At 44.0% G+C, this 144,179-nt stretch overlaps 7 protein-coding genes, 3 long non-coding RNA genes and 2 other non-coding genes across 21 annotated transcripts in view; 5 read left to right on the top strand and 7 right to left on the bottom strand.

The window, feature by feature from the left end:
- Positions 1-4,418: 4,418 nt before the first annotated feature.
- On the bottom strand, positions 4,419-12,424 carry LOC4324542 (AMSH-like ubiquitin thioesterase 3). Its single transcript, XM_015766494.3, has 14 exons — positions 11,880-12,424; positions 11,611-11,675; positions 11,422-11,515; positions 11,035-11,199; positions 10,845-10,951; positions 9,988-10,093; positions 9,853-9,899; positions 9,435-9,753; positions 9,168-9,257; positions 9,022-9,084; positions 8,010-8,084; positions 7,360-7,422; positions 6,524-6,576; positions 4,419-4,876 (listed from the first exon to the last, which is right to left on the bottom strand). Exons 1-14 carry the CDS (start codon positions 12,006-12,008, stop codon positions 4,696-4,698), a joined length of 1,557 nt encoding a protein of 518 aa, XP_015621980.1. The 5' UTR covers positions 12,009-12,424; the 3' UTR covers positions 4,419-4,695.
- Positions 12,425-17,914: 5,490 nt separating this feature from the next.
- On the top strand, positions 17,915-19,439 carry LOC136354906 (uncharacterized). The gene is made up of 2 exons (XR_010738767.1): positions 17,915-18,605; positions 18,742-19,439. It is a non-coding gene; the product is annotated as an uncharacterized lncRNA (long non-coding RNA).
- A 244-nt stretch (positions 19,440-19,683) lies between these two features.
- On the bottom strand, positions 19,684-25,476 carry LOC9271963 (uncharacterized). 7 transcript variants are annotated; one of them, XM_066306895.1, is made up of 5 exons: positions 23,174-25,476; positions 22,343-22,909; positions 21,828-21,904; positions 21,068-21,126; positions 19,684-19,965 (listed from the first exon to the last, which is right to left on the bottom strand). In XM_066306895.1, exons 1-5 carry the CDS (start codon positions 23,209-23,211, stop codon positions 19,939-19,941), a joined length of 768 nt encoding a protein of 255 aa, XP_066162992.1. In that variant the 5' UTR covers positions 23,212-25,476; the 3' UTR covers positions 19,684-19,938. The 7 variants fall into 7 exon arrangements, 2 of the variants coding, with proteins under 2 accessions (XP_066162992.1, XP_066162991.1); XM_066306894.1 differs by having other exon boundaries at positions 19,684-20,626; XR_010738926.1 differs by lacking the exon at positions 22,343-22,909 and having other exon boundaries at positions 19,684-21,126; positions 24,918-25,476.
- A 30,641-nt stretch (positions 25,477-56,117) lies between these two features.
- Positions 56,118-57,271, top strand: LOC4324543 (uncharacterized). The gene is made up of 2 exons (XR_003242621.2): positions 56,118-56,331; positions 56,399-57,271. It is a non-coding gene; the product is annotated as an uncharacterized protein (transcript).
- A 3,445-nt stretch (positions 57,272-60,716) lies between these two features.
- LOC9270392 (protein ALTERED PHOSPHATE STARVATION RESPONSE 1) lies at positions 60,717-69,424 on the bottom strand. Its single transcript, XM_015764681.3, has 4 exons — positions 67,937-69,424; positions 65,989-66,167; positions 64,154-64,377; positions 60,717-61,732 (listed from the first exon to the last, which is right to left on the bottom strand). The coding sequence occupies exons 1-4, from the start codon at positions 69,120-69,122 to the stop codon at positions 60,928-60,930; spliced, it is 2,394 nt and encodes a 797-aa protein (XP_015620167.1). The 5' UTR covers positions 69,123-69,424; the 3' UTR covers positions 60,717-60,927.
- A 640-nt stretch (positions 69,425-70,064) lies between these two features.
- On the bottom strand, positions 70,065-72,846 carry LOC4324545 (uncharacterized). Its single transcript, XR_001544946.3, has 2 exons — positions 71,350-72,846; positions 70,065-70,397 (listed from the first exon to the last, which is right to left on the bottom strand). It is a non-coding gene; the product is annotated as an uncharacterized lncRNA (long non-coding RNA).
- A 15,785-nt stretch (positions 72,847-88,631) lies between these two features.
- LOC107275663 (uncharacterized) lies at positions 88,632-94,304 on the bottom strand. Its single transcript, XR_001547081.3, has 4 exons — positions 93,876-94,304; positions 93,660-93,728; positions 93,413-93,481; positions 88,632-89,011 (listed from the first exon to the last, which is right to left on the bottom strand). It is a non-coding gene; the product is annotated as an uncharacterized lncRNA (long non-coding RNA).
- Positions 94,305-96,709: 2,405 nt separating this feature from the next.
- Positions 96,710-98,373, top strand: LOC136351124 (tyrosine--tRNA ligase, chloroplastic/mitochondrial-like). The gene has a single exon (XM_066311807.1). It carries the CDS (start codon positions 96,746-96,748, stop codon positions 98,237-98,239), a length of 1,494 nt encoding a protein of 497 aa, XP_066167904.1. The 5' UTR covers positions 96,710-96,745; the 3' UTR covers positions 98,240-98,373.
- Positions 98,374-98,546: 173 nt separating this feature from the next.
- Positions 98,547-102,129, top strand: LOC4324476 (uncharacterized). The gene is made up of 7 exons (XR_010742117.1): positions 98,547-98,840; positions 99,753-100,064; positions 100,202-100,223; positions 100,548-100,634; positions 100,797-100,895; positions 100,970-101,051; positions 101,893-102,129. It is a non-coding gene; the product is annotated as an uncharacterized protein (transcript).
- A 1,853-nt stretch (positions 102,130-103,982) lies between these two features.
- Positions 103,983-120,423, bottom strand: LOC4324477 (mediator of RNA polymerase II transcription subunit 9). 4 transcript variants are annotated; one of them, XM_066311813.1, is made up of 7 exons: positions 120,280-120,423; positions 120,063-120,188; positions 118,258-118,463; positions 115,379-115,441; positions 114,500-114,580; positions 104,450-104,508; positions 103,983-104,376 (listed from the first exon to the last, which is right to left on the bottom strand). In XM_066311813.1, exons 3-7 carry the CDS (start codon positions 118,447-118,449, stop codon positions 104,313-104,315), a joined length of 459 nt encoding a protein of 152 aa, XP_066167910.1. In that variant the 5' UTR covers positions 118,450-118,463; positions 120,063-120,188; positions 120,280-120,423; the 3' UTR covers positions 103,983-104,312. The 4 variants fall into 4 exon arrangements, with proteins under 4 accessions (XP_066167910.1, XP_015621399.1, XP_015621400.1 ...); XM_015765913.3 differs by having other exon boundaries at positions 114,476-114,580; XM_015765914.3 differs by having other exon boundaries at positions 120,063-120,193.
- Positions 120,424-135,880: 15,457 nt separating this feature from the next.
- Positions 135,881-141,084, bottom strand: LOC4324478 (sec-independent protein translocase protein TATC, chloroplastic-like). The gene is made up of 4 exons (NM_001428112.1): positions 140,592-141,084; positions 138,496-138,788; positions 136,977-137,267; positions 135,881-136,234 (listed from the first exon to the last, which is right to left on the bottom strand). The coding sequence occupies exons 1-4, from the start codon at positions 140,875-140,877 to the stop codon at positions 136,025-136,027; spliced, it is 1,080 nt and encodes a 359-aa protein (NP_001415041.1). The 5' UTR covers positions 140,878-141,084; the 3' UTR covers positions 135,881-136,024.
- Positions 141,085-143,858: 2,774 nt separating this feature from the next.
- The window catches only part of LOC4324479 (oxygen-evolving enhancer protein 1, chloroplastic), a 1,608-nt gene continuing 1,287 nt past the window's right edge, over positions 143,859-144,179 (top strand). The window contains exon 1 of the mRNA XM_015763107.3: positions 143,859-144,179. This exon is cut by the window's right edge and continues 156 nt beyond it. Coding sequence (XP_015618593.1) covers positions 144,090-144,179 — 90 coding nt within the window. The 5' untranslated portion in view covers positions 143,859-144,089.

The raw sequence follows: 144,179 nt of genomic DNA on the forward strand, positions 1-144,179 counted from the left end.
GAATTACTGCGCGTTCCACAAGCCAGTGTGGGCAATGGCTAGGCTTGTAGTGTGGATTTTTCATAGCTAACGTACCTAGGCAAGGGTGCACATGATGGTTGGGTCAGCGGGGGTTTACCCGTTTATCAGCTTCTGGATTCACCGTGGCGCATGGGGGGACTGCCCAGCTCAGTTTAGGGGTGGGGGTGAAACCCCAGCGAGGTGTGATTGGTTAGGGATGGTTATACGAAGGGTCCTATCATAGTCTCTTTCCGGTATGTCATGGTGGCACGTCGGCGCACGAAAACGTGTTGTGGGACTGTCGCTTGTGGGTACAGTTGTACACCTCTGATCAGAGTAAAACTATTCGAATAGCAGTGCCCGCGGTTATGGGCGATCAACCAGATTAACCATGATTAGTTTCATCCCTAACAATTTGACTTAATGGAACTGGTTTAGTTCAAGTGGTTGGTTGGGCTTGTTGCAACTTGGTGAAGCGTTGGACAGTGATGATTAATATTGCTTAATTTACTACAACTGTTTTACTACTTTCAACTTTTGCTTTTAAATACCGGCTTTATACTTTTGGTTTTAAATACCGGCTTTATGCAAATAATCTATAGCCTACCTTGGAATACCTTGCATCATACCTCCTCTTGGTATTACTTGCTAAGTACAGTGGGAAGTACTCAGTCTTGCTCTATCTTCCCCATCCTAGAGATGGAGTACTTTTTGGATGGAGGTTACTACTAGTATGATTTTAGGTTGATGCTTCGCTGGTTAATTAGGCAACATTAGGTGGTTTTACAACTCTAGACCTTGGGGATATTCTCATCACCTGGACACTATGGAATTGTTGGATCATTGTGGAATTGGATTCACACCTCCCCTCTATTCAAAACCCTCAAAATGGTTTTAGGCTGGGCTCGGGGTGCATGGTTTTGATAGTAGCACCTCGGCCATATAAGGACCGGTCTTCGGGCCTCTGTTGCAAAGCACTACCGTACTTCCACATGTCTAGTGGGTAAGGCTTAGTTTGTGGCTCAGTCTGGTTATAAACAAAAGTACACGGATGGAGATGGACGAAGTCGGGGGTCGATGGACATCTCCAGGACAAATGAAGGCTACACGAGCTGCGGCCCGGTAGTCGAGATGTCATGGCACAGGGCCGGTGTCCTGTTGCTAGGGGCTCAGTCCTGCCTACCTGTCCCGGGGGTTCCGGCCGTAGGTGGGGTTGGGTCGGTACTCTTGTCTACGGCTAGGATGGGTTGGAAACTATGTCACGTCTTCCGTCCGTATACCGTGGTGGTATGTGGCACGTGGTTACACGTGAGGAAGATGTATCTTGTGGGTAAAGATGTACACCTCTGATCAGAGTATAATCTATTCGAATAGCCGCGTCCTCGGTTATGGGCAAGCCGAGCAATGTACCCAAGTTAGTGTTTATAATTCTTAAAACCTGCTTAACAACTAAAATGTGGAATGGTTGGCCTGGGTTGGCTTGGGACGAGCTGGGACCCAGGGTCGGGTTGCCAGTTCGGTCTGAATCATCGTAGGCCTTGGGTTAAGGCAGGTTCGTGTGGGTTCACGGCCTTGATTAATAATATTGTATAGCTCTAGGACCGTGTTTACAAAATAGCTTTGAGCAACTAAGTGTCTTTTAATGCTGTTTGCTGCAAACCCTAACTCCCTATATTATGGTTCCCTTGTACTCCATTGCATTTATTCTGCACTTGTGGGTGTGTCTTGTTGAGTACGGTGGTTGTACTCAGTCTTGCTCAATTTTTCCCAAACCCAGAAGAGGAGCCCCTGGATGATGAAAGCTTTGGTGTCTAACTCGTGCCTGCCGTCAAGCGCCTGTGGTCGTCGCCCTAGTCTTCCGCTGTTTTTCGTTTGTCTGCTTGTGTGTTGGGTCTTCGCCGCCCATGTAATAAATTAATTAATTACGCTTCCGCTTGTTAAACTCTGAATTGTATCAACTTTTGGTGTACCTTGCCTCCTGGGACAAGGAATAATGCACGCACGTAAGGAACGCCCGTTGGGTTATTTCCGGTCGTGACAATCATCAACATCGTCATCATCATCAAAAAATCATTTTCCTATTTTCACTCCATAGAAGAATGGAGTGAAAACAACAACCTCATGAGTGTCAGGAGTTAGGAAGGCCTTGTCGCACGCTGGACGTCATCCGATGATCTCCTTGGCCGGAAGTACACCGTGCGCCACCATTTCCTTCAGATTATCCTCCGTAACGTCGGAAGGCGCCCATTGGCTTTCAAAGCTTTCTCTCTCCTCCGTCATGGATGAGAAAGGGATGAAGAGATCTGGAGAGAGAGTTGTGATGATTGGTGGGGAGATTGATGTGGTGGTCGCGCGGAAGACTCTGGCGGAAGAAAAATGGTTCGTAGAAGGCGGATTGAGGCGTGGTTGCAAACCCTAACTTTCGCCGGCGCGGTTTTGTTACCATAGCGAGAAATAGGGAAAGAAGTGGTAGTTGCGGCGAGGAAGATGAAGGGGTTTCCTTCGTTGCGATTTTTATCGCAGGGTATCGGAAAGCGCTAATGGGCCTGGGCCTAAACAGTGTTCAGCCCAATTATATTTTCGGTGTGGCTGATTGTGGTCCTTTGGGACTTAGGCGTATTATTTGCTTAGGCAAAATTGCCCACAATAATATAGCCCAATACCGTTGAAAATCTTTTTAATGCAGTTAGATAATTCTTTGGAATTACTACTATGCAAACAAAAAGGTGCCCTACAGTAAAATATCATATTTGTTGACCTCTTTATAAGGTCACAAAGCTGTTAGGGTTAAATCAAGACAACTAGTTTTTTAAAGTTGTCGTTCCTTTGGCTTGTTATATGCTTAATTTCTTTAATGACAGGCACAAGTTACGGCTTAGGCTGTTTAAGCTTGGAAGTTGTTATTTATTCAGCGGTTGATAAATCATTTAAGAGTTTTTACTTGGATTCTTTATAACGAAAGCTGTTTTAAGCACCAAAATAGATAACAGATCTTTAGAGTGCTTTTACCACTCGGATCTTTATATAACTTTATGGTGATCTTATTAAATTAAAACAGTCGGCTGAATTTTTGGATAAAAGTCGCATAAGCTTTGCTATTTGATTACTTGGGTAATTTTATTTATAAAACCACTCGGTTGGTTATTAAATTATACCTTGACTATATGTTTAGTTTTGTTTAACTAATCACATAGTCGGGGGCTATACCTATTTTTTTTATTTTTTAGCCCTTCACAGTCTTTGCTTCAAGCACTCGGGAGACCAAGGCAGGAATAATTAAAGCACTCGGGATTTTCATCTAAAAGGCTCAAGAGAAGATTATTTCATCGACTGTAAAGGTCTCAAGGACTACTGTGGAAATTATGGATACCCCATACCCATACGGCATGCATATCCGACTGGGTATGGGGATACCATATATAGATAAAATATCTTTAGTAAAGGACTCGGTTGTTATGTTAGCTTGTATACTAAGGAAACATCCGAAGGTCCTAGTCAGATGTGATTGTAATTTCCGTTATGAACATGGGCTGTATCTTGTAATACAGACTCCTCCCCCTATATAAGGAGGGGTTCGGGTGCCTTTAGGGCCATAACTTTTCTCTCAGATCATACGATCAATAATATACTCGGCGGATTATTCCCCCGACAGGAGTAGGGTATTACTTCTCGTTAAGAAGGCCTGAATCTATATAAACCTCTTGTCTCGTGACCGATCCACTTTTTCTGCTTGATAGCCACCCTTTTTAGTATTGCCGAGATATTGTTTTGACACATTCATCTTAAATTTTGAGCTCAAATTTGAAAATTTGAACTTAATTTTATGAAACTTCCAACTAAAAATTTCAAACCTTTCAACCCGAAATTCAAAATTTTTAACTGAAAATTCAAAAATTTCATCTCAAATTTTTAAACTTTCAAATCCAATTTCAAAACTTTTAGCTCAAAAATTCAAAAATTTCAATTCCAAATTTTAAAACTTTTAACTCAACTTTTAAAACTTTCAACTCCAAAATTTAAAAATTTCAACATGAACACAAAATTTAAAATTTTAAGTATAAAAATGTAACGGTTGCTGCCGATTGTGATTAAATCATATAATCAGCAGTAATCACGTGATTAGCGTCCGCATGTGGGGGCAGCAGGACGCGGTAATGGGAGGATTCCGGGTCTATCTATCCTACCGGCGCCATAAAATTAGGCAATTCATAGTCGGTCGATGACTGCATGCGTGCAATGCATTGCTTGCGTTGCTGGCGGAGAAAGAGCATGTGCAGAGAAAAATCAATGCTATGCAGACTGCAGCACATGGTGACAGCACTCCAGGGGGCGCCCAATTTTTGGAATCCATGGGGTGCCCGACGCGTAGTTGCGTTTGCACATATAGGCTGTCCCAAAAATTGTCATTAGGAATTCAGTTAGAACTTGAATTGCTGTAGGATACTTATTCTGCTGTAGGGTATAAAAAGGGCCAGTTAAATGTATGATATTACATTCGTGATGCCACTCTCCATAACCAGAACTAGCATTGGTCCAAAACAAGATCCCTATGCACGGAAATTGAATGGCCTAGCTATTTACAAACGCTTACATCAAATTAACAGGCCTTCCAACGTAGCAAATAAATAAGCTCAGCGGCATGTATTTGTCAGAAAAAGGTCAAAAGTGAACAACTTCCCCAAACGGAATCAAGCTTCACAGTTCACGGAGATCCACCATATCAAATTTCACGTTTGGGTTCATGTACACATGGGAGCAATGCTCATAGATAGAGGTACCGTCGAGAGGCTCCTCATGAGGATGAAATCCACTCTCTTGACAATCATGTATCACACCCATACCACCTGGATCCGTCAGATGAAATATACCATGCTTTCTGTTGAATGAAAAAAGAAAGACAGCCACGTGATCAAATGGGAATAAACATGAATAGGACGCCAATTTCAAGACATCGGGCCACTGTACCAGTCCTTGTTACGTTGAGTTAAGCAAATTGAAGTATCTCAAAAAAGGAAACCAACGGCTACAGAGCAGCTTTACAGCATGTGAGCAGGTTAACAAAATTCTCTGTGCAGGAATATGTAACGTATTTGACATTAGCGTAGCATCATGGTCTCCAGCATGCACCTTTGATTTTTTTTATATGAAAATGATAGTGAGACAGTTAAAATATTATATGCATCTAGTATCTACTGCCCCAGGTGCCACTCGCCATTCATAGTTTTGGGATGCATTTAATACTTCGCAAAATGCATTTACTAGTGGATACGTTGTTGCAGTCAACAAGACTTTTTTCCCAAGGAATAAGTCTACTTCACCACCTATAAGTATTGGGGTTGGTCTACTTAACCCCCTAAAGTACGAAACCAGATATTCTACCCCTTGAAGTATGAAAACCAGTTCAAATAACCCCCTATAGAGTAGTTTTGTAGGTGGTTTTGCCATGTAAATGATTACGTGGCAGCGGTATTGGCTTGCATGACACAAAGATTAGTCTAGTAAACCCAAGTTGATCTAACTATTGCTTTTCACTCACTGATCGGCAAGCCTAAAAAATATTACTCCCACGATCCTATAATATAAGGAATGGTCAAACTTGATACGATTGGCTTATAATTTCTCATGTCCTATAATAAGGTTTATTATAGCAACAAAATTATAATCATATGAAAGTAAATTCAAATGTCAATCCAATGATAATATTCTCAACAAATAAAATTCAATTCATATTATACTAATTATTGGTCAAATATTTTAGAAGTTGAATCTTGAAATGCTTGTGAGCCTCATATTATGGGTTGGAGGGAGTATATATTAACACTAATTTACATCATTCTCAGCCCGTTTCACTTGTCAATAAAATGCTTAGCATGTTACAATAGTCTCTATAGTCCAAGAGGCCAAAACCATTGACATGTCATCGTGTGCACAGCAAAACCATGTATAAAACCACTCTAGGGGGTTATTTAAACTGGTTTTGATACTTTAGGGGGCAGAATACCCGGTTTCGTACTTTTGGGGGTTATGTAGACCAGCCTCAATACTTCAGGGGGTGAAGTAGACTTAGACTGTGTTCATTGCCCCTGCTTCCCAACTCCCTCCTCTCGTTTTCCGCGCACACGCTTTTCAAACTGCTAAACGGTGCATTTTTTACAAAAAGTTCCTATACGAAAGTTGCTTAAAAAAATCATATTGAACCATTTTTGAAAAAAAAAAGATAATACTTAATTAATTGCATGCTAATGGACCGCTCCGTTTTCCGTGCGCGGGGCATGGGTTCCCAATCCAGGCTGCCGAACACAACCTTATTCCTTTTCCCAAATCCCAATAGGTTAATTTTAAAGAGTTGAATTAGATTCCCTTGGAAAAAGAACTACTGATATGAAATCAACAGTTTTAAGATAATCTACAAGAAGAAACAAAAATTCTTAACAGTTGTCAGCACTCATCCATAGCATAATGATCCATAGCTGCCAACTAGATTGCCCACAGATTTTGGAAGCATGTTCAGTGGAACAGATACCTTGTTGTATCAGTAGGTGCCATAACTATTGCAATTGCTTCAGGAAGCATGACCTATTGACAGCAAGATGCCAAGAACACAATGTTAAAAAATAAACAATTCCATCCAACAGTTTTTAAAATATAAAAACATCAGTCACACAAAAGTTCATTTGACAAACAAGTCAATAAAGAACAGTACTTGACATGACCAAGTTGCACCGCTAACATGCATTTTGAATGGTAAGCATCTAAGGTTCAATTGAACAATGAGAAAAGTCCATTTATGGTCCCTCAACTATGCCCTTGGTTCAACTTTGGTCCCTCAACTATGGAACCGCACACTTTTGGTCCCTCAACTCTCAAAACCGTCCACATTTGGCCCCTGGGTGGTTTTTGATGACATGGTGCCACATGGCATCCTAGTTAGCAATTTAAAATAAATAATGTATAGAATATTAGTATTAATCGATTAAGGAGAAAAAGAGGAAAAGGAAGCATGGTTGACATGTACTAGGTTGTAGCATTTTCTTCATTTTGCTGTTATTTATTATTGATTGGCATGTTAATGTCATCACTCCACCTACATGGACTCCACATAGGCGCCAAGTCACAAAAATCACCCTGGTTTGACCCAAGGGATGAAATGTGGACAAGTTTGAGAGTTGAGGGACCAAAAGTAAATGGTTTTATAGTTTGGGATCGAAGTTGGACCAGGGCAATAGTTGATGGACCAAAACAGGACTTTTCTCTGTTGAACAATAAACTGTACATGGATTAATCAAAATGGCATACTGAGCAGCTGAGAGCTGATCACAATACCAGACAAGTATGGCACCAGTAAGTTTAGGAGATTACCTGGTATGAATAGTGATTATGAAGATCAATGGAAGATAGGAAGCAGGTCTGTGTTGGATGTGTCTGGAAAGAACAGAAAATCGATGAGAAAAAAAATCAAACAATTATATTGCTGCATCATTCGAACAATCATTTTATATTAAGGAAAAAAAAAGATAAAATGCTACATATAGAAAAAATGAGTATTATGGCACCCCAGAATGAATTTAAACTATTAGACTCAAATATATCTGATGGATTGCAAACTCTTTGAACACAAAGATGGTAACATTGAATTTCATAGACATAAATCATATGTTAAACTTCCTAGTTCCAAGATAACCATCGAATATGTCTCAACAATGCAACAGGAATTGCAAATGGAGATGCAAACACCCAAAAAATATTCCATTTACAAAATATGCTTCCCAAACAAAGTGTACAATATGTCAATATCTAGACATAGCAGAGTAGCCGCAGTTAGTCATGCTAGATCAGTGGTGCCTTCAATAGTTATTGCAAGTTAGAAAACAGATATAGGTCTAACGTTTACATTTCCCTCATGTCTGAATCTCAAGACATTTAAAAATTGCACAAACAGAGTAATGCAACACTCAGAGCAAAAATTAGCTTGATCAATCAACAATATACATTTTTTCAATTGGACTTACATGAATCCAACCAAGAGTGAAAAGTGAGCCTTTGTCCTGAACTTCAAATATTTCTTCTTCATTTGTAGCTTGACACTGGAAAACAAGGAAGATCATATATTTATTTCTTAAAATGCTACCTTTTGAGTACTGTGCTGCAACATGCAAAATTGCAGTATAAAGTAACATGCAAAAACAAAAAATCCATAGGCAATTAACTGACACTTACTGAGGCTACTAAACAAATCAACTTATTTCAACTCAAGACTGATAAAAAGTTTCTAGTGCTCACCGCTTTCAGGAATACAATTACTATATATAAGAGTGAATCATCAAGACAAAGCTCCTAAAAACACAGGCATCAACTTGCCCGTGCGTTCCAACGGGATCTGGAGTAATACGGCATAATGGTTTTATAGGGTTTAGTTTTCTCTATTCCGGTTTTCTTGGTGGGTTAGCCTTTACATGGGAACAATTCTCTGGGAGGAGTGGGCCGATTCAGTTTATTTTTTTGCACTGCGCGCGGTAAGGGAGGGAGGACAACGACTGCATCTTTATAGTAGTAGACAAATTAAAAATAATTATGTGGCTGGTACTTCCTCCGTTTCACAATGTAAGTCATTCTAGCATTTCGCATATTCATACATAGTGATGTTAATGAATCTAGATAGATATATATGTCTAGATTCATTAACATCACTATGAATGTGGGAAATGCTAGAATGACTTACATTGTGAAACGGAGGGAGTAGTATTTTCTTCTGTCGTACTTTGTACTAGGTATGGTGTCATATCATCATTGCAAAGCCATATGAAAGCATAACTATCACTGATCTTTTCTAATGTTTGTTAATCAATTATTTCAGTAAATTAGTTGTTAGTGATACAAAAATATACTGTAGAGAATGGAGCACCAGGGACTCTACAAGAACTCTACATGATCAAGCACGTAATAGTAGGCAAGGGCTCATCTCAGAGTCAACATCTAATTGAAGAAAGTGCTGAACAAGATAACAGAATATAGACAACTTACTGAATCAGATGTTGATCTCTGCTTAGGAATTATCAGTGTTGTCACATAAAAAGTTCTCTTTTTCTACAATATAAATACTGTGTTAGTAATGTAGACATACATAATGGTGATCTATTTTACTCCATGTTGACAGCAATAACTCATACCAGAGTACCAGCAAGAATACCACATGTTTCCAGATTATTTGCAGTGTTTGCCTCAGCAACCCTCAGAAAACACTCCATTAATGTCACCGGCTGAGAAGTAGGTAAAATATAAAAAAGCATCATTCATAAGTCAATCAAAGTAAAAAAAGAAGTACATATACAGATGAAATGGGGATAGAAGAATGAGACACTTTCATGCCTTCAATATAATGCGGTGGATCTGTAATAGTACCAAAATAATGTAAATAAACTACAGTAGGAATTTACCACATGCAAATTCTGATAGCGTCCAGTGCTAGAACTAGCAATTCCTGGCCCCAGATCAGCAACTGTTGATGTAGAAATTGCCCTATGCTGTGGATGTACTTGTGCCATGACAGGTGGGGGAGAAGGTTGCCTGATATTCAACTGGGAAAATTCTTCTTCAAAACCAGGAGACACAGAGGTTGCCTCCTCTACTGGTAAAGACAATTGGCCATCGTCTAGGGACAAAACAGATTGCATATCCTCATTTTTATTTGTTGGAAAATCTTGTGATCTACTAGGACCATATAAGAGGTCTTGGTTCAAGATTGATGGTACTAAACTGCAGGACAACGGGGAAGACAGCATCAGTGATATTGATGTGACCATGTGAATGGAAACACTTCTTAAAGAGAATAGCTGCAACTAACGGAGTACTCACCTAGAGACATCACTTTTGGTTAGTTCAGCATTACTTGGATATTGGATCTGCAACAAGCAGTAATGGAATTCATTCATAGTATGTCACTAGTTGCCAATTGAAAACATATAAAAAATGAGAACAAAATAATCATACCCTGATACCAGTAACAGGTGCCGTCCATTTGCCATGAAGCCCATTAGGCCCCAGTACCGAATGTCTGGATAGAGTTTCTTCTTTAGGATAAGGCAGATTGCCATATCTGCGTAATTTACACATCAAGTAAATAACATTGTCCTGCATATTAAGAGAAAAAATATTGAAATGTACACTGTGTATGCTAACATCAACAGTTGTACAGAATACTCAATATGTTTCAGGCAAGCAAAAAATGAGATTCATATATGACCTCAAGTTGGATAGAACAAAGATATCAAAAGAGAATCAGAGGCAGAGTTATAGGCATGCCAATCTGACCAATTTGCAAACCAAATCCAATAATTAAAATTTTCATATAAAATGATTTCAGAATAAGACCATACGCGTTAATCAGAATGCAGTAAAAATTTATTGATTTCTATTCAAGTATCAAGTACATGACCCATTCCCACATATCAAAGTATACATTCACAACTGATTGATGAACCGACTGATACTGACCGGTTATGCGTGTTTATTATTTTACAAATAACTAGGTTAGTTAGATCTATTAAGAAAAATCCATGTCACTCGACAAGTCGACATACCCAACGTTCCAACCAGCACTTGAGACCTTGAACCTATGGGCTTCGATATGCAGTCTATATGCATAAAGTGCTGAAACATTGCTCAAATTTACTGAAATGTTCAAGGTAATAAAAATTCAACTGATCTGCACCTTACGTGATTTTCATCAAGTTTTTAATCTGGAATTCCATACTTCATACGTCTGAGCCACTATTTAGATCAAACAAAGATACTTAGGATACACCGCATCATGCAGATGCGTATGAATGGCCAAATAATACACTCACGATTTGACAAGCTGACTATCAGGTCTGCCACTTTGTGTTGGTTCCACTTGATGCTTCCCTCCAGAGAATGGCATCTTCAATAATCCTGTAGGGCTTCCAACCAATGGCTGCACAAGTAAAGAACTAATGAATTAACCAGAATAACCACACAAGAATATTCAACAATTCAATGCAACATCAGTGGTAGTACCTGTGTGAAACATGAACTTTGGGTAAGATGATCCATCTGACTAATTGCAGCAGAGGTTCCACTTTGACTATTAGGTTCTTGTGTGACCCCTCTATTAAGGTCAGCAATTTGCCGTAGCACAACTGGCTTCAGAGTCTCAAGCTCATTAACAACATTCAAGAGTTTCTACAACAAAACATCAACATATTTTTGAGTGATTCATCAAAAGAAAAGTTTTGCTATATGTATTATAAGTCCAAAATGGCATATTAAGATCCTCAGATGCCACATGGCGTTTTACCCTGACAAACTTGTACATTCTAGCAATAATTTGTTCATGTATACATTCAATCAAAGAATGATGAAAATAGTAAGCAGGGCACTTGAAAGGTTTAGGAGAAGCAATACATCAGAATTGTGTGGGCCTTTCTTCAAGAATTCCTTTTCTCGTAGCTTGAATGCATGATAATCACGATGTTTTGGGATAGTCTCACACAGCAAACTGAAAATTACCAGTGATCACCAGATATAAATAATTAGTCTCCAAGCAATAATCACACGCTAAAAAGCAAAGATAAACCAACATTGTGCACCCACCTCGAGTATCTCAGAAGGATGATGTAAAGGTCTACGAGATTCTTCTCCTCCCTATATATGTTGGCCTAAAAACATACAAAACACAACCAACTGTAAACCAAATCTAATGTAAATCGCGTGGCAAATATAGTGCTCGATTCGCTAAACCATGCCCTATATCTCCAAAACGTGCCCCCTCCTATACACAAAACTAACATCTAAGCACTAGATGGTGAGATCTAAGAGGCAGCGGGACTGATTGTAGATGGAATTCCGGCTTAGGGTTTGACCTGGCGGAGGAGGTTGTCGGCGATGCGGAAATAGTAGGCGATGCTGATGCGGTGGTCGACGGAGACTGGGCGTGCCATCGCCTCGATGTTGATTTCTCCCATAGCTTGGCGAGATGATGGCATGGACATCTTCGTGGTGCCTAATATCCGCCCAGCTTTTACAGCGATGTCCAGGCCAATCCAGTAGAGGCACAGAGGCGAAGATCTGGTGGAGGGCGCGGGACCACTCCGGCAGAGCGGGGGTTGAGACGGGAAGCCGCACAGAGGCGAAGGGGCAAGGCCACGCAGGCTACGAAGAGAGAACGGCAGCCAGGCAGGCAGGTGGGGCGTGGGCAGAACGACGCGGCGCGGAGGCGATAAACCGAGGGAAAGGGTGTGGAGCGGCAGCGAGGCCCGCGGGAGAAAGTGCAGCAGTCGCCGGTCTTCGATTAGCACGGCGAATAGGAGGAGAGAGGCGCCGGGCGCGACCAGGAGAGAGAGGAGATCGAGGTGCCGCCGTCCCGACGCGACCTGCGACTGCGAGAGGAGGAACGAGCAAGATGAACACAACAGAAGATGGGCTTTACGCCTTTACTGTAGTTCTTTTTTCCTCATAATGCTAGTTAATTATTTTCTAATAAACTTTTATGATACCACTAGAAAAAATGCCTTTGCTTGCAACGGCGAGAAAAGACGAGAAAATTGAGAAAAAGTTGAGAAATATTTATATTATGTAATTAATTAAAATATAAATTTCACCGTCTTCTTCATATAAAGAAAATCTCTATATATATATATAATGTTGAAGTAAAAAAAGACCCATAAAAATCAAGGTTAATTCTGGACTGACCTAGCTATATGGTAGGTCTAACATCACCGTACTATCTGGTTTTGGATTTGGAGTGGTTGGATGAAGTAGTGACAGTTGGGATGTTGGGCCTAGCTCCTTTAGGTCAGGAGATCGTCACGGATATTAAGATGCGGTCGACAGACGGATGGCGAATTGGAAATGACCAGAAGAACCGTTGGAGTTGTATGTAATGTTGTGTCATAGTTGTAGATCTGGAATTGACGTTCCAACTAATATAGATATCTTGTTCACGGATGACATTATTGAGTTCACAACTCTTAGGATCGTGTTTTCGTCAAGTCGTCCTTATTGAATTGATCTCATCGATCCTATTTTGATGAGCAGCGACAACAGAATTTTGAATGATGCACGGTTCCTGTGGAGTTTTGAGTTGTGCAGCTGCATATATGAAAGAACTTCGGGACATGGACGTACATATATAGCGTCCTAATCCAAATCGAGAACGGGATGACCGTTACACCCTAATTCTTGTGTCAGGGATTTATAAATTATTTAATAAACTATTTTTAGAACTTATACAAAAGTTCAATTAATTTACCAATGAAGTAAAATGGGGGAAATAACGTTTCCCAAATAAAACATGGTTGGATTTAATTTTTATTAATTTTTCATGATTAATTACATTTCTATGAAATTATATTGAAATTTTCAGAGCTAAATTGCTAATTTTAATAATACAAACATCATTTCAGTATTTATTTAAATAAAAATCTAAATAAAAAACCCCTTCCTCTCTGGACCATTTTCAGCATATTTCCTTCTTTAGCCCGCAACCGAGCCGGTCCTCTTTCCTCCCTTCTCCTCCACTCCGCCTCGGCCCACGAGCACACATCCGGCCAGCAAGCCACTGCAAGTCTAATCGGCCTCCCCCGCTCCAGTGCTACAGTGTTGTTCCCTACCTCCGTCCGTATTCCCGCATCTATCTAACGACGCCTAAATCGGTCTCGATCCTCCGTGAAATCCGATCACAAGTTTGGAGATAATCCGAAATTGATTGAGAGGTTTCGATCATTATCTCTTCCTTTTTCCTTTTTCCTTTTTCCAAGAATCAAAGCAAAACCATGTCGTATAGATCTCGGAAGCGAAACCCTAGAGTTTTTAGTCTGACTCGTGCAGTATAGAAAATCGGGTGCGTACATACGAAACGAAATGACGGATGAAAAAAAAAGTGTGACGGGAGAAAAGAATGATGTGACAAACGGAAAGATACTGATTTAAGTAGTTAAAGATAAGAAGTGGGAAATAAACTTGTGAAAACAGGTTTTTATATGGGTATGGCGATTATGTGGGATCGCTCATGTATATCCCTATGCAGAGGAACTATACTCTTGGGTCCAAAAGACTACTCTTTTCACATACGTTATGCATATGTTTAGAAGAACTTATATTTTGGATAATGCAAGTGCTATCATGCGCTATTGTCGGTCCGTATACCAAAATTTCAAACAAATGATGTAAAGAGATCTCAAAGAAAATAATAAGATATCCATGTAACCCATCTTTATATCTATAAGTATGTCAGTATAAAACTTAAAGTCAGTTATAGTTATACAAAACCATATTAGTTACCACTCTCTCTAATCTGGAATATAGGTTGTTTTAGCCCTTACTAAATCTTTACTAAACATAATAAGTCGTTTTAGGACTTCAACTTTCATCTCTCACAAATAAAGTGATTCATCTTTTCCAATACAAAATAAATGAATAAGGCAAGAAAATCATTTGATTGTCCTTAATTCTTCTGCCCGAGTCTAAAACAATATATGTTAGGGATCAAAGGGAATATTAAATTAACATGAATTAAATCACTAATTTTTTATGCATGTTAAGTTGATTTTTTTCCTCACTAATTTAATATAGTCTTGAGGAAAATTTTCAAATCTTGAGGGAAACCTTGAGGTTAAGTTGATTTTTTTTCCTCACTATTTTTATAAACGGAAAGATTAGCACGAGTTTTTGCACCATTTAATAGTTTAAAAAATGTGCTAATGAAAATCGAGGTAAAATCTATAACTTAATCAGAAAAGAAAATGACCGAATTCTCTATTTTTTTTGTGACGATGGCAACAGTAGGTGGAGCCATGGCGGAGTGAGTGAAGGTAGAGAAAAGGGGCGTACAAGATCTAGAGGTGGGGATAGATTCTGGAATTGTGGATGTGGTAGTCACAAGTAGACCTGCTCTGCCTACGTCACCTCTATGCGTGCCGACCCCATATGCACCATCCATCATCCCTTTCACAATGAAATTATGAATATTGGCGTGCAACTCACTGCTCCGTGCCTCCGTCCCGTCGGCCGCAAAGCTCACACTCGGTTGCTATCCGCACACTTTAGGATGCACAGATACGTGACCAAATGGTCCTAAGGTTTTGTTGATTATTATGATAGGCAATATGATTTTAGGTGCGCTGGGTCAAGAAGAGATAGTGACACAGATGTTTAAAGTGGTTTAGACCCTTAATGTGAGGCAATACCCTAGTCCAATTGGCGTAGATTAGATCTGTATCGATGTGCGCAGCACGGTGTCAGAGTAGCATATGGCGCTTATGGAAGAATGATCAACCCCTATTAGGTTTTCCCATGCTCCTTATATAGGTGCAAGGGCAACTGGCTAGATATGGTAGGGTAGACCTTATAATCCGTGTACCTATCATCTATTTACATGGGATAGGATTGGCCACCTTATGCCTTATCTCTTTCTTAGTAAATTAGGCGCATGGACCTAGGGCACTTGGCCCACCTTATGCCGCACTGCCCATAAGCCTTGCCATGGGTATCCAGGTACCATGTACCCCACAGTAGCCCCCGAGTACTAAGCTCGATGAAGACTCAGAGGTTGGTAAAGCCATTAGTTAGAGACAAGACAAGCTGAATACTCATCCCCAATACTACTGAGTAGATCACCGAGTAAATTGCCTCATCTGAATAGATCGACAAGTAAAGCCGCCGTTTGAGCAATGATACCATCCGAGAGGCAGAACGGACTTTGTGTGAGAAATCTTTTGGACCGGGCCACACATCGCATCTTTGGTTATAAAATAGACCCAAGCGGGATCGCCGTTACACCTAAATCCTCAAATAAAATAGTATCATGCCTCTTCATCTTCTCTGTTGAGCCAAAACCACTCCCGCTAGGGTTTCGCGAGCCGAAGCCGAAAGGATCTCGCTCCCGCAGCTCCCAAATCTCGAATCCAGCCACTCCCAAAGCATCCCCTCCTCCACCATGTCTTAGACATCAACCAATTCGATCCCCATCCTGGACCAAGCTTCGCAGTGGACGAGATCGACCGTGATGTGACGGAGCCCGATCTGGAAGAAGCTATGGAAGACGACATTCTCCCCTCTCGAGAGGTCATCGGGTGGCAGCCCGTCGTCGGTGAGGAGTTCCCCATTCCCAATACTGGTGAGACTGTAGTCTTCCTCCCCTCTTTCTACTTCAGATTGGGGCTTCCAGCCCGCGACTTCCTTTGAGGACTCTTTTACTTTTATGGCATCAACATCTATCACCTCATCCCCAATTTGATCCTCCAAAAATCACTCTCTTCATCCACCTGTGCGAGGTACATTGCGGGATATATCCACACTTTGGCTTGGTTAGATACCTGTACTAGTTAAAGCCCTAGCCAGGCAAGAAAAATCCTTGGGTCATCGGCGGGAGCGGAATCTAGATCCGCCTAGAGAGAAAGGAGTTCTTCGACCTCCCATTGTGCTCCACTAACAAAGGATGGCGCGCCAAGTGGTTCTATAGTTCCAATATCATCCCCAATTTTTCCCCTTTCACACCCGAAATCCGAGATTGTTAGTACTCTCTCCCGGATCCCAGCGAGATGGGCCAGGTGAAGGGAACGCTGAGGAGGATCCAACAACTGTGCAATGCTGGCTTAATAGGGGTTGCCATAGCTTGTAACTTCGTAATGCAGAAGGTGCAACCCCTAAAGAGTCCAATCCACCCGACATGGGAGTACCGAGGATTGAATGATCCTACCCAGAATCTTCCAGGCCATTTGACAAGGATAAGGCCACCGGCCGGATTACGAGCTTCTTCGAGCCCGGGACGGCTATCAGCACGAAAGGGTGCCCAAAGCTGCTGTACTGCAAGTCGACCCTCCCAGGTAATCTTAATTGTGATTAGCGCCTTTCTTGAGTGCTCAAAACCTTGACTCTCGTTTTCTCTTGCAAGGAACCGAAAACTTCGTGTCAAATCCGCCACTACTGGAGATGCCGGCAAAGAGGAGCACAACCGATGCCCCATCAGTTGAGCGCCCTTTCAAGTGCCTAGCTGCAAAGTGGCCAGCCACGGGCAGGAGTACAATGCTCGACTCTAGAACCAAAGACCACCACAGCTGTGCCGGGGAAGGGGAAGCAAATTGTTGAATCTGCCAGCCCCGACTCTAGAGCCCAGAAGAAGGACATGACCTGTCCGAACACCTGGCAGCGGTATAGATGGCCAAAAGGCCCGAGGCCCGACGGCCCGGCCCACGGCACGGTGTTTTGGCCCGGCCCAAGCACGGCACGACCCGTCAGGGGTCGGGCCCGTGCCGGCCCAGCCCGACCACCGGGCCGTGCCTGGGCCTCTCCACCGGCACGTTGGGCCGGGCCGGCACGGCACGATGGGCCACAGGCCAAGTCCGACACATAAACAATAGGGAGTAAAAATAGACATATTATATGCCACGGTCGAAAGAATAGGGACGTAAAATAGACTTATTTTAGCTATATATATATATATGTCAGCTCAAAGAGGAGGGACGGAAAATAGACTTATTTTCACTATATATGTCACAGCCCAAAGAGGAGGGACGGAAAATAGATTTATTTTTGCTATATATGTCAGCGCAAAGAGAAGGGATGGAAAATAGACTTATTTAAAAAAAAGCACAATGGGCCACCCGCGCCTTCGGACCGTGCCTGGGCGGGAGGCGCAGCTCATGGGCCGGCACGGCCCTGCACGAAGTGCCGATCGGGCCGTGCTGGCCCGATGGCTAATGGGCCGTGCCTAGGCCGCGCCATGCCGGATGGGCCTTCTGGCCATCTATAGGCAGCGGTGGCGGCTGAGATGACTGCGGCAATGTCGCGATCGGCGATAGACGGGACAAAGTTGGTGGGATTGCCAGGTGCAGCTGCTCAAGGTCCGTTCGGTCCGCCGCTGACTAGCATCCCCAAGATCGGACCTCATCGATTTGCTCGGTGAGATTGGAGAACAAACGTCTTTCTTTGTCTTCTTAGGTAGACTCATCCATCAGCCTTTGACTGCGGCGGACAATGTGCGTTTCAGGGTCTCAACCCAAGTCGACCCGAATAAAACCGCTACTTCAGGAGAAGGATCCGGTGCGTCTGCCCAAATGACATCCGAAGCCACTGTTGGAGCTACGGCCGCTGCCATCGACCAGCTGGGTGAGGGCGGTGACGCTGCAGATGGCGCTCCAGGATCTTCCTCATTGGATGCTGGTGCAAAGTCATCCTCCTCGTTGGGTGCCGCTACCGATCAGTCGGGTGAGGACGGTGATACAACCGATGCTGCTCTGGGGTCTTCTTCACCGGGTACTGGCGCCAAGTCTTCTGCCATGTCGGGTGCTGCTGCCGACAAGCTAGGATAGGGCGGTGGCTTAGCCGCTAGTGCCGGCATGAAGTCCTCTGCCATGCCGGGTGCCACCATCGAGTCTTCATCTCGTCCGTGGGCCGCAAGCTCTTAGCCGCCTCCTACTCAGGGGAAGGGCAAAGAGGCTGCGGATAAGGACGACGTCACTGAGGAGATTGCTCAAGTCCGGTGAGCCCTTGCCTAGCTTGTCCACCTTCACAAATTATGAGCCACTGCCGACCGCACGGACGCCGAGGCGATGTACGAGACTAGTTTGACGCTGGTGCTGAAAATGCAGGTAAGTAACTATACCGTGTAGCTCCCCCCCCAACTCCATGGTGTGATGCGTGGATGTAGACATCGCGGTATGGAGTAGAAAAGCTGCTTCTCTTGTATGCCTGCGTGAGGCTAAGTAGCCCCCGACTTGATGTCAGGATTTGCTGGTAATCGTGGCGTGAAGTAGCCCTTGATGCGGGTTGTGTGTCGCAGAAAAACGTCAAACGGTCAAGGCGAAGAGCCAGGCCCTAAAGCTCATTTTCCACAATGTGGAGGGGGTGGAGAGTATCCGCCGGGCGGTCCAGCGGGCGGAGGACCAGCGCCAGAGGGAGGCGAAGGATACCCACTAGCGAGAGAGGCTACTCCGGGATCGCATTGAAGAACTACACGCTGAGCGTAAGTCCAAGTTGTTGTGATGTTGTATTTGCGCAATAATTCCCTTGTGACATCAGTGGAACATGAGCGCAAGAAGAGCCTGGCCAAGTCCGACAAGTGGGCAGAGAAGGTGAATGAGGCGGAAGAAACTGGCGGGAAGTCCCGGGTGGATGAGTTGGAGCAGCGTCCATAAGAGTCGGAGGCTGCTGCACGTGGTCTACTATAAATCATACTAGTAGCTAGCGCTGTCTATATATGGCTGGTGGTGTACGGCCTTGCAGTTGACGTGGGCAATGAAGGCAAGCGTATGCAATTGGCTGCTTGTATGAGGTAAAGTATGTCTTAGGTCCTGTTTTGTAGAACTTTGGATCCAAGATTTTAGAGCTGATATTTGTAGCTAATCAGGATTTACAATTACATTGATAACATATAAATGAATTATTTTGTTCCCATTTTAAATAAAATATAAACCTTTAAACCACTGTAATTTCACATCTATTATGCAATATTGTTTCCGAAATCTTTTGGATATGTATGTATAGAGGGTGCATTAGCATATAAGCTTAATTTATGAAAGATGTGATTGGAGAAAACGGTCTGAAGAAGAGAGATCGATGCTGATGTTGGGGCGCGCCAATGGCGCGCCGCCTGCGTGCAACTCGTTTTGAAGTTGAGTGAAAAATGTGACCAGCCAGTCAGAAGAAAATAAAACTAATCTGTTATGCTGGCAGCAAAATATAGATTGTTCCTTTATTAGATGTTGCTTATAAGCGATAGATATCACTGTACAAAAGTATCTTTACAGGACAATGAATAGATCAGGATGAGCAATACATGTCTTCATAACTGAAATGAAAATTGAGTAGTAACAAAATAAAATGTTCCTAACAACATAGTCACAATCAGAGTAAGGAATTCAGGATTGGTAAATGTTAGGGGTGGCTGCATTTATACTTTTACAATCAAATTCCATATGATCTTCATCTTTTGTCAAAATCCCCAACTTCCTGTAACATAATAAAGAACGACACTTCAGCAACAGGATAAATGGCATATTAGCAACTAACGGAAGCTACGCAAATTACACTTCATTATCCAATTAACCCATTTATTTATGGTATTCCAGTGCAGTGGTGTGCAAGGACATTTCAGGGAAAATGAACGACACCAAAATACACTGAATTTTGTTTCAAAATTTGGTGATAAAAGAGAAAAATGCATCCTATTTTGTTTCGAGATTTGGTGATAAAAGACTAAAAGAGAATGCAATATATGTTATAGGGACTTCAGTATCCATGAATCAGAGAAAAGCACAAAAAGAGATGAATGAAAAAGGTGAGTGAACCTTCAAAATTTAGCTAATTGCAATGATGATGCAAGCCACTGGTCAGTCTCCATGTACTTTCCTTTATAGCAAGTTAGGTTAACTTTGAAATATTTCTCCAGTTTTCACAAATAGCAGCAACACTTGTACTTTGACTGGAATCGAACCAAACAACTTCAGCCCATTCTCGAGCCATACAACTTGACAATTCAGTATTCTGCCATGGCAATTCTATAAGAGCATAATCTTTTCATGTTAAAACTCATTTTAGATCCTGAGATATAACTTGTTGATTGTCAGTGATGCATCTGGAGATGGTATAATTTAATGTTTGGAATATTTATCTGCACAAAGAGAGAGGGAGAGAGAGAGAGATCAAAGGCAAATAAGCAAAATACAGTTGTAGCATGAACTGAGATTCTGAGAACTACATGATCAGGATTTCCTTAAAAAAACTATATGATCAAAACATCAGAAAATCATTGTTAAGTATCAAGCATGGAAAGAAGAAAATATGTTCAAATAACTAAATGAAAAATGATGTAAATTTATCAAAACATCCGGTAGAAAATCCAGTGAGCATTATGCTGGGTAGTCCGTTCTCTAATTTGCACCCATTAATCATAGGATTGTCCCAACCCCAGAACTGCATTTGCTTCTAGTACCAGATATGATCAGATCATATATCGTATGCCAAGAATAAAAGTTTCTTACCTACAGAAGCAACCAGCTCGCCAATTGTCAAGTTTAGTGCAGAAAACAAATATGTGATAACAAGTACAAACCTTGAATACTGGAACCAAGAGGCCCTCCATCGGAGTATTCTTGAAACCACCTCCTGGACCTGCAAATTGATATCCTATAGGCACTGAAGACACAAAAGACCTATGATTGACTTCTATTTATGACTCACTAATCACATAAGAACAATAATCACTTGCCGTTGAATCTAGAGGTAAAACCAAGTATGGTTTTCAAAGCTTTTCTCGTTCTCTCTTTCTCCTATATTTTTAGATAACGGGTATTTTATTTGGCAATGATATTACATCCGGCCTCTGCACCTACGGGATGCACAAAGGAAAAAAGAGCTAAGACAACACGAGTTGTCTTGCGGCAGCTTACTATCCTAGATAATCCAGACCATGACTTGATGGCTATCAGACTATCAGACATTGTTCTCTATGTTGGTAATGCTAAAACCTTCATGTTTATATATAATCCTCCTTATTCAACATGCTGCCTTCAAAATATTAGCGGAAACAGGCAGCCCGATTTCATTCATAACTTTCATAACTTCTTTTTTGTCCAGATATTTTTTAAAGACTTTATTTTCGTCCGAATTTAGATCGTGATTGACTGATAACTTAATTTGACCTGACAACCATCTGCCGCGAGAAGAACACAGTCAACACAAACAGCCATTCATCCTTTAATCAATTCACCACTATAGCAGTGCTCTGGCCACCGATCTAAATATGTAATCAGAAGCCATAAAAGACAGACATGGCCAAACTGCAGAACTGCAGAAAGGACCCTCTTACTTACATGACGATGACGATGTCGTTGGCGAAGCACGCCCCACGGTGGTACGCCACGCTGTTCCCCGCGCCGTATGCACTCGCCTGTACCAACCAAAGCAACCAACAAGCATCAGCACACTGCGCAGATCGTCACAGATCTGGACCCCCAGGCCACGCCAGGATGCTCAGAGTCAATGGCATACCTCCTGCATATACTCTTGTTAGATTCTGCATATACATTTGTACTTTATCTTTCTATGCATTTAGTAATTAGAAATGCATCTTCAGGTAGTACAGCTATTATTTCATACACTTTTGTAGCATCGCAACGGGTTGTCTGAGTTCCTTAGCCAAATGCTCAGTTTTTTTAATGAGCGTTGTTACGGTACAGCGGTCGGTACCGGTACCGCCCGGTACCAAAATCCTGGCCGTTGGATCTGGCCTGATCCAACGGCTGGTAGAGTTTGGTACCGGGCGGTACCAATTCTGTCCCTGTGCAGTACCACGCGGAGAACTGAGGTGGAAGGGCAAAAACGTAACTTCGCGTGTAATAACTGGATCGGGAGGGATGGACGGGCAGCTTGAACCCTAGAAGCGCTAGGATTCTCGATCGATCGACACCACCGCCGCCTCCTGGATCGACGCCGCCGACTCTTGGAGGTGAACTCAGCCATCGCCGCCGCCGTCGCCGGGAATGACGACATCGACGCCGCCGCCTCCGGGAAGGACGACATCGACGCCGCCACCGCCGCCGGGAACGACGAGTTCGCTGCTGCCGTCGCCTGCTTCAACGTCGCCGCCGCTACCGCCGCGGGGAAGGACGACATCGACGCCGCTGCCGCCGGGAAGGATGACATCGACGCCGCCGCCACCGGGAACGACAAGTTTGCTACCGCCGCCGCTTGTTTCAACGCCGCTGCCGCTGGGAAGGACGAGTTCGATGCCGCCACCGCGGCCTGCTTCAACGCATGCCGGAATCCGCCGCTCGCCGCCACTTGATTGTTCAACGCATCGCCGGCGCCACTCTCTTCCGATCCTACCCATGCCGGAACGAACGGCAGATGCGTACTGGTACCGAGCGGTACCAGTACCGAGCGGTACAATTTGCTGGACCATAAAAAATCTCTTTTTTAATACATATTCTAGCTCATAAATTAGAAATGGCATATTGCACGTAACCTTGTACATGGACTTCTTGGTAATTAATTGGCATGTTTATTAATAACAGATAACATCACAAGAAATGAAATTGGCATAATGCTAGGTAAATAATATATAGGAAAAAAAGACCTAGACAGTGCCTATCCATCTAAAATATGTCAATAAGCATTTGAATATTGAGCTATTCATTGCTACCTTCATAAAACATACCTGAAAAATTTGTTTATTACAAACCATGAAATACACATTTAGCTCCAATCATTTGCATCAGCCCCAGTAAGGAGACGAGAAGGAGGCAGAGCCTCAGCCCCAGTAAGAACTTCCCTTCATCTGAGTATTCTGAATGCCCATAGGAAATCATCAAATGTTACAGTACCAGGAAAAAGCTCCTTATTTGTGCTTATGATCTCAGCTTGCACATTATCAAAATCGTTGTGCACAACCTCTTTTACACCCCTTGTTGTGCTCAATAACTGTGTCCATTCAAGAAACAAAAGCATACAAATTTCAATAAAGGTACTAAGTACTAACAACCAGCGTTCACAGAATAAAAGCGTTTTGTGAAGAAATTCATTGATTTTTTCGCACATTGTATCTCCAAGACCTGCACACGATCTTGTAAAAAAGAAGACCTGCACTTGAGGGGGCATGAAGCAACCACTGAAAAGCTTCAGTAAAGCCATGTGACAGCCCGTTTGGTTGGAGGGAGTTTTTAGGAGGGATTGGGAGTTTAGAAGGATGAGGCTATTAAGAGTTTTGTTTGGTTGGGAGACATGGGAATTTTGGTGGGATGAGGATAGGGAATTGAGAAAGGAACTCCCTCCTTTTCAATACCTAGGTAGGGGCAGGTAATTGGGAGGGAATTCCTCCTTTACTTTGTTTAAGCAAATCTCAGCCATCCGTTTTTATTAATGACCTAATCTCCAACTAAATTCCCTATCAATTTCCATTACCTCTACCAAACAAGATATTAGGATTAAAAATTAAAGAGTAAAATACACCAGCGGTCCTTAAACTTGTCAGCAGGTTTCACTTAGGTCCACGAACTTGTAAAGCGCACATCATGGTCCCTAAACTTGGTTTATTGTATCATCCCGGTCCAAAGCCGTGTTTGACCGTGGTCTTGCCTACGTGGCACGTCACGTGGACGATGACATGTATTTTTTTTTATATTTTTTCTCCCTTATTCTTTCTCTTTTCTCTTTTATGAAAAGACGATGACATGGACGATGACGTGCATGAGGCATTTTCATCTTTTCGACAAGGAAGAAAGAGAAAAAAAGAAAGAAGAAGGGAGAAAAAATAAAAAAAAATCCATGTCATCGTCCACTTGGCGTGCCACGTAGGCAAGACCACGGTTAAACGCGGCTTTGGACCGGGATGATACAATAAACCAAGTTTAGGGACCTTAATGTGCACTTTGCAAGTTCGTGGACCTAAGTGAAACCTGCTGACAAGTTTAAGGACCGCTGGTGTATTTTACTCAAAATTAAATTCCTATCTTAATCTCATCATCAATTCCATCGTTGAGAATTTCATCGAACACATGCAGACCAATGAGCTATCAGCATCAACCCACTCAGCAGAACATGGTGGAGTCGGTCAGGAACAGGAGGATGCCGGGGTAGGTGCCCACGGCAAGTCAGCGTCTCTGGCAGCCTAACAGAGAAGGAGCAGCGCGACGACGGCCCAATGCCGGAGCACCTCGTCGTCGATGGCTTGGCCATGACCACGTTGGCGTCCATCCAGAGCTTCTTAATAGATACCAAGCAGTTTGCAGTACACACCGAACTAAGTTAACAAAAATACTATCACAATCTCACCAATACGACATCAAAGCACCAAATCAACTTATCTCAAGTCCAAGAAAATGGGATGTAGATCACCTGAGTCAAGAGCTATTAGGGCATTTTTACCAAATGATATGCGTGCAATGCAAATTTGTCAGATCAACCTGGCAGTTCGGCCGGAACATCCTTGATTCCTCGACGGCGGCAGCAGCAGCAGAAATTTTTCACCATCGCGAGGAGGCGACGGCGCTCGGTGGGGAGGGACGAAGTCAGCGTCGGCTGCAGCCACCGCAGGTGCTCGAACAGCAGCGCATCCACGGCGACCGCCACCGCGCCGACGCGGGTCCGCCGCCCAGCCGCCGCGAGCAGGTGCCGCACCGGCCCAGCCTCGAGAACGGCTGGGTCGACAGGGAACAATCACCTCTCCCCCTTCGTCGTCCCCACTTCCACCCTGATCACATCCGCCGCCTCGGAGGCGGAGGCGGAGGCGGAGGAGTCGAGGCGCTAGTGCCCGCCGCGGCGGGATGCGGAGCGGAGGAAGTGTAGCAGGCTAGCAGCCTGTGGAGGATGGACGCGGCGACGGGGCCTCCTCCTCCTCGCCGTCGCCGGGTGAGGCGTCGTGGCTCCCGATGCCAGGATCTGGGCCATCAGCTCTTTGCGCCGCCTGTGGCGTGGTCGTCGGAGCTCCGACTGTTTGGATACGCGTAACCTAGCATAAATCAAAATTTTCTATCGTGTAAACCAGAAACCATGCAAGTATTAAATCATAGATAGGAACCATGCAAGTATTAAATCATAGATCGGTACCACTCGACGCGCTGTGTAGCGGAAGAAGACGCTGAGAAGTCGAAGGAACTCTCGCGAAGTAGCGCGCGTCGATGTAGAGGAAGTAGCCGATCGCACCGGCTCGACCTTCTCCTACTCGTGCGTTCTCCTCGCCGTACTTCCACGCTGATCAGCACCGCAAACCAGCGGCGCCTCTACCGGCATCCACACGTACAGGGACGGAACGCCACGCGCAGATGTGCTAACACCCGCGCACGGCTAGGGTTTTGCTCGAGGAGGGAAGTGATGGCTGGGGTTTCTCACGTGATGCAATGCCTCCGCCGGTCACACCCCTCACGAATATATAGGATCCATCACTTGGGCCTCCAAGGCCCGTAGGACTCCTATTCAGATCCCTATCCGAATTAAGTTCATATTGGATCTTCATCTAATCTCCTTATTCAGGTCCATTAAGCGTGTGACCCTGTAGGTTCATGTATACTCGGCTGTAACCCGAAAATTCCTTTTCGGTCCACGCGTCAACAGCGGCCCCTAGCAGAACGTATCGACCCACCGGGCATACATAAAGATCATATCAGCTGAACCTCTAGTGTATACTTGTATGAACCCCTTTGCCTCACGATATCGATTAAGCTCAAGGCTAGATATGTGCCATCCTCTAATAGCTCAATCATTCACTCGAACCTGTTGATAGATTATATAACTTGTGATTGACTCCTCAATCACCTTTGGCATGGCCATGCACTTCCATAATCTACAACATCGAGGGGCCCAGAGATATCTCTCCATAGGAGGGGCAAATCCCATCTTGATTATTCATATCCCACTACATGTTTCATAGCATACCCGAAAATTACTTTTATAACTACCCAATTACGGAGTAGCGTTTAGCAGTCCCTAAGTAAGCTACTACACATGTTGGGAACCATGATAATCTCAGGTCTGAGGATTCAACACCAACATTAAATGAGATCACTGATGACACAACACACATGGCTCTTGCAGTGTCTCATGTTGGGTCTATCCAACAACATGTTCACTAACATATGACCACATTATTAATTTGGTATCTCTATACCATGATCCATGAGACATGATCATCAATTAATACATGTGCTGATCATCTAAACATATTTGTTGCACATATGATATTTGATTAGGGATCCTTTAGAAATAGCAACACATAACATAAAGAGTCTCATGAAAGAATCACATATTCGTTAACCAATAATGAGTTATCTATTTTAATGAACAATATCGGATAAATATGTAAACATAGTATGTGATACAATCATCTCTATGATTGCCTCTAGGGCATATCACTAACAGTCTCCCACTTGCACAAGAGTCAATCATGAATGTATCTTATTCCCATTGCCCTAGTGTGTGCCTCATGCTTTGGCTGAGGTAGTGGCTTTGTCAACTGATCTGCGACATTCAAATCCGTATGTATTTTGCATATCTTCACATCTCCTCTACCTACTATCTCACGAATGAGGTGATACCGTTGTAAAATGTGTTTGGACTTTTGATGCGATCTAGGCTCCTTGGTTTGCACAATGGCACCACTATTATCGCAATAGAGGTCCATAGGGCCAGAAGCACTAGTCATCACACCTAGTTGAGAAACAAATTTCTTTATCCAAACAGCCTCCTTTGCTGCTTCAGAAGCGACAATGTATTCGGCTTCTCTTGTAGAATCAGCCACTGTATCTTGCTTAGAACTCTTCCAACTCATAGCGCCTCCATTCAGGCAGAACACAAATCCAGACTGCGATCTAAAATCATCTTTGTCGGTTTAGAAGCTTGCGTCAGTGTAACCATTTACAACGAGCTCTTCCTCTCCTCCATAGACTAGGAACGTATCATTAGTTCTTCTCAAGTATTTCAGGATATTCTTTACAGCTATCCAGTGACTTTCACCTGGATCTGATTGGTATCGGCTTGTTGCACTAAGTGCATATGAAACATCTGGACGTGTACATAACATAGCATACATGATGGATCCGATTGCCAAGGCATATGGAATCACACTCATCTTGTTTCGCTCATCAGTCATTTGAGGACACTAATATTTGCCAAGATTAATGTCATGTGACATCGGTAAGAAACCTTTCTTAGAATCTTGCATGTTGAACCTCTTCAACACCTTGTCAATGTATGTACTCTAGCTTAATCCAATTAGCCTCTTTGATCTATCTCGATAGATCCTTATGCCCAGAATATATGCTGCTTCTCCTAAGTCCTTCATTGAGAAACTATTTTTCAACGATGTCTTAACGGATTCAAGCATAGGAATATCGTTCCCAATCAATAATATGTTATCTACATATAGGATTAGAAACACCAGTGCGCTCCCACTAATCTTCTTGTATACACAAGGCTCTTCTTCGTTTTGGACAAAGCCCAACGCCTTGACTACTTTGTCAAAACGAATATTCCAACTCCGAGATACTTGCTTCAACCCATAAATGGATTTATGCAATTTGCATATCTTTTTAAGCTGATTGTGGATCAACAAAACCTTTGGGTTGTGTCATGTACACATCCTCATCGAGATTTCCATTGAGGAAAGCTGTTTTGACATCCATTTGCTATATCTCATAGTCGAAATAGGCAGCAATCGCTAAAACAATCCGAATAGATTTTAGCATGACGACTGGCGAAAAAGTTTCATCATAATCAACACCTTGAATTTGTCTGAAACCTTTCACCACCAATCGTGTCTTGTAAATGTGAACATTTCCATCTACATCTGTCTTTTTCTTAAAGACCCATTTGCACTCAATGGCTTTTACACCATCAGGTGGATTAACCAAGTTCCAAACTTGATTGACATGCATGGATTCTATTTCGGATTTCATGGCTTCAAGCCATTTCTCAGAGTCTGGTCCCACCATTGCTTCGTCATAGGTAGTAGGTTCAACTTTGTCTAACAACAATATATCACGTTGTCCTGTAGTTAACAACACATACCTCGCAGGTGTACGCCGTATCCTTTCGGACCTTCGTGAAGCCAGTGCTTCCACAACTAGTTCAACAACAACTTGTTCAACCTATTGAACAACATCTTGCTCAGCTTGTTGTGGTTGTGTGGACGTTGAAGCATTTTCCGGTGTTTCCTGAATTTCTTCAAGTCGCACCATGCTCCCACTATCCTTTCTTGAAATAAACTCTTTTTCCAAGAAAACACCGTGTCAGGCGACAAACACTTTGCCCTCTTCCCGATTATAAAAATAATATCCTTTCGTTTCCTTAGGATACCCCACAAAGAAGCATTTATCTGATTTAGGTGTGAGTTTGTCCGATTGCAAACGTTTTACATAGACCTCACAGCCCCAAATATTTAGGAAAGACAAGCTGGGACGCTTCCCTGTCCATATCTAATATGGTGTCTTATCCACTGATTTAGATGGAACCCTGTTTAGTGTGAACGCAGCTGTCTCTAGAGCGTAACCCCAAAAGCTTAGCGGGAGATCAGTTTGGCTCATCATTGATCGCACCATGTTCAACAATGTACGATTACTCCGTTCAGACACTCCATTCCACTGAGGCGTTCCTGGCGGAGTGAGTTGTGAAATAATTCCACACTCCTTTAGATGATTGCCAAATTCAAGGCTCAAGTACTCTCCACCACGATCAGATCGTAGATACTTGATTGTCTTGCCCAAATAATTTTGTACCTCATTCTGAAATTCCTTGAACTTTTCAAAGGACTCAGACTTATGCCTCATTAAGTAGACATAACCATATCTATTAAAGTCATCGGTAAAGGTAATAAAGTACCCAAAACCACCTCTGGCAGTTGTGCTCATTGGTCCACATACATCAGTATGTACTAGTCCCAATAGTTCACTTGCCCTTTCACTTTGACCCGTGAAAGCTGCCTTTGTCATTTTGCCAAGTAAACAAGATTCGCATGTCTTAAATGATTCAAAATCAAAAGAGTGTAGAAGTCCATCTCTATGAAGCTTCTCTATGCATTTCCCATTTATATGACTCAAGCGACAATGCCAAATAAAAGTGGGATTCAAATCATTAGGACGTTGCCTTTTTGCATTAATGTTATAGACTGAACATCCATCAAGATTCACAATGTATAAGCCATTCATCATGGGTGCATGGAAATAGAAAATGTCATTATAATAGACTTAACAACCGTTGTCCACAGATCTAAAACCATAACCCTCTGCTTGCAAACAAGAAGCAGAGATAACGTTCTTACACAAAGCTGGAATGCAATAACAATTATTTAACTCCAAAACTAATCCTGACGGTAAAGATAATGGCATAGTGCCGACAGCAACAGCAGCAACTCTTGCTCCATTGCCCACGCGAATGTCCACTTCGCCTCTTGCTAAGCTCCTACTTCTTTTCAACCCCTGCAACGATTTGCATATATAAGCAACTGACCCGGTATCAAATACCCAAGAATCAGTAGAGTAAGTAGCAAGACTAATTTCTATAACATTAATACCTAAGATGGAACTCTTTCCATCCTGCTGCTTCTGCTTGAGCTGCTCTAGGTATTTCTTACAGTTTCTCTTCCAATGACCTGTCTCCTTGCAAAAGAAGCACTCTGCATCCTTAGCGGGCCCTGTCTTTTGAACCTTGGTCTTAGAGTTGCTAGTACTCGTGATCTCATCAGAGTTTAGCTTTCTTTTTTGACAACTCTTCTTGTTGTTGGGCTTGCGCTTATGCATAACCATCACATGGTTGGAGTTTTTCTTAATGCTTTCCTCGGCAGTCTTTAACATCCCATGCAATTCTGTCAAGGTCCTGTTCAGGTTATTCATGTTGACATTCATTATGAACAGCTCAAAGCTGGGAGGGAGCGACTGGAGAATTAAATCAGTAGCCAACTCTCGGCTAAAGGGAAAACCAAGCTTATCCAGACTCTCGGTGTAACCAATCATTTTGATCACATGTGGGCTCACTGGATTACCTTCTGCAAACCTGCACGCAAACAAGGACTTTGAGGTATTAAACCTCTCAGCTCTTGCTTGGTCCTCAAACATGTTACGTAGTCCCGTGATTATCGTATGGGCATCCAATGCCTCATATTGCCTTTGAAGCTCAGGGGACATAGTAGCAAGCATGAGACAGCTTATATCAAGGTATTCATTGCATCGCCTTTCATGCTCCCTACGTTGAGCAGCAGGAGCATTGTTGGGTAAGTCAGCTGGAAAAGGCTGTGTAAGTACAAACTCTTTGTGCTCTTGCCTGAGAACAATTCTCAGGTTGCGATACCAATCCATGAAGTTTGTTCCAGTCAACTTCTCTTTCTCAAAAATAGACCGCAAGTTAAAATTGGATGGTACAGGAGGTGCCATGATCTACAATAGAAATATATGTATGCAAAATCAGCGCCTTGTCTACATTTAACCTTTCATTAAACAATTTAAAAAAAGATACTCCCACTATGTATGGCGAAAAAAAATTCCCTCTAACCACATAGCGAGTCAAGATCCTCATTTTATTAGTGTCTAGTGAGCTTTGGCATCACAGGTAGACAACTATCAAAATAGGTAAGCAACACCTTGCTAATCACATCATATGTGACTCTTGTGCTGTTGGGGTGACATCTCCATGTCCAACCCAACCTATGCCCTAAGGTCCAAAACCGTTTTGATAATCTTGTTAAGTAAACTAATAATCTCCACATATAGATGTCCGACAGCTATCCTATTTTATCATGATAAAAAGTGACACTTTGCTATGGCAAACCCATCACTTATGATCACAACCGTAATAGGTGCAATTATTGGAAGAGCATAAATTACACTTAATTTTTCTGAGGGGATCTATCCTACCATGTCATATCAAATATACAAAAGCAATAAAGTAAGATAGATATAAAATCCCAAGCGAAATCTAAGGGGCAACGCACATGGCGCCCTGAAAAGGTCACGGGGTACATAGATCTCATCTACGATTCACCATGTGAAAACCATAACGGCGTAATCAAATTATGCCGAAACCGAGTCAATCTCATTGGCTCGTTTTTCTTATTGGCGTATGATTCTAGTGGACATCAGACTATCCGATGAACACAATCGCGCTCGGCCTTGATGAGTACTAGACATTCCAGTGAAGTCACCAACACATATATCGATTGATCTCATCAACTCATGCGGCTATCGGTTCATCTCATGTTCCGATCACCTAAGAACTCATATACAACATAATAGATCTCATCTACTACACCCGCATATAACCTATATGCAATGATATAGATCATAAACTATACAAGGTGGCTCGGGCAGGGGGTCGAGGGGGGAGCCGCCCCCCGCAGGTTTTAGGGCAGCGCCCTGAAAAGGTCACGGGGTACATAGATCTCATCTACGATTCGCCATGTGAAAACCTTAACGGTGTAATCAAATTATGCCGAAACCGAGTCAATCTCATTGGCTCGTTTTTCTCAATGGCGTGCAGTACTAGTGGACATTAGACTATCCGATTAACACAATCGCGCTCGGCCTTGGTGAGTACTAGACATTCCAATAAATTCACCAACACACATACCGATTGATCTCATCAACCCATGCGGCTATAGGTTCATCTCATGTTCCGATCACCTAAGAACTCATATACAACATAATAGATCTCACCTACTACACCCGCATATCAACTATATGCAATGATCTAGATCATAAACTATACAAGGTGGCTCGGGCGGGGGGTCGAGAGGGCAGCCGCCCCCGCGGGTTTCAGGGCAGCGCCCTGAAAAGGTCACAGGGTACATAGACCTCATCTATGATTCGCCATGTGAAAACCTTAACGACGTAATCAAATTATGCCGAAACCGAGTCAATCTCATTGGCTAGTTTTTCTCAATGGCGTGCAGTTCTAGTGGACATTAGACTATCCGATTAACACAATCGCGCTCGGCCTTGGTGAGTACTAGACATTCCAGTGAAGTCACCAACACACATACCGATTGATCTCATCAACCCATGCGGCTATCGGTTCATCTCATATTCCGATCACCTAAGAACTCATATACAACATAATAGATCTCATCTACTACACCCGCATATCAACTATATGCAATGATCTAGATCATAACTATACAAGGTGGCTCGGGCGGGGGGTTGAGGTGGGAGCCGCCCCCCAGGGGTTTCAGGGCAGCGCCTTGAAAAGGTCACGGGGTACATAGATCTCATCTACGATTCGCCATGTGAAAACCTTAACGGCGTAATCAAATTATGCCAAAACCGAGTCAATCTCATTGGCTCGTTTTTCTGATTGGCGTGCGGTTCTAGTGGACATCACACTATCCGATGAACACAGTCGCGCTCGGCCTTGGTGAGTACTAGACATTCCAGTGAAGTCACCAACACACATACCGATTGATCTCATCAACCCATGTGGCTATAGGTTCATCTCATGTTCCGATCACCTAAGAACTCATATACAACATAATAGATCTCATCTACTACACCTGCATATCAACTATATGCAATGATCTAGATCATAAACTATACAAGGTGGCTCTAATACCACTGTTGGGATACGCGTAGAGGCTACGATAGCATAAATCAAAATTTTCTATCGCGTAAACCAGGAACCATGCAAGTATTAAATCATAGATCGTTACCACTCGACGCGCTGCGCAGCGGAAGAAGACGCTGAGAAGTCGAAGGAACTCTCGCGAAGTAGCGCGCGTCGATGCAGAGGAAGTAGTCGATCGCACCGGCTCGACCTTCTCCTCGTGCGTTCTCCTCGCCGTACTCCCACGCCGATCAGCACCGCAAACCAGCGGTGCCTCTACCGGTATCCACACGTACAGGGACGGAACGCCATGCACAGATGTGCTAGCACCCACGCACGGCTAGGGTTTTGCTCGGGGAGGGAAGTGACGGCTAGAGTTTCTCACATGATGCAATGCCTCTGCCGGTCACACCCCTCACGAATATATAGGATCCATCACTCGGGCCTACAAGGCCCGTAAGACTCCTATCTAGATCCCTATCCGAATTAAGTTCATATTGGATCTCTATCCAATCCCCTTATTCTGGCCCATTAAGCGTGCGACCCTGTAGGTTCATATATACTCAGCTATAACCCAAAAACTCCTTTTCGGTCCACGCGTCAACAGCGGCCCCTAGCAGAACGTATTGACCCACCGAGCATACATAAAGATCATATTGGCTGAACCTCTAGTGTATACTTGTATGAACCCCTTTGCCTCACGATATCGATTAAGCTCAAGGCTAGATATGTGCCATCCTCTAATAGCTCAATCATTCACTCAAACCTGTTGATAGATTATATAACTTGTGATTGACTCCTCAATCACCTTTGGCATGGCCATGCACTTCCATAATCTACAACATCGAGGGGCCCAGAGATATCTCTCCATAGGAGGGGCAAATCCCATCTTGATTATTCATATCCCACTACATGTTTCATAGCATACCCGAAAATTACTTTTATAACTACCCAATTACAGAGTAGCGTTTAGCAGTCCCTAAGTAAGCTACTACACATGTTGGGAACATATGATAATCACAGGTGTAAGGATTCAACACCAACACTAAATGAGATCACTGATGACACAACACATATGGCTCTTGCAGTGTCTCATGTTGGGTCTATCCAACAACATGTTCACTAACATGTGTCCACATTATTAATTTGGTATCTCGATACCATGATCCATGAGACATGATCATCAATTAATACATGTGCTGATCATCTAAACATATTTGTTGCACATATGATATTTGATCAGGGATCCTTTAGAAATAGCAACACATAACATAAAGAGTCTCATGAAAGAATCACATATTCATTAACCAATAATGAGTTATCTATTTCAATGAACAATGTCGGATAAATATGTAAACATAGTATGTGATACAATCATCTCTATGATTGCCTCTAGGGCATATCATTAACATCGACCTCGTCGTTCATGGAGGCTATGCCCACCTTCACCAACGCTCGGCGACAGCGCGAGGCGGAGGCGGAGGAGCTCCGAAATGGCGACGCGACGGCGGTGGCAGAGGGGGGTGGAGGCGGCGGTGGTGGCGCGATGGTGACGGGGATGACGATGGCGATGGCGCTTGGCGGCGGTGGCGGCGTGAGAGGGTGAGACGAGAGGGAGGAGGAGAGAAGGGCGGCGACGGTGGCTAGGGTTTGGGTGGGTGGGTTAGTGAGAGTCTTTTTGCGAAAAAGCCCCTTGTCTTTCAATTTTTACAGCGCAGTCCTAATTCACGATTTTTCTCTTCTTTGTAAGGAATATCTTAATTTCAGAAGGGCCACCATACAAAGTAACAGCTCAGAGGTACTGTTCACGAGGGACCACGATCGAATTACGCGGAAATCGGAGGACTTTTTTTGCAAAAATCCAACCCCCGCGCACTGTAGCTTCTGTAGCAAAATCCGACGTGGACGCCAATAGAAGCAGGTCAGAATGCTCTCCGCAACTACAAATTCGAAGCGCTAGGTGCATGGTTATAGCACTTACCGTGCGGCACGACACGTTTGGCTGCGAGCTCCACCGTTTGGCCCACCCGAGCTCCTTCAGCTGGTCCATCGATAGTTCGTGGCGCGCGAGTTGGATTCTATCTGACGCAGCGGCTGAGGGCGCGTGAAGAGGCGGAGCCCCTCGTCCAACACAGTGACAAGGTGCGGATGGCGGCGAAAAGGGTGATGCCGGCTGGTGGAGGACAATGGTTGCTCCACCAACCGCCTAACCATCGGTAACCACGAGCTCACTGTTAGTGATATGCCCTAGAGGCAATCATAGAGATGATTGTATCACATACTATGTTTACATATTTATCCGACATTGTTCCTTCGACTTCTTAGCGCTTTCTTCCGCTGCGCAGCCCGTCGAGTGGTAACGATCTATGATCTAATACTTGCATGGTTCTTGGTTTACACGATAGAAAATTTTGATTTATGCTATCGTAGTCTACGCGTATCCCAACAGTGGTATCAGAGCCACTTTGTATAGTTTATGATCTAGATCATTTCATATTTGATATGCGGGTGTAGTAGATGAGATCTATTATGTTGTATATGAGTTCTTAGATGTTCGGAACATGAGATGAACCGATAGCCGCATGGGTTGATGAGATCAATCGGTATGTGTGTTGATGATTTCATTGGAATGTCCAGTACTCACCACGGCCGAGCGTGTTGAAGGTCCTTAATCATAATATTTGACCATCAATAACTGCATATAAGGAAATAAAACATGGTATCCAACTTAGTGGTAGGTATTATTACTAATCATTTCTACTAGTGTTGGTGAAATATGTGTATGCAGGTAATTTGAGGAGAAAACACATCCGTCATGCAACAAAATGCACCTCCGCATTCAGGATACGTTTACACGGATTGGAGGCCCAATAAGTCAATGAAAACCATTTAGGATTGGGCCAAAACGTAGCACAGGTTATTGGGGGGCCATTAAGCAACCTCCCGGCCGAAGGAGAGGCCGTGAGGAGAGTTTTTGGGTTCGGCCGAACCCGTTATGGCGCTTTGATCGCCATTTTCCACGTGGACGGCCCTGATTACTTCTTGACGGCGGTTCCGGGGTATTTTGGACATTTCGCATAGGCTGTAACCGTCATACCTGCCTATAAAAGGAGGAGCTCACTCTCATTTCCAACACACAACTTTGACCTGAATTACAAGGGGCTCTATTGTATCTTTTGTACATTAGAATAAGGTAGAGAGTGAGAAGAAGCTCTGAAGGAGTGCCCGGAAGTTTGGCGCTCATCCGATTTCTACCTCGACGAGTGTAGCTTCCTAGGAGGAATTCGGGAGTAGTACCGGAGCTGTCGGTACACTCTACTCCGGGTTCGGAGAACTTCTATAAAGTAAGCATTCGTGTTCCTTTGTTATGTTATTTAATTATTTAGTCTGAGTAAGATAGATTTCCATCTTTGTGGGTTCATTGTTTAGTATTCATACTAAGTGCTCTAGTACTAGGACTCTGGATAAAGAAGGAAGTTCCTGTACAAGTATTAGAGTAGTAATTAATAACATAGACGTGGTGTCTAGGTTAGAGATTACCTTTGTTTGTTGTGTATCCCACAGATTTGTCAGAGGTAGGCGGCAGGTGGTGACAGCCCTGAATTCTATTCCAGTAATCCTCCACGTTCGGATACATCATAGAGCTATAGCCGGAACCACGCTGGCAGACTAGCAGGGGTCGGTGCTCGAAGCAACAGATAGGGAATTACCTTGCTTAGCGTAGATAATTAATACACATAGAAAGTCCTCTCTAGCCTTCCTGCCTATAGTTGTTGTCCTTAGATCGTCTTAGCCTTAGGTAGATTTCACACGTTCCCTGAGTTCGATATCCTTTTGGGGTCACTCAAAGGTGAAGTGCTACAACGGTATTTCGTGCGCTTCCGGATTTATCTGTGGTCATAAGAAATACCAACAAGCATTTCTAGCACTGTTGCCGGGGAACGGTTGCTAATTTATCCGAGTCTAAGTCATCCTCGTATCTTTATTTTTATTTCTTCTTATTTTACTTCTTTCCTTGATGGAGCAACCCACATTTCAAAACCTTTCTGCTCCTCGGGCTAATCTTTGTGAGCCTTCATGTTCTTCAAAACCAATCCTATACGATGGCTACGAAATCGATCCTGGCTTTATAGCCATGGTTTGAGAGCAAACCTTCTCTGGTGGTATTAGTGAAAACCCATACCTCCATCTTCGGGACTTTGAGCTAGTGTGTTCATGTCTATCCATCGTAGGCATGACACATGAAACTCTTAAGTGGAAGTTGTTTCCTTTTTCTCTTAGAGATGAATCGAAGCAATGACACACTCTGTCTATCAAGAAATTCCACGGTGAATGGGAGGAGCTTAAGTGCAATTTCTGCCATACTTTCTTTCCATTAACCCGTGTAATCAATCTTCGATTAGACATCCTCTCTTTTCGACAGAATGAGAAGGAACTCTCGGTGCAGCCTGGGCCAGGTTCACATTATTAACTGTGACATCCTAGCCCAATAAGGATTAGGCCTGTGTGGCCCATGTGAGCTGTGTGCGCATGTTTAGTACCACCTTGCTAGTTTAGCACGAGTGGAACCGACTTATAAGGCCTCTTCCCTCTAACCACATCACTCCCGGGTTAACCCTTTTACACGAAGCGAGGACGAAAGTGTAAGTGGGGTGGTGTGTGTAAGTAGGCCCGCTCGTCGGTTGGGCTGGGCTACGCGGTTCTGGAGGGAGGGTTGTTACATTAACTCAGTCTGGCTTAGACTTGTCTTTACCCGATCATGTGTTACCATGTGTTGTTACAACATTTTCGATATGGGTTAGACAAGGAGTCTGCCACAAATCTCGATATTTCCGCCGGAGGATTGTTCGCACACAAGACAACCACCGAAGGAAGAGAACTCTTAGATCAGATCTTAGAGAATGATTCTTTCGGCTAAAGCGAAGCCACCCCGGAGGTCGAGATTATCCATGAGGAATCTCTGCACATCGAGTAGTAACCCGACTCAACTGCCGAATCCTCGTTCCAGTCGCTGGAGCCGGAGGAAGAAGAAATTCATCCTTCGGAAATTCCATTCCAATTCAGGCATGATCTTTAAGAAAATTATGAGAACACCCTGAATTATTCCAGCGAAAAGAAGGCTCATACCAAGCATGAGTCATTCGAGGAGGTGATGTTTGTATCTTCGTTCATTCCTTCTGAACCCTTTGCCCATCTTCATGAAACGAAACGATCCTCATCACCCTCGATCATGCCTATGCCTTGTCCGTCTGGCCCTCAAAACGTTGTTATTGTTTACCATCAAGAAACAACCTGGTTCTTGCACGATGCATCTCTTGAGAAGGAGAACCTTCAGGCCACGGACAAGCTTGAGACATCGACTCTGAAGGACGAGAGAAAACATTCCACATTTGAGCATGAAAGTTTCTCTTTCAAAATCCCCCAGGATTCATGCTCGCATAAGGAATCCCCAGAGTCCTGTTCGATTTGTACCATTTCCCTGTGCGAGGACCACAACCACCTTCTAGTCCTCATTTCTAACATGTTTAGAACGATGGTTGTGGATGCTTATATTTATCATAAATACTGCAAATCTCGTATTTGTGGCACTAATCTTGCAACACGATGTCCCCATGGTCAAGCTTGTGACCATAAACAAAGCACCGCCGGGAGATACCCCAGATTATCATGGTAAGCTTTCTTTCCAATAAAAGCAAAAATCAGTTTTTAGGATAGTATGCACCTTCGGGTATTCTTGGTCGCTAACCATTACAGGTTGAGATTGAGAACGAGGGTCATGCGATGCCTAAGAACACGGTAGCTACATCATCTATACACTTTGGTGATCCTTGGTATTGGAACGCACTCTAGAGGATAATCCAACATCACACACTTGGTTTTGATGTCTTGCGACACAAAAGTCCAAGTGTAGGGGGAAGGTCGATGAGCTTTTCATGACGTGTTCCATCAACTAAGGCCATCTTGGTTTGAAGTTGGTGTTAGTCCTAGCTTGCTAGAAAAAAAAAGAAAATAAAAAAAAGAGGAGAAAAGAGAGACAGAAGAAAAGAAGAAAAAATGGGAGGAGAAGAAAAGAGCAAGAGAGCTGACGAGCTACAATTGGATCAAAGACCGCATTATGTGCGTGTCTTTGAAATGTGGCTACACACCTCGCTAGTAGCAATCATGCTGCCTGGCTACACCTAGTCCCTCTCTCGAGCTCATGCACTACCTTGGCTTAGCCTTTATCCACTCCTAGCTGTGCACAACTTCTTGCTCCCGCAGCACCTACGCGCATACAAGCAAGCAAGAGGAGTTGCCCTCTTCATTTTTAGGCGTTTGCTGCTCCACTCCAGTTGGCACTTGCACATTTGCCCAAAAAGAGATATATCCTACGTCTCTACAGCATTGTGCCAACGGATCACGCCTTCAAGGCACAAGGTTCTTGCACCTGAGGTGTGTGCATGATCAAACTGCTTGCCTGAGTTGGTATGGTCAAAGCGCCTTCCTCTGATACAATCTGCATGGAGATGGAGGAGAAATCGACAATCATATGTGACCATGCCACTGCCCCAGAGATTTCAAAATATACATCATGCTGGCGGTAAGTACACTCAGGTATGCGAAAGATAAAACAAGGTTCACCATTCCTTTTACTCATAATTATCTTCATTTGAATGAGACTTGATCGTACATGATTATGTTTCTTGTGTCTATTTGCATATGCTCTATTTTGGGTGTTCGCGCAAGACATCTATAGGCTTTTTAAATTAAGCATGGTGCTTAGGTTAAAATAGTCTGCTTTAATCAAATTGGACATGTAGTTTAGTTTGACTTATGAATTTCAGAGTTAATATGTTCATAGACATTAGATATATATCTTATGTGGATTAACCCCTGCAGGAAAGTTTTCAAATTGAAGGGTGAGTCCTCAAGTTTAATTCACAATGGAGGTAGGTCAGGGCCGGGAACAAATCAATTGCTAACATGCAAAGGAGACACATATCACCTATCAAGGTGCACGGTGCGTATATTACTAATCGCTCCTTTAGCATGTTCATGCAAATTTATCTCAGCCCTGTATGAGTTGTGCTTAAACGAAAATTTGGTGAATAATAAAATTTTGAAAAAAAAAGTGTTTTCATAATTAAAAAAAAAGAGTGTCTCTCAGAAAAAAAATAAAATAAAATGTTGGCAAACTAGTGGGATCCACGCTTCTTAAGTTTTGAATCCAATTTCATTTTAGCGTGGATGTGAACAATTAATCTTGAGGCTACGATAAAATCATTTCAAATCTTTGTAGTGCCTCGAGTTTTTGTTGTCCACTAACCTTTTGCAGGAAATAAATCAAGGAGCGGTGTACAATAACTTCAAACACTTATATCACACTCTTTATCCATGAGAAAAGATATGCATAGGGAACCAAGTAGAACAAATACAAAACTAGTTGCATTCTTGCATTCGGTTCAAATCTTGGTAAGACCTATCTGGTAAGAATCTCATACTCCATGTGCATCCTCATCTCATGTCTCCATTCTGCCATGATAACCACCATATCCATTGTTGCCATAAAAAAGAGATGTTAAAATAAAATAAAATAAAATAAATTTGACTCCTTGGTCTTCCAACCAATTGAGTCCTTTTGCTTTACTTTTGTCTTTCTTTTTCTTTTTGAGTCCAATAAAGAGCCCATATACAAAGACAAGTATGGGGGTGATCTTGCACATCAACGCCATAACCAAAGCAAGATCACCCCAAAAGTGATGAGCCATGACAAACCACACAAGGGAATTGATGCAGTCAGACCTAATGAGGGGTCAGCCAAACCTCCAGTTTGGTTGAACCACCTCTACCATGAATCGTCCTCTGTTTTATACAGAGCGCAGGTTTGCACAATTTTTCTTTGGACATCCATTCTATCTTGAGTTCAATTTGATTATCAATTCTAAAATATCGAAGATAATTGAACCCAAGCTAGGGATGGTACAATTAGAGTTCATGGTCTCCCTAAAAATAACATGCATGCCTATTATCCTTAGCTCATTACTTGTTGCTTGTGGTGATCTAACCAATAGGGATCCCATGCTATCTAGGTAATTGATGAATGTGATATGGTCTGATGATAGAAATCCTGCTCTTCATGTTGCACACCTGGGAATTTTATAAAAAGAAAAAAAATATAACGATGCTGAACTCCTCATTGATATTTTTATTCCCACTAGAGCCATAGGTTGATCGGTCATGATTAGCTTGCTACATACGCTGCTTGTCATTACATTGAGCGTTGTCAAGTTTTGTGACCCTAGCGAAATGCTTTTCATATTTTCATGGTCAAGATCACATACACTCCACATACACGCACATATGCTTGACTTCTATACTTGAAGTTAGCATATCTCATTTACCATTCATTTCATCCATAGTCCACAAAATAAATACTCCATGCCATTTATGCCTCTACCTCCAAAATTCTTTAAGAGAGAGAGAGAGAGGCATGGCTATGCAAAAAGAAAGAAAAAAAAAGGTGATCATACAATATGGAGCATGATGATGAAAAAAAGAGAGAAAGAAAAAGAAAAAAAAAGAGATACCATGCACTCTCCCAAATTTCAAATGGAGGATCGGAGGAGGTATACAGAAGGAGTTACTTTTATTTTCCGTTTTCCACCCACAAATTCACCGTACACATACACATGCACATTCTTGACTAGAAAGTATGACTTGTATTTCCGTGGATCCTTTATTTGACTTTCCAATATATGTGATGCAAGTAATGCTCTACTCTTTCCATACCTTGAGCTCTACATAAGCCTTAATAGATGGTAGGAAAAAAAGGCACAATCATATGCCACTGTGAGGAATCATACACTTTGAGTGATCGAGAGAATCAACTGAGGAGCAAAGCAAAGTTATAATTTTGAGTTACATGAAAAAAAACCCCAAGTTGTTCTTCATGAAGAGTTAGGGTGACTTGAGTCAAGATTGTTCCATCTCTTAATTGCTCAGGATTGCATGGTAGACACTACAAAGATCCACAAGTACAGGTATGACTTTGAATAATTTGTTTCATGATTATTAGTAAGGAAGTCATAACTCTATTTTAGAGTCCATAGCCTTCACTCGGGACGAGCAAAGGTTAAGTGTGGGGGTGTTGTTGACGGTCCTTAAATCATAATATTTGACAGTCAATACCTGCATATAGGGAAATAAAACATGGTATCCAACTTAGTGGTAGGTATTATTACTAATCATTTCCACTAGTGTTGGTGAAATATGTGTATGCAGGTAATTTGAGGAGAAAACACATCCGTCATGCAACAAAATGCACCTCCGCGCATTCAGGACGCGTTTACACGGATTGGAGGCCCAATAAATCAATGAAAACTATTTAGGATTGGGCCAAAACGTAGCACAGGTTATTGGGGGCCCATTAAGCAACCTCCCGGCCGAAGGAGAGGCTGGGAGGAGTGTTTTTGGGTTCGGCCGAACCCGTTCTGGCGCTGTTGATCGCCATTTTCCACGTGGACAGCCCTGATTACTTCCTGATGGCGGTTCCGGGGCATTTTGGACATTTCGCATAGGCTGTAACCGTCATACCTGCCTATAAAAGGAGGAGCTCACTCTCATTTCCAACACACAACTTTGACCTGAATTACAAGAGGCTCTATTGTATCTTTTTTTGTATTAGAATAAGGTAGAGAGTGACGAGAAGCTCTGGCGGAGTGCCCGGAAGTTTGGCGCTCATCCGACTTCTACCTCGACGAGTGTAGCTCTTCCTAGGAGAATTCGGGAGGAGTACCGGAGCTGTCGGTACACTCTGCTCCGGGTTCGGAGAACTTCTTCTATAAAGTAAGCATTCATGTTCCTTTGTTATATTATTTAATTATTTAGTCTGAGTAAGATAGATTTCCATATTTGCGGGTTCATTGTTTAGTATTCATACTAAGTGCTCTAGTACTAGGACTCTGGATAAAGAAGGAAGTTCCTGTACAAGTATTAGAGTAGTAATTAATAACTTAGATGTGGTGTCTAGGTTAGAGATTACCTTTATTTGTTGTGTATCCCATGGATTTGTCAGAGGTAGGCGGCAGGTGGTGACAGCCCTGAATTCCGTCACAGTAATCCTCCACGTTCGGATACATCATAGAGCTATAGCCGGAACCATGCTGGCAGACCAGCAGGGGTTAGTACCCGAAGCAACAGATAGGGAATTACCTTGCTTAGCGTAGATAATAAATACACATAGAAAGTCCTCTCTAGCCTGCCTACCTATAGTTGTTGTCCTTGGATCGTCTTAGCCTTAGGTAGATTTCACATGTTCCCTGAGTTCGATATCCTTTTGGGGTCACCCGAAGGTGAAGTGCTACAGCGGTATTCTGTGCGCTTGCGGATTTATCTGATTCTATGTCTAGCATATGATGTTTATCTATCTTACTTTATTGCTGTTGTATATTTGATATGACATGGTAGGATAGATTCCCTCAGAAAATTTTAGTGTAATTTATGCTCTTCCGATAATTGCACCTATTATGGTTGTGATCATAAGTGATGGGTTTGCCATAGTAGAGTGTCACTTTTTATCATGATAAAATATGATAGATGTCGGACATCTATATGCGGAGATTATTGGTTTACTTGACAAGGTTATCAAAACGGTTTTGGACCTTGGGGCATAGGTTGGGTTGGACATGGAAATGTCACACCAACAGCACAAGAGTCACATATGATGTGATTAGCAAGGTGTTGCTTACCTATTTTGATAGTTGTCTAGCTATGATGCCAAAGCTCACTAGACACTAAAAAAATGAGGATCTTGACTCATTATGATGTTAGAGGGAATTTTGTTTCACAATACATAGTGGGAGTATCTTTTGTTAAATTGTTAAATGATGTTAGAGTGGTACTTTTTTTTTGCAATTTTTTCGATTTTTTGTGTTGGATCAAAATGTTTCAACGTTAATTTTGATGGTATTATATATATATATATATATATATATATATATATATATATATATATATATATATATATATATATATATATATATATATATATATATATATATATATATATATATATATATATATATATATATATATATATATATATATAGTGTAGATCATGGCAGCTCCTGCACTATCTAATTCCCTATCTGTTGGAGTATCTTTTTCGCAATACATAGTGGGAGTATCTTTTTTTAAATTGTTTAATGAAAGGTTAAATGTAAACAAGGTGCTGATTTTGCATACATATATTTCTATTGTAGATCATGGCAGCTCCTGTACCATCCAATTTTAACTTGCGGTCTATTCTTGAGAAAGAGAAGTTGAATGGAACAAACTTTATGGATTGGTATCGCAACCTAAGAATTGTTCTCAGGCAAGAGCACAAATAGTTTGTGCTTGCACAGCCTTTTCCAGCTGACTTGCCCAACAATGCTCCTGCTGCTCAGCGTAGGGAGCATGAAAAGCGATGCAATGATTATTTTGATATAAGCTGTCTCATGCTTGCTACTATATCCCCTGAGCTTCGAAGGCAATATGAGACATTGGATGCTCATACGATAATCACGGGACTACATAACATGTTTGAGGACCAAGCAAGAGCTGAGAGGTTTAATACCTCAAATTCCATGTTTGTGTGCAGGCTTGCAGAAGGTAATCCAGTGAGCCCACATGTGATCAAAAATGATTGGTTACACCGAGAGTCTGGAAAAACTTGGTTTTCCCCTTAGCCGAGAGTTGGCTACTGGTTTGATTCTCCAGTCGCTTCCTCCTAGCTTTGAGCCATTCATCTTGAATTTCAACATGGACAACCTGAATAGGACCTTGGCCGAATTGCATGGGATGCTAAAGACTGCAGATGAAAGCATTAAGAAAAACTCAACCATGTGATGGTTATGCATAAGCGCAAACCCAATAACAAGAAGAGTGGTCAAAAGAGAAAGCTAAACTCTGATGAGATCACGAGTACTAGCAACTCTAAGGTCAAGGTTCAAAAGATAGGGCCCGCTGAGGATGCAGAGTGTTTCTTTTGCAAGGAAACAGGTCATTGGAAGAGAAATTGTAAGAAATACCTTGAGCAGCTAGCAGATCTCGCATTCCAAGGTTTATCAACACCTATCATAGATAGATTATTTTGCCACGAGTTTGATAGCCTAGCTCAACTAACGCAGACAGTATCTACTCATGAAAGCCGATTACAAGATGCGAAGGAAGATCAGTTTTGGAGTTATCAAGACAAGAAATAAGACAATTTTGAAGCATGAGTTTTCATACTCCAAAACTAGGGGGCATGTGTTAACGCCAAAATTTGGTAAGCCCGAAGTCATCATCGGCCTAGAGTCAGTATCGGCTTCAGAGTCTTGGAATCGGCCGATGGGAGTCATTAAATCGCCAACAGTTGTGTTCTTGGTGGAGTCGGATCAATTAAAGGATATTTATCTAGAAGAGTCCGAGTTCAAGGAAGATGCGGCATGGCAAATTATCTATTAATTAGGAATAGTTTGTTAGTTTCCTTTTATCTATAGGAAAGTGTGTTTAGTGTCCAATAAGGACTTTATATTTTCCTTTTATCTTTAGGAAAGTTTCTTTCTTGACCGACAAGAACTAGTATATCCCTATGGGTATAAATATGAACACCCGAGGTCATTGTAAAAAATCTCTCGATCAATACAACTACTCTCGGCGCCTCGCTACCCTCTTTCCTGAGGTTTTTACTTATCATCCGGCGGAATTTGGCACCTGACGCGGGGCTGCATCGGTTTAGTTCGATCTCCGGCGAAGGGGTAAGTCCTACGTTCCGCCGGCCCTGGTGAATCTATTGGCTACGTTGGTGTTGTTCAAGCCTTCAAGGCTGCATCGCTTCGATCTCTTGGATCGCTCTGGTTTGGTTGGTATATTTGCCTACCTGATATCTCAATTCTATCTCTAATTGCATTGTGTTTAGAGACGCATCGGTTTAGTTGGAACTATCTCGGTTAGGTCCGATCTTCTGTCTTAGCTGATATATCTCTACAATCACAATGTTGTTCTTAATAGATTTGTTATATCCATCACATTAGACAGATCTATAGGCTCATCGAGTATTAGATTATCATATACAATCTTATGCTGCATCAGTTAGGTTCGACCTACTAGATTGTTATTGATAATATAAATCTTGTTAAGCCGATAGGTTCATGCTAATGTTTTATCAGGATGCTAGCCGATAAGTTATCTGGACGTTGCATCGGCTTATAAGGATTGCATATACATATGAGTTGGATTTAGCCGATGACAACAAAGGTTTTACTGTTTATCTAATCGTTTGGATTTTATGACATCGGACCTTCAGCCGATGTATACTTTAACCTTCGGATCAGTGCTTGTTCTATTATGTCATATTGTTAGTCGATTGGTTTATACTGGATTATATTGTTTAATTACATCATCATCAGCCAATTGCCTTTATAGTCTACATTGGACATATAGCCGATTGCTTAAACCCTATCGCTATCGGTTAGTATCGGCTATCGGCATCGGCTATCGGCTGGAATTACTCCAACGGCTTGTCAGCGGATCGGCTGTTTGATCTACTGTTTGCATATCTTGTCAGTTGCACGGTCAAACTGACTGGCACGCCCGCATCTCATCAACCTTTGGACCTGCACTGGAGCTAAGCAGATCTCCCAGACTAGTGTGTGTTTTTCGCATCAACACTTATACATTGTGAATCTTGATGGATGTTCAGTCTATAACATTAATGCGAAAAGACAACGTCCTAATGATTTGAATCCCACTTTTATTTGGCATTGTCACTTGAGTCATATAAAAGAGAAACGCATGGAGAAGCTTCATAAAGATGAAGATGGATTTCTATACTCTTTTGATTTTGAATCATTTGAGACATGTGAATCGTGTTTACTTGACAAAACGACAAAGGCACCTTTCACGGATCAAAGTGAAAGGGCAAGTGAACTATTGGCACTAGTACATACTGATGTATGTGGACCAATGAGTCAACTACCAGAGGTGGTTTTGGGTACTTTATTACCTTTACCGATTACTTTAGTAGATATGGTTATGTCTACTTAATGAGGCATAAGTCTGAGTCCTTTGAAAAGTTCAAGGAATTTCATAATGAGGTACAAAATCATTTGGTCAAGACAATCAAGTATCTACGATCTGATCGTGGTGGAGAGTACTTGAGCCTTGAATTTGGCAATCATCTAAAGGAGTGTGGAATTGTTCCACAACTCACTCCGCTAGGAACGCCTCAATGGAATGGGTTGTCTGAACGGAGGAATCGTATGTTGTTGGACATGGTGCGATCAATGATGAGCCAAACTGATCTCCCGCTAAGCTTTTGGGGTTACGCTTTAGAGACAGCTGCGTTCACACTAAACAGGATTCCATCAAAATCAGTGGATAAGACACCATATTAGATATGGACAGGGAAGCGTCCTAGTTTGTCTTTCCTAAAGATTTGGGGCTGTGAGGCCTATGTAAAACGTTTGCAATCGGACAAACTCACACCTAAATCAGATAAATGCCTCTTTGTGGGGTATCCTAAGGAAACGAAAGGATATTATTTTTATAATCGGGAAGAAGGCAAAGTGTTTGTCGCCCGACACGGTGTTTTCTTGGAAAAAGAGTTTATTTCAAGAAAGGATAGTGGGAGCATGTAACGCCCCGATTTTCGTTCGGGTTTTAAATCATTAAATAATGCATTTTCTGGAAATTAAATAAAAGTTAAAGCAATTTAATCAAGTGAAATAATGGGAGAATTAAAATTTTCCCTTAAAAGTCATTGGCCGGGAATATTTTGTAATATTCTTTGTGCCCTAATGTACTCTCCGGAATTTTCCGTGAATTTTCGGAGCTCGAGAAATAGTTTTAAAGTCACGAAGATCATTTAACCAATTAAAATAAAAAGAAAACAAATAAAATCCTCCCTCCTCTCTTTGGGCCCCTTTCGGCCCAATTCCCCTCCCCCCCCTCTCTCCCTCTCGGGCCGGCCTTCTCCCTCGGCCCGCTCGGCTCTCTCTCTCCCTCAAGTCTGCTTTGCCTCCCCAGCCGGCCTCTCCCTCCCTCTCTCTCCGACAGGTGGGACCCGAGGCCCCACCTGTCATCTTCTCCCCCAACCGTCTCCTCCTCTCTCCTTCCCCCCGAGCCGCCGACAGGTGGGCCCCACCTGTCGGGGTCACCCCCAACCTCCAGCCCGGGCCAGCAACTGCCATGGCCGCCCAAGCCGCCCTCGTCGCCGCCCCTCCCCGCGCGCCTCCCGGTTCCCGCGCACGTGCGGGCGCGGTCCACCCCACGTCCTCTCCTTCCTCCACTTTATCCCCCATTTTCCCCCAAAAATCGGCGCCGTTCGAGCCCCACTCGCCCACGTCGCCGGAGCTCCATCCGCCGGCCGTTGCCGCCCGTCCGGCCACGATTTCTCCTCCCCGAGCCTATAAAAATGATCCCCGTGCCACCCTCCCCCTTTTCCCCAATTTTCCCGAACCCGCTGCACTCCCTACCGCTCTCCCCACGTTGCTCCCGCGCTCCGCCGCTTTCCGGCAAGCTCCGGCTGCACGCCGCCGTAGCTGTAGCCGCCGCCGCGCCGCGCCGCTTGCACCGTCAGCTCCGCTGCGTCGTGCCGCACCCCGGCATCCACCCCGTTCTCTCCTTCCACCCCCGCAGCACCATTCCCACCGCGAGGCCGAGCTTCCACCGCCGTTCGCCGCCCCAGCCGCCCGCTACTGCCGCCCTAGGGGCCGCAGCGCCGCGCCGTTTGTGTCGTCGGCATCGCGGTGCCGAGCTCTACCCCGGCCTCCACTCCGTTTGCCCTCTCCAACTCCGAAACGCCGCCGCCACGTGCGTCATCCCTCTTCACCACCTCTCTCCGCCGCCGCCGCCGACTCCAGCCGCGTCGCGCCGCCGCTTCGGTTGACGTCGACTCGCGCCGTTGCCTCCCTCAGCTCCGCAAGGACGAGGAGGACCTCGGCCGCCGCCCCTCTTCGCCGGAAATCTGCCGGAGCTCCTCCTTCCTCGGTCGCCGGTGAGCTCTACCTCTTGTCATCGCCATCGGCCTTCGTTACCAGTCACCCCGCATCGGTCCTCCCCTCCCTAACTCCCTCCTCTCCTTCTGAAGGTCAAGGGCGACCCCGTCCGCCCTCCGTCCTCGCAAGCCGCCATTGGGCAATCGTCGTCGCCGTCCTCTTCCTCCGCGTCGGCCGCCGCTTCCGGTGAGGATCTCTCCTCCCTTCCTTTTTTTTTCCCGTCCCCCTTTCTTGCCGACCGCCGCCTCTTGGGGTGCGTCGCCGTCCCCGTGCGCGCCGCTGTCCTCCGGCCGCCCGCCGCCGTTCCACGTCGCCGGCTGCTGCAGCCGGTTGCCGCCTCCCCCTTGCCACCTCCCCCTTGCCGCCGCCGCGCCATGTCTCGGCCGAGCCGGCTTCATGCCGTGCCCGTGCCCCAGCCGCGCCGCCTCGTGGCCGTCCGATCGGCTTTGGGCCGATCCGGGCCGTCGGTTCCCGTGGACCGGCGGTGGACCGCCTCGGTGGTCCCGGTCCACGGTGGACCGGCGCCCTTGTGCCGCTGACCGGTGGGGCCCGCTTGCCGGCGCCGCCCCTCCCCCTTGATGACGTCAGCGAGGTCCATTTCCTTTGTAAAAATAAATAATAATTGCGAAATAAATCGAGTTTAATTATAGAAATTCATTTAAATGGCTCAAAACTTCTAAAATTCATACCTAATTCATTCGAACTCCGAATTGAGCCGTTCAACTTGCAAAATTCATCTAAAATTGAGCTCTACATGTTTGTTTAGTTTTTATGTACTGTTTCCTTGGTTTTTATTAGAGTTTTTCCTCGTTTTGCGTGCCAGCGTGTAGTTTCCGTCGTTTCGGAAGTCCGCGGTCGCGAGGAAAAGAGTTCGGAAGATTGTTTGAAGAAGCAAGGCAAGTCACACATTCCCCTTGAGCATTTTGATCCTAATTTACAAATGTTTTACTGTTTGCAAATAAATATGCATGTTTTGCTAATTACACGGGGTCAGGGTATTACCTATCTGCTCGCTTGTGCCATGTTTACTTGATATCTGTTCTTTGTCAACTTTGGGTAATGAATCGACTAGCTCATGTTACTTATGTGACTTAGCTAGAACTATATGCTTAGCCATGCTTAATTACCACTAGCTCAGTTGATGGGATAATTGCAGTATTAGACCTCCTAGTATCATGACATGACGAGCTGCGTGCTCGAGACATCTGGCCATGCTTCATGGTCGTAATTATCCAACTAAAATGCGACTGAATGGTGGGCTGTGGGTGCATGGTTTTGCTAGTCGCACCCATGGCAATTAAGGACCGGTTCGCGGGATGCCCTGGAAGAACTTATCGTACTTACCACAAGCCAGCGTGGGCAACGGCTGGGCTTGTAGCGTAGCTTTCCTCTAGCGGACGCATCCAGGCAAGGGTGGGCGTGATGGAGTTTGGATGGGCCCTGCGACGGCCTATGCGGCTTCCGGATTCACCTAGGCACGAGAGGGGACTGCCCGCTGCCTTGCGAGGAGTGGGGGTGAAACCTGAGGTGTGGTGTGCTTGGCTAGAGGGGGTTATGCGAAGGGTCATGTCACGGCCTCTTTCCGGTATGTCGTGGTGGCATGTCGGCGCACGGAAACGTGTCGTGGGGCTGTGTCTTGTGGGTACAGTTGTACACCTCTGATCAGAGTAAAACTATTCGAATAGCCGTGCCCGCGGTTATGGGCGGTCGACCAGATTCACCGTGATTAGTCCCACCTTAATAAATCGACCCAATGCAATGTAGTTCAGGTGGGTTGGTTGGGCCTGTTCAACGTGGTATAGCGTTGATCAGTGCAGATTTAATGTTACTTTAATTACTCAACAGTTTTACTGTTTTGCTCAATAAAATGTTTTACAACCGCCTTTATGCAAATAGCCACAAACCGTCCTTGTGTTCCCCTTGCACGTCTGCATCGTTGGTGTGGCTTGCTGAGTACGGTGGTTGTACTCAGCCTTGCTATTATTCCTCCTTTCAGAAGTGTAGTGCTTCTGAGCTGAAGATGGAGTTAGAGGACCAAGGCTCATACCCCAGTTGAGTTTTGCCTGTGGAGTGGAGCTGAAGCCCCGCTAGGATCGCCTTTTCCGCTGCTGCTGCTTTTGTTTCGGTGTGAGGACTAAGTGCCTCTTCTGTAAGTATTTTACGCTTTATTTACGTTTGGAACTGTATATTACTTGTCGGTTTGTGTACCCTGGCTGGTCCTGGACAGGGATTTAATACACAAAATAGTCTGGAAATTTGGGCTAAATTTCTGGGCGCGACAGAGCATGGTGCGACTTGAAGAAATTCAGGAAACACCGGAAAACGCTTCAACGTCCACACAACCACAACAAGGTGAGCAAGATGTTGGTCAACAGGTTGAACAAGTGGTTGTTCAACCAGCTGTGGAAGCACCGGCTTCACGAAGATCCGAAAGGAAACGGCGTACACCTGCAACGTATGCGTTGTTAACTACAAGACAACGTGATATATTGTTGTTAGACAACGATGAACCTACTACCTATGAGGAAGCAATGGTGGGACCAGACTCTGAGAAATGGCTTGGAGCCATGAAATCCGAAATAGAATCCATGCATGTCAATCAAGTTTGCAAATTGGTTGATCCACCTGATGGTGTAAAAGCCATTGAGTGTAAATGGGTCTTTAAGAAAAAGACAGATGTAGATAGAAATGTTCACATCTATAAGGCACGATTGGTGGTGAAAGGTTTCAGACAAATTCAAGGTGTTGATTATGATGAAACTTTCTCGCCAGTCACCATGCTAAAATCTGTTCGGATTGTTTTAGCGATTGATGCCTATTTCGATTATGAGATATGGCAAATGGATGTCAAAACAGCTTTCCTCAATGGAAATCTCTATGAGGATGTGTACATGACACAACCCAAGGGATTTGTTGATCCACAATCAGCTAAAAAGATATGCGAGTTGCAGAAATCCATTTATGGGTTGAAGCAAGTATCTCGGAGCTGGAATATTCGTTTTGACGAAGTAGTCAAGGCATTGGGCTTTGTCAAAAACGAAGAAGAGCCTTGTGTATACAAGAAGATTAGTGGGAGCGCACTGGTGTTTCTAATATTATATGTAGATGACATATTGCTGATTGGGAATGATATTCCTATGCTTGAATCCGTCAAGACATCGTTGAAAAATAGTTTTTCAATGAAGGACTTAGGGGAAGCAGCATATATTCTGGGCATAAGGATCTATAGAGATACATCAAAGAGGCTAATTGGATTAAGCCAGAGTACGTACATTGACAAGGTGTTGAAGAGGTTCAACATGCAAGATTCTAAGAAAGGTTTCTTACCGATGTCACATGGCATTAATCTTGGCAAGAATCAGTGTCCTCAAACAAGATGAGTGTGATTCCATACGCTTCGGCAATTGGATCCATCATATATGCCATGTTATGTACACGTCCAGATGTTTCATATGCACTTAGTGCAACAAGCCGATACCAATCAGCTCTAGGTGAGAGTCACTGGATAGCTATAAAGAATATCCTGAAGTACTTGAGAAGAACTAAGGATATGTTCCTAGTCTATGGAGGACAGGAAGAGCTCGTTGTAAATGGTTACACTGATGCAAGCTTCCAAACCGACCAAAGATGATTTTAGATCGTAATCTGGATTTGTGTTATGCCTGAATGGTGGCGTTGTGAGTTGGAAGAGTTCCAAGCAAGATACAGTCGCTGATTCTACAACATAAGCCGAATACATTGCCTCTTCTGAAGTAGCAAAGGAGGCTGTTTGGATAAAGAAATTTGTTTCTCAATTGGGTGTGATGACTAGTGCTTCCAGCCCTATGGACCTCTATTGCGATAATAGTGGTGCCATTGCGCAAGCCAAGGAGCCTAGATCGCATCAAAAGTCCAAACACATTTTACGGCGGTATCACCTCATACGCGAGATAGTGGGTAGAGGATTTGTGAAGATATGCAAAATACATACAGATTTGAATGTTGCAGATCCGTTGACAAAGCCACTCCCTCAGCCTAAGCATGAGGCACACAATAGGGCAATGGGTATAAGATACGTGCATGATTGACTGTAGTGCAAGTGGGAGACTGTCAGTGATATGCCCTAGAGGCAATCACAGAGATGATTGTATCACATACTATGTTTACATATTTATCCGACATTGTTCCTTGAAATAGATAGCTCATTATTGGTTAATGAATATGTGATTCTTTCATGAGACTCTTTATGTTGTGTGTTGCTATTTCTAAAGGATCCCTGATCAAATATCATATGTGGAACAAATATGTTTAGATGATTAGCACATGTATTAATTGATGATCATATCTCATGGATCATGGTATAGAGATACCAAATTAATAATGTGGACACATGCTGGTGAACATGTTGTTGGATAGACCTAACATGAGACACTGCAAGAGCTATATGTGTTGTGTCATCAGTGATCTCATTTAGTGTTGATGTTGAATCCTTAGACCTGATATTATCATGGTTCCCAACATGTGTAGTAGCTTACTTAGGGACTGCTAAACGCTACTCTGTAATGGGTAGTTATAAAAGTAGTTTTCGGGTATGCTATGAAACATGTAGTGGGATATGAATAATCAAGATAGGATTTGCCCCTCCTATGAAGAGATATCTCTAGGCCCCTCGATATTGTAGATTATGAAAGTGCATGGCCATGCCAAAGGTGATTGAGGAGTCAATCACAAGTTATATGTTCTATCACAGGTTCGAGTGAATGATTGAGCTATTACAGGATGGCACATATCTAGCCCTGAGCTTAATCGATATCATGAGACAAAGGGGTTCATACAAGTATACACTAGAGGTTCAGCCGATATGATCTTTATGTATGCCCGGTGGGTCAATACGTTCTGCTAGGGGCCGCTGTTGACGCGTGGACTGAAAAGGTATTTTCGGGTTACAGCCGAGTGTACATGAACCTACAGGGTCGCACGCTTAATGGGCCGGAATAAGGGGATTGGATGGAGATCCAATATGAGCTTAATTCAGATAGGGATCCGAACAGGAGTCTTACGGGCCTTGGAGGCCCGAGTGATGGATCCTATATATTCGTGAAGGGTGTGACCGGCGGAGATATTGCATCACGTGAGAAACCCTAGCCACCACTCCCCTCCCCGAGCAAAACCCTAGTCACACGCGGGTGCTAGCACATCTGCACGTGGCGTTCCGTCCCTGTACGTGTGGATACCGGTAGAGGTGCCACTGGTTTGCGGTGCTGATCGGCGTGGGAGTACAGCGAGGAGAACGCACGAGGAGGAGAAGGTCGAGCCGGTGCGATCGACTACTTCCTCTACATCGACACACGCTACTTCGCGAGAGTTCCTTCGACTTCTTAGCGCTTTCTCTCGCTGCGCAGCGTGTCAAGTGGTAATGATCTATGATCTAATACTTGCATGGTTCCTGGTTTACGCGATAGAAAATTTTGATTTATGCTATCGTAGCCTACGCGTATCCCAACACTCATCGCCATCGGATCAGGCGACCTTGAGTTCGTGCCATCAGACCTGGCCACTGCGATGGCGGTGAGCGGCTAGGCCGACCAGTTGACGACGACGGCGGCAGGTTTTCGACGATGACGATGGCGGTGAGGCACAGCTCCTCGCAGGCAAAGGAGAGACGAGAATGGAAGAGGAGAGGAGCGTTCGCCTCGTCACTTTCTCCCCGTCCGCATCGAAGTCCGCTCTCGGCGACGATAGCGACGCGAGGGGGGAGAAGGAGGTGGAGGCGCTCGGAGACGGCAACAGCGGCGGCATAGGTGAAGGCGGAGGTGGCGGCGACGGCGGAGGCGCGAGGCGATGCGGACGACGATGGCAACGGCGCGAAGCGGAGGCGGCGGCGCGAGGGGAAAGCGGAGGCGGCGAGAGAGGGAGAGGGCGAGACGAGGGAGGAGGGGATGCGGGTGGAGGCGGCTAGGGTTTTGCGTAGTGGGTGCCGTTTTGCGAAAAAAACCCCTCAGCTTCCACATTTTAGAGCGCAAGCCTAATTTGCGGTTTTCCTCTCCTTCACATAGAATATTCGGATTTCAGAAGGGCCTAAACGTAAAGTGCTAGCTCAAAGGGACTATTAGCGACGGACGCCGGGCGAAATACGAGCAAAATGGAGGGCTTTTTCGCAAAAATACCACCCCGCGTCATACTGTAGCGAAATCCTGACGTGGCACCCCTGCTCGCTCGCCCCTTTATATATTCCGATTGCCCACAAGCTCCTTGTGCAATAACTTAGGTAATTTCAAGTCCACCCAGATTATTATAACTCTATTACACAAATATATTGCATTTTATGAGATTCCTAGCAACGCATAATCAAATATCATCAAATTATGGTAGAACTAGAGCTCTCATGTTAACCTTATCATCGACTCTTAAGCTCATGATAAAAGAAAAATTTACTACATAAGACTTTTAAAAAAGGATGTAACAATAATAAAAAGGACACAACTACACCGAGAGTGCTAGCTGGATAATGTTAAAGAGAGACACCCTTCTTTAAAAAAAAAGCTGCTAGTACACTCAATATCTATGTATTTTTTCTTCTTAGAGAAGTTTCTTTTAAATAACTTATCCGATTATACCGTTATGTTCGTTGCAATTAAATCTTTACAACAAGATGTTACATGATTATATTCTGATTATGGGGCACTCATATGGGACACCATGATGCCCGGGCACCATGGTATCAAATGCACAAAATCACTAAAATTTTTCAAAATTTTCAAATTGTGAGTATATACCTAGTTATAATAATTCGATTCATATCTATACTATTAACAAAACAACTCAAATTTAACTTTATTTCACAATCCATAATTACATACATAACTAATTATATATATGGATGCTATATACCTAGAATCAAAATCTAACAAAAACAAGTTAAAATTCAGTTCAAACTTGCTTTGAACTAGTTAATAAAGTAGTTAATGTTAATACCTAAGTAATTGAAAAAGTTTCATACTCATTTGAATTGGGTATATACTAAATTTCAACAATGGTGCCCGGGCACCATGGAGCACCAAACAAATTTAATATATATATATATATATATATCCTATCGCCGGCGAGTTGTGAGGACGATGCGGCGTCAGGCTGAGGTGAGCGCCATTCGTCTTCTCCACGCCGACCTTGTTCCGATCGGCACCTCCTCAACGCCGCCACCTCATCCGTCCATACAGCGCCGCAGCCATCGCCTCCCCGACTCCCGTCGTTGTCCACCCCGTCCCATTCCACGACCGTCGTCCATACCCCCCACCGCTGTGAAATCTGCCGCGCAGAGGTGTGCAGCCATAATCGTTGCCCCTCCCTCCAACCTTTTTCCTTTTTTTTACTATCTGGAGATGCAGGTAGGAGATGGCAGATGCGGTGGCATCCAGGGCTCCCGGTGGTTCGACGACGGAGACAGCCTATTCCCGGCGGCGGCGAGCTCGACGACGAGCAGATCGGGAGGCTTGTCCACCACCTCGAGTGGCCCTCCATGGGTGCCTCCCCTCCCCCATGGATTTGGTGGAAGCCAAGTCCTTTCACGTCGCCTCTGCGCCGGCTGTTGATCCCCTCCACCCGGTTCAGCGGCGGAGACGGCGTGCTGATTCGATGGCTGGATCTGCTTCATGCAGCGGAGGCCCCGCCGCATCCGTCGCACCGTGTCCATCGCGGCCTGGGTATCCCCCTACCCAGCGCTAATATCCTCGGCCCGCGCGACGAATCCGAGAGAGGAAGCGCGACCATGCGTCTTCTCCGTGTGCCATAGGCGCAGGCGCATTATGCAGTGTTGTGACCGCCGACGGCAAGAATGCGCGTCAAGGCGGCCAAGCCGTGTGGCGGGCGGTGGCTGTGTGCCTGCTTGCTGCGTGAGGCTTAGCCAGCTTGCTAACGAGCAGGGATCTGGAGCAAGGGAGCTGTTATTCTTGATTCTTTGATTTACGATTGTTCAATTGAGCAAACGAGCAGGAGTCCAACAATTTTATCTCAAAAATGCATGCTTGCTAACGAGCAGGAATTTAGAGCAAGTGAACTAGTTTCCGACCTTGCTATATTTTTTAGATAAAATTGTTTGACTGTTTGTGAAAATCATAGCTAATGTGCATTTGTTTACTTCAGAGATAAAATTGATGGATCCAGTGTGAAAATCCTAGCTCATGTGCCTTTTTTTTCTCAAATGTCAGTATGGAGATGTAATAGACATACCATTCTGTAAATATATCTTGGCATTTTCCTGATTTCCAGATGTTATCTTGGTTTTGTACTGCATGATTTAATGTTCAGTAATCTATTCTTATATTCAGAAGTTCAGATGAATGGTAAGAAGACATCAGGACCATTATAACAAGCTAGAATAGTCAAGGAATGGATATGATGATGATGTTTTTACCATCTAGACTAGGTGCTACATGTAAAATTGATTTTGTGATCATATGTCCTGGCATTTTCCTGATTTCCAGGTGAGGCTACTGAATCCACAGTGGACCAAGCCGATGAGACGGACTCCGACGCGGATGCAGCTGGCATGGGGATTTGGTGTCGGCCGTGAGTCTCTGGCACCGGGGCTGGTGGTGGTGTTTGGATGTAGTCATCGGTTGTAATTTTCCTTCTTTTAAGATCACCAAGAATATATATATTCTTGTCTTCCATGTGTAATTTCTATTGATCATGTGACAAAACCAACATACAGCTGTCATGTGTAAGTTTCGATGTGTAGTCATTTCCATGTGTAAGTTTCGAAAGCACCTGATAGTAAAAATACTACTATCACCAATAATGCATGGAGCTACTGGAAATGACTAAGAAATAAAGATATTATCACCAGTAACTGATATAATAAAAATATTACTGACAGTATGTGGATCTATATAACTAGGCAATTAAATCATAACTAATAGTAAGTCATACGCATTTTGTCATGTAATAAAATATTTACTGTCTATCTATCAAACTGTATCACCATGTTAAGTAATTTATTTACTCCTAGGTATGCTTTAAAAAATACTGCCTTTATATAAGAAAATAGAAATAAAATGTTCACCAAAAGAATAATATGGGATCGTTAAATATTTACTAAAAGATGAACCTATCCAGTGAGTGTGCACACAAACAATTTGACAAGAAGTAAATATTTTACTATAATAAAAGTTTACTACGAAGCACGAATACTGAGTAATAATTTTACTCATAGGCCAATGGAGGAAGCAGAAGGAAAGAAAAAACGAAAAAAAAAAGTAACAGGTGAACAGAAAAAAGGGACGAACAAAAAAAGATAAGGGGGGCGATGCGGGGCGAAAAAAAAAAGATAAGGGGAGCGATGCGGTTTTTTTCTGGCGGAGGGTGGTGGGTGCGTGGGGGAGCGGGGTGGGGGTTGGGTGGGTGGGTGGGGGTGGGGTGGGGTGGGGTGGGTTTGTGAGGGGAGCATTTTAGGTATTACGCAACCTGGGTGCGGTTTAGCGCTGCTATATATATATATATATATATATATATATATATATATATATATATATATATATATATATATATATATATGTGTGTGTGTGTGTGTGTGTGTGTGTGTGTGTGTGTGTGTGTGTGTGTGTGTGTGTGTGTGTGTGTGTGTGTGTGTGTGTGTGTGTGTGTGTGTGTGTGTGTGTGTGTGTGTGTGTGTGTGTGTGTGTGTGTGTGTGTGTGTGTGTGTGTGTGTGTGTGTGTGTGTGTGTGTGTGTGTATAGTAAATTTGTTTGGTGCTCCATGGTGCCCGGGCACCATGATTGAAATTTACTATATACCCAATTCAAATGAGTATGAAACTTTTTCAAATATTTAGGTATTAACGTTAACTACTTTACTAACTAGTTCAAAGCAAGTTTGAACTGAATTCAAACTTGCTTTTGTTAGATTTTGATTCTAGGTATATAGCATCCAAACATATAATTAGTTAGGTATGTAATAATGGATTGTGAAATAAAGTTAAATTTGAGTTGTTTTGTTGCTAGGTATAGGTATGAATCGAATACTTATAACTAGGTATATACTCACAATTTGAAAATTTTGAAAAATTTGGGCGAATTTGTGTATTTCATACCATGGTGCCCGGGCACCATGGTGCCCCATATGAGTGCCCCATATGTATATATATATATATGTATATATATATGTATATGTATGTGTGTATATATATATGTATATATATATATGTATATATATGTATATGTATATGTATATATATGTATATATGTATATATATATATATATATATGTATATATGTATATATATATATATATATGTATGTGTGTGTATATATATATATATGAATGATACCTATATGGGACTCCATGGTGCTCGGGTTATAAGGTATAAAACACACAAATTCTCTTAAATTTTTAAAAATTTACAAATTGTAAGTAGATATTTAGGTATATGAATTTGATTCATACAAATACTAACAACAAAACAACTCAAACTCAACTTTATTTCACAATTCATTATTACATACCTAACGAATTATATGTTTCGATGTTATATACCTAGAACCAAAATCTAATAAAAAAAACAAGTTTATACTCATTCAAATTGGGTATATACTCAATTTGAATCTTGGAGCCCATACTCCATATAGCACCAGTTAATTTACCTATATATATATATATATATATATGTGTGTGTGTGTAAGTAACTTTTATCATATACATAAATTACTTTTAGATTTAAGCTCTTTAATAACTTATATATTTTAAATCATGTATTATTTTCAAGATCTATTTGTATCATTATACTCTACATAAAATATAAAATATGTGACAATGCAAGATCCATATTGGATATATTCAAATATTTTATTAATTTAAAAGCAATGTATTTAAACAATAGAAGTAACTTAGCTATCCAATAGAAGTAACTTAGCTATGCAATAGAAGTAACTTTCTGTAAGTAATTATATGCAACAGAAGTAACTTAGTTATGCAATAGAAATACTTCCTCTATTTCATAATGTAAGTTATTCTAGCATTGCCTACATTCATATAGATGTTAATGAATCTAGACATAATAGAATGGTTTACATTATAAAACGGAGGGAGTAACTCTCTATAGTAGAAATAATTATATTATGAGTGAGATGAAATAAGAAACTATGTAGAGTAAATTCACAAGTAAAGTGTAGAGAAGATTTATAAAGTCCACAAAATATAGAATTAACTAAAAACAATAATAAAAATAATCAACTTAGAGCATTATGAATGCATAGCCAAATCTAAAAGTAACTTATGACGTATATAATAAAAATAATTTATATAATATAAATATTTTTTCATTGTAATATAATCATATAAGATCTTGTTTAAAGATTTAATTGCAACGAACGTAATAGTGTAATCAGATTGTAGATTGGATAACTAGTTTAACAGAAAATTCTATAAGAAGAAAATAAGATATGCACTATTAGATATACTAATAGCAATCAAAACTCCTAAAGTAATAGCACGTGGATGTCTCTGGTTAAGACTAATTGGAGATCGATAATAAAAAGTACTTTAAATGCACTAACACGGTGAGACCCCTATGAAAAGACTCAACTATGGAACTTACCCCATGACGTAATAAGTGTAGCAAGCGTATTAAGTGCTCAGAAACAATCATCAGTTGTGCTTCTGGTCGCGCACATATGCACTGATGATATAAGGCCACCTAGAAGATATCAATGCACAGAAAATGAAAATAGATGATGGAATAGGATCGTTTCAATTTACAGGCAGATCAAATCATTAATTCTCACGAGCTCTACGATGCACTTCAAAAAAGAAAAGGAAAACAGCACATCAAAACGATACCAGTGAACAGCTACAACCAGTATTTTCCCCTACAGCTGATGAACTCGAGAATCAACATAACTAACATTTTGGGAGCACAGCATCAGCCTTGCACTTCATCTTTGGGCAGTACAGCAGATTTTCTCAAATTGCTGTACATTTCATAGCAGAAGCCAGCAAAATCAGTCATGTTTCTGAAGAGCTCTGGCAGGTGCATCCGAAGGTTGGCAAGTGATTTCTCCCTAACCTGCCTGGCAATCCTATTGTGATGCCCCATTTCTTCCCTCAGCCTAATCTCTACTTCCTCGATGGCCGTCTTCCTGTCGGCGACAGGATCTGAGTTCACAGCTTCAGCCACTTCACTGTTATTAGCATCCTCGCCTTGTGATGCCTTTCTCTCCATGTACCTTTGGTGCCATTCTTCAAACTGTGCTTTTTTTCGGTTGAGATCCCTGCGAGTTTCCTCACACCTCCTCCTTAGATTGACTTCTTCTTCCTGAAGTAGTACAATATTGCTTATGACTTCAGCAAAACTTTTGATGGCAGTTTTTGCAAGTTCAATTGGAAGCCTTTCAAGCTGGTCATGCCAGGCATATAGCAGATCTTTTATAGGTGGTTCCACCAGCCTAGGCGGGGACGAAACTTTCTCCTTCAAGTTGCTTTCGATGGGGATGAGGTTAAGCTTGAGCCATGCATTTAGTGCTCTAATGTACCCTTTCTGATGGTCCATGAGTTTCTCAAACTGCATGTGCCACTCCCTGACAATGTCACGCAGGTCACAAGTCTGCTTGTAATGCTGATCAGTTGTCTCTCTTGGAACCGGTGGAGCCTCAAAATTTCTTATTCCTGATATGATAACCAACTGCCACTTATGATGATGATGCATAGAACTCCACATGTTTGCCATTCTGCACAGAGCAAGCATTACCTTAAAACATAAATAGTAAATAGAAAAACGAGCTGTTAAGACTTAAGACTAGAGAAGTCATTCGATAGCAAATCTATCAAAAATCAATAGATATGTATTTGATGACATGATAAAACAACACAAACTCCTATTGTCTGTCATGGCCACCCAATGATACCATTAATTCAATTTCATGACATTTGGGTTAGCTGTTGGATTTGGGTTATAAACTAGGATACTATTGGGTTTCACTTTGGGTTATAAAGTAGGATACTAGGAGTATAGGATAATAGACAATAGGAGTTTTAACCCGATTGCCTTTTATCCGGTATTTATGACAACACAAACTTCCCTGATGACACGAGTTTTAATCCAATTGTCTTATCCAGTAATTTTTGGGGGATTGGGTTTGGGAAATCAAATTCATTGCCTAAAATGCCTAGTCACATTCTCCTAGAATCTTCCAGGAAAGGGGAAAATACAACGCAAACATGGTAGTATGGTACCAACTAAAGCCAAGTCCATGGGTAAAAAAACAAAAGAATAAAAAACAAGGAGAAGACATAAGGCCATCAGCAAAGAGAAAAAGATCAAAGCAGCAGCGAAAAAAAAGGGTCCAGCAGGGAATATCAGATTGAAAGAAGGAAAAAAAAACAGGGGAGTGCGGCTCAAACCCCAAATCCTGGCAAATGAAGTCATGGATTAACTGTACACAGCAACATGATCCACGAGCAGGCTGCAACGACAAATTTTAGGCTGCAGCAGCTTGACAATTGGGCACAATGGATATATCAACTGCCAGAGCTCGAGTCCAAATTGCCTCTAGAGGTTTGACAAATCACTTCGGCAAGGATTGGCACCACCAGTGGGGCTAAACTTCTGGCTCCATTGAATGGGTGATTTTTTCCATGCTTCTAACCCTCTACATATTCAAACTAAAAACCTATCCTCCACATGGGTGATGGGATATGAGAGCCTCATATCACTTTTCATGTCCCACTTATTGACCCGTGACCCATCCCTATTAACCAAATATTGAATTGAACCTAGCTCATCAAACATTTCCCAATACCGCATCACAAAGTCCTGGAACTGAACAAGTGACATATATCACCTAAATGTAACTGCCTCTTGTTGATAGTCCTTTTTTTCTTTCAATGGAGCCACTTATCCTCAATCTACACTATAAAGCATAACTTGCTATTTTGAAGTACACAAAATAGACCTATGTGCTTTTGTCACAGAAGTAGCACATTTTGTAATCCCATAGAAACCAAAAGGACAAAGTTATGGGATCTCTACTTCCCTACCTAATCATTCAACTACACTTAATCCAATTACATGCAATTATTGATATGGTTGAAGAAATTGCAAGCATTTAATAGGAAAACCATGTCCAAAATCAAACCATATGTAGGAAAAAGGAAAAAAGAAAGTCACTGATGCAATATATGATATTGAGATAAGGACATGAATGAGAGTACAATACTGAGGAGATCAATGTGAGTTTGTTGGGGAAATTATTTCTCATTTCTGGTTTTCTTTAGGGATTGCTTGGATAGGCATCTGACACAATCACTTCTAATAGGTAGAGAATGCAATTCGTTTTTAATATCGAAGAGATTGTCTTTATTCCCCATCGATTCCAACATGCCAGATTTTCTCCAAGGGCTGCAAAAGCATAATAGGCAAAAAAAAATACATAGGATTCATAGGATTGGGATGTCACGATTTGTGGAATCCGCAAGGTCAATTTGCTATGAGTGAGATATTTCCATTGGGAGCTTAAAGAACCCTCTAAGGGCTACTAGTTCCTTTGTTACTTTCCCAAAGAAAAAAAAAGTACCATACCCTGACTTGGGATGGTTCCAATCACACTACTTCTGCTGTCAGCTATTGTTGCCATAAATTAATTAGCAATAGTAACAAAATTGCAATAATTGAAATTTAGAATCAATATGCATATACCATAATCTACTGACCACTCTTGATATTTGTAAAGACAGTAGTGCCAAAGTTTAAATTGATTCACTGGAACACAAAAGAATTGACAAATCCCAAATTATGGGAGTAATTAATTGTTAGGTGCAAAAACAATATCATAATCAAGGTGAGGATACACACTACATGGAACATCATTTCCCTCTATAGTATTTGATTTAAAGATTCAACTACCATACCAGGTATAGTTCTTGTCTGCCCTGTAATATTGTTTGCAGCGCAAACACATACAATTCCATTTTAGTCAAAATAGGAGAGCAAATTGGTAAGGTTGAGACTATGAGAAAGTATGGAAAATACTCATAACATCCATATGATTAGAAAAAATGAAGCGATGTAGCAGCATCACAGTACAAAGAGATTATGTATCACATAATCAAACTTTTATATCATTACTTAACTTAGATTGAAGAATACTCACCCATCAACAAGGTCCACTAACTTCGGGTATAACTGTTTATCACGTAGTCGGTTTATTTCTGAGACGGTTGAATCCATGGATTGCATATCCACTATGTACCTTGTGTGCAAGTGGCTAACAGCAGCCTTAGTCTTCTCAAGGGTTTCGAGTTTCACACCACGTTTCTTTTGTTTATGAAGTAGGGCTACCTTCTTCTGATAATCAATTTTCATAAGTTCCCCTGCCTGGTTTGGCATATTCAAACAATAAATTAGTATACAGAAAACAGTAGCTAAGTACTCATGGAACAGAAACAATAACAAATATCACAAATGAATTAAGAACCACAGGTCTAGAATCTAGTAAATAGGATAGTTTGGTCCAAATTTGTTAATCTTATGAACTCACAACTACAATTACCAATCCTTCTACCTGCACATAATTGATTTTCTCACTGTACATGTGCTCTCTGCAATTGCAATGAAAGTTCCATCTATATATCAAGGGATATAACATCAAATACCCAAACTCCAACTTTCATGTGATCAAACGTGTACCAGATGGTTGTGGATGCAGGTGCCTTACCATACATACATATCCAAAATTTTCTACATCGGTGAAATGAAATTGAGTAGATACATTGTGAGATATAATTTAATAATATTTAACTCTTCTAGTTTGTAGAACTTATTATTACAGAAATTATAAGTCAATGTGGACGTAGCCGCGTAGGGGACCATGACATCCAATCAACCAATAGCTGGAATTGGAGGGTTTCTTTGAAATGATAGTACCTTTGGGAAAAGAGCAATATGTAACTGTTGATCACTTGATTGCAATTTGCATACTGTGGGGTACACGGTACCCGGGTACCCACGGCATGGCTTTTGCACCGAATGCTATATAGGCCCATGTGGCTTGTAACCCAAGAAGGAGAGATTCCCGGGATAAGATATAAATGCTGAGGATCATGCATATCTTTTTTAGATAGAATAGGAAGATTAAGTTGCAACCAACTAGATACTTTCCTTGTAACCCTCCCCCTCATCTTATATAAGACAGGGCAGGGGTCCCGAGATGCGGGTGACTCCTAGCAACTCTCCACGACCTAGAAACCCTGATCATACCTTACATCATACGTGCCCACGAGCTATTCCAACGCCATGCTGCACACATCTACACAGATCCAATCTACATACAACTGGACTAGGGTGTTACCTCACATTGAGGGCCCGAACCAGTATAAATCATCTGTGTCACCATCTCTCCTTGGTCTAGTGCACATTATTAAATGTATTGCCGATCATACGAATCGACACATAGCACTCCTTGATTGATAATATAACAGTGAATTTTAGTAAATCATATGTTTTATGGTCGAAGTTGCATAAAACCCCAAGTATTATGACTTGTGGCATTAACCCAGGTTTTATGCAACTCCAACAAGTAAAAAGCATGGGGTTTCCTTAAATTTACTCATAATTAACTCGATTTCTTAGCATTTTGGAAACTAGTGACATCTTTGCAACAATTGACAGAACAGTACATTACATCAATTTAAAACTCTGATGAACAGTGGGATTGCACACAGAATAGCTTGTAGTTCAAAATTAAGTTAGGATTGGGAATTCGACTTACATAGGTGTTAAATCAACATGGACTAGCAAATTCTAAATTTCTAACGGTTAAACAAGGAAATAGTAGGCCCACAAGATTAAGAGGTCGGAAGTATATTGCCTTAGGTTTTGACATGCACAAACAAAGAGAGGACACAAATTACAAAGCAACGCAGATACAGTTTCAGACATAGTTCCAGATTTCGCAAATGTAAAAAATTTTAGTCAAATATTCATTACCTTCACTTCATCATACAATTTCTTCTCCCATGCAAGCATCCTATCAAGTACTGTGGCATGAGTTTCAAACCTTTCATCAATTTCAAAATTATCACCAAAATCATCTTGGTTAGGTAGGTTCTTGAAGGAGCGGTTCCAAGTAATAACATGCATGATTTTTGTGGAGTGGTCAATGTGCCCTGGAGAAAATTGAAATCGCACAGCAGAGTTAGCAAGTTAAATGGCAGATGTCACAAACCAGAAGCTAGGGCCAGTCATATTGGGCGAGCAGAATAAGGTTTATGGAACAATAGAACTTATGATGGCATCTAGATAATGAGTTTGAAGGGAAATGGAATAAAAGATGGGTTATGATGTGTGTTTTGGATATGGATATACAATTTATCATAATTGGCATTGGATACACTGGGCTTGTGATGAACTTTGGTTGAACAAAAATACCCTTTATCAAGCTAATTAAATTAGATGAAGGCATGAACGAAGTGTGAGCTCCATAACAAAGAGAAAGGAAAAAATAATGCCTGCTTCCCTTGTCCCTATATCGTGCTTCTGCCATTCTCAGACTCGTAGCCTCAGCCAGAGATCCAAAAAGAAATAATTATTGTGGCAGGTTGTAGCAGCCATCCATGATGGATGCCTGATGGCAGGCTCAAGGAGGTACACACACACACATTGAAAATATTCAATTAAAAGGAAAAGAACACGAACCATGGTCAACACATATGGACCTTGACAAGGCTCATGGCGGCCTCAGACACTAGAATCAAGAGCGGACAAGGGTGGGCTTGAGGGTGAGCTCCTAAACAGGACTGATGGCAAACTTCCAGAAGAGGACACGAGGGCCACATGCTGTAGAGCATGGCAAGTGTGGCCAGCGGATTTGACAGTGGACTATAGCTACGACCTTTGACAAGTAGATGTGGTGTTGTGGCAACTTAAATGGAAAAAGGAGAAGATAGCTGAGAGAAGTTGGCAAGAAAGGAACAATCTTGTAATACAATGAAAACCACCCACCCCTCTCTCTCATGATTAAAACAGAGGGATATTAGGTTATTGTAACCGACAGAGTTCCAAAATCATGCACTTTCCCCATCCCTAGATTATATCTATTCAACCTAATACAAACCTAGATTATATCTATTCCAAGACTAGATTATATCTATTCAACCTAATATTTTCCATTCCCAAACACCGTTTCCCATAATACAAACACCACCTTAAGGGAATATTAAATATGGTCTAAATTAAGTAATTGTGTGTGATAAACTAGGGAAGCAACAATTTGGATGTAAATTAGGGTTCAAAACAAGTACAAAATTAACTCTTTCAGATATATAAAGTAAACTAACTATACAAAATGCAGATTCCAAGCTCAGAAAGGTAAATATGACAGCATATTGAAGGGAATTACAGATTACAATTCCACATTATAAAAATCACACTGAATAAAGCATGATTTTGTTACAACTAGTCTAGCACTTTATATTGGACAACTAAGGACTACAATAATAAAGAACAGAAATTTTTAGGCACCACCTTTTTCATTCCATTTTGATGCACAAGTGTTGATTCCAAAACAAAGTTACAGGCGCAATACTACCCTGGTCACAAAAACATGTGGTTTTGGGCATGTTTCAAGTAAAGCGTTAAAATTTTTATCATCAATATATTTTTAAATATCTCAATTGGATGTATGAAAATCATGTGCAGAAATTTGTGTCGAGAAGTACTTTCAGAATATCATAATTTTATCAAGTTCTTCAAATGTTTTCTATAAAAATCAGCAGTCAAAGTTGCATTTTAAGACCATACCGATGTCTAAAATGACATGTTTTTGTGATCGCTGACCAGAGGGGAGGGTGTAGTTGATTTCTATCTTAAGAGGTGAATAGTGATTGCTCAAGATTCATATTAAGGAAAAGGAAACAAATTGATTGGCCACACTTGCCTCGACTGTCGGCGTGGTTGGAGTGGTAATGCATTCGGGTGGCCTCAAGCTTCTTTGACACGTCATGTGCACTCTCTGAAGCCTTGAGGAAAGAATCATCAAGCTGAGCAACAATTTGCAGCAAACTGGCAGTACCTGACATCGTCTTCCCCTTCCGAGTTTCAACCGCACCCATAGATGAGGCATGCTGGTAGCGAACTTCTGCTGGAGGGCCAGGTGCCGCTTTGGGCGGCTTTCTAATAAGTGGCTTCGATGGAGGAAGGTTTGCCGCAAGCTGTTCAATGGCCTTTTCCTTCTCCAGTGCTGTCTGTGGTGGTTGCTCCTCCGCAACATGCATAGGAGCAGCTGATCCATCAACAGCTGGTTTCATAATCGGTGCCTTCATCTCCGGCACTGACTCCTTCTCCCGCTTATCCATCCAAGACTCCTCAGGAGGTTGCTCCAGGGTGGGCGGCGGTGTGGTGGTTGGACCGAAGAAGTAATCCCAGGTAGTAGCCATCTGAGGCTCAGGCATTGGGGGTGGTGGTGTTGTCCTGGTGGCTGGCGGGGATGGGTTCGGCCGTGGTGGGGGTGGCGGCGTTACTGGAGAAGACCCCACGCTGCCCATCATAACCCGCTTCTGCGGCTGTCCGTGTACCATTTCTTCCACGAGGACATCATCGTGCTCATGGTGGTCATCATCGCTATCGTCGTCTTCGTCGTCGTCATCATCATCTTCGCTTTCTGTTCTGATATGGCCGTCAGCATCATCCTCCACCTCGTCCTCTTCCCGGATGGATGCGCCAGCGGCGAGTTGGGTCTTGGTGGCGGCCTTAGGGTCGGGCATCGGGATGTTTGGAGTAGAAGAGGAGCGCTGGAGTGTGGCGTGGGAGAAGTCGAGGAAGGGCGGGGGCGGCGGGGAGGGCGCGATGAGCACGGCGGCGGTGGACGGGGGAGGAGGCGCGGAGACGGAAGCGGCCGCCTGGGTGGGGGCGGCGAGGTGGGCGTGAGAGGCCACCAGGTCGGGCGTCTCGCCTTGGGCGAAGTCAGAGAGCGCGCCGCCGGTGCTTTTGAGGAGAACGGTGTAGGCGGAGTGGGCGGCGGCGAAGGCGTTGCGCGCCTGGACGGCGTCGGCCATCAGCTTCCTCCGGTCCCGGCACCGGCACACCGCCTCCTCCTGGTCGATCTTGGACTGCCCGCACCCCATCCAAGCGGCGATTGAGAGGAATTCTTGCGATCCTTCCCTAGAGGGTTGTGGGGATTCTTTGAAGGGGTTCTTGGTGGACCAGATGCGGCGCCGGCGCGGCCGGATTGGAGAGGAATGGGTGAGAAGCGGCGGGGGAGACGGCGGCGGTGGATGTGGATGAACGACTGCCTGCCTGCCTGCCTGCCTGCCCTGGTGGGTGCTGCCGCTGTAGGCCTCCTGTAGGCTGTAGCCCTGTGCGGCTGTGCCCCTCTGGTGGAGGACTGTAGAGGGTCTGTGTTTGGGGAAAGTGATTGGGAGAGTCCATGAGACTGTCAACTTTGCTGGTCTTCCCATCCACCGTCTTTTTTACAAATTGACCCTTTTAAAAAACTTATTTGAAAACTTAAAAAAAATTGTCAACTTTGCTGGTCTTCCCATCCACCGTCTTTTTTACAAATTAACCCTTTTAAAAAACTTATTTGAAAACTTAAAAAAAATAGGCCGTCAGCTCAGTGCCAGAAGGGCTTAGCGCTGAGATCGTGCATGGACGCGCCAACGTTCCTGGCGCTGACCTCGTGCCAGCGTGGTAGCCCAGACGATCGCCTAGCCGACGTGGCAGGAATGTCAGGTCCAAACTCAGCGCCAGGTACGTTGGCGCTGAGGTAGCGGCATATATGCCACGGCCGCGCCGCCCTGTTTTGTTCTACTACTAAGTTAGGGTTCATCGCCCCCCCCTCCCCCCCCCCCCCCCCCCGCGTCGCCCTCTCTCCTCCCCTCCAAAAGTCTCCCCAAATCCCCCTTAAATCGAAGACTACTAGGACTTTAGGCGCGCTTCGCGGCGCCCTACCGTTCATTAAGACTATTTAACTTATGGACACTTATGAGGAATATTGGAGAATGGTATAGTAATCAAAGCAAAGCAAAGCAAGTAATTTTATGATCACAGAGGAAGCACAAATCACATGGCCTAACGATTGTAGATCATAAAATTAAGTACGATAGAACTAAGCATGCTCATGTAAAGATACATCAAAGATAGTTTGAGCTAGCACAATATAAGATACGAAACATAGGAGGGTAAGTTTATTGGTTCCTTGCAAGTTATACAAAACCACACAGTTTGTTATGGAGATATATGAAATTATTGACGTTGACTAAGCTTGGACGGTGATCCACCTTCAACGGCCATGGCCTTGATGTTTTTTTTTTTGAACGAATGCCATGGCCTTGATGTTGACCATGCGGCATGGCTGGTGATCCATATGTCCCACTTCCCACAGTGCCTGAGGTGTACTCCTGTTACAATAACATTGACAGGCTCATAAAAAACACTATTCAGAACTAAAAACAAAAGAAGACATACTCATCCATTTTTGCCTCTTCTAGAAAAATTGAACCTATGAAAATTAATTCATTGTATAAGTCATAAGAAATTTTCCTTACTTACATGAAACTTACAGGTACAGAAGAACATCCCAGCTAACTAATTTGTGCAGCAAAGCTCTATTGTCAAGTTGTTTGTTCTTGTCATGGCAACTAATTAGCAGTGACACCCTTAATATACTTAAGCTAAATGGCAATTCTCACATATACAAAGATTGTTATAAAATGAGATTGCAATGCAATTGCTTAGGACTGAGAAAGCACAAGCAGTGAACCACAAGGCTAATAGATAGCCAAGCATGCACCTACAGTCTTCACAAACCTGAGCACCTTCTATGGTAGCAACCAATCATTTTTATACAGATAAGACAAAAATAATTACCAGATTCAATATTCACATTTATAATTAGATTGCACTTTTTTCTCTCTAAAAACATATTCTACTTATAATTTCAAACTACCATCTAGAGTAGAAGGCAAACTGGAAAAGAACATAGATATTAGCAATATTTAACCTTCTTGTACATAGAAACACAACTGTAATGTACATTCAAATCTAGTAATATGCTTTAATTAACTAATGAGAATGGCTCGGCAAAAGTGTGAGTTGCGTCTCCTAGGCAAGAAGTTTTATGGACTTAAATCAACAGCAACCATGAAATTGTAAGTCCCTTAAAGAGAACTATGCATGAAAAACACATAAAGAACATCTTGCAAATCTAATCAAATTTCTACTCTGAAACCCAAGCCAGTGTAGAGCATCCCTTTTTATTTAATAAAGTTGTCATGGATACTTTTCAAGTCAAGGGTTTTATGTTGGCTAGGCAAAGTCAATAGGGACACAGTGACATGATCTCAAACTGACCTGAATTTTGAAGTGGCGATGACCCTTCATATTTGCATTTGATTCTGTAGAGAAATACATCAAACAGCTAGAGGGCACCTAAAAATAGAATTTACCTTTGCGGCACCCTATCTTTGTGCTGGACAGTATGAAACATGGATGCATTCAGTAAATGCGAGAGAGCTACTCTGAGCATCTAAAGCAGGGCAAATGTTTTACGGACATTGTGAATGATTCCTTCGGCGCTTTAGTGATTGTTCAGTGGAAAAACAACTCATGGATTTGCACAGCAAGCAGCTCACAGGCTCATAGCCAGGGTTCAATCTTTCGTTTTTGCTTTCGGTATTTGTATTGGGAGTGCCAATATGGCGAAATTTCTAGAAATTTCGGTCCGAAATTTCCAACATTTTGAACAAAAATTAATCAAATTTAAACAAATATTACGAAATTCCCGTTACTTGATCAAGCTTGATAGCTCACACGCATGTACAATTTGAGATGCAGTACAAATCAGAAATATTCTAGCACTTATGATAAAGAAATTTGATAGGCTATCAATGTTTATCATTGTGAATAGAAGAATGATACATGAAAAAAAAAACGAAGTTTGACAGTTTGCCTGTTCAGATTGGGATGTTAGAATCACAGTGTGAGCAGGGAACCCAGGGAAGCAGGAAAAAGAAGATGCATGCCAGCTATACATGAGGCAAGTCTACAGAGAAAGAGATTGATGCTTTGACTCACCGGAAGTGAGGACGGCATCCCAACTGCAAATGAAGTTTTTCTATGCGACGGCATGTGGTTTCAATCTGACCTACCGCCTAGATGTAGAACCGATGAATAGTGATGATGGCGCGCACAACGGCGGATCCTTAAGCTTGAGCAAGAGATGCCACCCCACCGTGGAGCTCTTGCCTCACCATCACCATCTTGAGTTCAATCCACAGTTCTGGATCAACCCCCTCATGCCCGAGCTGAGCACAACACCACCGGATTCAAGATTGAGTGCGCCTATCCACCAAATCAAGCACCGGGCTAGCGGATTGATCCCCCTCACCATTGATCTCCATCACCACATTCCCCGGAGCTAGCTCAACTGAGGGGAGAAAGAGAGAGAGAGAGAGAGAGAGAGAGAGAGAGAGAAGGGAGCATTGGTAGGGAGAGCTCCAGGATATGGGGTAGGTCAGAGGAGGGCATGCGAGGAAGGCTGGCGGCGGCGGCGTTGAGAAGAGGAGGGCAAGTCGAGGTCGAGGCTGCGCCGTCGCAAAGGTCAGGGGAGAGAGCGAGAGAAGGGTGGGGGAATAGTGGTGGCTAGGGTTTCGGGGAACAGACCGCACCGTCCACTCCCTCTACTTGACATGGAGAGCTCGAGAATTCTTGAGAATCTGAGCCGGAGACACCGCACCGCATCGTCGTCGCCGGCGAAGAGAAGCCGGGGAGGGAAGGAAAAGCGGCGGCGGCGCTAGGGCAGGGCAGGGCAAAGGAAGAGGAGGGATGGGGGAACAGTAGTGGTAGGGTAGTGGTAGGGTTTCGGGGGAATGGGGGGATAGGGTGTTCTATTTCTCAGAAAACATCCTTACTTGCACTTTTTCAGAGCGCGGTCCTATAGAGGGTCTTTACGTAAGAATACATAGGACAGTGAACTTACAATGAGGGACTTAATAATGATTATCAAGATAAGCGAGAACTTTTTTACAAAATTACCAGCTCTCTTTGGGGAAAATTCTTCTCATCGCCGTTCAATTCGGCCGGAAAGAAAAAATCGTACGTAAAAAATCTAAGGGAGCAATTAGCGCATGTGTATAGCCAGTTAGCTAAGAGAGAGTACATGCGAGTATGTTTCAAAATTTAAATGATTTTTTCTATTAAACTATTTATCCGAATTTCAAACTAATTATATTGTTGGATTCGTTACAATTAAATATTTGTAACAAGATATCACACGACAATATGTCGACGACTTTTTTTTTACTTTTTAAATGTTGGGCATTGATAATGTAATGTTCCAACAAGTATTTATTGATGTTTCACTAGTGCATGTACAATGTTGTACATTATCTTTTTACATGTTTCAACCGTTAAAATCGAATGTTTCACGCGTGAGAAATAAATGTCTTAATTTTTAATTCGACTTTGTTGCACATTTAAAGTTTTGTGTTGCTACGGATTATTGAATGTTGCAAATCCTATTATCTAGGTGTTTCAATAAGTTTTTTCAAATGTTTCACTAGTTTATTTGCAAATATTGCAATAGTGTTCTTTTGATGTTTCAGTACTTATAACTCAATTGTTTCATTTATAGTATAAAAATGTTTCATATGTTTTTCTCAACGTAATATACTCATGTGAGATCTTGTTATAAAAATTTAATTACAACGAATATAACGATATAATTAGATCATAGATCAGATAGATAGGTTAGGAGAAAAATCATTTCAAAAATTGATAAAGAGTGTACATGTATACAATAGGGAAGAGGTGGTTCATAATGCATGGTTTGCATGAATCGTCAGAATTGCAGTAGGTAGGACATCCAATCTTTTAAGTTTTATCGGATGTCCGATCCGTAGCCTTCTCCACTCTTTGGTCGCTAGATGTTTGATCGGACGACGCTGCGGGCGAGCAACCAGAGCGTACGAAAATCACCAGCCTTCCAGCGCGCGCGGGGGACGTGGATACATGCGCGGGGACGTGGATACACGTGCGTGCGTCCACGCCGTCCAAAATTCTGTGGTGCGAGCAGATAGCCCTCATCTTTAACTACCCCGACAAGAGTGCGCCGCGGCGGTGGCAGCGACGACGTGACGTGGAGAGGGGGCCGCACGGCGTAGCGGGGGAGGAAGGGGCGCTGGGAGGACACCGGGCGGCGGCCACGCCCTGCCACATCCAGGCGGCGCGTAGGAGAGAACGAGAGAGATGAGAGGGGTGCGGCGGCTGGGGTTTTTTTTCTTTTTTTTTTTGTTTTGACATGCCTGGGGGCTGGGGAGGTTCTCGGGGAGAGCCTTTTGCGCAAAGACCCATCAGTTTACACGATTCAGGGCGCGGTCCTTTTTTCCCTTTTATCTCCTTCGTATTGGATTTCATATGACACGAAGGGCCTAAACGCAATATTTGTAAACCAAAAAAATTGCAGCGAGGACATATAACAAAATATCTATAAATGCGAGGGTTTTTATGCAAAATTCTAGAGACGACGCGGATGCAGGAGCGCTCACGAAATCCCTCCGTCCTCCAGCGCCGCGCGACGTGTCGCACCCCGGCCACGTCCACGCCAGCGCAAAGCGCTGAGCGACGAGCAGCCGGGGGGAGGTTTGAAGACTTTAGATTTGGTGGGCATTGCGTTGGATATTAATTTGCAAGGTAAATCCTCTCTAAAAACCCTAATTTTCTCAATGTTTTCCTCATTTTTGTAGAGTTTTTTTTGTTGAAATCATGGGTTGTTAAATGTGGCTCGGGTTGTGGTGTGGATTAGGGAATGTGGGTAAGTATGCGATGTTATAGTTGTAAGTATAGAGGATTCATATAGTTTTTTTTGTAAGTTATGCACTATTTTGCTTAGAGTGAAGTTGAGACTTGAGAGGGATGTGTATTGTAAATATTTTGGGGATTCATATTGATTAATTTTGATGTTGATAGGCATAGATATTAGGAACGTTGTGACCGGTGGTTGTAAATTCAATATGCATTAGAATTGTTCCATTGACTTTTAAGCAAGCACAAAAAGGATGTTTTTAAGCAAATCTCATATAAGACTTCTATATGTTGATTCATCAGGCATGCATCCATGCATTGAGGACCTTATAGAGATGTTGGTGTATTATGTAGGCAATTGTCAGTACCATGTAACAGAAGTAATGGGGCACGTTAGTTGATCAGAAGCTTTTCCAATACATGCATTGCTATCCTTCCAGAACCACTTATCACACATCTGCAGAAGCCATGCACATTAGGAAGTCCCAAATGGTTACAAAACTATATACAAATAAACTAAATAGATCTATGTTAAAATCTTAATCCTTTGAGTTCCTTGTTCATATCAGCAAGAACTACACGTGCAAAGAATACCTGCAACAGGTTATAAAATTACTCTTTTCAACAGGAACAAAAAGGGAAAGTTGTGAAAGAATGATAGTAGCAAGCAACATGATATACTCCCTCTGTCCCCAAATATTCCCTAAATATTTAACGCCGTTGATTTTTTAAAACATGTTTGACCGTTCGTCTTATTAAAAAAATTATAAAATATGTAAAACTATATGTATATATAAAAGTATATTTAACAATGAATCAAATGATAGGAAAAGAATTAATAATTACTTTTTTAATAAGATGAACGGTCAAACATGTTAAAAAGAGTTAACTGTGTCAAATATTTAGTGACGGAGGGAATACAATAGTTTCTGCTCACAGGAAATGTTAAGGCAACACTTTACCAGTCCGTATCCAGTAGCTTCTGTTCGGAAACTAGAACCAGACCTTCTGATTTAGATCAAAACAATTTGATTCCATTTTTCTAATCGGAATACCTTCTGATATAGAAAAATGACATAATCTAAAAAAAAAGATATTATATCTGATAGGAATACCTGATCGGGCCCAAAATATCTATACAGCTCATCCATGAAACTTTGACAAAAACGCATTATTTGAAATAGAACGTTTTCAGATTGAACGTTTTCCCAAATATCACTTGGCGTTGAGGTAGCCAATGGTTAAGTTCCAACAGTCAGCACCAATGTGTTTGGCGCTGAGGTTGGGTATCTCAGCACCAATGCGCCATGGAAATTGGCGCTGACATCCCTGCCACGTTGGCAGCGGGAGGCGCTCGGCCGTCACGGTGACACGATGTCAGCGCCAGGCCTGTTAGCGCTTCTGGGTATAACCTCAGTGCCAGCGCTCTTGGTGCTGAGCCGACGGCCTATTTTTTGGTTGAAGTTTTTTGGTAGGGACTAGTTTCAAAATAAGTTTTTGTAAATGGCCAATTTGTCAAAAAAAAGTCCCATCTAGGAGTACTAGTCTTCGCAATTAAGCCATTGGAACGCCACATTCCAATAATAATAATAATAATAATAATAATAATAATAATAATAATAATAATAATAATAATAATAATAATACATCCGTCCTACTTTTCCCTTGCGAATAGTAAATCGCATGACGTGGGTGATTAGGTGCGCTTGTCTATCCCATCAAGCTATAGCAGTTTTCATGTAGTTACATACTACTTACACCTTAGTTTTATTGTAATTAAATATGATTGTCTTAGGTACATATGCCTTTTTTTAAAAAAAAAATTATGTCAAATGTTAGATAAGCAGACCTAAAAATAATTAGTCCTGTTGTAACCAAGACTATCTGTTAATGACCAAATTTGGTAATATCAGTATCGAAAAAGAAGATTAGATCGAAGCGGAATCGAAGATGAAGATCGTTGCGGAAACAGAGTAAGAATCGGCTGGAGTCCAAATCGGCTACAATCGGGATCGGCTAAATCCGAGTCAGACTGGGTTAGATGATACAGCCGATTCCGACAATACGACTTGGTATACGTCATCGGGTTGAATTGATATGCTTCAAGATGATTGCCACGCATGGATAGTCCTGAGAAGGCAATTGTATCTATTAATTAGGATATTTTGTGTAATTTCCTTAGAGATATGTTTGGGCAAAAGTCTGTCATAAAGACTTATGATATATTAGAGTTTGTTAGAGATAAGAGACGTGTCCGATATGGATATAGTTTGTAATTCTCGGGTATAAATAGACCCCGAACCCCATGTAATCAATGAATAGACGTTCAATGCAATCTCAGCGCATCGCCACCCTTTTTACTTTTATTTTGTTTCGACGAGTTCTTACTTTCGGGTTGAGCTGCATCGGTTTCGATCTTCAACAAGAGGTAAAACTTGTTATGGCGGCTTACGTTCTCGGGATTAGTGCTTCCATCTTTATGATACTCTAGTCTTGTTTATGTAATTTGTCGAGTTATCATATATCTAACATAATCTCTAGTAATATCGCTATCTAATCTACAATCTAATCTACAATCGGCTAACATCTGTCGGTAGAGGGCAGCCGATTAGGTTAGATATCGATGTTGACTTAGATTATATGAGGTATCCACCACTCTATGAAACTTCCAATGGCTTGATTGTTTAGATATTGTCCTTCTTTTCATACTTATAGCTGCATCAGTTGAGTTTGATCTTATAAGTCGTGATTAGAATCTTAATCTCTAGCCTGCTTCTTGGTTGCCGATTAGGGTAGTATCGGGGTTTCAACCGATCTTACCTGATTTAACTATATTTACTCTATATATGTTTCATTGATATGTTAAATCTGCCCTTTATTTTAAGATCTTATTGCATTTAAGTATATTAGGCCTTTGTTTGATATATTCTGCTTGATTTAATATCTTAGTATAGAGTGGTATCGAAGTATTAGCCGATACATGCTAGATCTATCTGATCGGCTATGCTATGAACATATATAGTCCCATTATTAATATATATTTCGATCTAAGTGATTTATACTGTTTCGGCATGGCGACCGATCTATCCCAATCACTTGATTTAAGTATATATTGATATAAAAAGTATATATTGTTAATATCTACAACCAATCGAGTAGATTTAGTTCCTTCTTATTTATTCAAGGCTGCCGATCGATACATATATGATATCGGGTCAAAGATAAATGATATGTCATCGGCCCTTAGCCGATCGGCTATCGTTTATAGGTTTAACCGCGGTTTCTTTGTCTTTGTTTCTTGTTGCTTGCATACCCGAAGGCGAGTTTTGGACATGCACTGGAGTTAAGCAGATCTCTCAGGCCTCGTGTTTTACGTCAACACTATCTTGAATTATGAATACAACCAATCACATCTTATCTTTTACCTACTTAACAAGCTTGTTTTTTTTTGTTCATGACACTTTTCATCCATCGCCTTTGCATAGATCACTTCGCATGCGTGTGTTGGTATTTCATAATGACATTACTAAAATATGAATTTCCAGCAATGGCGCCAGAAATGGTCCTGGTATATATATGGTTACAGAAGAAATTCGCAAGCGCACGGATATACCATTGTAGCATTTCACCCGGGAGTATTCCAAGGTATCGTATTTATTTAATCCCAAGGGAAGATTGTAAGAGAGAACTATGCTAATAATGTATATATGTCACTTGTAGATCAGAGTCTAAGCAGGGGTTAAAATATTCACAAGGGTAGAGTGACAGGAATCAAAAAAACTCTTATCTCTCGTTAAACAATCCTATGCTATGTGGGGGAAGAAATAGAAAAGCAATCAATTCAAATACTTATAGTATACACTCAATCTTAGTTTACATCTGCTAGTACACAGTTGTGCGACCAATACCCCCTAACAATGCCCTTCTGGTGTTTCGAGAGACCACCACGGGTTGTCGAGTTTCTTACGACAACCTGTCATGGCCGTCCAACCGGGACTAAATACGGAGGAGTACCGTCCCCAGGAGAGTTTCTTAGGAATATATAATAACGTGGAGGAATACCCGTACTGAGCTGCCACCATCAGCCATCCACCTCTACTGTCCCGCAGCATAATATGCCCAGATAATGATATTTAATAATCTAGACACCACATCTACATTATTAAATAGTACTCTATATCCCCCGAGATGACATAGGGCAACCGAATAATCGAACATTAAACCCACACACCTCTCTGGTAGCCTAGTTACACAACTATAGCGATACATATATAAAGTAAAGCCGATACTTAGATAAACTAAAGTACCGAGAGTATATAAAGAATAATATTCCATTAATTCCGAAAGTCTTACAAAAGAATAAAGAAAAGCTACTAGAGCCATACATGAATTCCTTCGAAGACTCCGAGGATTCCGAGAGCTATTCTATTCTACTCCACTTAGCACTAGAATACTACACTAAACTATAGAGAGAAATGTTGAGCTTGCTAGAGTGTGTTTTGAAGTGTAGATGAGCTCCTCCTTAAATAGGCAGGTATGACGGTTGTAGCCTATGCGAAATGTCCAATATGCCCTGCAACCGTCATTGGGGAGCGATCAAGAGCATCCACGTGTAAGGCCAGCCGGAGCCGGCGTCACAAGGGTTTGGCGGTTCGGCCGAATCTGGGCCGGCCCAGCAGGACTCCAAACTTCTCTGGGGCACTGACAAGTGGGTCCCTACGACGGTTGTGGCAGTTATGGTGGTTTCCGGGACGGTTACACCTGACATGTAACCCAAGAAACAACAACGACATGTAACCCATGCCAGATCAGTCAAACCAGTGACCTCGTCGATGGGATGAAGCGGCAATACTTCAGTTTGCTCTTCCTCGAAGGGCCGAAACAAAGAATGGCTTTTTTCCTCCAATCCTAGTCCTTCTCTTCCTTTCTTTATAGGAGAGGTGTATCAATCTCTAAGACACAACATAAATGTTTTCGACAATTAGTTATTTGACCGTATTATGAAACCTAACTATCAATTTGACCCTACTTTTTTATGTTTTTTCATTTGACCCTGCTTTTCAAAACCAAAGTTTTGGTCTGCCCTGTTTCCACTCTACCGTCAGGACTTCATTCAGGAAAATAAAAAAAAAATACTAACCCAAAGTGACCAAAATACACCTGATTACTAATCAACCATATCTCAATCCCATCCCCAATCCGTCCCAAGCGGAGGGAGTAGCGGTTGATTCAAGGGTTTCGTTGCCAACGGTGGAGGGAGCTGCGACCAACCACGGTGGAGGGATCAGCAACGGAGGGAACAACGGTGACTATTGTTGTGCACAAGGGAGCGTTGGTAGCTTTCATGACCGGAATTAACCCAACAGGCATTCCATACGTGCGTGTAATATTCCTTGTCCCAGGAGGCAAGGTACACCAAAAGTTGATACAATTCAGAGTTTAACAAGCGGAAGCGTAAATAGTTAATTTATTACATGGGCAACGAAGGCCTAGCACACATGAAGATAAACGAAAAACAGCGGAAGACTAAGGTAACGACCACATGCACATGACGGCAGGCACATGTGGTTCAGCAAGTTTTAAGAATTAAACCACTAACTTGGGTACATTGCTAGGCTTGCCCATAACCGAGGGCGCGGCTATTCGAATAGATTATACTCTGATCAGAGGTGTACATCTTTACCCACAAGACACGTCTTCCTCACGTGTAACCACGTGCCACATACCACCACGGCATACGGACGGAGGACATAACATAGTTCCCAACCCATCCCAGCCATAAACAAGAGTACCGACCCAACCCTGTCTACGGCCGGAATCCCGGGACTGGTAGGCCAAGGTTGAGCCCCTAGCTGCAGGACACCGGCCCTGTGCCATGACATCTCGACTACCGGGCCGCAGCTCGTGTAGCCTTCATTTGCCCTAGAGATGTCCATCGGACCCCAACTTTGTCCATCTCTATCCGTGTACTTTTGCCCACGACCAGACTGAGCCACAAAGTATGCCTTACCCACTAGACATGTGGAAGTACGGTAGTGCTTTGCAACAGAGGCCCGAAGACCGGTCCTTATGATGGCCGAGGTGCTACTATTAAAACCATGCACCTCGAGCCCAGCGTAAAACCATTTTGGGGGTTTTGAATAGAGGGGGAGGTGTGTGTCCAATTCCACATAAGCCAACCATTCCATAATGTCCAAATGATATGAGAATTCCCAAAGTCTAAAGTTATAAATCCACCTAAAGTTTGTCTAATTTAAATAGCGAAGCTTCTACCTAAAAATGGTACTAGTGAGACCATAGTACGGTAAACACTAGTGGGGTTTTGTTTACTCTAGGGTGAACAAGGTAATAATAACAATAACAATAATAATAAGATCATAACAAAGGTAAATATGCATGGCTAAATAAAACAGTGATAATGCGGGAATTTAAATAAAGCGATAATGCATTAATTTAAAACAAAATAATTTTAAAGCATGGGACAAAAATATGTTCAAAGGAGATATGACTTGCCTTACTCGCTTTCCCAAATGTCGGCTTCAACCTCAATGTAGAGCGGATCTTCCGAAGCTACAGCGTCTACACAACCAACGGATAAAGAAAAGGCTTTTACTCTACTAAAATCCATTTAACCAAAAGAAACAAATCACAAAAATGGGTTCTTGACCTCTTAAGGAAAAATTAGAGACTTGAATGGTGCAATTCCGAGTTCAAACGACCAAGATACAACCATTTGAAGGTTATATGTTCTTAATGTGAATATTTGCGATTTTCTTCATTTCTTTTTGAATTGAAAAACATTATTGTGTCAGCACCGAGGCGCACACACGTGAGCCGGGTCCACGGGAGTGGGACCCACGCGGCAGCCACACGGTCCACGGTGGACCGGGCGCACGGGTTCGCCATCCACCGACGCCGTGGGCCCACGCGTCAGCCGCACCCAAGGGCACGGGCAACTGGCGGGCGAGCCCCACACGGCGGCCACGCGGTGCGCCCGAAGGCAGCCACGTCGGCACAGCCGGCGGGAGGCGGCCCTCGCACCCCGATGGTTGCCGGCGGCGACCATCGGCGCGGTGGAGCGTCGGCCGAGAGGAAGGGGAGGGGGAAAAGGAGGCGGCGGTCCACGGCTCACCCCGGGGCATCAGCGGCGACGAAGGAGGCAGCCGGAGCGGAAAAAGGTGGCGGCGCGGCTTGGGTCGACGAGGGCGGCGGGGTTCCGGCGGGCGTCGAGCGGGACGGAGGGGTGGACGAGGTCGGTGACGGTGCGGCGAAGCTGGAGGAGGCGACGTCGAGGCGGGAGAAGGTCCCGGCGGGCGGCTAGGCCCGGCCGGAGGTCGACGGCGACGGCGGAGAGAGGAGATGACGGCGCGGGCTCGTTTCCGACGGGGAGAGGGGGCGGTGAGTGGCAAAAACGGGGGTGGGGAGCTCGGGGAGGGTTTAAATAGGGTTGGGGGCGACGGAAGGGGGCCGGAGCGGAAGGAAACCGGATCGGGGTCCTCGGGCTCCATCAATGGTGCCGGCGAGATTCGTGGGGGCAAATCCGGCCGTTTGAACGCGAGAGAGAGAGGGAGGTAAAAATGGGGGGAAAGGGGGAGGGAATCACGGGGGATATTTCCCCTCAGTCAATTGCACGCAGGAACGACCGGGGGTGGCGGGATTTGCGGCGGCGGCGGTTCTAGGTGCGGGGTGAGCGGAGGGAGCGGCGGGAGGAGGGGGATGACGGGTGGGCCCCACCTGTCGGCGAGAGTAGACGGGCGGGCCCGCCTGTCGGCGGCTGCGCGGGAGGGGGAAGGGGGAGGCCGAGTGGGCCGCGGGGGAAGGAGAGAGAGGGGGAGGGGAATGGGCCGAATTCAGCCCAGAGAGAGGGGAAGGGATTTTAGGGTTTTCTTTTTAGAAAAACTATTAAACTTTGTTTATTTCTTGATAATTATTATTTGTGCTCTGAAAATTCCACTAAAATTTGATTACGCATTTTAGGCTTTGAGAAAATAAACAAAAATTCTCCAAGCCTCATTTGACTTTTAGGTTTACACATTTTATTGTTGAAGACTTTAACAAGAATTTTTCTTATTTTAGGAATAATTTAAGGAATGCATTTTAGGGTCGTTTTGGGACGTGACAGCAGCGACGGAGTGCTGGCAGCACCCGTGGAGCCAGGCAGGCACTGAGGTGTGGGGCAACGCTTGACATGGTAGCTGTTGACGGTCGTTATCGACCAATTTCGACCGTCAATATTACCCCATTAATGAAGACTAGCTATGGTTGCGATGCATAATTTCCAAATAAAATATCTACTTCCACTATATACTATGCTACTAACATGTATGCAGAAGAAGCACATATAAATGGACGAGAATCGACAGCAAAATAAACGATCAATCAATCGGACGCTGTTGAGATCCAGACTTATGAGGAGTTAAGGGGGCCAGAATGGCCAAGCCCATGGTTCGGCACCCCCATCTCTGCCGTTGATTCCAGGTTTTGGCTTGGACGCTCTAGATGATGTCCTGATGGCAGTTGCGGGGCAGAATGGACATTTCGCATACTTATAACCGTCATAACTGCCGTATATAAGGACCTCACATCCTCACTCTCTCCACACACTCAAGAAGAAGAGCTCTCTCCCTCTCTCAAGTTTAGTAGTATACTAGTGCTAGTGGAGTAGGAATTAGAATAGTATTCTTAGTCCTCGGGTCTTCAGGAGAATTCGGGTATGGCTCTAGTAGCTTTCCTCTCTTCTTTTGTAAGACTTATTGAATTAATAGAATATTTTTCTTTATACATCTTCGGTATTTTATTCCATTTATATTATCTGAGTACCGACTTCATTTTATACTTGTATCAATATAGTTGTGTAGCTAGTCTATCAGAGAGGTGCAATGGTGTGGGTTTAGTGTCCGATTGCTCGGTTGCTCTATGTCATCTCGGGGGATATAGAGTAGTATTTAATAATGTAGACGTGGTATCTAGATTATTAAGTATCCCTATCTGAGCATATATGCTACGGGTCAGTCGAGGTGGGTCGCTAATGGTGACAGCTCAGTACAGGTATTCCTCCATGATAGTATATATTCCTAAGACAAATTCCTGGGGAGGGTACTTTTCCGTATTTAGCCCCGGTTGGACAGCCATTACAGATTGTCGTAAGGAACTCGGCAACCCGGGGTGGTCTCTCGAAACACCAGGAGGGCACTGTTAGGGGGTATTGGTTGCATGACTGTATACTAACAAGTGTAGACTAAAGATGTTTGCATATTAGAAGTATAGGAATGAATTATTTTCTTATTCTTCCTCCACTTAGCTTGGATTATATTTAGTGAGAGTATCATAGTTCTTTCTTCTGTGTGTCACCTAACCTTTGAATTACTTAACCCCTACATCGACCTTGATGTACGCAAGTAATATATAAATTATTAGCATAGTACTCTCTTATCATATCTTCACTTTGGATTAAAAAAATGGTATATCCGTGCGCTTGCGGATCATATCTGTAACCATAAGTATACCATGAATATTTCTACATCATTGCTAGGAATTATATTTCTAGTAATGTCGTTAAGAAATATCAACAGTAGCGGGGTTGTCCGTCCGCAAAGCTAGCAAGGTCAAGGCAGCTTCTGCCGCGTGGAGTGACGAGTTGGCCTCGATGGCTTGCTTCAGCCGACGTTGCCAGCTGTGGAGCCGTCCGCCGGTCGTAGCGGACACGGTGAGCTGATGCAGCTCTGATTGTGTGGAGCATGCAGTGACATGGAGACTGCCCTGGTAGTGCGGCCTCGTTGATCGCCTTCGCAAGTGAACTTGGAAGCAGTGATGGTTGTCATATAGCTTGTGGGGCGGAGCCGCATGGAGGCTGTTTCCGCGCGAGAGCCATTTTGGCCGCTATCATGGTTATGTATACCACATACCCAATAGTAATTGACTAAGCTCAGTGGGGCCCACTGATGTGACCATGGCTACCACGGATGCAACCATTGCTCACATCATGGACTAACAAGAAGACATCGAGATCAAGTCCTCCCAGTGCTGGAATCCGATTCGGCCACCTACTACACTGTTGACTTCAAACAGCCGCCGAATCTGCATACGACCTCCGTTTTCGGCCCGTGAGTATTTGATGGAAAGCTCTCGGAGCCCTCTTTCCAACGGATCTAGCTTCTTCTCCGAATTCCATCTCGTGTGGCCGGAATCACAGGAACAAGGTGCTGCGTCACCTATAATGGGCCTGTGGGCTTGTAACTTCATTTGGGACCCCGGACCAGGTGGGGCCCATGTGGGGTGCGCCCCAAGCTGGTGGAGCACGACCCTAGGACCCTCTTGGTCGTCCTCCCACCTCCTTAAATAGCTAGGTACCCCTTAAGGGTTTCTCGGGTTTTGTTTAGATGAAAGTTTAGCCATTGCTACTTCCTTGCAGCGCGCGCGTCGGCTAGACCATCCATCTGCTTGTATTCGAAACCCCAACTTATCATTCGTATTCAACAACTATTGGAAATTCAGATTGCTTTTATCTTGTTCTTGCTTGTTTCTTCGATTTGCTTGCAGGAATAAGGTTGATTTGTACCGGCAAGATCAACAACCCATGGAGAGGTGTATCGATTGCTAAGGCGCAACGCAATGTCTTGTACGGTTGTAGTTGGGCCGTCAACGTGTCTCCCAAATCGTAGTTATCTCAACTCACCGAAAGATCGGGCCAACAACAGCCTTGAGTCTCGAGTGGAACTTAGGGTTCATCACCCACCATATACTAAGTCTTATATGGAATCATACCTCGTATATAAAAGGAGTTCCGGATAAGGAAGGACAAGTAGAATTCTATGTGGAAATGATAAGGACTACTCAAATTGTATCTATATTGGTGTCCCTAGTTCTACTTGGACAAGTGGACATCTATGGGTATAAATACAAAACCCCTAAGAGGAGGAGGGACTAAGCCAAGACAAGCCAGAACAAACCAACACACGCCGCTAGACATTGACATCAGAGATGAGCCTAGACATACCCAATATGGTGCCTGCGGAAGCCGACAAGAGGGATTTGCGCCATCTCTGATCTCGGTGAGTTCGTACTCGAGAAGGAAGACTACCCTGTCGTTGACTACGTGTTGGTTATCTATGCCGCCAAGTCGACGACAGCTAGATAGGTTATCCCAAATATTGTACTTGTGTGATTCAGATGAATAAGAGCAACACCGGCTTCGGCCAACAGGAGTAGGGCTATTACCTATCAGATAAGGGGCCCGAACCTATATAAAAACCCTTGTCTCTATCTCTTTTACCTGAATCTTGCATATACCCTGGTACCAACGATGTCCATACCATGCAACTACCATAGTCGTAACCTAAAAAGTCGACAGTGGCGCGCTAGGGGGATTTTGATGCTTCAAGGTCTCCACGAGATGGGTTCAAGAGATGGATTCTCCGACAACCTCTGTAAGTGTTTGTATATGCAATATTTGTCCGTTGATCCTCTTTTCTTATATCGCCCTGTCTCGAAGTCGATCATATCGTTCCTTTGCTCTATTCTGAATGCGTATTAACTAAGCCGTGCAATCGGGAATTGGTTTTCCCAACTTCATGGCTAGGGGCTAGGATTTTGTCAGCTTCAGCTTGCTTGGTTATAAGATTTAAGCTGTCTTTGTGGAAAATGGCTTTTCCATAAAAACAGCTAGGGGCTAGGAAGGGTACCGAACTCCGATTGCTGAGGGCAACTCTAGTCTATTTGGATCGTATCCATATTGGTCTCCCTAGTCTACTTGGACAAGGGGACACCTATGGGTATAAATACAAGCACCCTAGGAGGAAATGGACAAACCAACAAAAACCAAGACAAGCCAAGACACAAGATGCACAAATCAGAATAGACACCAAATATCGAAGATCTCCATACCATCCAAATATCGTAGTCGTGACCTCAAAAGTCGATAGAAAGTTTAAAAAGTTTTATCTAATCTTACTACTTGTATTGCAGAAACGCTTCATATCGAGTGTCCATAGCAAGCCAAATATCGAACGCCCAACATCTCTTGGAGACATTTCTCACCACAAAAATCGTTTCCTCTTGCTCCCCTATCCGTATCTTCTCTCTCCATATCTCATCCCCAACAGATGTGCTCTCTCGTTGTTGATGCGATGGAGGTAAAGTAACGAGCTCCGCCTCTCGTTCCCAACGCTCGACACGGCATAGAATAGCTTCGCCTCTCGTCCTCAGCATGGCATGGGCAACATGGCGAGAGCTCTACCTCAACTTCCTTGAGGGTGGCACGTGGTTGGCCACGTCTTCCTCGATGGTAGTGCGACATGACAACGATGATCTCTCATCCTCGATGTTGGTGGTGCGAGCTAGGCCTCAGCTTCCTCGACGGTGGTGTGACACAATGGCAGCCACAATCCGTTGGCAGCATGGAAGAGTGCTCTAGTGGCAAGCCCGGTGATGGCTGGCCACCGGAGAGGAGGAAGGAGGATCTTGAGTGGTACATTTTTTTTTTTGCAATTTTTTCGATTTTTTGTGTTGGATCAAAATGTTTCAACGTTAATTTTGATGGTATAATATATATATATATATATATATATATATATATATATATATATATATATATATATATATATATATATATATATATATATATATATATATATATATATATATATATATATATATATATATATATATATATATATATATATATATATATATATATATATATATATATATATATATATATATATATATATATATATATATATATATATATCTTTGATAAGCGAGGTCCGTGGATGTCTCAGGGCTTGTTTGGTAGAGCTCTAACTCCTAAATTTAGCTCTAGGAGTTGAGTCTGGAGTGGAGTTGTGGAGCTGTCTAAATCCAGCTCCACCTCTCTAGTTCATTTTATGAGAGCACTCCACCCAGCTCCGCTCCCACTTTAGGTGGAACTGAAACTGTTTGGCTGGGCTCCAGCTCCAGGAGAGGTGGGGGTAGAGCTAGAGTTGTGCCAAACAGGCCCTCAATAGAGAAAACTCGATGTTTCAATCGCTATAAATTAAATGCTCCAAGTGTGCTTCGATTATGTTTTACCGGTTAAATGGTTGGTCCCCTTTTCTCTGTGTTGAAAATTCAATATATTTTCTTTGAGCAATGAAACACTTTTCTTCAATCAATGAAAGATCCGAAACATTTTTATTGAAAATTTTTTCATGGTGTTGATACATGTTAAAACACTTTGCAATAACGTGGTGCAATATTGTTCGACAATTTGTAAAAGAGTAAATTGCATCCATGGTATGATAACTTGGCAGGTGGGTGTAATTTAGTGAAATAACTTGAGAAGTGCGTGCTATAGTGTAATAACTTGACAAGTGGGTGTTATTTAGTGCAAAAATTTAATAGGTGAGTATATGGATGCAAAAAACTAAACTTAATTAAGTACTCCTTTTTTCAATATACTTGTGAAATTTGTATAAGCATACTTCAATTTATTAACTCTCAATTATATTTTAATATCAAAAGAATTATGTATTTTGGTTGAGATTTTAGAAGGTGAAGAAAAAAATCCAAGATGGCGGTATAAATTGGATGAGCAATTAGTTTTTTATAGATTAAATTCAACATTATAATATAACATGATATCATGAAAAAACTCATCTAGCATTCGTTAACCAAAATAACACATACTTAGCTAAATTGCTGCACTAAAATAGTACTCCCTTCGTCTAAAAAAACCAATCTAGGATTGGATTTGACACAATAGTATCCTAGGTGTGGTTTTTTTGTGAGACGGAGGAACATTCTTAAGTTATTGTATTAAGATGCACCCACTTGCTAATTGCTACAATAAGTCGTACCTACCTAATTCCAAATCGTTGTATCAATTTACCTTTTTGTAAGACTAGTAGTAGTGCACGTGCAATGCACGTATTGAAAAACATAAATTAAAACTATTACATAAAAAAGGAATTAAACCCCACACATTGTTTATGTGTGGCAATTGAATTTCGCTAGGTAGCCAGCAAAATATCCGCCATCAGAATCAATATACAAAATAAAAGTAAAAGTCTCAAACCAAAGGTTTGAGAAACTATGCTTTTCACGCTACTTAACTTCTCACCGCCTCCACCATCATGCCCGAATTAGGATCAAGCAATATGGATTGCTCATCTCTCTTGACCCCACAACCTCATTCGTTTGCCACACAGCAAGGTCTGCCGACTTTTTGTTTCACCTTCAACAAACAAAAAAAAACTAAAGAAATTATTTCTTAATTCTCTGTCAACAACCCATGGACTAAAATATGTCAAACCGAAAATAACAGGGAAGAATGAAGCTAGAATGGTATATAGCTTTTTATATCCACTGAATGGCTATGTTACAAAAGAAAGGAACAAATGTGGCTTCCCTTCGACAGTGAAATGACTAAATAAGCCAAAAGGTAGCTTGAACAAATGTGACTTCACATGTCAAGTGATTGATTTCTGAAATGGATAATAAGATTTGGATTTGAACCTGACAAGTTCACAACCACGTGCTCTAAGTGAAGTTTTACCATTCTTTCCATAGTTAATAGAAATTTAGTGTAAACCGGTTAATTGCAAAAAACTCAAATATTATTACACCAAAAGATGATCATCTTGTAAAATAATGAGCCATGAGAAATGTTGAATCTGGATAGCAAAAGAAAACCTACCTTTTTAATTTAAAGAAATCTAGCATTTTCTTTTCCTTCACCATATTTTCCACACCAGACTATAGCAAAAAGAAACACCACAAAAAACACAGGGACATTTGTGTCGAAGCAAGATTTCGACAATAATAAAAGGGGGTGGCTATCAAGCTAGGAAAGTGGATGGGTTTAGAGACAAGGGATTTTATACAGGTTCAGGCCTTCTTATTCAAGAAGTAATACCCTACTCCTGTCCGGGGATGATTCCGCCGAGTGTATTATTGATTGTATAAATTGGAAAAAAGAATCGCGTCCTGAGAGGCACATGGACCCTCCTTATATAGGGGAAGGAGTCCACTTTACAAAGTACCGTCCATATCCTAACGGAATATGGGATTATAGATAAAATACAATCGTAACCGACTAGGATCCCGGGTATTTTCTTGACATACAAGTTTAGAATCTAACCCGAGTCCTTATAGAGATATTCTGTCTATATTTGGTACCATATATCCGACTAAATTATAACTGTCATGTAGATATGGGGTATCCATCATCTCCACAGTAGTCCCCGAGACCTTCGCAATTGACAGTAATAGCCTTCTCAAAACAAAAAACAGTAATCCGAGTGCTTCAATTCAACTTGCTCCAGCTTGCCGAGTGCTAAAATCAAAGACTGCGAAGGGCGAAAATAAAACATGGTGCATCGAGTAGATGCACCTAATTAGGTGTAGCCCCCGACTATGTGATTAGTTAAAAAACTAAACATATAGTCAAGAACCGAGTGGTTTTATAGCGAAGCACGCATGGTACTTAGTAAGATACCCAGCCGACTGCTTCTCAACTTGAACATATCAAGGACAAAAAATACAAGAAGGGTTGAGTGATAAATACTCAAAGGTCCAAAAATAGACATGTTTGATAGGAATCCGAGTAAAAATCTCATACGTCGAGACTGTCCCAAGAGGTTGGAGTATAACGCCAACCTCCCTGGATCTAGATCGGATCGGGGCCGAAGCCGGAGCTCGCCTAGATCTTCGAGTGGGAGATGTCTTGACTGTGAAGACAGCGGCCAAATCATCAGGAAGTTTCATCAGGATTGAGGGATAGGACCCGTCGTCTTGATCTGGTGGCGGAAAAGTAGATTGGATCTCGTCCGAGTGGTTTGAAGCCGACTCGGGAGAGATGATCTTGGAGTAGGCCTCGGCCGAGTTCGGAATACCGAACGGCACAGGGACCTGGTCTCTTCCCGACTGGTTGGAATCCGAGTCAAGGAGAGAGATCTTGCCGAAGTCGTTGGTGATGAAGTTGAGGCTGCCGAACCGGAACGTCTGCTCAGGAGGGAAGGCGAAGTCGTCGATGCCAGAAACGGAACCCATCGCACTTAGTCGGCAAAAACTTGACGCTGCCCCTACCTGGCGCGCCAACTGTCGAAGCAAGATTTCGACAATAATAAAAGGGGGTGGCTATCAAGCTAGGAAAGTGGATGGGTTTGGAGACAAGGGATTTTATACATGTTCAGGTCTTCTTATTCAAGAAGTAATACCCTACTCCTGTCCGGGGATGATTCCGCCGAGTGTGTTATTGATTGTATAAATTGGAAAAAAGAATCGCGCCCCGAGAGGCACATGGACCCTCCTTATATAGGGGAAGGAGTTCGCTTTACAAAGTACCGTCCATATCCTAACGGAATATGGGATTATAGATAAAATACAATCGTAACCGACTAGGATCCCGGGTATTTTCTTGACATACAAGTTTAGAATCTAACCCGAGTCCTCATAGAGATATTCTATCTATATTTGGTACCATATATCCGACTAAATTATAACTGTCATGTAGATATGGGGTATCCATAATCTCCACAGTTTGGTATAGGACTTAATATGTAGCATGCATAATTTAATGGATTAACATCGCTTTAGAATAAATATCTACATGAAAGAAATTGAAGAATAACGAACATAGATATATATGAAAGGAGGAGTAGAGAAATAAATGGAATGTCCTGGTTTTTCTTGTTGGGTAATATCTGTGTATCTCCAACCGTTTTCCAGAGTTTGTAATCCAGAATGAATAAGTCTAAAAGGTACTGCATTCTGACCATAGGACACACCGAAGTCTGAAATTTAATAAAAAAATGTTCACCCGCAAAATAAGTATTTGCCCAATAGATTTCCGGTTTCTAATGTTCAGGTGTAAATGGTAGCCTATACTAATTCAAGTGAGATTACCTTCACACCACGGAGGGATTGTTTGAGAGGAGAGGAAAAGAGAAGATTGAGAAGATACGCAAAATAAGGTGAGCCATTAACGCATGATTAATTGAGTATTAACTATTTTAAATTTTAAGAATGGATTAATATGATTTTTTAAAACAACTTTTCTATAGAAAATTTTTTAAAAAACGCACCGTTTAGTAGTTTCGGAAGTGTGCGTACAGAAAACGAGGTGTTTTCTCTCCCAATCACCCAGGAACAAGAGTTGATAATGTTAAAAAGGTGAATTTTGGCATGTCGATAGCAAGTCCTTGGCCACTATAAAGACCACTCGTGGAGATGGATTTTTATCCCTCGAGAGGGCACCCTCTCATTTTGTGCATTTCATTTAAAAAATCATCAACAAATTTTAAAAAGAAATGTTAAGATAGATCAATATATGATATACCTTTCCACAAACATGTAAGTTAAAATTCGACTTTTACAATTTGAAACAAAAATAACAAATTTAACCACGATTTACGCATTCTGTTCATTGTCAAATTTGTTGTTTTTGTTTCTAATTGTATAAGTTGAAATTGAATATGCATGTTTCTAATTTAGGATCTATATTTTTTTGTCTAAATGCAAAGCACATCTTGATGTAATTGTAGAAGAAGTTATCTTTTTTAAAAATTTGACTTATATAATTTGAAACGAACATGTAAGTTAAAATTCGATTTATACAATTCAAAACAAAAATAACAAATTTAACCATGATTTACACATTCTATTCATTGTCAAATTTGTTGTTTTTGTTTTTAATTGTATAAGTTGAATTTGAATATGCATGTTTACGGAATGATATATCACATATTGATCTATCTTACTATTTTTTTTTCAATTTTTTTGATAACCTTTTAAGGGACATGTAAAAATAAGGAGATATCCCTTTAAGGAATGATTAGTGTTTCCCTACACTCTTCTCCTTTGCCTATGCATGCACACAACAATGAGAAACTAATGCGAAATGGCAATATGTCCCCCTGAAACTGGCCCTCAGATGTTTCTGTCACACCTACAAAAGCATAAACTTTGATAATGTCACATGCTCATAGGCATAGCACCGGTCTAAGTGGCAATTATTACAATAATTTTACCATCTATGTTTTCCTAATAATTATCCCATCCTCAAAAGAATATGTGATTGTAGAAGAAGTTATTTTTTTTTAAGGGAAAACACTGTAGGGAAAGCCCCCACAGTTAATATATTGAAAAAAAATAAAAGGAAAATAATTACAACATATTAATCCAATTAGTAAGTGTATCTCTCTCAAATAAATTAAGCCTATGGACTAAAAGGGAGAGATCATTCTTAAAGAGAACTCTCTAAGAGGAAACAAAAAGAGCAATATTATCAAAAATTAAACCATTTCTTTACTTCCATATGTTCCATATGTAGAAGAAGTTATCAAGGGACTACATCCAGTCAGAACCATATCCAACACATTCTAGGCCGATGTGCAATTAGTGGTGAGCTTTATGTCCTAAAAGAAAATGATGTTCTGATTTTTCCTATTATATGAATGTTCAGCCACATCATCGGTAGCCACTGCACTCTATCATTCAATGGGATCAGATATAAGGAAGAGGTACATCTGAAGGTTGAAAAATTTCTCAATTCAAATGGTATATCAAAACCCACAAGTTACACTTTCTCCAAAAGTAAAGAAAATTTTATTAACTTTCCGATGACAAATTTTACCTCATATGTGCATATCCGTTGGTTGGCTGTGATTAAAGGAACCATAACATTTAGTAACCAAGTTTAATCCTGGGAGTTCAGCAAATTAAAAAAATATACATAACATTAGTGAAAATCTATGTACAATACAGGAAGCAATTCAGATGAAGGAAATCATATGTATAAAATAAATCAAATGTTTTGGCAAAAAAAGAAGACATCAATACATCCATAACAACACAATGTCCCTATTCAGTGTGTATTTTACCTGTTAGTGCAGGCGATTGTGATACAGTGCTCTGTATGTTCATTGAAATAAGCAGAGGCCAGTCGCTTTCTGACCTTGGGTGATTATTCAAATCCAGTCGAGGCCAATCATGTTGTCAGGAAGTAGTAATCAAATTAGGACGTGTTTCAATAATCATTAACATAACATGTAAGCTGAAATAATGGAATTAGCACTCAATGGATTGATATTACTAACCCGCTGTCAAGAGGAACTGCGATCGAATTGGTCCGTCATTTTTTGTCATATGCGGACTCGAGAATGCTCTGGTGGCAGAATCACGGAGCAGCAAGGACTCCGACGGAAAACCACTTACTCCATGCCGTGCGGCAGCAAGGCTTGCCCCGCACGACGGCTAGTGGAGGTGACTTGATGACCCTTGGGGCGCGATGTAGCAGAGGAGGCTCAACGGATGGCAGCGTATGCACGGGATGGGCGACTGATTGAGCCCGTGGTGTGGCGGCGAAAGGGAAAACGAAGATTGGCGTGGCGCCGCAGCAACGAAGGGAAGGCAGAGACCGTTACGGTAGTAGCGAATGCATGGATGGAAGCGGCTGGCGGGCTACGGTGCTAGAGACGGCCAGCGAGATTGAGCGAGGGAGAAGGCCGAGTGGTTTTAATTGCGGATGGCGAAATCTGAGTGTAGGTGGCACGACATCGAGGGCAATATCAAGGGGAGAAGGAAGAGTGCCATCGACGCTAGCCGACAGGGAACCACGATCGCCGTGATGGGCAGGCGAAGGGTAGGGATTTCACCATTGAGGCCATGTTTAGTTTCCAAAATTTTTTTCCCAAAAACATCACATCGAATCTTTGGACACATGTATGAAGTATTAAATATAGATTAAAAGAAAAACTAATTGCACAGTTAGGGAGGAAATCATGAGACGAATCTTTTGAGCCTAATTAGTCCATGATTAGCCATAAGTGCTACAGTAATCCACATGTGCTAATGGCGGATTAATTAGGTTCAAAAGATTCGTCTCACGGTTTACAGGCGAGTTATGAAATTAGTTTTCTCATTCATGTCCAAAAACCCTTTCCGACATCCGGTCAAACGTCCGATGTGACACCCGAAAATTTTCATTTCGCGAACTAAACAGGCCCTGATTTAACCTATTGAATTGGAAGGGGTAAACTGAACTACTCCTTTTTATACTAGTATAGACTAGAAAAAATACCCGTGCGTTGCAACGTTTTAATATTATTATTGTTGTACGGTTTAGCTAAGGTGAAATTCACCGTGGGAATTCGCTTGGATATTCTTTTTACAAAATCATGAGCTGCAATTAGAGGTCCGGTCGTCTCAAGTTAACATGCAAGTTTTTAAAGAGATTTCTTATATGACTTCTTCTGTATTTCTAAAAACAAACAAAGTTAAAAACCGACTCAAACACGGATCTGTATTTCCAAAAGCGATTGAACTTAAAAACCGATTCAAACACGGATGACGTACCAAAAGTATCGGCAAAAACATCTTCAATTTTTATAATAGTAGAGATAAAAATAGACATATAGATAATAGATATCGTGTGATTTGTTGTGTTTCTCCTTTGGGTGTGTTTAGTTCGTGAAAAGAAAATTTTTGGATGTCACATCGGACGTTTGACCGGATGTCGGAAGAGGTTTACGGACACGAATGAAAAAACTAATTTCATAACTAGGCTGGAAACCGCGAGATGAATTTATTAAGCCTAATTAATCCATCATTAGCACACGTGGGGTTACTGTAACACTTTATGGCTAATCATGGACTAATTAGGCTTAAAAGATTTGTCTCGCGATTTCCATGCAAACTATGCAATTAGTTTTTTTATATTTATATTTAATGCTCTATGCATGTGTCGAAAGATTCGATGTGGAAAAAAAAATCCCTAGCAGATCCTCTATCCGGTACTCCATTCGAAATATAGCGCATGGGATAAGAAATTGTCCCTCCAACAGATACGGCATCGAGGCCTCCAAAAAATAGACGTTGCACCAAATCGGAGAGAGTTCGGCCAAATATAGCAATTCACTCTCCTCACGCCATACCTCAACGTTCTTGCTCCCGCCCTCATCGGGATTTCCGGATCAACGTACCCTCCGTCGTCGTCGTTGCTCGCCGGCCGCCGACGCCGCTTCTGCGCCCGCCTGCAGCAGCTGCTGCCGCTCCTGATCCCGCCCCCACCTGCGCCACCTGCCCACCTTAGCAACCGCCGCCGTCGCCTGCGCGGCACCGCAACCACCGGCCGCCTACGCCACTCGCTTGCGTGGCTTCGCTCCCACCGACCACCGCCGCCGCTTCCCCGCCCGCCGGCCGCCTACGCCACCCGCCCGTGTAAGCATCCACCGCCTCGCCTGCGCGGTTCCGCGCCCACCGGCCACTGCTGCTGCTTCCCCGCCCGACGGCGCCTTGCCCACGCCTCGCCCGTCCGCCCGTCGCAGTCTGCCTCCTCCCCGCCCATCTGCTCCTCTTGCCCGCCCGCCTGCCACCGCCCCACCGCCCCCGCTCGCCCGCCGTTGCCCTCACTAGCTATGAGAAAATAGTAGTAGTAGTAGTAGAGAAGAGTAGAGAATACTGAGCAGAGATAGTACTAGTATGTTCAAGCAGAGAAAAGAATCTGAGTAGAGATAGTACTAGTATGTTCATTTTATTTGTATTGGTATGATTTTTCTTGCTATGATTCACTCAGATCAAATATATCAATTAAAAAATTACCCGTTAAAATTATATCTCTTAAAAATTATTTATTTCGAAATTTTATCGCGATAAATAATACCGTTAGCATTTAGTCGTTCAAAATATATCTCTTAAAAGTATAAGATTAGTTGGAAGATATTAATAAAATATAGGAGGATGTGATATGGATGATTTGTTAGAGTAGAAAGAGATATGAATGAGGAATCTTTTTTAAATAGCTATCCATATGGACATATGAAGGATGATATTTGGATGAGCTCCCGATGCTCTAAACAATCCCTTTGTATTGACTAGGGGGTGGGGTGGTACGGAAACCCTATCACCAGGGAAGAGGGGGGCGGGGGCGCACAGCAAATTTCCTCCTAATCCGTTTCTCCCTTGGGCGATGGCTTCCATCGCTATGGCTGCCTCGTTGCGAACCTTCCTCCGCCCTCACCGTTGCCGTCTCCTCCTCCGCCAGAGCCGCAGCCTCTCCGCCAGCGCCGCCCCGGCCGGTGCCGCCGCCGCATCCACGGTTATCCGGCGCAGCGTAGTGGAGGTGCTCCGGGAGCGGGGGCTCGTGGAGGCCACCACTTCTGAGTCTCTGGGGTCGGCTTCAGCGAGCCCTAGGGAGCTCAAGGCGTACTGCGGCTTCGACCCCACGGCGGAGAGCCTCCACCTCGGGAACCTCCTCGGGCTCGTCGTGCTCTCCTGGTTCCGCCGCTGCGGTCACAACGCCGTCGCGCTCGTCGGCGGCGCCACCGGCCGTGTCGGTGACCCCTCTGGAAAGAGCGCCGAGCGGCCCGAGCTCGACCTCGCCGCCGTCGAGACCAACTCCAACGCTATCAAATCGCTCATCGGCCAGATCCTTGACCGTGCACCCGAGCCCTCCCAACATTCGCAATCCGGTAAAAACTTGAACTTGGAGCAAAATGAGCAGGCTTTGGTCAATTCGGGAGAAAAGATGGGTTCTTTTCAGATCCTTGATAACTATGACTGGTGGAAGGACATCACGCTGCTGGATTTCCTCAAGGAGGTGGGGAGATTCGCTCGTGTTGGGACGATGATAGCCAAGGAGAGTGTCAAGAAGCGGCTTATGTCCGAGGACGGAATGAGCTACACTGAGTTCACCTACCAGCTGTTGCAGGGCTATGACTTCCTGTACATGTTCCGCAATATGGGTGTTAATGTGCAGATTGGAGGAAGTGATCAGTGGGGAAACATCACAGCGGGGACTGAGTTAATTCGGAAGATTTTACAGGTTGAGGGGGCACACGGCCTGACATTCCCACTACTGCTGAAGAGTGATGGGACGAAGTTTGGCAAGACGGAGGATGGAGCAATCTGGCTTTCGCCCAAGATGTTGTCACCATACAAATTCTATCAGTACTTCTTCTCAGTGCCAGATATTGATGTCATAAGGTTTATGAAGATACTGACATTCATGAGCCTGGATGAGATTCAGGAGCTGGAAGAGTCGATGAAGAAGCCTGGCTATGTGCCGAACACAATTCAGAGGAGGCTTGCAGAAGAGGTCACACGTTTTGTGCATGGTGAGGAGGGATTGGAGGAAGCGTTGAAAGCCACGGAAGCCTTACGGCCTGGGGCACAGACTCAGTTGGATTCACAAACAATTGAGGGGATAGCAGATGACGTACCATCATGCTTTTTGCCATATGGCCAAGTTTTGAAGTCTCCCCTGGTTGATCTAGCAGTCTCCACAGGTTTGCTTGCTAGCAAATCAGCGGTTAGGCGGCTTATTAAGCAAGGGGGGCTATACTTAAATAACATAAGAATTGATAGCGAGGATAAGTTGGTTGAGGAAGGTGATGTAGTTGATGGGAAAGTGCTGTTGCTATCTGCTGGAAAGAAGAACAAGATGGTTGTGAGGATATCTTGATTGTTTTAATTTGTTCGTTGCATTTAAATTTTTTTATCATTGAGGAGCAAAGGAATGAGACGAAGTCTTGTATTAAGAATTTAAGATTAATTTTGATGAACATCGGCATTAATTTTAATGCCACTTTACTGGAATGATTAAACTGATGATACTGTTAGTCTTCTGTTGAGCAGCCAATATTTGAAAAGGAAACTCCTATACTGCCTTTGTGTGAGTTTACTTCAGAAACCTAACTGACTTAAATTTACTATATGGCAGAGATTCATGTTCTGTTTAGTTTGGACACCATGAGATAAAGCTAGAACGATGCTGCAGCTATAGTTTTTGTTAGTTTATCATATTTGTTGAATTTTCTGTAACATGGGCAACCGTACATGGTTTGTGATGGTGGAACCATTGCTTTACATTAGTTACTAGCTTCTGATTGTGAAGGTGCTGATGATTTTTGATTGCTTCAGATTGATAGGCTAGCAAGAGATGCCTGATGATTTAGTTCTATGTTGCAGAAGCAGATATTGGCTTTTGAGATGTAGTCCTTTCTGGGGATGATTCAACACCTCTTGTTGTGATGACTGGATTAACTAGTGATTTTACTGCTTCTGTAAGTCCCTATGATTGCGCTACCAAATTTGGTTTAATAAATAAGATCTAGAAATTTGCCATAAAATCCATTTTAAATGTTTGCCTACCTTCTGAACTTGTTCCAAACATGATGTAGCAGTCTCTTCCACAACTGCAAGTTTCTTCATAGGCAAATCTTTTAATGATATATGGCATTAGAAAGTTGAAGATTCATCTGCTTTAACTGACATTGCTTTTATTAAACGTAATTGTGTAAACCAATGTCTAGAGATGCAAAAGATGATAACATTTGCCAAAAAATGAACTACAGATAGAAGTTTCAAAAAGGCATTTGCCAAAAAACGAATGGTCAGACGTATGTCTAAAAGTCAATAGCATCATCTATTAAAAACTGGAGTATTAATTAAGTGATTGACTAGGCAGTTAGTTATATAATCAACCTATTCATTGCACGAGCAAGCAAATTTTGTGTAATGTTAATTTGCACGGACAACTATTTATTTCAATTTTAACTTCTATGCGGAAAACAATCTCTTCCTTTGCATTGCTTAATAGAGGCTGTAGGATTCACATGTGAGAAAATTCGACATATATGATCTATTCTTTTTACTGATTACAGTGAGAATTTCTAATTTTTTAATTAATGTAGGAATTCAGCTTTTTGTCCCCTAGAATTAATATGGTGGTTTCTAGGAGAGCAAACTGAATATGGTGGAGAGTATCTTTGTAACATCATTTAAATTTATTTGTTATTTTTTTGTGATCCCTTGCACTGTGTGGCTGAGTAATTCATGTTTGTTCTTTTGAAACTGAATCATGTCTTACATGGTAAATGTTAGGACTGATAGCGAATGGCAAGTCACTGCATATTTGTAATGGCATGGATCAAATTAACCCTATTTTTTATTATGATTTCTAACCATGGGTCCAGATCCCCTGGTTGAAACTTGGATCCCTTCACGAGAGTGGAAATGGGAGAAGTGGAGTTAAGCCTAAATCAATGATGGAGCATGTGGAAATTAGCAAACCCTCAAATACAGAATCTTGCACCAGGAAAAAAGATGTCACAGAATTGCATGTTTGGTAGCAATTGCTGAAACATGTTCAACTGGTGCTTGTTCCTCAAACTATTTATCCTTGCAGTATGATTGTTTCTACTGTGCTGGATGGACAGAAGATATCCATGTGGTTTTCCAATTACCTTCATTAGAAGTATCCACAGGCTCCCTTGTTTGCTGTTAGGGTAAGCATAGGTGCCAATATTCTTGTTTTATTTTCCATAATCTCCTCACGTGCATGCAATTTGCTATTTACTGCAGTTGGTATTGAATAATTGAACTGCAATTTTCATTTTGTATTTCTTATCTGTTATCCTTTTAGGTTATGTGTCACAGAGAATAAGGTGAGGGTACTCCTGTGGCTGGTGCTGTATCTGTTGCTCACCCTTGGAATATGGCTTCTGCTGGTCACTGTCTACAAATTTTTTTTGCATTTTGTTATTTCATGGATTAGTGATATTCTTTTATGCATACTTAATTTATTTGAGACACAACCTTTGCCCTTCATTGTGTTACTTATATGTTTGTTTGCAAACTACTTCCCTCGATGTCTTACAGAATGGATAGCAAATGATAGTCTCTTCTAGCGCTTCAGCTCATCAATTATATTTATAATAATTTTCTGACTTCATATCATAATATTTTGTTATGTCATTTCAACGTTGCAGGTAACCAGCAGATTTATTTCTCTCAAGTTTGTTCAATGATGTTATGACGGAGCTCTTGCAATTGGTCTCAAAAGGACATCTGAAACTGTATGTACTTGTTAGGCTTCTCTATGTGCTAAGCATTTAGACATCCTGCCATAACTTTTATTGATAGAATATATTGTGTGCTAATCATTGAATCCTTTTTGGATCGATTATTAATTGGAGAGAAGCTTTTCTAATTTTTTTTTGCCACTTTTGGCACCTTAGAGCGTCACATGTGCCTGCCAGCGTGGACAGGGCACAAATGACCACTCTTGTTGGACCTGAGATATCTGCTAGGTTTGTAACACAAAATACAACTATAAGGTATGCTAAAGGTGCTACTAATTTTATTTGTTTTTTATCAACTTCAGATTACTAACTTTTGTTGTCTTGATTAGTGTTTTGCTGTGGAGAAACTGAGGAAAGAGTAGGCTAAAGGTGAAATGAGCTGAAAATGCAAATTTGCCTCCCATTTTAAAGGTAAACTGTGATGACTTATTTTTCTACAAGATGCAGATTCTGGTGGGTGTGGGATTGTTGTCAGGGATACAAATGATGGTGTTTTTATGGCTGCAGCCTAATATATTAATCTAGACCCTGGTTTTGAAAGTTTTCCTTCCCACTCTCTATGTACTGTACTGCTTTGAAAGTAAATGGTGTCTTCCCTAGAAAACATTATATGGAAAATGGAGCTACTAATTCAATAAGTTGTTGGCGGTTGAAAGAGATTTGTTTATTGGCACCAGACACCAGTGCATATACATACACCGGTTCTTGGATTTCTGCCATTGGCATCTGCTGTAGTGCATAGCATCGCCGTCAAATGCTAAAGGTTGAATAGTGCCACCCTGCTAGCTATTACCTCTGTCCCTAAAATATAGCAACTTTGCTGGTTAAAATATAGCATCTTCTACTGGATATGTATAGATTATACTAGAAAAGAAGCCGCGTAATGGGCCAACCAATAGGAAATATCAATGGGCCAACCTGAGAGAGGCCCATCTGATGACAACATCTGTCATCTCTCCAGGCTTGAGGGAAAAACATGGAAAGAATTGCTTTGGCAACATTACAGCTCATCCAAAGTTCTCATCGGAGAGTTCGCTTGATTACAGTAAGTCGGTAACTGCTAAGAAAAGATCAAACCGCATGTCAAAACAATCGAAAACAGGATAGAGTTTCTTTTATTCCCCCTTAAAGTAGCAATTATAAAAATCTACCAAGTATAGTTTCTACTGTTCAGCAAACAATTAACTAACTCGATTCATAGCTTGCATTCTGATATATTCGCTTTGTTCTTGATCCAAATCTCCAATTGCAGGAAAAGGTGAAATGCGCTTATGGTAGGAAGTCTCTAGCTGTGTGGACCAAGCCTAATATTCCAACCCACCCCAACTCTGATTATCTGATATAATCTGCCTTTCTGTACTATGCATTTCTTTATGAACTTTCTGTGCAAATGAGAATAACAGTTAAGAATCAAGTAGACCACCTGACCTGACCTGATTATCTGATAACAGTTAAGAATCAAGTAGACCACCCACCTAGCATTTCTTTATAGATTTGGTCACATACTCTAATGTTTGCTTGCAAAATGGCAAAAAAATAAAAATAAAAGGTGTACACATATACATCATGTAGTGCTGCAATTTGAGACAACTGACATGAATACAGACTTGGATCAAATCTGTGACGAAATTGCAGCACTCAGGATGCTCTTAACAATAAATCTCACAAGTCACAACAATGCAAAATCTCACAAGTCATAACAATGCATCGTTGCTTTGGATAAATTGCATCTTCGGGGATCAGCTCCACCCGCACATGCGCCGTAGGAGACGGCGAGCGGCCGAAGACCATGGGTAATCAGGAGCCATCTCGATTTTGCTGGCCAGGAAGAGCGCAGCAATGAAGGGGGCCTCGCCGGGGAGGCGCAAGCTGTGGCGGTGGTGATGGAGTCTGCGACGGCGCAGAGGCCTTCCCCTCTCCCCCAGTTTCTTCCTAGCGGCGCCACCGCGCCAGTGGCTGTGGCTCAGAGGTGGCATCGATGGTTGTGGATGATTTTGTGTCATACTGGGTGATTCCCGCGCTTTGCTGTGGTGATTCCCCACGCTTTGCTGTGGAAATTCCTAACTAACTTTTAATATTTTTTAATAATCGAGCTAAAAGTAAAAATAATATTAGTTATTAACAACGGGCCTGTTCGGCTGCATGTGCTGCAGCGCAGCCGCAGCCACTGCAACCAGCTTACCTAACAGGCCCAACAAATAAAAATGGTTTGTCAAACCATGTTCAAAGAGAAGAAATATATTTAGTAGACTCTGTATGAGATTGTAGATGAAATATGATATTCCCGTACTTTGATTATATGGACGAATATATGTTAATTATTATAAAAATGATGTGTTTGTGTATGTGTGTGTTAAAAATATTGTGAAAATATTGTGAAGGAAGATGATTGGATGTTGATTTATAGAATTCAACGAATTACAGATGATGTTGCATGCATGTGGATGATAAGGTGGCATGTTTGCATGTTGAGCTTAGAATATAATTTTATAGATGTGCTGAGGCTATCCGCTGTTCTAGCTTGACTCCGTCCGATGCCGAATGAAGTTACTAGAGCTATCGGATGTCAGAGGATTCCCATGCAAACGATACTGCATCTTTTCTCAGAGCTATTCTGCATGAGCATCTGCTTTGCTCTCTCTCTCCCTTCCCTTTTCTTCGTGTAGGATTTTGACGTTGACAATATTGCATTTGGCTGACTCAACCTTTTGTACTTGCTCTCATAGTCATAGGTCATTTTCTCTTGAACTTGGTGACGCATTATCAAACCCAAATTACTCCGTGATAACAAGAAAAAAAGTCATACTCTTGCGTCATTAATTTTCAAATGTTGTATTGCTTGTGGGCTCTTTGGCTGTGATCTGGAAACTTTTCTATGTGAGGTTTAATGAAGACGAATCATTTTGTTTCAAAGAAATGAATTTCACGTAGGAAGATTCAGATAAGATCATTTTTTGACTTACTGTATCTTAGGATCAGGATCCTATCAAAAGAGATGTAATACATTATAAAAATTAAAGCCTATACACATTACTTTCAAATCCGCCTTAATTTAAATAATACCACCAATCGAAACATATATCCTACCAATCTCATGGAATCATATAGATCTCTCGCATAATATTAGAATACTATGAAACTATACCTTAATAAGATCGATATCGTTTCAGCCTAGCAAGATCATAAGATTGCAAGTTACTAAGATACCTGATAGGATCTCTCATATTCATAAGATTCTAATATCTCCGAACAGGAGAGGAGGGGATGAATGAAGAAAACGGACAATTCAGTCCAAAATTTTTAGAATGTATCTTGAAGGGGTAAGTAGCGGCATATATCGAATAAGCGTGAAATTCCAAATAGATAAATACTAATGGCAATTTTCCAATACAATGAGTTTGCAATGGCATGGATCAAATTTACCCATTAAACAAAATGACTGGTCCTCAGTAAACCTTCAATATAAGCTGGGCAGCATGCTCGTCTCAGAAACCCATGAACCCATTACCCACCAACAATATGAGATAGCACAAACTGAAAGTATGTTCCTAAGCCAGACCAACTTCAAGGCTACCTCGATTACAAAAGTAGCCGATGCTGATTAGAAAACGATCACATGTAGCAACGAGCTCCTCTTTAACATTCCAACTCTACCATACAGTCACCATGTTACTATCTTCTTGTATCCCCCTTGAGCAGGTCTTCAACGGAGCTTCTGTACTTTGTGATCAAATCCCTGTCAGGTTAAACGCTGGTCAGTACCAAATAAATAAATATCCAGAGCTTGGTTCACCGAATGGTTGTCTTACTTCCTCTGATCAAGGAGCTGCTGCGTTTCTTCCAAACTTTTCCTTTGTCCTTCAACTGTCTATTGGTAAGAAAAAGAAACAATTGCCATGAGTAGGCTTGCTCAACACTGGTTCTTTCCTCTCAGAAAGAAGTTAAGTAGCACATGTCAAGATTTTCACAAAATACATAAATGTCCTATTTTAATTTCTTACAAAGGCATCTAGGTTTATCTGCAAAAAATATTTGAAAATTTTATGGTCAAATTGTTGCTCATTTACTGTTTCTCTTGGTTATTAGTAAACAAAGTAAAAACCAGCCAAGATTTTAGTGGACTCACATTAAGACTGAGCATAAACCTCTAACAGGGAAAAATGAGCTAAAAATAACAATTTTATACTGACAGTTAATATTTCTTTTGTAAATTTGGTATTGTAACAGTGACTTTAGCTTTATAACAGTGAAGTTCATTGATACAATTAGTTACCATCCAGTGTTCACGTTTTGTCGAGTGATACCATTCCATCATGTTGTAGTAGCAATGTCAAGTGTGACCATTTTCCCTTAGAAACTGATCCCATCTCCACTGAAACAAGCTCACCTCCTAGATCTAGCCTTTACCTTCTTTACGTCCAGCCATCTGTCTGTACATTGCATTCACTACATCTATTGCCTAGCCTATCCTCCTGCACCTTACCCTTATTTCTCACTTATCCTCCCCTATCCATCCCCTCCCTTCTGCTCTGCATCACAGGCAGGTGTGGCATACAGTAGAAACCAATACCTTGTCAGCCACTTTGAGCTCTGAGCACCCTACTCTGGCATCTATCTTCTCCTCTCCCTTTTCTTCACATTCTTCCCCCCTCTTCTGCTCCAGATTGCAGCTATAATTTAGTGGGGTGTGGACGTGTCCTTTTGGCCACTTTGACCTCCTTTAGCATCCCTCCCCCTCACACTGGCATGCGCTCATGCGCGCGCGCACACGCACACACACAGAAGGAAGAGAGAGAGAGAGAGAGAGAGAGAGAGAAGGAAGACGATTATACATTGGCCCTATTACCTAACACAATATGCAGGCTAGTTTCACCCATTGCAGAAAAAGGGAAAAATCAATCCTCCAATAAAGTTAATGGGAGGAATACATAAAGTTAGGAACAAGCTATCAAATGGCATTAAACGAAAGCTTAAATTCTCAATGGCAGGCCAGAGAAATAAAAAAAAATCAGTTGAAGTGAAGGAAAGCTCTGAATTTTTGGTAATATTCAGGGATGCTGAAGAAATTCTCTTAACATTATGATATATCTTGTAATCACAGTAATCACAAGGTCTTAATATCAACCCTGATTCAAGAATAACTATAATGGGGGTAGATAACCTAATTTAGGGCTTGTTTGGTGTTGTCGAAACGACAACCGCATACGTCAAAAGACGTGGTCACTCAACAGTGGTTGGAAAAGAAGTAAAGTGTATTAATTTGAGAATTTTACTTGGGATCCCCCCATTACATGGCCCTAGGGGCTATTTATAGCCCCCATTACAGGTCTTACTACTAGGGCTTTGGTTATGCAGGGGAATTTACATGGTTGCCCTTATGAAAGGGACATTTACATGGGTACATAGCGTAATTGCGGTCCATGGGCCCTTAGCGGGCCGACGGGTTATTGTCGACCCAATTGACCTCTAGGTTTGATGGGCCAGGATAGCTTCTTTGGCCCTCCCGGGGCCAAACCTGCTACGGCGAAGTCGTCCCCCTTTGGCATATGCTCTTCGCCTTGAGTCCTTCGCCCATGAGGCCTCTAGCTTGGCTGCGATTCCCTGCCTCTCGCCGTCCTTGCTCCATAGTCTTCGCCAGGGGGGGGGGGGTTCGCCTTGACTAACCCTGACGTCTCGGGCTTGAATCCCCATCGGTCGCATGCTTTCGGCAGGTTTGGTCGAAGGGCCTCATGCCATATCGCCAACAAGCCCCTCACGGGCAAGGGTGAGATAGGAGCTTCGGCCGAGACCGTGCAAACCATGTGGTATGGTATGTGGCGCCCCCTTTCGACCGGTGCTCCTGTCGAAACCTATATTGTTCCTACAAGTAAAGTTTGTTTGTTTCTACGTTTACAAAAAATTTCTTTCAGAAAAATCTCCTCTTCACGTTCGTTGCAAAGCGTCGATGGGGGCTTATTTAGTCTCTTTTATTACTATGAATAGTAATAGGCCCTTTGGGTTTTTCCTTCTCCGTAATCGGGCTTTTTACTGTTCAGCACCGTCCCGATGGGAATTTACCGTTTCGTCTGCCCTTTGACACGTGTCAGAGCTCGATTGGTTGGCAGGCGAACGGTCTCACTACAGGGTTATATATGCCCCCAAACCGGCCTGCCATTTTTCACTCTCCCCGTGCTCTTCCCCTTTTTACCGCTTTACACGCTCCGTGCTCTCTTCGCTCTCCTGTTTTTTAGCTTTTTCGCCATCGTCGTGCTCCTAGCCTTTCGGCTTTTTACCTCTCTTTCCTATGCTACAAGCCTAATGGCTCCCCGCAAGCCTACCAAGGCCGGGTCAACTGGCGAAGATCCTGGAAGCCTTGGCGAAGGATGGTCGTGCTTCCTTGGCAAATCTCTTGTCAAAGAGGCCGACTTGGGCGAACTGGTATCATCCGGTCTTCTCATAGAGGGCCAAGGATCGTGTGGGGGCAAGGCTGTTGTTCCCTCGCCTGGGGATGGGCGACCGGTTGTCTTCGCCGCATACTTCGCTGCTGGGCTTCGCCTCCCATGCGACAACTTCTTGCCTTCGGTGCTTTCGATGTATGACGTTAGGCTTCCCCAACTTAGCCCGTCAGCGTTCCCGAAGATGGCGGTTTTCGCTTGGATGTGCCGGACCTGTGGGTTCGCCCCTACCGCCAAGCTATTCGCCGCTCTGATTACTGCATGCGCCTCGACCAAAGACGTGCAAACGCCGGCGGGTCCGAGGAAAACCGTTTTCGGCTGCGTGAACTTCATGCTGCGGCCGGAGCGTTCAGATGCTTGGCCAGTGCCTGCATCGATGGCGAAATGGGACAGGAACTGGATGCAGAAATGGTTCTATATCAGCAACCCCTACTCCACCGAAAATACTCAGGCAAACTGGCTGCTTTTTGAGCGTTCTGCCGTCTGCATCAACGCGAAGCCAAACGTGGAGATCGACGGGACTCTTGAGTCCCGACTCATTCTCCTTCGCAAGGTTGCCCGGCGGCTGAGCACCCGGGATCTTTGCGAGGAGTTTTGTCTCCTTCGGATTTCCCTCTCGCCCGTGTGTGGGACGTTTCTGTGAACGAGGGCGAAGAAGTTCTTGGGCTTCCCCGCCTTGTTCTCCCCGCCGGGGTCGAAAGTAAGGTTTTTGTTTTCGACTTAGGCCGCATACTTCCTTCGTGGAAGCGCTTTTTTGGCTAAACGGTTGTGTTCCTCTCTTTTCGCAGTGCGGACTTTGGAAGACGCTGAGATTGAGGCGTCGAAGATGATCGGAGCTCTAACCACAGCCGAGTTCGCCCGCTTGCTCCAGCGCCATGTTGACGGCCGAGTGAACCGTGTCTATACCGGCAAATTGCCAAGCCGATCGAACCCCTCTCGGGCCGGCGATGACGAGGCTGGCACTTTGAAAAAACGCAAACGTGCGGTCGCGAAAGGCGGCCAAGTCCGAACTCGCCGTAGCGCGAAGGCCGCCGTCGAAAGTGATGGGGAGGAGGAAGAGGAGGATGCGGAGGCCGGTTCTGAGGAGGATGGCTCTCATGGTTATACCCCCAGCCCTACCCCTGCGAAATCCGGGGCAGGCTCTCATGTTTCGCCTACGCGACTGCAAGATATCGTCGTAGCGAACACCCTCTTGGCGATCTCCAGCACAGCCGCGAAACCGGTGATTAGGTTTAGGTAAAAGTTCGACTGTTATGCCGGTGAAGCACTTTTCCATAGACCGAACGGCCTCCAAATACCTCTTCATCCCTTCTTCTTTTGCCTCAAAGGACTTGTCGATATGGCCCGCCACCAGCTTAGAGTCGGTTCGGATTAGCAGGCGCCGAATCCCCATTGCTTTCGCCTTTCTTAGGCCCAGAAGAATGGCTTCGTATTCTGTTGCGTTGTTGGTTATGTCGAACTGCAGCCTTGTGGCATACTGAATCGGCACACCACTTGGCGAAGTGAGTACTGCCGCAATGCCCGCCCCCTTGTGCGACCACGAACCGTCGGAATGCATCACCCAGGGCTGTTCGACGGGTTCGGGCTCGGGGGCCAGTGCCGGTGTCCATTCGGCCACAAAGTCAGCTAGCACTTGGGACTTGACAGCAGTTCGGGCAACAAAATGTAAGTCGAAAGGGGATAGCTCTGCTGCCCACTTGCTAAGCCGGCCAGTAACTTCTTTGCCCCGGAGTATTTCGCCCAAAGGGTACTGCGATGGCACTATGACTTTGTGGGCCTGAAAGTAATGCTTAAGCTTGCGCGAAGCCATTACCAGGGCGTAAGCGAGCTTTTCCATCTCAATGTATCTTGTCTTCGCTCCTTGCAATGCTTCGGAGACGAAATAGACCGGTTTCTGGCCTGAATCTGTTTCTTGGACAAGGGCAGCACTGACTGCCACTGGCGAAGCTGCTAGGTATAGTAGCAGTTCGCTTCCTGGTGCTGGGCTAATCAAAGTTGGCGGGCTTTGCAGGTATTGCTTTAGCTCGTCGAACGCTGCTTGGCATTCAGGTGTCCAGTTGAATTTTCCCGCGCCCCGGAGGGTCTTGAAGAAGGGCAAACCTCTTTCGGCTGCCTTTGAGAGGAATCGACTGAGTGCCGCAATTCGGCCTGCGAGCTTTTGTACTTCACGTACGCTCGACGGGGGCTTCATTTGCAGAATGGCATCGATTTTCTCGGGATTCGCCTCAATGCCTCTTTCAGAAACAAGGAAGCCTAACAACTTGCCTGCGCGAACGCCGAAAACGCACTTCTCAGGATTCAGTTTCATACCCGCTGCGCGCAAGTTGTCGAAGGTCTCCTGTAGGTCGGACGCGTGGTCGAAAGCCTTGCGGCTTTTTACGACGATATCATCGACATAAGACTCCACATTTCGCCCCAACTACTTGTAAAGGACCTTATACACCAGCCTGGCGAAGGTTGCTCCGACATTCCTTAGGCCGAAAGGCATCCTGAGGTGACAAAACGTGCCGAATGGTGTGATGAAGGCTGTCTTGGGGATGTCGGCCGGGTTCATGTGGATCTGGTGATAGCCGGAATATGCATCTTGAAAGCTCATGAGTTCGCAGCCAGCTGTTGAATCCACGAGCTGGTCGATCCGTGGCAGGGGGAAATCGTCCTTCGGATATGCTTTGTTTAGGTCTATGAAATCGATACACATGCGCCATTTGCCGTTTGACTTCCGAACCAGCACTGGATTCGCCAGCCACTCAGGATGGTCGATCTCTTGAATGACCCCAGCCTTGAGCAATTTTTGGACTTCGGGTTTTGCTGCTTCTTGGCGATCAACGGACATCTTGCGCAGCTTCTGTTTCCTTGGCTTGGCATCCGGCTTAACTGCTAGGTGATGCATGATGAGGTCTGTCGAAACACCTCCCACCTGATCGGGGCCCCAGGCGAAGATATCACTATTTTTCTTGAGTACTTCTTGGATGCTTGCCGCCACTTCTTCGCCCATGTCGCCCCCCAGCGATACGAGCTTTGTGGGATCGGCGTCATCAATCTGCATCTTGATTATCTTGCCGTGAGGGGCAGGCTTTGGCGCGTGCTTCGCCCAGCCATGTGGTTCGGCCTCAACATTATGTACTGTTCTGTTGATTATGGCAAGATCGCCTTTTGAAGCGGCCGAAGGCTGAAGCCCCTTGACCACGATCACTCCCACCGAGCCGGGCACCTTGAGCTTAAGATAATTGTGGTGGGAAATAGCTTCGAACTTGTTCAGGGTTGCACGGCCGAAGATGGCGTTGTAGTTGTAAGGGATGTTGACAACGTCGAACAATACTTGCTCTTCGCGTCTGTTTTCCCCTGCGCCGAAAGTTACCAACAACTGTGCTTGGCCAAGTACTTGAACTGCTTCTCCGCCAAAACCACGGAGCGAGGCTAGCGCCGGGGTAAGGGCTAGGGTGGGCAACCCCATCTTGGCATATGCTTCGGCGAAGATGACATCGGCCGAACTCCCTCCGTCAACCAGGATTCGCCGGACCTCGAAACCAGCTATCTCGGCCGAGATCACCAAAGGATCTTGATGCGGGAACATTACTCCTTCGACGTCTCCTGGCCCAAAAGAGATTTGCTGATTCAGATACTGCGGGGCCCCTTCGCCTGCCGAAGTGATATTGTGGACCGTTCGTAGCTGCATCTTCTTTTGTCGCTTCGACAGCTGGATCGGTGGGTCGGCCCTTGTAATCACTTGGATTACTCTGCGCTGCGCATCTTGGCGCTGTTCGGCCAGGGGTGCTTGTTCTTGAGCTGCTTCACGAGGTGCTTCAACAGCTGCTCCCTGCTGCAGCCTTGGATCTTGCACGTTGCCACGTTGCCGAATGTTTCGGCATTGCTCCGTGGTGTGCGAAGAGCGTCCGTGGAAGGCGCAGTAGAGGTCTTTTCGGACCTTGCGGACAGGCTGCTGATGGTTGCTTGCTTGCTGGGCGTCGAACTCCTTGCGGAGGGCTTGCACTTCTTCGACAGCCATCACAGCCTTGCCCGCACGGTCGGTTCTGAACTTCCTCCAGGTCATGGGGGCTTGACCTTGTCTTGGCGGTTGTCCTTGGATCGCCGGCTGAGGCTGGCGAACAGCGAGAGGAGGTGGTTCGGCAACTTGAACTTGTGCTTGGGCTTGGGCAGCGGCGACGAAAGCCTTATCATACTCAGCTTGTATTGCTTGCCGTCGCTTGGAATCCTCTTCGCCCCTTGCGTACCCGTCAATGATGCGAAGTAGGTGCTCAAGCGTCTGTGGTTCCTTGTTGGCGATTTTTCTTGTGAGTTCGCCCTCAAGTAGACCGGCCGAAGCGGCGTTTATGACAGACGCCTCGGTTATGTCTTGAACTTGGCACCGGGCTTGCGAGAAGCGACGCATGTACTCCCTTATCGACTCCCCCGGCCTCTGGCGAATGCTGAGTAGATGCTGCTGCGTCTTCGGCTCCTCATAGGTGCCTCGAAAGTTAAGGACAATGCTATTGGCTTTGGTATTGGCTGGCATGAGTAAATGCTATTGGCTGGCAAATTGAAATACCAAGAACGGGCGATGCCGTCTAGAGCGAGATGTATTACCTTTGCTTTGGTATTTTCGTCGCCATGAGCCGCTTCGATCGCGGACTCATAAATGGAGAGGAATTCCTTTGGGTCAGTTTCGCCTGAGTAGCGTGGGACGGGTGGGAACTTGAACTGGGGTGGGATTGGACGGGTCTTGATTCCCCCACTTAGCGGTAGCCCCTTTTCGCCCCCTGCCCTATTCACGGCACCTTGCTGCGGTTACGGCGAGGCGAAGGGCGAAATCACGGCTTGCGCGTGAGGTTGGGCCATGGCATTCGGTTGCCCGGCTCCGATTGGTGATGCTTGCTGAGCTGTCATGGATGGGTCGAAAGTTGGCTCTGACCATGTCATAGCGACCTGGTTTGGTGCTCGGTTTGCTCCGAAGCCTGGCGTTGGTGCTTGCGGCCAAACGGTTGGTGCCTAAGCAGCATTGATGAAGTCGAACTGCGGTCTTTGACTCCACGGTGAAGCCCCCAGACCTAGCTGATTCGACGGCAACCAACTAGGCGCACCTTGACTTGTATTCCCCTCCGGGTGAGCCGAAGGGGCTGTACCTGAAATGTTGTGGGGTTGGCTGAGCTGCTGAAGGAAAGCTTGGAGCTGTGCCTGCAGAGCCGAAGCCCCTTCTGCCATTGTTTGTGGCACTTGGCCAGGCAGTTGAGGGTGTACTTGGGCAGCGACCGGTTGAGCTTGCAGTTGCACGTGAGGGGCCGGATGCGCTGCTGCGGTCGATGGCTGCCCAGCGAAGTACATTGGCGCTTGCACAACTTGTGGCGGAAAGGGTTGGGTCGGTACTTGTGGATAAACTTGGGGTGGGACATAGCCTGCCGAATACTGGAGGATTGGGGCCGAAGTGACCTTGGACCGCCTTGCCGCCTCGTATGCCTGCTGCTGTTCTTGCATTTGGCGAAGTATGTCTTGGAGTCGTGTCATGTTCTGTCGCATGGCTTCCATGTCGGCTTCGGTTTGTGTTTCGGGATCAGGGTTGACTTGGGCTTGCACGGCGGCGAGCGCAGTTGGGGCCGCTGCCGGCTGCGACGGAGCGGCTTGGGGCACCAGCAGTTGGCTTGTCGAAAGGATCTCCGCCCTGGTCTGGAGTGACCTTGCCGCCGCAGCCGCCTTCGCCATGTCAGCCGCATTCGGCACCTGTGCAGAGGTGGCAGGGGCTGAAGGCGGTAGTGATGGCGCAGGTGCGGAAGCAGATGGCGCTCCTCCATCTTCGGCGACGAGCGCCGAAGGCTCTGCTCCCTCTTCGCCGGCCATATCCGCCCCGGCTTCGCTTTCCTTTCGTCTTGTAACCTTCTCCTTCACGACCTTCGGTGGCATTCGCTCTCAGTGGTTTCGCTCGGAGGTCCCCACAGTCGGCGCCAGCTGTTGTCGAAACGACAACCGCATACGTCGAAAGACGTGGTCACTCAACAGTGGTTGGAAAAGAAGTAAAGTGTATTAATTTGAGAATTTTTACTTGGGATCCCCCCATTACATGGCCCTATGGGGCTATTTATAGCCCCCATTACAGGTCTTACTACTAGGGCTTTCGTTATGCAGGGGAATTTACATGGTTGCCCTTATGAAAGGGACATTTACATGGGTACATAGCGTAATTGCAGTCCATGGGCCCTTAGCGGGCCGACGGGTTATTGGCGACCCAATTGACCCCTAGGCTTGATGGGCCAGGATAGTTTCTTCGGCCCTCCCGGGGCCGAACCTGCTACGGCGAAGTCGTCCCCCTTCGGCATATGCTCTTCGCCTTGCGTCCTTCGCCCAGGAGGCCTCTAGCTTGGCTGCGATTCCCTGCCTCTCGCCATCCTTGCTCCATAGTCTTCGCCATGGGGGGGTTCGCCTTGACTAACCCTGACGTCTCGGGCTTTAATCCCCATTGGTCGCATGCTTTCGGCAGGTTTGGTCGAAGGGTCTCATGCCATATCGCCAACATTTGGTTCTTTGCAAGTTTTGGTACTACCAACAATTTGGTATAATATCACATTGATTTAGCTATAAATTGGCTTCAATCCAAACAATATCAAAGCACTATTAAAGTTGCCAAATGAATTCGTAGGGCACATTTTGGTAGCAAACCAAAATGGCCGCTAGATTTCAAAAAATATTTTATTACCGGACCATCTATTAGAATTATTATCATCTCAGTCACCATCTTTTTTCATGAAAACAAACATTGAGCTATGTATTAGATATTAGTCAGAACAGCTAACTGTATGCCCAACTACTTACAAATTAGTTATTCTTGTTTAGTAAAATTACTCCACCTATAATCGAAGGGTCATTTCATATAATGCTTGTCAATTGATGAATCATGAGCATAGTATTAGAATATTTCCTGCCTACCATGCTTCAATGCTACAAAACTTTGAAATGCCATTACGTGATTCTTAGATTTTGTATCTCCTCACTCTTACGGTCTTCGTGCAACAGGAGTCATATAGGTAGTGTTGGAACTTAGAAACACTGGAAACTGAAATGGATTAAGCAAAATGCCGACTTTGTCTGGCTGAATCAAGGAATGGAATGGAAACCCTTTCCATCGTTTGGTTCGAATAAGTGATCATCCATGCAATGAACATATAAACAAGCAATTCACCACATAAATACGAAAGGCAAGACAACAATTCAGACAAAAAATCACAAGAACTAGATCTGATGTGTACGTTGGCACTCGGCAGATTACTGATTTCCAAGGATGGGACATACCAGATTTCTATCACGCTGTTATTTGTTACCATGTATTTGAATTACAGCCTAGCTACAACAAAGAAGATTTAACGATATCTATTACTATGTGATCAGATCGCATAGCAAATTTAACAAGCCAAATACCTCATTAGATGTAACAAAACTTACTATAGATTTCGAGCTTAGTGTTCCCGATATGGAGTTTAATAGTTGTTGACACCTAGCAAATTGACTGGTCAAATCTTCAACCTACACAAACATATAAAAAGACCATCTAATTACTCAGATATTCATGCTATAACATTATAAGCAGTACAACAATAACAGGATAGTGGAAACTGGAAAGTTATACAATTTTGCACAGGCACATATGAGATACAAAATACGCAGGTTTACTAACTGGAAAGTTTGATAGCATCAATAAAGAGTGTGGAAACAGATCGCAGAGAGCATTAATCCCAGTTCAGTGTACATATTAACTATAAAAAATATGTAGTTTATAATAATATAATTCAAGTATATTGATGTTGTCACGGTGCTCTGGCAAGGCACCGTAAGCCCACAGAGCCAGGGTGGCATCCAGGTCAGGCCATAGCAATGCTACGGAAATAAAATATAAAAAGGAAAGGAGTAGCGCAACACATAAACAGATAAACTCAGCTCCCTCCCTCTAGCTCTCATCCTAGATGAGGACCCCAGGCAAGTGCCACCCATCACCAGGACGGCATATGACACAGCAACAATGTGACAACATTGGCATATTGTCTTTCAGATTCATCGCTCTCAGTAGAAAATATTATATGGTAAGAATCAGTCACCTAGCATATTCCATACATTTCCTCCATATTATATTACAACAGGAAGTGGTTTCATAATAAGTTTATGAAGCAAAACAACTGAAAAATAGTTCCTACACAATAAACTTTCCAAGAATATGTACACTCCAAAGAGAAATTAATGTCATTCTTTACAACAAGAATCATGCATCATGGAGTAGAATCACATCAATTTATTAAAACACTATTAAGAGCTGCATGAATTTCTTACCAGTGCATCAGAATTTTGATCCCTTGTGCCCTTTCCAATAGCATCAGCTAATCTTGTCGTCAACTGATAAACAAATAAAAAACCATTGATTTGTAAAGGTAGTACTTTCTTGTAAATGAAATAAGAAAATTAGATATACGCCATTGTGTAGATGTGCTTGGCGGATATTCCATAACAAGCAATCATCATTTACACTGCCACATGTTAAATTCCAAAAGCAGCTCAAAAATAGCTTTTTAATGTTAAAAAAAACACACCGGTATTTCATTCGTTGATTGTAGCAAATCTCCTTTTCAGAATTTCACCCACCTGACTAAAATTAGCATCCATATTTAATTATTCACATCTTAGGGTGTGTTTGGATCCCAGCCATTGAATGCCATAGCTACAGTATTTTCGCCACGCTACAGTGTTTTCTGAGGCGGACGAAACGTCCGCCACACTCCTGTGGCGAGCCACGCCGTGGCGTGGCATTCCAAGCCGCCAACCAAGCAGCCCCTTAGTCCATCTACTCCACTTGTGGCAGAATGGCAGCTGTTGTCCCTCTCCCAGCCAATTACTACATTGTTGCCTCTTATCCTATTCACCTATTGCTTAATTTAACAGTGCAGGAATTTCTAGTCCTTTTTGATAACTTATTATTTAATAAATAGACCCCTAAAACAGGGGCGGAGCCCAATGGGCCTAGGGGGGTTCCCAGGCACCCGGCCCAATTTTCAGATTTAGTACTTACCCCCTTATTTTCACCACATGGGAACCCCTTGGCCCAAATTCGTGCACCACCCCTGGCCCATAAGCAAGTCGTGGAAGGCCTAAGGCCCATGAAAACAGTGCACCGTCTGGGCTACTGGAAGCGAGACGACGCCTCGAGCGTCAATCACAGCCACGCCGGCACCGCACACCTCCTCGACTCCCGTTTTTTGCTTTTTCTTTTCTTTCTTTTTCCAAACCACAATACAGCATCTGCGCGGCTGTGTGTCTGTTCGTCTCGCCACTGCTCGCCGAGTCGCCGTCTACTCCTGCTGCTCATGCTCAGCCGTTGGTCGCCGACTCGCCATTGCTCGCCGTCCTGGCCTGGTGCTGGTCGCCCTAGCCGGCCGCCGGCAGCATTACAGCGGCACTGCGGCAGCGAGCAGCCAGACTACAGGGGCAGCCTGCAGCCAGCAGCCAGCAGCCGAGCAGTCAGCAGTGCACAAGCAAGAGACTAAATTAAGAGATGTATTATCTTCCTTTTAATTAGTTCCAAACTTTCAATTTATCCTCTCTTCTAGTTCTAGTCTTATTTTTAATCATATTAGTTTCATTTGTAACTTGTTGATAGCACCCTGTCAATATCCAGATTTATATAAGGTAGGGTTTAAAGTTTGAAGAACTGAAAGTTTCAATTGATCTCTAGAAGGGACAAGTAGTCCTATTGTCCTGTAGCCATCAGTCCATCAACCATCACTTAGTAAAATTGTAAGCATACTGTGACACCATCATTGCTTAATTGTTTTGGGGGTATACATTGTTCTATTGTGCAGTGTAAGTCTAACATAATAAAACTATTTAATTGACAGGTTATGGACAAGTATCTCAAGAGGAAAGCGCCCGATAGTTCCAATAATGTAGCTGTACGAAATTCTTGTTCAGAACAAGATGACAATAGTTGGGTGATGACTACTTAAGTCATAGTCTTATTTGCTATGTGGAGAAAGAAGAAATGAGAAGAGTAACCAACAAAGCTGTAGTTGACCGTTTTATGAACATGAGAACACGAGTATACTAAAAGGTAACACATTTATTTTTATATTTTTACATGTTCATTGGATATAAATTTTTAGTTGAAATTAATATGTTTCTAACTTCTGTTCTGCTTTTATTGTAGGCTATTACCTATCGATGATATTGAGATTGACAGCTTTGAGGCCGAGGATGTATTTTGCATAAATTGATCGTCTTTTATGTATTTTTTGATGTTCCCCTTTGCGGTTTCTTTTCATCTTATATTTCGGTAAGCACTTTTACTTGCTACTCAATGATTTTTTGTGTCAATAGTTATCTACAAATGAACAAATACCATTATTTAGAGTAATTGCTGCCATCTATATAGTAAAGTAGGGCACCACCCTCAATATGGTTCCAGCTCCACCACTGCCCTAAAAGTACTCTTCCACATTGGAGTATGTACTGACACCATCCACTGGTGCTGACCAGATCACCACATTCTGTTAGTTATCTCAATAATGACTTAACATACGAATAGAAGCAAGTTCAGGGAGGCAAGAAAATAATTTGCATGATTCATAGAGTTAATTGATAAAGGTGTGCAAATATAGTGACCTCCTGTGTAAGTAGTATTTGGTACTACCTCCGTCCAAAAAAGATCCCTTATATTTCGGGATGAAGGTAGTAACAATTAAGGAAAACTGAGCATTGTAGAGCATGCATAATAGTGAAGTTCTATATTCCTAAAAGGACAGAAGCAACACGTAAGCATCCAAATACACAGAAAAGTGGCAGCCAATACACTAATGCTCTTGCAGACACATAAATAACTCGAGCAGACTTGATTTACAACAGTTGTCAACTTAAGAAAGACATGTAATTAGCAAAATGCATAGTTTGTAGCAACCTTTTTCTTCACAAGAGACGATGCAGCAGACAATTTGCACTTAAGTTATCCAATTATAATATAGCAAGCGAATAACAGCCTCTAGGATGCTTCTATGGCCAAGTTGCAACTGCAGAATGAGCTGAACCTTTGTGTGTATAGACTTTTTTTAGATAATGGAAGACCAACTACCGGCACTCCGGCAGCCAAAATTTGTCATGACATCCTTCCCCTTCAATTTATTAGACACAAAGACAAGCATTAAGAGATCAGGACTGTGACTTACATGGAGGAGATGGAAGTGGGAGGCGAGTGAGGCATGGTGATGTTGTGGTGGTGGTGGAGTTGCTTGCGGTGGTGGCTGTGGCTGCTGCTGGTGATTGTACTGGAGGGCATTGAGGTGGTCAGGCTGTGGTGACAGCACCATTGTCCGATAAGGGTCAACATACTGCTGCTGCTGCACGTGGTGCTGATCCATCTTCCTCTTCCCTTCTGCAAAACAGTGCCAACATGGTTGGAGTAGGACCAGGGACAGAGATAGGCAGAGACGAGCAATGGCTTGGCCTCCCCCATATCTTCAATGTTTACTATAAAGTTACTGTAGCTTTCGCTGAGTTTAGAAACATTAACACTCCTAGTTGCCAACCTGTGTGTTGTATTGGGTTTTTATTGTTGTTACTGTAAATATATAAACATATTGGATACTTTTCAAATTATATATGCTTAGACTTAGAGAGGAATCCAAATCAGTTACAACTTGCTATTTTTTTAATTTTGAAATCAAATTAATATAACACTAAAATGAGAGTCCACAATGGCCAATGTATAGCTTCATAGTAAACTTTGAATTATAGAATTATTATTTTTGGAAAACTAAGGTGGTGTTTGGTTGGAGGGACTAAAGTGGGGCTAAACTTTAGTCCCTCTCACAAAAACATAAGTCCCTACCATAGGGACTTAATACTTTTGTGAGAGGGACTAAATTTAGTCCCTAGTTCCCAAACACCCCCTAAAACTAAAGAGTACATGTTATTTCTATTTTCAAATGCATATACTATTTAACACAAAATCCTACTAAAATTCACGATTAATACAATCTACTTAGTCAACAATCAGTTCATTGTAACCACCTACACGTGCATTTGCACGGGCTGTTATTATTATGTTGTAAACATAAAAATTCTAGCTATGTATCAAATATATTGATTGTTGTTTGAAACAGAGCAGCAAAGAATAAAAAGAAATCTAGAAAAATAATAAGTTGAGTCGAAGATGTGAACAACTAATATTTACATGAATGACACTCTCAGCCAATGCGGAATTGCAGATGTTACATGGGGGTACGGTTTTCAAGACAATCAAACCAACTCCCACTCTCATCCAATGCGGATGTTATATCTGTCAAAACCTCTCCATGACAAGCAGACCCAACTACTATCTCGGATTCTCGGATCCCATGTGGGAGCCACATGGATCAAAACAACTATCAACAGGTGAAGAGACGAGGTTTACCTAATTTTGAAAGTTCGGACATGGGTTTTACCCAGTTTGGAGTTGAGGGACAAAAATTAAACCATGCAAAGTGTAGAGTGATTGGAGATGTTAATCATCAAATTGTTGCTTCGGCGGGAAGCTTCAACATGCCAGTAGTGGTGGCTGGTGAGGTATAGCTCTACAGAACAACAAGAGGGCTTCGGGCTAACGTGGTCCCTATGGCAGTACAAGACAATTAAGGTAGGCTTCAATGACAGTTGATGAGTGCTGCCGGCTTATTGGATTAATGTGATGGATTAGAGCTCCCGTTGATGCTTCGAGCTCAGGTGACTGATTTTGATCGCCTGACCCACCATACAAATAAGGTCCTGGAGGAGATTCAGAGATTCATGTCTGCCCAGAACATGAGCTAGGGGTGGATCTAACATGGGACATTGGGGTTCAGTTGAACCCCCAAACTTTTTGGGAGCAAACAGACTGTTCTTAGAATTAAGGTTAATGCAAATTTCTAGAAGAGAAGCTATGGTAACACAAATTCGAGAAAGCGTGGGTAAAGAGGGATGAGAAAGAGGATGTGCGTAGCGGATGGATGCTCACCAGGATGCGGTGACGGCGCCCCTGCTTGCCCGTGGGATGGATGGTGATCGGCGGCGGCACAGGCGGCGGGCGAATTCACGAGGAGTCAACACCGAGGGAACAGGGAAATATCCTCGAGGCACCGCACTGCACTGAACGACGATTTCCTTCTTCTTAGGAACAATTACACACGATGGATGGGGATCGGCGCAGGCGGCGGTGCGGAGGATGTGCTCACCAGGATGGATGCGGCGGAAGCAGCAGGACTAACGACGGCGTCCCTGCTCGCTCGCGGGATGGATGGGGATCGGCGGAGGCGGAGGCGGAGGCGGTGGACAAGGGCAAACTGACGAGGAGGGATACGCACAAAAATGGCGAGGGTAACTGGGTAAGGCCCTGATCCCACCCCAAAATTTTCGCCCTGTAACATCGACAAATCTTTTAACCATAATTACTCTATAATTTAATAATATGATACTACAGTAAACATTTGCTAATGATGGATTAATTATGCTTAATAAATTCATCACGCGGTTTAATGATGGATTCTGTAATTAGTTTTTTTTATTAGTGTTCGAACACCATATGCGACACCCTATTTAATACCCGATGTGACACAGCAAAACTAACTTTACACCCCTGGATGTAAACACCGGGCCTGGCTGATCGGCAATCAGTCGCGCGCGGCGCGCGGTCAGTTATGGCCTTCTAGTCTCTCTCATCTACAATGCATACATATGTATATACTTTATATACATATACAAAGTGTATATATATGTGTATATATTTTGTATATGTATATTTTTTTATATGTATAATAAACATATACACAAATATAAAATCTGTATACGATGTATATAAATACTAAGTTTGTATATATCGTATATAAAGTTTATATATGTATGTATACAAAATATACCAACTTTATATACGTATATATAGAAAGTTTGTTTTGCATACGTGTATACAAACTTTGCATACGTGTATACAAACTTTGGATACGTATATATACAAACTTTCTATCCGTATCTTTTTTATACATGTATACAAACATTGCATACGTGTATACAAACTTTGCATACATACATATTAAAAAACCGAAAAAACTGAAAAAAAATACGGATAGAAAAAAAACGTGCGAAAAAAAACCGTGGAAAAAACATAACAAACAAAAAAGGAACGGGCGGGAAAAAAGGAAACCGAAAAAAAAGAAACCGTGTGAAAAAAAAACCGCGGAAAAAAAAACAGAACAAACAAAAAAAGAGGAACGTGCGGGAAAAAAGAAAACCAAAAAAAAAAGGAAAACCGCGCCGCCGCCCGCGCCCATCTCCACGTGCCACGTGTCCAGTCGCGCGGGAGAGGAGGCGCGCGACTGATCGCCTATTAGTGTTCTCGTCTAAACACCCCCTAATTAGTAATTTTGCCTAGCACTCAATCCACCCGGATTGCTTGCACACCCCATTCCCACCCTACGCAAAAGGTTGAAACCTAAAAAATATAAGTACTAATCGCATTCTCCAAATGAAGCCCCATGGGACTAGAACACTCTGATGCAGAGAGTCCTTCACTCACCGATAGCACATTCCTCTTCCTCATCATCAAGCACCGCTGTGACCCTTCACTTTCTACTTCCTTCATCCCAAGCCGGTGAGTCCCAATGACCACGTGCTTAGTGGTTGTACTCATGAATAGGGTTGACCGCGCCACCATGCTATCGTGGTAGGCCTATATCGACGAGCATCCACCATCACTTTCTCTATCTCGAGCTCCTGGCTTACTCAATTCTTTCGATCTCCTTTCCTCATAGCTCCCGCTTGGATGACAGTTTCATGACTGGCGACTGTCAGTCACCAGTCATCATCGTACCGTATGGGTTAGGCCGTGTTGTGCTATTCCTAGGCCATGTTGTGCTGGCTCGCTCATGCACTTGTCGTGTTGATACACCAAGCCAGGTAGCAGCCCAAGCACGGTGTGGCTGGATCGGTCGTGCCAGCAAAACCCATAGCCAAACGGATCATGTTGTTCCTGAGTTGTCTAAATGTGTGTCCAGACAGACACAGAAAGACACAACCCATTTGACAACCTATAGGCGGATTTAGCAAACTTCTAGCTATTCTTATGTTTCTTTTGATGAGATCAATTACGACACCTCAGTCGCACCTAATTAATTTGATTGGTGTCGAATTAAAGGGAACCTTTCAAAAAAATTTAAAGATGTTCTCTTCCATAATAGCTGACGGAGCGTGGGGGCTCCTCACCGGAAGACCGCGCAGGCCCCCCTTTGCCGGTTCGGCCGGGGGCGCTATGTGAGGTTCTTCGCCCTCGATCTGAGGAATGTCAGCGAGAAGGAGCGCACAAGACACGGGCGACGTAGACAGGTTCGGGCCGCTGAGAAGCGTAATACCCTACTCCTGTGTTCTGGTGGATCTGTGTGTGAAGGAATACAGAGAGCTCCAGAGCGAGAGAGAGTTCAGCCTCTTTCTCCTTCCTCTTTTTTTTCTCCCCTCTTTCCTAGGCCTGGGCCTCCTTTTTATCTGGTCCGGGGTCACCACAAGGGCCTCCCGCTACCTAAGAAAGGAAACATGCTTTTTACAATGAGGGCTAATCTACAGCCGGAAATGACCTCTGACAAGCAGTACACACGCCTCCTGCTCCGCTCGTCAGCTCTCCCGGTGGACGCCCGTTTCAACCTTCATTCAATGGCCAGCGACTTTCTTGCCATGCTTGCGCTGAAGCCTGGAATGGATCTGACCGGGACTGACATACCAACTCCAGGAGTCAGCACGCCAGCTCCGGCTAGAGACGAGAGCCAGGAAGCTCTCATCATTCCGACGGGACGGGGCGAGGCGTGCGACAGGCCGCCTGTTGCCACCTAACCCGCGATCTGACCGGTCTGTGACCGGTCACACACCGCGATCAGTCACGGACCGGATAAGCGCGCGCTGCGCCGCATTAAATGCGGCGTGGCGCGCTCGACCAACCTGCTATAAATGCGGTTAGGTGAGCCCGCTATGCTCACCTAACCCACACACGTGGCGCCAACACCACGGGGGGTCGGGGAGCCCCAGCCCTTGGGGCCGAAACGGGAGCGGCCCGACCCCTCGGGGAGACAGAGGGAGGGGTGGCCACGTCACCGTCGGGCCCGACCCCCCCGAGGAGGTCGGGCCACGTGAGTGATCGCGGCTACCCAAGCCTCTAGTCACAATACCCCCGGCCCCATGTCACCGACAGTAGCCCCCGGCGTTACGCCAGGGCGACCGCCCCCCTCGAGGGAGGCGCTCGGGCGTGACGCCACTCCTTAGGCCCGGTGACAGGTGGGGCCGGTCCCCACAGGCGGGCAGAAACCCAACGGTCGCAAATCGCGCGCATCGGCAAGGGAAAAACCGATCGACAATAATGAGCGGCCTCTTCAAGACCGCTACATTACTCAAGCAGCGCGCGAATCGGGACGAGCCGGTTTGTTTCGCCTGGGGACATGATGATGGCGTTTTTCGCGGTTGGCGAGCGCAGTAAACGCGCGCACGATCTGCCCCATCTCAAACGCCACGACCGCACATCTGCCGCGTGCGCCGCAAACGGGCGAGTGGGGTTAGTGGAGGCGTGGGCGCGAGAAACGAGGGGGCGAGGTAGTGGGCGCGGGAAGCGAGGAGCCGGGCATAGCGTTGGCAAGGGTACAAAGACGCCAAGGAAGGGATTTGTTTCCTTCCTCTCACCACTCTTCCCCTTGCCTTCGCCACTTGTGCTCTGACTCTCCGTTTCCTGCGCCCTACCCTTGCCATACTCGCTCGCTCTCAAGCTCCTCCTCCGCCGGCGTCATGGCACGGGGCTCCGTACCGCTCGAGGGTAGCGTGCTGCCGCCTTCCCGCATCGTGAGCGAGAGGCAGGCCGGGCTGCCGCGCCGATTCATGCCGGAATCTGCCACCGGCCGGGAGGTGGTCGCGCTGGGCGAGGGACGCCTGGCGCCGCACTACCCGGGGCGGTCCGTCTTCTTCCTCTCTTTCGCAATGGCGGGGCTGGTCCCGCCATTCTCTATTTTTTTCATGGATATTCTGGAGTTTTATGATCTCCAGATGGCGCACCTCACCCCCAACGCGATAATGACGTTGGCCATTTTCGCGCACCTGTGCGAGATGTTTATCGGGGTGCGCCCATCTCTCCGGCTGTTCCGGTGGTTCTTCACCGTACAGCCGGTGTCACCGCCGACGGTAGTCGGTGGCTGCTACTTCCAGCCGCGGGGGCAGGTGCCGAACCGCTACATTCCCTGCGTCCTCCGCAAAAAGTGGGACGACTGGAAGAGCGATTGGTTCTACACACCCCCTCGCCGACGAAGTGCGCCTCCGACTTCCGAGCCAGCCCCCGGCGCAGGCCTCCAGCTGGCGGGCGACGGTAGATCTGGGAGACGGCTACGACGCCGTTCTTGACCGCCTGGCGGGTCTGCGATCCCAGGGGCTCACGGGGGCCATGGTGTTCGGCGACTACCTTCGTCGCCGGATCGCGCCGCTCCAGCGGCGCGCTCGGGGCGCCTGGGAGTACACCGGGCCCGAGGACTACATGAGGACCCACCAGGGGCGCAAATGGGACTGGGACCCTGAGGACTTCAGGATGGTGGTCCAACGGGTGCTGAATCTTAGCTCCGTGGAGGCATCCCTCATCCCCCAAGGGGTCCTCCCCCTCTGCTGCGATCCAGAGCGCGCCAAGATCCTGACCATCATGCAGGTGGTCGGGGCGTCGGGGGAGCGGGCCCCCCGAGGCCACAATGGCGCGGGCGGGAGCCGCAGGGGGGAACAATCTACCCCGGGAGGGGGTCGTGCTTCTGGGCCCCGCGACGGGGGCCCGGGGGGCAGCCGCCCTGCCGACGCCCGGGGGAAGAGGAAGCAGGAGGGTACCCCTGGGGACGCCCTGCCGACGCCCGGCCGCACGGCGAGACGGTGCTCAATCACCTCCCTGGGGACCCCGGGCATGTCCGCCGGTCTCTAGGCGAAGACGTCGGCGTTTGCCCGCAGGAAGGAGACGAGCGCGTCTTCCTATTTGTCGTCCAGAAGACCACCAATTCGTGTGGTCTTGGACGGGCCGTCGCCCAGGGCAACCTCCTTGACCGGGACCTCGTCGCACGTGACCATCCGCTGCCTTGGGGCGGCCGGGACGGAGGTGCTGAGTCTCTCGTCGCCACCCGCGGGCTTGGACGCCGCGGCAAGGTGGTCCGCGTGCTGCTCCATACAAGCAAGCGCGACTTTGAGGTCGCCATGGACGGTGATGGGGCCACCGGGGCCCGGCATCTTCATCTGGAGATAGGCGTAGTGGACCGCCGCCATGAACTTCACCAACGCGGGCCTCCCTAGGACCGCGTTGTAGGGCAGACTAAGGTCCGCCACATCGAAATCCACCCGCTCCGTGCGGAAGTTGGCGGAACCACCGAAGGTGACCGGGAGGTCGATATGACCCAGCGGCCAGGTGTGCCCCGGCGTCACACCGATGATCGGCTGGGACGGCCGGAGCACCATCCCCGGGGCCTTGATGGCGTCAAAGGCTGCGGGGGAAAGGATGTTGAGGGCTGCACCCCCGTCTTTGAGGACACGCCCCAACTTCACATTGCAAACGGTGGGGGAAACCACCATTGCGATCTGTCCTCCCCGGGCAACGCACGGCGGGTGGTCGGTCTGGTCGAAGGTGAGGGCAACCTCCGACCACCGCGCCCGCCGCGTCGCCTCATGGGTAGGGGCCGCGGCCAGAAGCTCTCGCTTCATGGCCTTGAGGCTCCGGCGAGAAGCGTGAGCGCACGCTCCCCCATCGACGGTGGCGACGGTGGCCTCAGGCTCCTGGAACCCCAGGTCATCGTCGCCATCGTCGATGTCCTCGGCGGTGGCCTTCTGCTTGGCCTCACCTCGCCAGTTACCGGTGGGAGCCGCCGGGGTCTTGCCCTCACGGCGCTCCTGCCTCTTCTCCTCCTCCCACTTCCTCGTCCGCTCAGCCAAACTTTTGACCGCGCGGCAGTCCGCGAGGTCGTGGAGGGAGGTGTTGTGCACGGTACACCACTTGCCGGTCGGGCGCTCCCTGCTGGGAGCGCCGGCCTCCTTCTTTTTGTCGCTCGCAGGCCTCCCCTTTCGGGGGGCCCGCGAAGCGCCCTCGACGGCGAGGACATGACCCTCATCGTCGGAACGGGCCAACTCCTTCTTCCTCCTCCTGTCCCGCCGCCCTGACCGAGCGGCGGACCCGGGGGCGGCCGGAGCTGCCACACCAGAACCGGAGGAGTTCCAGGTCCAGGCCTCCTCCTTGCGAGCCACACGGTCCGCGAGCTCAAAAAGCTGCGCGGTGGTCTGGGGCTCTTTGGAGGCGATCTTCTCGAGCATACGGTTGTGCCGCACGCCCCCCTGAACGCGTAGATCACCGCGTGTGCGGGGATGCACGGTATGGTGTTGCGGACTTGACAGAACCGCTGAATGTACGAGCGAAGAGACTCATCGTCCCTTCGCTGTACCGCATGCAAGTCCGCTTCTTCGCCTGGGCGCGGATATGTGCCCCGGAAGTTCGTGGTGAACTGCTGGCACAAATCCTCCCAAGAGTGGACCGACGCGGGTGGCAAGTTCATTAGCCAACCCCGCGCCTGACCCTTCAGGGCCATGGGGAAGAAATTCGCCATGACCCTGTCGTCACCCCCGGCGGCCTCAATCCCGGTCGTGTAGATCTGGAGAAACTCGGCGGGGTTGACGCTTCCGTCGTATTTTTCGGTGATGGTGGGCCGGAACCTTGGGGGCCAACGGACGTTCCGAAGGCTCGCCACAAAGGCTCGACAGCCAGCACCGCCAACCGGGGACACGGGGGGCCGGCCCCCGTGCCCGGACCGAAGTGGCGCTCCGGACGAGGAAGCGCCCTCCGTTGCGTGGGCGGCGCGACGATCGTCGCGCCGGCGCTCGATATCGAGCCGGGCATCCGGCCCCCCACGCACATCTTCTTGGGTCGGAGGCGTTGACGAGGGAATGGCGGACGAACGGCGGGTAGCGGCCGCCGCTCGCCGCGCCCTCCGCCTCGACGTCGTGGAGCCGGCGGCGGCAGCGCCAGAGGTTCCGGTGGCGGAGGACCGCCTGCCGGCGCCTAGGCGCTGCTGTGCCGTCATGACCAAATCGGCCACGTCATCCAGCCAACGTCGGGCTGGAGTCTCTGGATCGGGGACGACGGGCGGGTGACGCAGGAGCGCGCCCGCAGCCTGGAGCGTGCCCTGGGGTGTGTTGCCACCGCCGTAGACGAGGCGGCGATGCGCCCCGTCTCGCCGTCCTCCCCCGTCGCCCGCGCGTGGCGAAGTCACGGATCCTTCGACCTCCTCGAGCGCCTTCCCTCGCCGAAGACTTCGGCGAGAGGGGGACGGTGGGGTGCGAGCCCGACGGCGCGGGTTCTGCTCCCCGTCGTCACCGCTAGCGCTCGGAGAGAGGCTGTGCGCCACTGCCCGTTCGGCCATTGGGCTGAGCGGGAGAAGCTTGGCGCACACGAAAGAGGACGAGGGCTTAGAAAGACACGCGCGCCCCCTACCTGGCGCGCCAGATGACGGAGCGTGGGGGCTCCTCACCAGGAGACCGCGCAGGCCCCCCTTTGCCGGTTCGGCCGGGGGCGCTATGTGAGGTTCTTCGCCCTCGATCTGAGGAATGTCAGCGAGAAGGAGCGCACAAGACACGGGCGACGTAGACAGGTTCGGGCCGCTGAGAAGCGTAATACCCTACTCCTGTGTTCTGGTGGATCTGTGTGTGAAGGAATACAGAGAGCTCCAGAGCCAGAGAGATCGAGAGCGAGAGAGAGTTCAGCCTCTTTCTCCTTCCTCTTTTTTTTTCTCCCCTCTTTCCTAGGCCTGGGCCTCCTTTTTATCTGGTCCGGGGTCACCACAAGGGCCTCCCGCTACCTAAGAAAGGAAACATGCTTTTTACAATGAGGGCTAATCTACAGCCGGAAATGACCTCTGACAAGCAGTACACACGCCTCCTGCTCCGCTCGTCAGCTCTCCCGGTGGACGCCCGTTTCAACCTTCATTCAATGGCCAGCGACTTTCTTGCCATGCTTGCGCTGAAGCCTGGAATGGATCTGACCGGGACTGACATACCAACTCCAGGAGTCAGCACGCCAGCTCCGGCTAGAGACGAGAGCCAGGAAGCTCTCATCATTCCGACGGGACGGGGCGAGGCGTGCGACAGGCCACCTGTTGCCACCTAACCCGCGATCTGACCGGTCTGTGACCGGTCACACACCACGACCAGTCACGGACCGGATAAGCGCGCGCTGCGCCGCATTAAATGCGGCGTGGCGCGCTCGTCCAACCTGCTATAAATGCGGTTAGGTGAGCCCGCTGTGCTCACCTAACCCACACACGTGGCGCCAACACCACGGGGGGTCGGGGTGCCCCAGCCCTCGGGGCCGAAACGGGAGCGGCTCGACCCCTCGGGGAGACAGAGGGAGGGGTGGCCACGTCACCGTCGGGCCCGACCCCCCCGAGGAGGTCGGGCCACGTGAGTGATCGCGGCTACCCAAGCCTCTAGTCACAATACCCCCGGCCCCATGTCACCGACAATAGCGATTACACTCCAGCTAACACTAAATAAAATAACACACTCTTTACACAAAAAAACATGCAAACACGATGTAATCTAGAAAATATATCTATTTTCTTATTGTTTTATTAGATCAATTCCAAGTAGCGTTGTCTAAGAAAAAATATTTCAATATGTAGAATGAGGATAAACAGATCTCATGAGGATATACAAAATTGTGTCGCTTATCACATTAGTTAAAAGGAAAATATTTTCTCACTAAATCAACACTTGTTATGAGAGTTAATTAAGAAATAATTTTAGCTAGTAGAAACAAAGGGATGGTAGACATTTTTGCAACTACAGTAGGTGGTTTTAGCAACAACTCTAAGGAATCCACACCACACAAGGAATCGAGGTCGACGCCGAGCAAACGGGGAAATATCCTCAAGGCACCCATCACGACAATTTCTCTTCCTTCGTGGACACAATTACGCATGGATACTTGGCCACCTTGAAATATGTTATATTTATATCTTTTCTAACATTTTCTAATTGATTTTTTTCCATTTTTACTTGCATGTTATTTGAATTAATATTTTTTAATCAAATAGATTATATTTTTTAACCCAAAACAAACATATTATCAAAATATATTACATTTACTTAACCTAATTTAGTGTTGTAGATGTTAATAATTTTGTACAAAGTTGGTCATGTCAAAAGGACTTATAATATGGAATGGAGGGAGTAGTAGTTATCATGACATATTAGTAGTAATTTTTACATTATTTACTAGTAATTACTGTGATATCAAGTTGCATAACTAATTTTTAGAATTTAGGAGATATTTTACCTCAACATAATCTAGAATTCTCTTAACTAATTATGTATGAAGATAATATTCAATGCCACATGTAGTCACATAAATATCTATAATTTATATGGATAAAGTAGAATAAATTAGAGAGCGACATTTGTTATAAATCTAATGATCATAGTGCACTATAAATATTACTCAAGTGAGTTATGACTTTACTATATATGGTTGCATGTTTTATGTTGTTATACTAGTGAAAATGCATGTGCGTTGCAACATATGAATAATTTTCATGATTAATAAAAAACTCCGATAATTTAAACGGTAAACCAAAACAAGACAAACAAAACAATGGCAAAACAAAGTTATAAATCATATATAATATTGAACTCGGCTGTGCTCACTTCATTCGTCATCACATGAAGAATCCCTTATTACAACTTTTCATAGCCTCACACATCGAGAAAAAAAGAAGAAAAGAGAGGAAAAGAGAAAAGAGGAGGAAGTAGAGGAGATTAGAAGGAGAGGGAGGAGACAGAATGATCGCGAGAAAAGAAAAGGGAAATTAGAAAACGAAAAAAAAGGAGAGAAAAGAAGACGTCGATCAGGAGAGGAGCACGCGGCACCGAGTGGAGGCGTGCGGGATGGGGCAGCGGGATGGTGTGGGCCAATCACCTGCAGCTTGCGTGGCAGTCAAGATAAAACACGTCAATAATAGCAGAGTACAAAAACAGACCAAACACGCATTACAGGACTCACCATCCAACTTGTCTTGTAGATCCTGCGCACCCTGTCAGGACTCCTGCAACTACGCCTCCAGTTCGACGATCTGGGCCCACCCGCCAGTTGCTTCAGCCTAGTCCACCAGCATCTTCCACTCTGCCGCCTAGCGTTTGCCCCTCTCCCGCTCATCCTCGACTGCGAACATATACACACCATCAAAAAGGCTAGCATAAAGACAAAGTCTCTCAGCCAGAGCAACTCACCGTCCCTCCATAGCTAACAAATCTGGCCCTAGAGCTCCCTCTCCCGGTAATGCCCCTCCTTCACCTCCTTCAGTCGGTGGAGATCGACACGCTACATGGCCCGCTAGATTTGCTCGATCTCTGTGATATTGTCAAACACGCTCCGCAGCGCCTCGCTCTTGGCAGTAGAGCGATTGACTATCTTCTGCAAGAATCAATGCAACAATCAAGTCAACTCCATGCTACGACTCCTATAGTCGTCCCAACATGAAGTCGGGGGCTACCCGGCTCAAAAACAAGACAACTGCACATGACGATGTGGCGCACCGCCACCCAGCACTATGCCACGCCATCAAGGATCTACCCGGCTAGACGCAAACAAAGATAAGACCCACTCTCCATTATACTTCAGCGCACAATAACTACTCGCACTCTGTCCTGAAGTCGGGGGCTAAGGGATATAACTACTAACCTGCATCTTCTCCAGCAGAACCAGCCCTGCCTCATACATGGTCGTGCAGTCGGCCTTGTCAGCGGCATCATCGAACCCCTTTTTGCCCCCCCCAGAACCAGGCAGTTTGGAGGGGCGAGACATACTGGGTCGACAGCAGCGCGCACTGCCGACGCGGAATTTCTTCCACGATTTCCTCATCCTCGCCAACCGGCTCCTTCCCGGGTCAGTGGTGTGGAGGCGGCTGAGGACTCGGTGGAGGAGAAGTCCATGGAGGAGACTCGCAGAGGAGAAGCTCACGGGGGAGAAGCTCGCAACGGAGAATGGTGAGGAGGCATATGCGCATGCGATGTCTCGTTTGTAGCTCACAAAGCCCCCACCGCCAATTCCCCCGTCGGTCCCTTGATCCGTCGCGTCCTTCGTCGTTGCCGCTGTCATGTCACCGCCTAGCTCGCCTAGGTCCCCTGTGGTCTGCCCGGCCACCTCGGGCCCGGAGGTGCCGGCTCTGGCAGCCCCGATCCACCCGGGCGGCGGTCTCTTGACCCGACTCGAGAGTGGCCTAAGTAGAGGCGCTGTCGGCATCCTTTGCCGACTGGAGCTGGCTCAAATCATCTCGCATTGACGACATGCTACATTCACTCTACGCTTAATCACCACGAGTCTACGACGATTCCATTACATACAAGTGAACAAGAGGAGACCACCATCACAACTAACCTGGTGGACCGCCGAACCTTGCAGACCCCTATCCTCGGTCCCTTGGTCAGACCGGGGTGACATCGTCTTCGCTACCACTCCTGGTGCCTTTGAGGCCTTAGCGGCAGACGCCGCCACCCTCGTCGTTGCCCCTAGATTCCCGGGTTATCCCGGCGAACCTATCAACTTATTCTTGGAGACCGGGTCGGGAGTCACCACCACGTCCTTCCCCTTGCTAGACGTCTCGGCGATCCTTGGAGTGGAATGGCCATCACTAACCTTGGACCTACCGGTTGGCCACCCGGGGTGCGTGGCTGCTTTGAGGCCACATGCTTGAAAGAGCAGCTACTAGAAGGGGGATCGTCAACACGCCTCTTGCTCGAGGTCCCAAGCAGTGGAGGGTTGGAGATAAAGGTCACGGCTCCCTGCAAGGACATAGATGTTGAAGATCACAATCCAATTTATACACATATATATGAAGCAGGCATGGGTAGGGCATACCTCCGGCCATTTCTTGCTGCAATTGAAAGGATTGGAGCACCCTTCCATGCTGACCAACGTCTCGGGCTCGAAAAACTAGTTCAACCTCTCGGAAGCCTGGTCCTTGTCAATCAACTCATTGCTCTCCCTGGTCGGGTCATCCTTTCCTAAATATTCCCAGACTGGGTGAACACGACTCTTCAGTGGTTGAATCCTCCAAGTGACGAAGTTGCAGGTCAAGCCAGCATCGATTAGAAGACGCACTCCCCTCAGCACCCCTCTAACTTGGTCCATCTCATCGCGGCTAGGGAGTGTGTACCAACAATCCTTCACGCCCGGGGCATGGCCATTATATGGAGGCAGACCTGCAACAAGTTGGAGCAGTAGACACCTAGAGTGCCAGCCCTTGTGCTAGACCTGAGCAGGAGATCGAAAAACTCCGCTTTCCGCTCGGTCCAGATCTGGATGCCGCTCCCTCCAACCACCATGGGGTTCTTCTTCCCCGGCTATGGCTTGAGTTGATAGAGGTAACGAAAGAACGTGAAGTGTGGGTTTATACCGCATTATGCCTCACATAGATGGATAAAGATGGCGATTGGAGGATGAAGTTGGAATTGAGATGGTGGATGTCAATACCGTAAAAATGAAGCAGCCCTCGGAGAAAATCGTCGGCAGGAAGACCGAGGCCAAACCTAAAGAAGGGGAGGAACACCATGATATCGTCGGTGTTCAGGGTCGGGAACTCCTCCCCGGTGGCCCCCCGCCAGCCGATGAGATCCCGAGAAGGGAGGATCCCCTCCTCAACAGCTTCCTCCAGCATCACCATCGTCACCGTCGAGTGCGTCTAGGAAGCGGCCTAGTCCCGGATTAGGACGGACTCCGTTGTGGATTGAGACATGGCGACAGCGGAAAGTAGAGAGCTTCAACAAGAGAGGCGGACCTGGGTTGGATCTGTTGGATTCAATCCGATCTGCTTGGGGAGAGAAAACCCTAAATCACCGAAGACGAGAAGTTTGGGCGCACGAAGAAGAAGAAGAAGAGAAAATAATTGTTTGATTTGGGAATCTAGGGCAACGGCACTCCCGCCCGGGGTATTTATGGCCCTCGGTATCTTCGGCGGGCCAGCCCAGGAAAGGGTTCCCTAAGAAGGAAGTCTGGAAAGCCTCCCCCGTTTGGTAAACATCGCTATCAGCAGTCTGATTCAAACTCGGCAGCATATTGCATTATTTTTTTTTTGGAGATTTTGGGAGGAGTACTTAGCCAGTCTCGTCTTCTTCATTGGATGCCACTAGCCTTCATCAAACTCAATACTCGGTGGCTACTACTCCCTCTGTCCCATTTTAAGTACAACCATAAATTTCTGTGTCCAACTTTGATCGTCCATCTTATTTGAATTTTTTTTATAATTATTATTTTTGTTGTTATGAGATGATAAAACATGAACAATACTTTACTCGTGACTTATGTTTTTCAATTTTTTGAAAATTTTTTTCAAATAAGATGGACAATTAAAGTTGGGCACGAAAAATCATGGTTGCACTTAAAATGGGACGGAGGTAGTATGAGGTACAGGGTACCCGAGTACCTAAGAGGAGGCGTTTGGGCCGTGCAGTATAGGATGGGGCGAGTGCCCTAGGCCCATGCGGCTAACTTGTAAGCTAAGAAAAAGATGTAGGATAAGGAAATTAATCCTATCCCTTATAAATAGATGGTAGGTGCCTAAATTATAAGGGCAACCTTACCATCTAACTACCGGCGACCCTAGCTCTATACAAAGGGCGCCGAGGGAAACCCTAAGGGGTTAGACACTCCATGATTCATACGCGCCATTGGCTATTTCGTTGCTAACCTACGCACACCGGTATATATCCAATCTATTCCAGCTGGACTAGGGTATTTCCTCACATTCAGGGTCTGAACCAGTACAAATCTGTGTCACCATCTCTTCTCGATCTAGTGCACCCCATAAATAATATTGCCGATATTAGAAATCGACAAGGGGCAAATCTTATCTTGATTATTCATATCTAACTACATGTTTCATAAAATACCCGAAGACTACTTTTATAAGTACCCAATCATGGAGTAACGTTTACCAACCTTTAAGTAAGCGACTACATATGTTGGGAACTATGATAATCTCAGGTCTGATGTTTCTAACTAACACTAAATGAGATCACTGATGGCACATCACATATAGTTCTTGATGTGCCTCATATTGAGTTTATCCAGCAACATGCTCCCCAACATATGTCTACATTATTAATACCACGATCTATGAGGCATGATCATCAATCAATATATGTACTAATCATTAAACCATATTTGTTACACATATGATATTTCATCAGGGATCATTTATAAATAACAACATACAACATAAAAGTCTCTTGAAGGACTCACATATTTATTAATCAATAATGAGTTATCTATTTCAAGAAACAACGTATGATAAATATATAAACATAGTATGTGATATAATCATCTCTTTAATTGTCTCTAGGACATATCACCAACACACTGGTACAAGAATTCATCTAGGGTTTGAACCCAATCTAGGGTACAAGAATTCACTGATCTAAATAATTTGCGCACAAATACCTACATCGGAGCATATCCGGTGAAAACCATCAAATAAATGAAAACCCATTAAAATTGGACCTAAAAGTTTTATAAATTCATGCAAAAAATAACTAGGGATAGGTGTAGGCATGAAATATATTCTCACCAATCTCAAGTTCGAACTCAATTTTATTAGGGAGTTAAAAAAAGATCAGATCAATAGTAGTAGGACACTATTCACCTAAAATTTATCTTTTTTTCCCTATCAAATGAAGCTGAGTATAAACTTAAGATTTGGTGTAAATGTATTTTATACCTATACTTACCTCTAGTAATTATGCAGTAATAATGGTTATGTAGTAATAATGGATTTTCACTATATATTTTCCAAACGTATTGGTTTGATGGCTACTAGTCGTAACGTGAAAGAAATGAAAAGGTACAGTACTTGCCGCCTAAGTTGAATCATCACTACCGATTTTGTTATCGACGCCGTTGACTTTTTTTTAAATATGTTTGATCGTTCGTCTTGTTTAAAAAATTTAAGTAATTATTAATTCTTTTTCTATCATTTGATTCATTGTTAAATATACTTACATGTATAAATATAGTTTTACATATTTCACAAAAGTTTTTTGAATAAGACGAACGGTCAAACATGTGATAAAAAGTTAACGATGTCAAATATTTAGAAACGGGGGAAGTATTAACCAAACATCATACTTAATTTTTATAGGTGAGAACGAATTTTCTCCCATGCCAGCACATCCTATTAACCAAGGCCGAAATGGTCATGTCATGAATTTTGGGGTAAACAAGCAAGGTGAGTTGAAAAATGCAGGGCAATAGTCAATTAACTTTCAAGAACAAATGAATTATTTATTACTCCCTCCTGAATCCCTCCGCTCCTGAATCCCTCCGTTTAAGGGGTTACAAGACGTTTTTACTTTGGTTAGTCAAAATCAAACTGTTTCAAGAGACAAATATAGTAATATTTATAATTATAATACTAAATTAGTTTTATCAAATCAATAATTGAATATATTTTCATAATAAATTTGTCTTAGGTTGGAAATGTTATTATTTTTTTTACAAACTTAATCAAATTTAAAACAGTTTAACTTTAACCAAAGTCAAAACGTCTTATAACTTATAACCTAAAACAGAGGTTATAACCTAAAACAGAGGGAGTATTAAAAATGTACCCCTCCTTGCTTGTGTACATCTTTTTGAGTGTAGAGGCATATGTACTCCCAATCTTTTTTTGACATTAGGAGATCTTAGTCATCAGCTCTCCCAACGTCAAATAGATGATTGGAGGGAGCACATAAGATTCAGGAGCATGTAGGAGAACAAAAGAAGAGGAAAAACAATATTTATGAGATTTGTTGAAGAGAAAAAAAGAGTTAATTTTATACGAACTATGTTACAATGGGGAATGCGATTTGTCCAGAACCACCGCCATGACTATGATGCTAATTAATACAAAATACTAGTAGGAATTATCGACCAGTTAGCTTGACCATCCAAGCACCACCCAAGTACAGGCCAAGCAGCGGACCAGCCAAGAGCATCTGAGTCAACGGATCTGTCGACGGTGTAAGCACAGCAGCAGCAACTACAGCGCCAACAACAACATATCTCCAGATGGAAAGCATTTGGTCACTAGAAACCAAACCGACTTGCCCCAGCAGTAGCTGGATAACAGGGACCTGGAAAAAATAGCATGGAAACTATAAAAATATACAAGATATTATGTTCATTCAGCTTTGAGAGGGGATATATTCATTCTAATGAGATGGTCCTGCTACAATTATTCTCTTTCTTTATCTTCGGCAGTAAATCAGACTGATAATTCAGATCACTAACATCTAGAGAAGTTTCCACACCAGCCATTTAATTGATGATTATATTAGCACCAGATAACAAGTCAATGAGCATTGAAACAGTTAGATCAAATAATGATTTGTTCAAGCATACAGGTTCCAACACCAATTGGCAACCGAGTAGATTATGCAAGATCAAGATATCCTGTAACCTTGTCCATAGAATTTACTTACCTAGTTGCTTTGAATTTGCCCTATCACTACAACCATGGATTGAACAAAAGCACCCGCAAGAACAACAGATTACATAATTATTCTATGATTGATTGAGTTAATCTCTATATTTTTATGATAAGAAGGTAGAGACTCAGGTTAAAGATGGAGATTAACCATCTGCAGTCACCCATTAAATTATTCTATTATGAGAAATCTGGACGACGATCTTCGCAGAAGGTGAGGCAGTACCCTCCGAACCAGTTCAATCGTCAATAAAGTAATGGTTACCATGAACTGGCTTTCCTACTATGTTTGCTACAATTACAACAACATGTGGAAACAGAGGACAATATGACAACAATCAACCTTGATACTGTGTTAAAAAAGAAAACTTATAAGACCATGTGTTTACCTGAAAAGATAATCCTGTGCTGAATAAAAGCACAAGCACAAACTCAAAATACTGATCAATCGACCATAACGATTCCACTGCCCCATCTGCGTAGTTCACGAAGAAATTCAATGCTGCAGGAGCAAGAACCGTGTAGGAGAAGAAAATGCCAAGGTAGAATAGTACAGAAGAGCCCAGAACAATGGGCCCTAGGAATTTACGTTCATCCCTTGTTAAACCCGGAAGAACAAATGCTATTATCTCATACAGAATAACAGGACTCCCAAGTAGAAGGCCACAATAACCAGAGACCTGCACATCATTGAAATAACAATGTCAGCAAGAGTCGAATTGCTTAACGACCACATGAGAGGATATAAGCGTCATTAACATCTAGTACACAAGAAGATTGATTAAAAAATTATAATGAATATGATTATATACTCTAGTGGTCTCTAGAGCAGTTTATAGACGAGTGAGGCAGTGTGCATTACTGTGTGGTTTTGTGAATGTGAGCCTAGTGTACACGTAATAAAAACACGAGTCATAAACCTGCACCTCCTTTCCTTCTGCACCAATCTTGCTACCCATGGCACTCAGAAGTGAGAAACTTCCTGAGCTAGCTTCAACAGGCATAGGCAAATGAAGCTACTTGCAGTTTTGTGTTGTGATTATATGGGGGCCTGGGAGGCAAAAACAGTCCCACACATGTCGACTTGTGTTTAAGCTTCCTGACCATGTGAGGGAGGATTTAAATATTTTCAATCTTAATGATAGTCATTTTGATAGCTACAGTACAGTTCATATGTGTCACGACCCGAGGCCATGACGAGATAACCACCGCCGGAAGGATAGCCGGGTGGTGTCGGCTCCTGGAGAAGGGATGTAGATTTAGGCTAGGGAGAAGAACATTGTGGGGAGGGAGAGATTAGACTAATTGATATTCATTGCTTAATCGATAATAGACACAATCACATCCTCATATAGATGGTATAACTTGAACTCTAAGTAAGACTTAATCTTATCTTATCTCTAACTTAACTGGTATGGGCTGCCTATGGGCCTTGGCCTTATGGCCTAATGCCCATGACAATATGCTTGCACTAAATGCCTTTACAACGGATAGACTCCCCAGACTAAAACCAGTCCATGTGCTACGCACCACGCAGGACCAGGATCAACTTCAAAGTGCAGTGCACATTGTTGAAACATTTAATAAGAAACAGCAAACTTCACACAGCTACAAATATTTTGACAAAAACATGACAAAATTACAGATTTAAGCCACAATACCACAAAACTACAGATTTACCATGGCTTACCATAAAACTCCAAATCTACTTATTTTTGTGATACTGTCCTAAATTTGTAGTTTTGTAATGATGTGGCTTAAATATGTACTTCTGCGATAGTTTTATCAAAGTAGTTGGAGTTTTGCAAAATTTACTCAAGCATCAAGGTTGGTTCCATAGGGAGATGCAAAACTTACAAAGTTAATTTGCATTTAGAGTATGTCATGTTAATTTGTTAAGAGTTTTACCTTCAATGTTGTAAAGAAAAATTCTCCAGGAGAGAGCTGCAGAAACCGAACACCCTGAACACTAACTGGTGCTTCTAGAATTCTAATAAGATCTTTGGAGTAAGCGAAACAACCAAGTATCGCAGCACCAACAGCCAATACTGAGACAAATATCCTGTCACGAAGTTCCTCTAGATGATCAAATATACTCATCTCCTTATCATCAGGAAGTAGCTCTTTGCTCGGATAAAGAAAATTGTACAGGCTACTCTGTTCTTCATCCTCTGTGATACCTCCAAAAGATCCATTTTGGACTGTACAAGTTAAATTTGAGTTGTCAAGTACTCTAAAAAGGAACTCCACCAACGTATAATACTAATTAAGGGCATTTTGTACAATGAATATAAATGTAGCAGTTATCACCAGAAAAATACACAATGGGAATAAAATAGTTATGATAAGTACAATGCAATGACATAGATTTTTCTTTAATACTTCTAGAAAATTGAGCCTAAAGATTTTAGCCACAACAAATCTAAAACTGTATAAGTTTCATCCATTCAACTCTTCCAGTTGTTTCCTTTACTCCTACAAAAGACACAGCTAGTGTTGATGATGAATTTCATCTGATTCTTCTGTGGATGTTTGGAAGCATACACACATAGGACTTAGGGGTTCTTCTGTTGTGGCTTGTGGATTGGATGAAAGTTTTTACCTAACTTCCAGATTTAAGGATATTATGACAATTATGCTATATTATGCAAAATATATTATGCTAAATGACAATTATGTCTGCATGATGGATTTCATTGTTTAAGTTACTATATTATGCAAACTTTGAGTTGAAGTTTTGAAAGTATGTGCTTACACATTAACTGACTTTGTTTTATCGTGCTTAGCAACTTACGGTAACATTTCTTTGAGTCAGTTGTAGCACATGGCCACTCAGTTTGTTTAACACTAAAGGCTGAAGCAGAGCCTAAAAATCTAGCTTTTCTCATACTAAATGGCCCTTCTGATATAGCATTGCTATTCAAAATATGGTTCACTAAATCCTGATACAATGATAAGGTGACAACTTAATTTTAGCATAACTGTTTCAAAAATAGTAACTATCAAGTGAAGGAAAACAAAATTAAATGCATAATAGATCATCAATGGTTTTATAAAATGTTGGAACTCTAACAGGTGATTATACAAATGACATCTATAATGGGTGATCATAAAGATGGGTTAAGAACAAAAGCGACTAGATTTGGAACCCACTTGTACCGTTGTACGAACTACATATTCAGAGCAGATTTCCTTAGCATAACTACAGAGTTAAGACCAGTTGTAGATAGCCTTCACGTCTTATGACTGACCTGACCAAGCATATAGCATCACATGCATCTCTATTGCTTATCAGCTGGGGTTTTGTTTGCACTATAGAAAGATTTTCTGTCTTTTGGGTGTGGAGTAATGAGATACTAGTATCAGATATGCCGCAGGCGGATAGGCCCCTGCTTTTTAGCTACTCAAAGCTGGGGTTTTGCACTCTAGAAAGATTTTCTGTCTTTTGGGTGTGGGGTAATTAGATATTAGTATCAGATATGCCAAAGGAGGATAGCCCCCTGCTTTTTAGCTACTTCCTCCGTTTCATAATGTAAGTCATTCTAGCATTTCCCACATTCATATTGATGTTAATGAATGTGGGAAATGCTAGAATGACTTACATTGTGAAACGGAGGGAGTACTCAATATACCCAGAACAAGATTTCACGAACATATATATGAAGCTCAAATGAATCAATGAAAGCTCACGGTCAGCAACTATTGCATGTTAAGCGACTTGTTAAATCTGTAGTTGGTATTGCTATGCAAAACTGTATTCCTAATCTACAGTTTCATTGCGTTGATTGTTAAATCTGTAGCACGTATGGTTACACCAGGAGGATGCCTGAAGTTCTACTAAGTTTCTTCATTCCCTTCGTAACATTTTTTTTCTCATGATTTTTAGCAAGCAGCTGTCCAGTTCCCAGTTCAATCGCAACACTTGTTCCAGCCAAGGAAACGGCTCGCTAGTGAGTACTTGAGGTACCATCGGCAACATAAAGGGAGAAGGATAAGGGGCACACCAGGTTGAGGAGATGGGTCCTCGAGGGCTGCGCCGAGGCTGCCCGACGGCGACTCCTCCCTCTGAGGTGCGGGCGGCGAGGGACGCTCCGTCTCCCGGCCGGCTCCCCCGTCGACGGCGGCGCAGCGAAGGTGCCGGCCGTGGCGACAGCTGAGGGGCTCGGGCGCCGGGGAGGGGAGGAGCGGTACGCAACGGAGGACGGAGAGACGGTGGTGGTGATGGTGGCGAGGAGGGAATCCGCCGAGCCCCGGAGGCGAGTGCGAGAGCAGCGCCCCCGCGCTCCCCATGGTCGGTCGCTCCTACACCTCCGAGGACCGAGGCGGGGCAAGCTGGAGGCGGATAGAGTGGACGATGATAATTATCTCGCTCGCTAGTCGCTTCCGTGTTGCCTGGCGTGTTGCACTGTTGCTTGCGCCGCTTCACCTCGTCTTGCTCTCTCTGTGGAAGTGTGGATTATGCTCACGCACCGAGTCACACGAGTCACGACCACACGACACAGCAACAGCAAAGCAGCGGCGCACCGTTAACGGGTTCTCTCACCGAGCAAAAAGATCTACTACGGCCTTCGACTCGGACTGAGGCTGAGAAGCTGAAAGTCCCGCATTGAACAGGCCCTAGTTGGGTCGTTAATAGGCTGGGCGCCTGGGCCTACACATGGTATTCCCTAAAACTTTTTTAGAAACGAAATTCTCCCAATTGTGCTATATATTTAACGACAAATTTTCTCCCAAAAATTTGACAGATGTAATCATAGTACAATCGTAGTGTAATTACACTGTAACTTACATGTAGTTACACTGTAACTTGTGTGTAACTTTTAAAAATCTCTCTGTAACATGTTATTTCGGTAAAATGAAGGTCATGGGAACAAATCATTTCACATATGTTTGTTCTGTGATTTTTTTTCTTCCTCATTAGAACAAATCTTGTAATATATCTAACAATTCAAAATTACGTGAAACTTACATGCAAGTTACAGTGTAATTACACTACGATTGTACTATAATTGCATCTGTCAAATTTGTAGGAGAAAATTTATCGACAAACATATAGGTGGTCCCTTAGAGCATATGTTACATAATTTAATTCGGAGAGGATGTTTATATATGTTACAAAATTTAGACAGAATTTAGAGCAAATGTACTTGTGGAGAATTTGTTTATATATTATCCACACATGCAGATTCTCCCTTTGTTGGTCTTGGTGTTGATTAATCTCAAATAGATGGAGATAAAGTGTTGAAGCAGACTTAGATACAAAGTATGGGCTTGTTTGGAGAGCTTCTACTTGCTGTAGCTTCTCCCAGAATCAGAAGCTTCTCCAAATAGTCTAGCTTTTAATTTAAACTCTGAGAAGCTGTAGTTGTAAAATCGAGGAAATAAACTAGAAGTTAGAAGTTGGAAAACCCAGCTTTTCCAGGTTCTGAGGAGCTGACTACCACCCAACTGCTCCTCGGAATCCTACGCTCCCCCAAACAAACCCTATATATGTGTGAAGACACGAATTAGGGACTAAAGCATATGTTACAGAATTTAGTTCGGTGAGCTAGCACAGTTTTTCACAAAATATATACAAAAGAGATGTATGACGATCATCTATCTACTTTCGTAGAGGATCTATTCCTGAAAGATCGGTTTTACCTTAAAAACATGTTTTTTTTTGTTTATATGAAAATCACTTTTAAAGTTGTTACTATACTGTTGCTTTTTTTATAACTAGCTAAATATTCATGCTTTGCAATGGATAAGAATGAATTATGGATACACTTGTCCCTTAGATAAAAATAAAGTACATAAGGAGTAGTTGATAAAAAAAATAAAATGGAGTTGATGTGGTGGCGGATTCACTGCCATTGTTGACGTTAAGTATAAACTTTAACCATCAACTCCTGCGTTAAAAAAATAAAATACACTATCAAAACTTAGTGGTAGGAGTTTACTACTAACCATTTCCATTAGTTTTGATACATATAAGTATGCGGGTCAAATAAGGAAAAAATACATCCGTCATCTGACAAAAATGAAGCTCTGGCCAATCAAGCGCGAGCACAAGGACTAAAGGGCCCATCTGACTAATCAAGCGCGAGCACAAGAACTAAAGGGCCCACCTGACTGTCAAAACCGATTTGAGATAGGGCCAAACCATCTTTAACCGTCATAAGAGTCCACGTATCAGTAACTGTCCAAAATCGGTGGCCAGAAGGCGGAGGCCTAGTTCGGCTGAACAAGCCGTGGTGCCCCTGGCTACCCCTTTCAATGTGGCAGCTCCCCATTGGATTGACTATGGCTGTTATGTGTGCACCAACCTCACTAATCACCATTACAACCATCATTTGGCACTATGAAAGGAGGAGCTCAACACACTTCACAACACACAACAAAGTAAAGTTTTTTTTTACTTAGTTTACTTGAGTGATAAATATTCTCATCGATGCGGGTTCGTTGCTTAGTTGCAACTGCTCTAGTACTAGGACTCTATAAAGAAGGAAGTTTCTGTGGAAGGTTAGAGATTGTGTGCTCCACGCAAAGTGAGGTGGGTAGCAGGTGGTGACAGCCCTGCCCGTACTTTGCATCCCTCCACGTTCGGGCATATCATATAGCTCAAGGCCAGACTCAACCTAACAGATTAAGGGATAGCCGGTGCGAAACATACGATAGAGTTCTATCTTTAACTTAAGTCAACTAGTGAAGTCCATATGAATCCTCTCTTGCCAATCTTATCATCAATTGTTGTCCTTGGGGGAATTCTGTTTGTAGATAGTACACACACGTCTTTATTTTTGATACCCTTAAAATACTCTAAGAGAAAATGCTACATCATTATTTGTGCGCTTACGGATTTATCAGTATGCGTAGCAAATACCAACAGCCACCACCATAGAGTATAGATGAGAAAAGTATTACTCTATTGTTTGTCTATTTCTAGAAGAGTATAGATGAGAAAAGTATTACTCTATTGTTGTGGATATATATATATATAATGTGATTCAGTTAGGAAAATTTACAAATAGCTGTTGACCATTTCCATCTACAACGATGTAAGGCCCAATGTTTTTTTTTTATAATTCCTGTTTCATCTAACACATTACAAATGTCGGTCTTATGAGCGAGATCTTTAATTTTTAGCATTTTCTTTGGGTTCCCTGTGCCTTCAAGAGAATAGGTTCGTTTGTCTCTTCCATTCCTGACGTGGCAAGCCTTCGTTGGCTGGAAGTAGGATCTTCACAGCGCCAGCCCCACAAATGAAAGAGCCCACCACCACACGCCGGGGAAGGAGTGGCACCTGGGCGTGCCACGTCGACGTCCAGCTCAGCATCACCATAGCCCCAAGCCACCAATGGGAGGCCACGCCTTATCCAATCCTCTTATCCTCCTCTGCCCCCCTTGCTCTGCGATAGATAACACTGTCCCGCCCTCACAAAACGCCCTTCACGATACAACCCACACGGACACGGCCACACCACCCACCAACTGAGAGCTGAGCAGGCGAGCGAGCGGACATGGCAGCATCGCTCCAAGCCGCGGCCACCCTGATGCAGCCGGCCAAGCTCGGCGGCCGGGCCTCCTCCGCCGCGCTGCCATCGCGCCCG

Source organism: Oryza sativa, chromosome 1 (genome assembly GCF_034140825.1).
Source record: "Oryza sativa Japonica Group chromosome 1, ASM3414082v1".
NCBI lineage: Eukaryota > Viridiplantae > Streptophyta > Magnoliopsida > Poales > Poaceae > Oryza > Oryza sativa.

Coding starts and splice junctions, on each gene's coding strand:
- LOC9271963 (XM_066306894.1), bottom strand. CDS start 23,211: ATGTGTATTTCATGGTTTGTAATAAACAAATTTTTCAG. Junction 21,127..21,827: donor AACGACATCGTCATCGTCAT/GTAAGTAAGAGG, acceptor ATCAATTTGCAG/GTCCAGGAGGTGGTTTCAAG. Junction 20,627..21,067: donor TCTTGGTTCCAGTATTCAAG/GTTTGTACTTGT, acceptor CTCTTTGTGCAG/ATAAATATTCCAAACATTAA.
- LOC9270392 (XM_015764681.3), bottom strand. CDS start 69,122: ATGGGGTGCGGGCAGTCCAAGATCGACCAGGAGGAGGCGGTGTGCCGG. Junction 66,168..67,936: donor CAACCACGCCGACAGTCGAG/GCAAGTGTGGCC, acceptor AATTTTCTCCAG/GGCACATTGACCACTCCACA. Junction 61,733..64,153: donor TTAGTGGACCTTGTTGATGG/GTGAGTATTCTT, acceptor TGCTCTGTGCAG/AATGGCAAACATGTGGAGTT.
- LOC4324542 (XM_015766494.3), bottom strand. CDS start 12,008: ATGTCCATGCCATCATCTCGCCAAGCTATGGGAGAAATCAACATCGAG. Junction 11,516..11,610: donor ATCCTTCTGAGATACTCGAG/GTGGGTGCACAA, acceptor GGTAATTTTCAG/TTTGCTGTGTGAGACTATCC. Junction 9,085..9,167: donor GTATTCTTGCTGGTACTCTG/GTATGAGTTATT, acceptor TTTATATTGTAG/AAAAAGAGAACTTTTTATGT.
- LOC136351124 (XM_066311807.1), top strand. CDS start 96,746: ATGGCTTCCATCGCTATGGCTGCCTCGTTGCGAACCTTCCTCCGCCCT.
- LOC4324478 (NM_001428112.1), bottom strand. CDS start 140,877: ATGGGGAGCGCGGGGGCGCTGCTCTCGCACTCGCCTCCGGGGCTCGGC. Junction 138,789..140,591: donor GGACCCATCTCCTCAACCTG/GTGTGCCCCTTA, acceptor TAACTTGTACAG/TCCAAAATGGATCTTTTGGA. Junction 137,268..138,495: donor TTTTCTTTACAACATTGAAG/GTAAAACTCTTA, acceptor AATGATGTGCAG/GTCTCTGGTTATTGTGGCCT.
- LOC4324477 (XM_015765913.3), bottom strand. CDS start 118,449: ATGGATCAGCACCACGTGCAGCAGCAGCAGTATGTTGACCCTTATCGG. Junction 115,442..118,257: donor CCCACTTCCATCTCCTCCAT/GTAAGTCACAGT, acceptor TTTGTTTATCAG/TTGACGACAAGATTAGCTGA. Junction 104,509..114,475: donor GTTTTGTTACATCTAATGAG/GTATTTGGCTTG, acceptor TCTTACCAATAG/ACAGTTGAAGGACAAAGGAA.